We start from the raw sequence: 144,179 nt of genomic DNA, 5'->3' as shown, positions 1-144,179 counted from the left end.
CGCTATATTGTTCTCAATTGTTGACTAAGTAGTGGCTAATTATTGAAGCATACCTTATGGGTAGGTTGTCTTGATAAAGTTATAAAGGAACAAATAGCTAGCAAACTATTTGTGACCCTTTCATATGCTTGTTGCCACACTATCACATTAAATTAACTATTCTATTCAGAACCAAAAGCCAATAGCTACAACAAAAAAAAAAAAAACTGATCATCAGAGAAATTGTATATCCATTAGACCAAAAACTCTGTCAGCTACCTTGTAGTAGATTGTCTTAAGAAAGCATGACCAACAAGACACCAATTGCATGAAAGATGTACCCTAACATGCTCTGTCTACAGAAATCCACGTTGACATCGACCGATGACCCAACGTCCAGTGGCCCATCGATCGATGGGGGGGGAATGTAGTGGATTAACCAGAGGATTTCTTCATTGCTTACACACAGACACACACACTACCCCCACTTTACGGCCTATAAGGAAACTTCGAACCCAGAACACTCTAAAAAAAACCTTGGAGTAATCTTTTTTTCAAACAACCTTAAATTTCAAAATGACATTTACTGACTATTTCTTCACTCAGCCTCGCCCGAGAGCCCTAAATGCGAGTTTAGGGTAAAATTCTGTTTACATTCCTCCAAGTCATAAACCTCGGAGTTAATGTAAACATTTGGAACATTTGCAACACATTTGCAACATTTGCATCACTAGGACGGGACTGCGGACTTAAGAGAGTGTCAAAACTTAATTAATGCCTTGGAAATTGTTAATTCACCAAATGTTGTACCAATTTAGGGGTTTGTGCCTAGTTATTTCTGCAATCACTTAGAAATAAGATTAATGAAATTAAGAGAAATGTTCTAAGCTTGGGATTCCATTTTCAACATTGCAGGCTCAAATTCTGTGGGGTGCAGGAAGAGCTCCTTCCCCCACCGTCGTAAATTCCGATGCCAGCCGCTTATCTAAGCATTCAGCAAAGGGAGAGGAATTTCTCACTGAGAAGATTTTGCTTAAAATACATATATATTGACTATATAAAAAAGGTGTTTTATAGAATGTTTACTAGATAATGGTATATGTGTCTGGTATATGGTATATGTGTTTGGATGTGTCCTGATTAAATTCTCCTACACATTCAAGTCTGAATCAACAAGGTTTAACTAGCATTTGATAATTTAGCTTTATTTGGTTATCAGTGGTTTAACCATGTATTATCTTTTAAGTGATTTAATTGGGTTTAAATAATAACATGACTCTTGATCTCTTTCTGACAGAGTACCATCCATCATTGTATTTCTAAGATTATCTTGAGTATTACAAAACTGTTTGTGGGCAATATATATATATTACATTTATTGTGATTCAATTGTAAGATTGTGTTTCCTGAATTTATCATCACAAACTGATATGCTGAAAAATGTATTTTGATCCACTGTTTAATTGAGTTTTCTTTTGGTTTGATCTATTAGAAAAATTCTGAAGCATGCTGACCATGTGAGCAAGGGGGGGTTTTATGGCCCTTTGTGAATCCCCACCAAAGTTTGAAATTGCTCCTAGACCAATCAAAACACAGACACTTGGGCCACAGGGCCAATCATAGCTCGAAGGCCAAACAGGCCACAGAGTCTAATAGTAAACTGGGCAGACACAGTTTTAGAGTTTCCAGTTGAGTTTTGGGAGTTCAGGTCAGAGCAGTTAGAGAAGGAGTTGGAGAAGATGAGTTGAGGAAAACAGTTAGAGGAGAGAGGTTAGGGAGCCCAGAGATGGATAAAGGATAGACTGTTAGTTTAGTCATCTTAAGTTAGTTTTCTTAGACTAGTGCATTTAATCTTCAAGTATATTAATATTAGCTATCCTAGTTAAAATATCTAAGGTTATTTTACAATCTACGAAGCCAAGCATTATTCCATCTAAGTTTAGCTAAAGTACAGCTGAAAAGGAGATCCGCCAGATCCAACCCAGAAACCTGCGGTCCGGAGGCCACCAGCAAGCCACCTAAGAGCGAAGGGATTTACCCTGTGGGTTCTCATGGGGCTCCGTGCTGACACAGGAAGTCAAGCCACCCTGCAGACCGGCTCACGTGATCCTTTTTCGGGGTGAAGCATCAGACGACCAACCCAGGCGGACTCACCAAGGCCCACTTCAACAACTCAGAGTAAGGCAGAGCTGGGTTTAATCTTTCGGCAGATGGTGTTCTGTTGGTCATGGTTTGGTCGGGTCTTTAATAGAGCGTCTTTAGTATAGATGACTCATTTTGAGTGGCTTGGTTGGAAATAAGAATTGGTTTCGTAGACTTAAAATGCCTTAGACCCTTATTTAGAAATACTCACTTAATAGTTATATTAATCTTTATTCCTTTCATATCAGCATTATAACGTGTTTGTCTTTTATTTCTCATTTATCATTCTACACTATGATTTGATAGCTAATGGCTACATTTATGACTTTTTAATGAATTATTTACTCATATCTGTGTGATTTAATAAATACTTTTATTTTACAAAACCTGTCATTTCAGTGTGTTTTTCTGGATAACTTGGTTATGAAAATTTCTGTCACCTGTAGAAACCACACCCTGAGATGTCTTGTGTTATTAATTAATTTGATTAATTAATTAATTAATTAATCTAATTAAATTAATTTAATAACTGGCGCCCAACTAAAAAATATTTCAACATCTCAATTAGCACCAGGTATTAAACCACTGAGCCGCTACAACACACAGTTACTCACTTTATTCATGTTTCCCATCGTAACCGTATTCAGTGGAGAGGCGGAGCCTAAAGAACAGAAAATTTCAGAAAGATAAAAAAAAAATAATTAATTATAAACATCTCTTAAAGATAACTTTTAAAGATAAAAGTGCTAAAAAGCTTTTCTTAAAAAAAAACAGTACCTTCAGTTTTGGAACATCTCAGTTTGTAGAAGATCAGTTTTAATCCTCCAATCAGCAGCAGAACCACACAGATACTCACAGAGATGATGATGATGCTAAAAGAAGAACCTGGAGCTAAGAGACAAGAAGCAAGATGACTTTGAGAGGATGGTTAGAACCAGCTGTTAAGCATGGTGGTGGAAGCATCAGAGTACTATACAAAATCATGACATTCATTATATATGTATGCCCAGTACTTATGTTACAAGGTGTGTTTTTTTGACTGTCGTTTGTCAAGTAATACAAATTTTGTCCGTTACTTTTTTTTTTTAAATATAGAAAATCAGCCTGTTCTCTCCAAACAATGACTACTGTATTTTTTCCACAATTTAAATCCTTTAATTTTCCCAAAAATTGTCAGTGCACCTTGTGTATAAATTCTACCAGTCAGGTATTAAGGAGCAGCAAAGCCACTCCACTAAAGTACAGAGTTATACAGGAGTTTCAGTTTAGTTTTCCAGCTCACTGTGCTAAGCGCTAGCTCTTTCACCGTTCAGCAGTAAGTATATCGAACTATAGCCTGCTGCTAACCTTGGCTAGCACTGCTGGAGCTGAGCTAAGCTCAAACTATTTCGCCATTCAGAAGTATTATCTGCCTGTTTATCGGACCGTAACCTGCTGTTAACCCCGGCTAGCACTGCTGGAGCATCATTATTATTGCCATTCAAACATGAGTATATCAGACTCTAGCCTGCTGCTTCCCCTGGCTAGCACTGCTGGAGAAGCATCAGCATTAGCTGCTAACCGTGCTAAGCACTAGCTTTTTCACCATTCAGAGGTGAGGATATCAAACTGTAGCATACTGAAAAGAAGTGTTACATTTTTACAGAATTACAGTTTTGTTTACTTAACTTAGCTTAGATTTACAGGTCTCGCCACTGCGTGATGTCCTGTTCTATGTCTCTCCTGTCTGTCTCTATGTTTTTCTTGCCCTCCTGTTAGTTTATGTACTATTCCTAAGCACAGGCCCTCCCTGTGTTCTTCTCACACCCATGACGTCACCCATGACTTCAGTGCTCCCCCTGTGTTAATTTGTAACTCCGTCCCATCATTACCTGTTCCCGGGTGTTTCCTGTTTCTCGTTCCCTCCATGTTTATTTAAGCCCCTGTGTTTTCAGTGTTAGTTTGTTGGTTCTTGTACGTTTTCACGTCAGTTAGGTTGCTGTTCCTTGTCTCAGGTTACTTCTCGTTTTTTTGTTAGTTAGTCCTATTTGTTTATTCATCAAGTTTTTGTGTTTATTTCTTTTATATATTCTTGTTTCATTAAATTTATATATATATATATATAACAGGTGAATTTAGAAGGACACCCCTGTTCCTTACTAGTGTCGCATAATGTGCCTAATATTGCAAAAAAATATGATACCAAAAATATCTCACCTTTAATCTGTAGCTGAATCTTTTTGAAGAATGCAGTGTAACTCACTGAATCTCCTCCTCCTTTCGGTGTTCCACAGTAATAAACTCCACCATCATCTTCTCTCACATCACTAATTTTCACACTGAAATCTCTAGATCTTCTGTTATCAGAGATGGAGAATCTTCCTTTCTGAGAATCTTTGATACTGATCACTGGAGTAAAAGTTGGACCGCTCTGTTTGTAGAAGATCTTGTTGTTTGTCTGAAACTCCTCTGGATAGGGACAGCTGATGATGACTGTCTCTCCCAGATAACCAATCACAGTCTTTGGACTCGTACCACTTGAATCTGGCAATCATATACAATAAATACTTTGCAAAATGTCTAGTAAATCATGAAAGTATGTGAACTTATGGAAAATGTATTAAAATGTGTAATATTTAGAATTTAGTGTTTCTGACCTGTTATTACTTTCAGGTTCACACTGTGGCTCCACACTCCAGTCTCTCCACACTGATATAATCCAGCATCTTCTACACTCAGATTTCTGTAGATCACTGAAAGAACTTCAGAAGAACCAACTAGAGAAACTCTGTCTTTATAAACCCACAAGTTTTGTTTTTGTTCATAGATACAATCCTTAGGTTCATCTCTACAAAAATATTTTTGGGACTGTCCGTACTGCTGGTCTGTACAGTAGATCAGAAGGCTGCCTCCTGGAGAGCCAATCACATCAAAGCCACCCACTGGACCTGCAAATTAAATACAAAATACCCTCAAAAGGTTAGGTTTATTTAACATTACGCCCAAAATTAACCAAACCCATGTTTAATTAAGGGAATTACTTATTTGTGTACAAGGTGCACTTTTCCTGTCGTTACGATAGCGAAGACACACTGACACGCCCTAAATCAACCAGGCTGCGCATTGCAACATTGATAGCTCGCCTACAGATGACTAAAATAAGTACTGTAGATACTGTAGATCTTTACTGTAGAGTTTAGAACAATCTAAACTTACCTGAGATCAGGTAAAAGGTGAGGAAGAGGAGGATCTTCATTCTGAACTGATGAAGCTTGTTGATGAAGCTGTTTCTCGTCTGAGAGTGTTTTATCTCTCTCTGTTTAAGAGTCTCTGTCGTCTCTTATATTTCTGGTTCGTTTGGTTCCTCTTTCCTCGAAAGAGTCTGAGTTGCGCAACATCACAGCTCGTCCAATCAGAATCACTTACCTCATGCGTTGGCGAGACTGATGGTCAGTTTATTGTGTCATTTTCTAAGAATGTGCATGAAGACCAACACAGACAACATAATCCACAATTTCACAAATAATTTCTGTAAATTAACTGCTATAATAAACATTAAGATAAGGGTTTGTTACTTTTTTAAAACAGGTGTGAATGTAAAATTCACAATGTACTATGTTTATTTATTTAAAAAAAAAGAAAAACAATAACATAAAATAAACATCCTTCTTAATTATTTACTTAAAAATATTTTAATCTGATGAGTCTATTAAGATTAGCTTGATTTCTGTTTTCAGTGCAAGTTAATGAGAATGTGCAAATAATCAACACAAATTCTTTGAGTTTAAAGACTACATTTTTTATTCTTTGAGCATGTATTTAAATATTTCAACATAAAAAATAATGAGTTTGGGAAATGTTACATTAGCATAAGTATGTAACAACAATGTAACAACAATGTAACACAATGTAACAAAAATGTAACATTAATGTAACAATGTAGCAACAATGTAACAACAACATAACAACAAGGTAACAACAATGTTACATAATGTAAGAACAATGTAACAATAAGTTAACAAAAATGTAACAAAAATGTAACATTAATGTAACAATGTTACAACAATGTAACAAAAAGGTAACTTCAATGTAACATAACGTAACAACAATGTAACAACAATGTAATAGCACTTAGTAACATTCAGAAATGTACATTCTAATACACAGTAATCACTAGAAATATCTGTAATTTTCTGATGTCCAACCTCCAGTTTCCATTTAAAATAATTATAATGACTCACATAGAACGCAGTTACAAGTGTGAATGATGTAAGAAAAAGTCCCTTTTAAAAAAAAAATACTCTTTAAATATACTTTATTTTTTTATTTACAGCTCAAAAAGTTCAGTGCCAACTATTTATATCCAACTTAATCACGGTAATCTATGTTTGTGCATTTAAACTGTAGTTTAAGTGGATGAGACTGTGTGGTCACATACTGAAAAAAAATGACGAGTTAAATTTACTGTAAAAAAGTTTCGCAACTTTCTGCATTTGCTTTTTTAAAGTAAATTTAATTTCAGATAAATTTAAGTAACTTCAGCTAAAATGTTACATACAGTAAATAAGTGAACTCAATATTAAGTGTACTAAAAACGTGTTACATTTTTAACTAAAAATATTTACATTTACACCCACCTGGACAACAAAGACTGCTATGTTTGAACGCTGTTCATCGACTTCAGTTCAGCATTCAACACCATCATCCCTCAGCATCTGATCGGAAAACTGAGCATGCTGGGCCTGAACTCCTCCCTCTGTAACTGGGTTTTAGACTTCCTGACTGAGAGACCACAATCAGTCAGGATTGGAAACAACACCTCCAGCACCACCATACTGAGCACCGGCGCCCCCCAGGGCTGTGTGCTCAGCCCACTGCTGTTCACTCTGCTGACTCATGACTGTACTGCAAAGTACAGCTCAAACCACATCATCAAGTTCGCTGATGACACAACTGTAGTTGGCCTCATCAGCAAGAACGACGAGTCAGCATACAGAGAGGAGGTGCAGTGGCTGACGGACTGGTGCAGAACCAACAACCTATCTCTTAAGGTGGATAAAACCAAGGAGATGGTTGTTGACTTCAGGAGAGCTCCAGGTGTCCACCACCCGCTGAACATCAACGGCTCTGCTGTGGAAATTGTGGATAACACCAAGTTCCTCGGTGTTCACATTGCAGAGAACCTCACCTGGTCCCTCAACACCAGCTCCATAACCAAGAAAGCCCAGCAGCGCCTCTACTTCCCACCTCCCATCCTCACCATGTTCTACAGAGGCACTGTAGAAAGCATCCTGAGCACCTGCATTACCGTCTGGTTTGGGAACTGCAACACCTCTGACCGCAAGACACATCAGACTTCAAATACCACTCGGAGTCATGCCACATGCAGAAGTTCTCTGACGACACTGCAATTGTGGGGTGTGTGCGTAATGATGATGAGAGGGAGTACAGAAGCCTGGTTGAGGAATTTGTGATGTGGTGCAAGATGAACCATCTGCAGCTGAACATCTCCAAAACAAAGGAGATGTGCATAGACTTCAGGAGGTCCAGGCCCTCTGCTCAGCGGCCAATCTCCATCGAGGGGGTCGACGTGGAAGTGGTCAAATCCTACAGATACCTTGGTGTGCACCTGGACGACAGGCTGGACTGGTCAGTGAACACTGACTCCCTCTACAGGAAGGCTCAGAGCAGACTGTACTTCCTCAGAAGGCTCAGGGCTTTCAACATCTGCCAGAAACTCCTCCTGATGTTCTACCAGTCTGTGGTAGCCAGCGTCCTCTTTTACACTGTTGAGTGTTGGGGAGGCAGCATCAGCAAGAGGGATGCTGGACGACTGGACAGGCTGGTGAGGAAAGCTGGTTCTGTGCTGGGATTAGAGCTGGAGTCCTTAACACCACTGGCAGAGAGGAGAGCCCTCAGTAAGCTGCTGAACATCATGGACAATGTTCACCACCCTCTGCACAGCACCATCACCAGGCAGAGGAGCTCATTCAGCGGCAGACTGCTGTCCCAGTCCTGCTCCACAGACAGACTCCGAAAGTCTTTTGTTCCTCAGGCCATAAGACTGTTCAACTCCTCTCAGCACAGCAAACTAAAGACTCTGTGAAACTTTTTCATTCCGGCCACTCTGGCCACACCATGGACACACCCCCAGCTATGGACACACTCTCAGACTTGCTGATGCCTAGAACACTTTTTATAGTTCTACCATATTTTGCACTAGTAGTTCATTCACTAGTTAATTCATCTACTGTTTACGTATCTTTTGCACTGTTTACGTATCTTTTGCACTGCTTAATTTAATTTAAATTATTATATAACTGTGTATTTGCACTTTCTGTTTGGCTGACATCAGTTATCCTCACATTATGCACATCAACTGGTGTTCACTGTCTATTGTGTTCAACTGCACTACCTCCATTCTCCATCTCCATTACACACACACACACACGAAGACTGTACATTTACACTGTATATTCTATTTCTTATTTGATTGTATTTATATGTATCTTTATATTTTATATTTTATCTTTTTTAACTTTGTGTATTGTGTAACCTGCTGCTGGATGCCAAGAATTTCCCCCCGGGGATCAATAAAGTATCTATCTATCTATCTATCTATCTATCTATCTATCTATCTATCTATCTAGACCCTACAGCGGATAGTGCGGACAGCTGAGAAAATCATCGGAGTCTCTCTTCCCTCCATCACTGAGATCTACACCACACGCTGCATCCGCAAAGCCACCAGCATTGTGGACGACCCCACCCATCCCTCACACGGACTCTTCGCTCTGATGCCGTCCGGCAGAAGATACAGGAGCATCCGAGCCTCCACTACTAGACTCTGCAACAGCTTCATCCACCAGGCAGTCAGACTTCTCAACGCACAGAGACAGAACTGAACCCCCACCCCACCCACCACTCACCCAACACACTCACACAAAACTAAACTGTACACCCCCCCCCCCCTTTACACAAAACTAAACTGTACACCCGCCCCCCCCTTTACACTCACAAAGAACTGAACTTCACCCACACACACACCCAGTCAGCACACAGAGGCTGACATGACTTTATTTGCTGAACTCTTAAAAACTATAAACTCTTATCCTCACTATACACTTTATTATACCGTATCGGTACTGCACTGTCCTGTCTTTAAATTGTCTCCTCCTTTGTATTTATTGTATTTATTGTATTTATTGTTATAATTTTATAATTTTATGTTGCACTGTCGTCACTCCTGCACTTTATGTTGTCTATTGCTTGTTGTTCTATGTTGCACCATGGTTCTGGAGGAACGTAATTTCATCACACTGTGTACCTGTACTCAGATGTAATGACAATAAAAGCCTCTTGACTCTTGACTTGACTTGATTTCAGGAATTATAATATATTGTGTATCAAATTATTTGAGTAATATTGTCTGAATTAAGTAATTGTAATTAGGTAATATTGTATGCAGAAATGAAGTAAAGTAAAAGAAAGGATTGACTGAAGTTCTGTTCACTCATTTACTCTATGTAACAAGTCTTGAAATCGAGTTAAAGTTACTAAAATCTATCTGAAATTAAATCTACTTAAAAAAAGCAAATGCAGAAATTTGCTAAACTTTTTAAAAGTAAATTTTACTCATCTTTTTTTTAGTGCATGTCCTAGCATGTGCATGTTTTACCACAAGACATGCTAAACCAAACAATTAGCAAATAATTCAATATAGCTTCTGCTTTAGGATTAAAAAACTGATAATGAAGAATTAAGAGTTTCAGTAAATAACAAAAGATCTATATTAAAGAGAATATAAATGTCACAGATATCACAGAAAGCCAGAGCAAGTGACCAGTCATGTTACTAATTAAAGGCAAAATGATATCATTCAAACAATGCAAAGATAAATATAGTACTATCAAAATTAGCACATTAATATTTACATTATACACTGACATGCAAAAAGTCATGGAATAACAATATTTAAAATATTTCAGACATCTTTCTACTGACAACTTAATATAGAGCTAGAAAGTGACCTTTATCTAACGGAGTTCTTGGTTTATGATACAAAAGGACTTAGTTTCAATCTGACTGTTTGATATTAAGTGTATTAGACTGAATCTGATTAGTTTCTGCTGGGTTTTAGACTTTCACAGACTGAATCTGATTGGTTGGTATTGGGTTTAGTCTCTCACAGAATGAATCTGATTGGTTGGTACTGAGGTTTAGGATCTGAAAGATTAAATCTGATTAGTTGGTACTGAGGTTTAGGCTCTAACAGACTAAATCTGATTGGTTAGTGTTGAGGTTTAGTTTCTAACAGACTGAATCTGATTGGTTGGTATTGTGGTTTAGGATGTCAGACTGAATTTGATTGGTTGCTTTTGGGGTTTAGGTCCTCAGACTGAATTTGATTGGTTACTTTTGGGGTTTAGGTCCTCAGACTGAATTTGATTGGTTACTTTTGGGGTTTAGGTCCTCAGACTGAATTTGATTGGTTACTTTTGGGGTTTAGGTCCTCAGACTGAATTTGATTGTTTGGTATTAAGGTTTAGGCCCTCACAGACTGAATCTGATTGGTGATGGGATGTATAGTGTGAAAAACTGAATTTGAATCTCTGCTTCTGGGATCCAGGCCCTGAAAGAATGAATCTGATTGTTTTTTTTGAGTATAGTCTCTCAAAGACTGAATCTGATTGTTATGGAGTGAATTTTGTGCCAAAAGTTTTACGTAAAAAAATAAAATCCACAATCAAAATTTTAAGAATCAAAAGTAAAACATGTATGTTGCAAATTCAAAAGAGAAAAAATATATATCAAATATATATATTTAAATATACTTGGTTATTTTATTATTCTTTGCACTTATTTGAAAATTATTTTAGTTTGGATTTTGCCAGTCTTTGCTTTCATTTTTGGATTTTTTTGGATTTTCTGTGGATTTTTGTGGATTTTGCTGCTAAAGACTTTTGCTTCTGGAATCTCTCCTTTGCTTCTGCTTCATTTTTTTGGTTCTGATTTTTGGCACACTTTTCACGGGTGGGCGGGGCTTAGAAGAAGGCGTTCCCCTTTAATCTCTATTGGTCACCTACCCTGAACCCTCGTCTGAGACAGACCACGCCCACCCCGCCAGCTTCAAGCGCTCTTCCAAACATGGCGGAGCGAACGGGGTTCAGCTCACAGCAGCACCAGCAGGTACTTTTCCAATTAAATTTCATACAGACGTTATGTTTAATGTTATATTTCTTTTTTAAGTAAGTGTTTAACTCTATTAAGATGCTCATGTTAGCGGGGTGTGCTAAATATCCATGCTTAAATTATACTAGTTAGTTAGTGAACCATAACCTACCTAGTCAGTGAGTTAGCTAGTTTACCTAGGTCATCTGGTCAGTGAGTTAGTGGGTTAGCTAAGCTAGTTAGGTTACCTAGTCAGTGAGTTAGCTAGTTAACCTTAACCAGCACTTACTTGGCTTTACCCTGGGGCATAATAACTAGCTTAGCTAACCCACTAGCTCACTGACTAGGTAACCTAACTAGCTTAGCTAACCCACTAACTCACTGACCAGATGACCTAGGTTAAGTAGCTAACTCACTGACTAGTTAACCTAACTAGCTTAGCTAACCCACTAGCTCACTGACCAGATGACCTAGGTTAACTAGCTAACTCACTGACTAGGTAGGTTAGTGTTCACTAACTAACTAGTATAATTTAAGCATGGATATTTAGCACACCCCGCTAACATGAGCATCTTAATAGAGTTAAACACTTACTTAAAAAAGAAATATAACATTAAACATAACGTCTGTATGAAATTTAATTGGAAAAGTACCTGCTGGTGCTGCTGTGGGCTGAACCCCGTTCGCTCCGCCATGTTTGGAAGAGCGCTTGAAGCTGGCGGGGTGGGCGTGGTCTGTCTCAGACGAGGGTTCAGGGTAGGTGACCAATAGAGATTAAAGGGGAACGCCTTCTTCTAAGCCCCGCCCACCCGTGAAAAGTGTGCCAAAAATCAGAACCAAAAAAATGAAGCAGAAGCAAAGGAGAGATTCCAGAAGCAAAAGTCTTTAGCAGCAAAATCCACAAAAATCCACAGAAAATCCAAAAAAATCCAAAAATGAAAGCAAAGACTGGCAAAATCCAAACTAAAATAATTTTCAAATAAGTGCAAAGAATAATAAAATAACCAAGTATATTTAAATATATATATTTGATATATATTTTTTCTCTTTTGAATTTGCAACATACATGTTTTACTTTTGATTCTTAAGATTTTGATTGTGGATTTTATTTTTTTACGTAAAACTTTTGGCACAAAATTCACTCCATAGATTGGTTGCTGTTGAGGTTTAGTCTCTCACAGACTGAATCTGATTGGTTGGTATTGGGGTTTAGTCTCTCACAGACTGAATCTGATTGGTTGGTATTGAGGTTTAGTCTCTCAGACTGAATCTGATTGGTTGGTGTTGAGTTTTATTCTCTAACAGACTGAATCTGATTGGCTTTTGGATTTAGAGTGTGATAGACCGAATTCAGATCCCTGCTTCTGGGATCCAGGCTCTGATAGACTGAATCTGATTGGTTAGAAATGTGTTCTATGTTCTGGTAGACTGGACCCATCCTGATGTTGCTCTGGTTTCCTGTTAGATCATTTTCATAAACCTGAAATTAGAGAATTACACCAAATAATAATAAATTAGACAGACAGACAGATAGAATCACATCCATTTCATGATCTACAAATATGATCTACAATATAAAGTTAGACCCCAGAAGCCCTGCTAATCTTACTTTTTACACTTACTATATCATTTGTTCCTGATCGTCTACTGCTGATGGGTAAGTCTGCAAAAATAATGCAACTCTTAGTTAAAGAATGGTTCTTGTAACAATTCAAAAGTTGGAGGCAGGCTGAGGAAACAAGGAACACCTGGGGAAGATAACGAGGAGGCGCAGTAACAAACCAAACACAGGTGTGAACACTATAGACAGGGCGGGGCTATGGGTGGAGACAAGATAACTACAAAATGCAAGAAAACAAGACAGTTCTGTTTATTTACTCTCCACAAGAGGGATTCGGGGCATCATCCAGCTGTGAGGAAACATTACAGACCTTTTTCTATCTAGAGCTCAATCAAATTTCAGTATAAACTTGAAAAATGTCCAAAAATATACATGTACAATGTAATGATTTAGTAAATTATCCAGGTTAAATTACTGTAACAACAGTACCTTTAGTCCTGGAGCATCTCAGCTTGTAGAAGATCAGTTTTAATCCTCCAATCAGCAGCAGAACCACACAGATACTCACAGAGATGATGAGGATGCTAAAAGAAGAACCTGGAGCTAAGAGACAAGAAGCAAGATGACTTTGAGAGGATGGTTAGAACCAGCTGTTAAGCATGGTGGTGGAAGCATCAGAGTACTATACAAAATCTTGACATTCATTATATATGTATGCCCAGTACTTATGTTACAAGGTGTGTTTTTTTGACTGTCGTTTGTCAAGTAATACAAATTTTGTCCGTTACTTTTTTTTTTAAATATAGAAAATCAGCCTGTTCTCTCCAAACAATGACTACTGTATTTTTTGCACAATTTAAATCCTTTAATTTTCCCAAAAAATGTCAGTGCACCTTGTGTATAAATTCTACCAGTCAGGTATTAAGGAGCAGCAAAGCCACTCCACTAAAGTACAGAGTTATACAGGAGTTTCAGTTTAGTTCTCCAGCTTACTGTGCTAAGCGCTAGCTCTTTCACCGTTCAGCAGTAAGTATATCGAACTATAGCCTGCTGCTAACCTTGGCTAGCACTGCTGGAGCTGAGCTAAACTCAAGCTATTTCGCCATTCAGAAGTATTATCTGCCTGTTTATCGGACCGTAACCTGCTGTTAACCCCGGCTAGCACTGCTGGAGCATCATTATTATTGCCATTCAAACATGAGTATATCAGACTCTAGCCTGCTGCTTCCCCTGGCTAGCACTGCTGGAGAAGCATCAGCATTAGCTGCTAACCATGCTAATCACTAGCTTTTTCACCATTCAGAGGTGAGGATATCAAACTGTAGCCTACTGAAAAGAAGTGTTAAGAATTACAGTTTTGTTTACTTAACTTAGCTTAGATTTACAGGTCTCGCCACTGCGTGATGTCCTGTTCTATGTCTCTCCTGTCTGTCTCTATGTTTTTCTTGCCCTCCTGTCGGTTAGGTTGCTGTTCCTTGTCTCAGGTTACTTCTCGTTTTTTAGTTAGTTAGTCCTATTTGTTTATTCATCAAATTTTTGTGTTTATTTCTTTTATATATTCTTGTTTCATTAAATTTATATATATATATATAACAGGTGAATTTAGAAGGACACCCCTGTTCCTTACTAGTGTCGCATAATGTACCTAATATTGCAAAAAAATATGATACCAAAAATATCTCACCTTTAATCTGTAGCTGAATCTTTTTGAAGAATGCAGTGTAACTCACTGAATCTCCTCCTCCTTTCGGTGTTCCACAGTAATAAACTCCACCATCATCTTCTCTCACATCACTAATTTTCACACTGAAATCTCTAGATCTTCTGTTATCAGAGGTGGAGAATCTTCCTTTCTGAGAATCTTTGATACTGATCACTGGAGTAAAAGTTGAACCGGTCTGTTTGTAGAAGATCTTGTTGTTTGTCTGAAACTCTTCTGGATAGGGACAGCTGATGATGACTGTCTCTCCCAGATAACCAATCACAGTCTTTGGACTCGTACCACTTGAATCTGGCAATCATATACAATAAACACTTTGCAAAATGTCTAGTAAATAATGAAAGTATGTGAACTTATGGAAAATGTATTAAACTGTGTAATATTTAGAATTTAGTGTTTCTGACCTGTTATTACTTTAAGGTTCACAGTGTGGCTCCACACTCCAGTCTCTCCACACTGATATAATCCAGCATCTTCTAAACTCAGATCTCTGTAGAAAACTGAAAGAACTTCAGAAGAATCAACTAAAGAAACTCTGTCTTTATAAACCCATGAGTTTTGTTTTTGTTCATAGATACAATCCTTAGGTTCATCTCTACAAAAGTATTTTTGGGACTGTCCGTACTGCTGGTGTGTACAGTAGATCAGAAGGCTGCCTCCTGCAGAGCCAATCACATCAAAGCCACCGACTGGACCTGCCAATTAGATACAAAATACCCTCAAAAGGTTAGGTTTATTTAACATTACGCCCAAAATTAACCAAACCCATGTTTAATTAAGGGAATTACTTATTTGTGTACAAGGTGTACTTTTCCCGTCGTTACGATAGCGAAGACACACTGACACGCCCTAAATCAACCAGGCTGCGCATTGCAACATTGACAGCTCACCTACAGATGACTAAAATAAGTACTGTAGATACTGTAGATCTTTACTGTAGAGTTTAGAACAATCTAAACTTACCTGAGATCAGGTAAAAGGTGAGGAAGAGGAGGATCTTCATTCTGAACTGATGAAGCTTGTTGATGAAGCTGTTTCTCGTCTGAGAGCGTTTTATCTCTCTCTGTTTAAGAGTCTCTGTCGTCTCTTATATTTCTGGTTTATTTGGTTCCTCTTTCTTTGAAAGAGTTGGAGTTGCGCAACATCACAGCTCGTCCAATCAGAATCACTTACCTCATGTGTTGGCGAGACTGATGGTCAGTTTATTGTGTCATTTTCTAAGAATGTGCATGCAGACAAACACAGACATGATTTCTCAACATAATCCACAATTTCACAAATAATTTCTGTAAACTAACTGCTATAATAAAAAGTAAGGAGTGTGTGAATGTAAAATTCACAATGTAAAATGTTTATTTATTGGAAAAAAAAATACAAAACATATAACAAACATCCTTTTTAACAATTTCCTTGAAAATATTTTAATCTGATGGCTCTATTTAGGTTTGATTGCAAAGTAGTAAGATTGTGCAAAGAATCAACACAGATGCAACACAACCCACATTTTGGCTTAAAAGACTAAATTTTAATTTTTCTTAGCTTTAAGAGGTTTTTAATTCTTTAAGCATGTATTTTAATATTTCAACATAAAATAGTTTGGGAAATATTACATGACCTTAAGTATGTAACAACAATGTGACAACAATGTAACAATAAGTAACAACCAGGTAACATAATGTAACAAAAATGTAACATATTGTAATAACAACTAAGAATAATTTAGCATATTGCAACAATTTAACAACACTGTAACATAATGTAACAACAATGTAACAACAATGCAACAACAACGTAACAACAATCTAACATAATGTAACAACAAAGTAACAATTTAACAATGTACACTGCGATAACAATGTAGCAACAAAGTAACAGCAATGTAACATAATGTAACAACAAGGTAACAACAAAGTAATAACAAGGTAACAACAATGCAACATAATGTAACAACGATGTATCAACAAAGTATCAACAATGTAACAGGATGTAACAGTAATGTAACAAAATGTAACAACAATGTGACAAAAATGTAATAGCACATGGTAACATTTGAACATGCAGACATAAAAAAGAATCTGATGACTCAAATTGAATGCTAATAGAAGTGTAAAGTGGATACAGAATGTGTGGTCATATGTCCTAGTGTGTACATAGAAGTAAATAACAGTTAATAATGCTAATTTTACATATTACATGTAATAACATTAGTTTTATAGGTCCTAAAATAGAGCCAGGTGGGACTCCACAAGATATTCTAAACCAATCAATTACCAAATAATTCAATATAGCTTCTATTTTGGAAATAAAAAAAAAACAGATAATGAAGAATCAAGAGTTGTTATAAATGAAAAGAGATCTATACTAAAGAGATTGACAATAAAATACACCAAAGATAAGTTAAAGTTACAACAGAAAGCAAAAGTGAATGATCAATCATATTACTAATTTAAGACAATATAATGTAATTCAAATAATTCAAAGATAAATATGGTATTATCTAAACCAGCACATTAATATTTACAATGATCACTCAGTGTTAATAGTAAAATATTGCAGATGCATTTCTACTGGCAAATGAAAATAAAACTAGCAAGCGATCATAATCTAAATAAAAGCAGTTTATAAGCTTCATAACATAAAATGAATGTCATTCTTGACTTATACTACAAAATTACTTAGTTTAAATCTGATTGGTTGATATTTAGACTCTTACAGACTGAATCTGATTGGTTGGTGTTGAGGTTAAGTATCTCACAGACTGAAGCTGATTGGTTGCTATTGGGATTTAGTCTCTCACAGACTGAATCTGATTGGTTGCTATTGGAGTTTAGTCTCTCACAGACTGAATCTGATTGGTTGCTTTTGGAGTTTAGTCTCTCACAGACTGAATCTGATTGGTTGCTTTTGGAGTTTAGTCTCTCACAGACTGAATCTGATTGGTTGCTTTTGGAGTTTAGTCTCTCACAGACTGAATCTGATTGGTTGCTTTTGGAGTTTAGTCTCTCACAGACTGAATCTGATTGGTTGGTTTTGAGGTTTAGGCTCTCACAGACTGAATCTGATTGGTTGGTATTGGAGTTTAGTCTCTCACAGACTGAATCTGATTGGTTTCTTTTGGAGTTTTGTCTCTCAAAAAGATTGAATCTGATTGGTTGGTTTTGAAGTTAAGGCTCTCACAGACTGAATCTGATTGGTTGGTTTTGAGGTTTAGGCTCTCTAAGACTGAATCTGATTGGACGGTGTTGAGGTTTAGTCTCTCACATACTGAATCTGATTGGTGTTGGGATTTATAGTGTGATAGACTGAATTTGAATCTCTGCTTCTGGGATCCAGGACCTGATAGACTGAGTCTGATTGGTTAGAATTGCGTTCAATGTTCTGGTAGATTGGATCCATCCTGATTCTGTTCTGGTTTCCAGGTAGATCATTTTCATTAACCTGAAATTAGAAATAGTCAACATGATCTACAAATGTTAGAACCACTTCCAACAAACACTTAGATCATAAACATATTCTGTGCTGGAACCAGAGAGCTCTGCCAATCATGATCTTTACACTTACGTTTTCATTTGTTCCTGATCGTCTACTGGTCATTGCTGAATCTGCAAAAAAGACAAACTATGAGTTTTAGAAATATTCTGTTTATTTACTCTCCACTAGAGGGAGTTCGGGGCATCATCCAGCTGTGAGGAACCATTATAGACTGTCTTCTATCTAGAGCTCTATCAAATTTCAGTAAAAACATGAAAATGGTGCAAAAATTTACATGTAAAAATGCAAGTTAGCAAATTATCCAGGTTAAATTAATGTAATAACAGTACCTTCAGTCTTGGAGCATCTCAGCTTGTAGAAGATCAATGTTAATCCTCCAATCAGCAGCAGAACCACACAGATACTCACAGAGATGATGATGATGACAGAAGGTGAACCTGGAGCTGGGAAGAGAAATAACAGATCATTATCATCTCCATATCTGTTCCAGTTCCTGCTTTAAAGCCTAAAGCTCTTAAACTCTGCTTGAAAAGTTCTTACTGGAAGGTTCTTTATCAGTATCGGTCACTGTTGGTGCTACTGATGTTCTCCTGTAGGACTCTAAAAAAAACAATGTGGATTAAGTTTTGACAAAATAATATTGCAGCATTACTGGGAAACATTAATCAAGCTTGTCCTGTCACTTACTCCAAAGTTCCAAACAATCACCCTCAGCTGAGAGAAACTTAGTTTTTAGATAATCAGGAGAAACACAAGAACCACCATATAAAACTCAAGCTGCAAAAACACAAGTGTCAATGTCTAAAGTCAACTGAGTTCACATCTCCATACAGTCGACCAAGAAGCTTTCAGTCCCTGCTCCAAAGTAAAATCCTCAAGATTTATTAAAATTTACTGCTTAACCACGCATAGATAAAAAATAAACGTTTAGAGGATGCTTGATGGCTAGAACCAGCTGTTAAGCATGGTGGTGGAAGCATCAGAATAGTTCAAAGAAATCAGTGAAATCCATTAGTGCCCTTCATTATTTATGTCTAGTCTGCTTATGTTACAATGTGTGGATTTTTCATTGTGTTTGGTAAGTAATACAAATGTTGTCCATTACTTTTTCTTTAAATCAACATAAAACCAATCATAAATCTGCCTGTTCTCTCCAAACAACGACTACCTATCTTTAAGAAGAGTTGATGTTTCTCACCTTTAATCTGTAGCTGAATCTTTTTGAAGAGTGTAGAGTAACTCACTGAATCTCCTCCTTTAGCCACTCCACAGTAATAAACTCCTCCATCATCGTCTCTCACATCTCTGATTCTCACACTGACAACTCTAGACCTTCTGTTATCAGAGATGGAGAATCTGTTTATCCGATAATCTGATGTACTGATTACTGCAGTAAAAGATTGATTTCTCTGTTTGTAGATGGTCTTGGTGTTTGTCTGAAACTCCTCTGGATAGGAACAGTTGATTGAGGTGGTCTCTCCCAGATAACCAATCACAGTCTTTGGTCCCAAACAACACCGATCTGTCAATTATACAAAATAAGTACTTCACAATATTTCTAGTAAATCATGAAAGTATGTGATATTTTGAAAGCTGTAGTAAAATGTGTTATATAAAGAATTTAGTGTTTCTGACCTGTTTTTACTCTCAGGTTTACAGTGTGATTCCACACTTCAGTCTCTCCACACTGATATAATCCAGCATCTTCTACACTTAGATTTCTGTAGATCACTTGAAGAACTTTAAAAGAACCATCTAGAGAAACTCTGTCTTTATAAACCCATATGTTTTGTTTTTGTTCATAGATACAATCCTTAGGTTTCTCTCTACAAAAGTATTTTTGGGACTGTCCGTACTGCTGGTCTGTACAGTAGATCACAAGGCTGCCTCCTGGAAAGCCAATCACATCAAAGTCCCCGACTGAACCTGCCAATAAAATACAAAATACCCTCACAAAGAAGATCCTCCAGCATTGATAGATGTTAAGACATGTGTTTCCTATCTTACACTCTATTTTCACTCCTTCCTCCTGTCTGGTTTAAACAGCAGCAGATCTTCTGAATATATCTACACTGGTGGGCGTGGTGTTCTGGAAATGAGGTGTGTTCAGGTACATTTCTGGAGTTTTATCTTGTTTATCTTGGTAACAGAAAACACAGGAGCTCCACTGACCTAATACAACCTAGACAGACGCCGAGTGTTGTGGGTGAACGAGTTCAAAGGAACGCGTTCATTAAACACGCTCATTTTTTTGTGAAAGTTGAACTGAACGCAACACATTTTTTAATAAAGAACTTGAACGTGAATTAGTTCACAGTGTGTGTCATGAACGGCAGACATCACTGTAAATGAACGTTGGCTAGTTAATAGCATACTGGCAACGACGCGGAGAGCGCGCAAGAGAGAGAGAGAGAGAGCGAGGGTGAGAGAGAGAGAGAGAGCGCGGAGCACGAGAGAGAGAGAGCGGAGCGCGAGGGAGCGAGAGAGAGAGAGAGCGCGGAGCGCGAGGGCGAGAGCGCAAAAGAGAGAGAGCGCGAGGGCGAGAGAGATTGAGCTCGGAGGGCGAGAGACAGCGCGGAGTGCGAGGGCGAGAGAGAGAGAGAGAGAGAGCGCGGAGCACGAGAGAGAGAGAGCGGAGCGCGAGGGCACGAGAGAGAGCGCGGAGCGCGAGGGCGAGAGCACAAAAGAGAGAGAGCGCGAGAGAGACAGAGCGAGAGAGACTGAGCTCAGAGGGCGAGAGAGAGAGAGAGAGCATGGAGCACAAGGGAGCGAGAGAGAGAGAGAGCGCGGAGGGCGAGAGCGCAAAAGAGAGAGAGCGCGAGGGCGAGAGAGATTGAGCTCGGAGGGCGAGAGACAGCGCGGAGTGCGAGGGCGAGAGAGAGAGAGAGAGCGCGGAGCACGAGAGAGAGAGAGCGGAGCGCGAGGGCACGAGAGAGAGCGCGGAGCGCGAGGGCGAGAGCACAAAAGAGAGAGAGCGCGAGAGAGACAGAGCGAGAGAGACTGAGCTCAGAGGGCGAGAGAGAGAGAGAGAGCATGGAGCACGAGAGAGAGAGCACGGTGCGTGAGGGCGCGAGAGAGAGAGAGAGCGCGGAGCGTGAGGGCGAGAGAGAGAGCGCGAAAGAGAGAGAGAGAGAGAGAGAGATATTTATCACCTGGTGAGAAACCCACAATTACAGTGTCATGAGTAAATGTCTACAGTCAGCAGTTTAAAGAACGTACAGTGATTTCTAGCTTGTAGTGTGAAAAAAAGTATTTATTTGAATATCTCACGAAAAAAGTAAAATGAACTGAACTTGAACTAGTTCAGAAAAGCACAACACTGCAGACGCCAACAGTCAGACGTTAATCGCTATCTTGACAACCCAGACACGTCTCCATGCTTCCGAGCTGTTCAGATGCTTCTCAGTGGGCTTATCCTTAATAAATCCTCAAGATTTATTAAAATTTACTGATTAACCACGCATAGATAAAAAATAAACATTTAGTGGATGCTTGATGGCTAGAACCAGCTGTTAAACATGGTGGTGGAAGCATCAGAACAGTTCAAAGAAATCAGTGAAATCCATTAGTGCCCTTACATGTTACAATGTGTGGATTTTGATTGTTGTTTGTCAAGTAATACAAATGTTGTCCATTACTTTTTCTTTAAATCAACATAAAACCAATCATAAATCTGCCTGTTCTCTCCAAACAACGACTACCTAATCTTTAAGAAGAGTTGATGTTTCTCACCTTTAATCTGTAGCTGAATCTTTTTGAAGAGTGTAGAGTAACTCACTGAATCTCCTCCTTTCGCCACTCCACAGTAATAAACTCCTCCATCATCGTCTCTCACATCTCTGATTCTCACACTGACAACTCTAGAGCTTCTGTTATCAGAGATGGAGAATCTGTTTATCTGAGAATCTGAGGTTTCGATCACTGCAGTAAAAGATTGATTTTTCTGTTTGTAGATGGTCTTGGTGTTTGTCTGAAACTCCTCTGGGTAGGAACAGTTGATGATGACATTCTCTCCAAGATAACCAATCACAGTCTTTGGTCCCAAACAACACGGATCTGTCAATCAAACAAAATAAGTACTTCACAATATTTCTAGTAAATCATGAAAGTATGTGATATTTTGAAAACTGTAGTAAAATTTAGTGTTTCTGACCTGTTTTTACTCTCAGGTTTACAGTGTGATTCCACACTCCAGTCTCTCCACACTGATATAATCCAGCATCTTCTACACTTAGATTTCTGTAGATCACTTTAAGAACTTTAAAAGAACCATCTAGAGAAACTCTATCTTTATAAACCCATATGTTTTGTTTTTGTTTGTAGACACAATCCTTAGGTTTCTCTCTACAAAAGTATTTTTGGGACTGTCCGTACTGCTGGTCTGTACAGTAGATCAAAAGGCTGCCTCCTGGAGAGCCAATCACATCAAAGGCCCCGACTGAACCTGCCAATAAAATACAAAATACCCTCACAAAAAAGTCAGTTTCCTTTGCTGAAAAGCATTGAACACGTCCAGGTAGCTGCACCGTTAAGTCAGAGCTCACCTGACTCTTAAAGGGAATGATGAGCAAGAGACACTCTGATTGGTTTAATTCCTGTTACACCCAAAATTAACCACACCCATGATTAATTAAGAGAATTAGTACATGACTTTTGCATTTCGATCAGCACAAGGTGTACTTTTCCCGCCGTTACGAAAGCAAAGATACACTAACACGCCCTAAATCAAGCTGCACATTGCAACATTGAGAGCTCCCCTACAGATGACTAAAATTACTGTAGATCTTTACTGTAGAGTTAAGAACAATCTAAACTTACCTGAGTTCAGGTAAAAGGTGAGGAAGAGGAGGATCTTCATTCTGAACTGATGAAGCTTGTTGATGAAGCTGTTTCTCGTCTGAGAGTGTTTTATCTCTCTCTGTTTAAGAGTCTCTGTCGTCTCCTATATTTCTGGTTTATTTGGTTCCTTTTTCTTCAAAAGAGTCAGAGTTGCGCAACATCACAGCTTGTCCAATCAGAATCACTTACCGCATGCGTTGGCGAGACTGTTGGTCAGTTTATTGTGTCATTTTCTAAGAATGTGCATGCAGACAAGCACAGACATGATTTCTCAACATAATCCACAATTTCACAAATAATTATAATAAAAAAAAATAAGAAGTGTAAAATGTTAATTTATTTGAAAAAAAAAAAAACATAAAACAAACATCCTTTTTAATTATTTCCATGAAAAGATTTTAATCTGATGGCTCTATTTAGGTTTGATTTCAAAGTAGTAAGAATGTGCAAAGAATCAACACAGATGCAACACAACCCACATCCTGGCTTAAAAGACTATATTTAAATTTTTCTTAGGTTTAAAGGTTTTTATTATTTGAGCATGCATTTGATTATTACAATATAACATATCATGAGTTTGGGAAAGGTTACATGAGCATAAGTACATAACAACAGTGTAACAACAATGTAACAATAAGGTAACAACAATGTAACATGATGTAACAATGTAATATGATGTAACAAGGTAACATAGTGTAACAACAGCGTGGCAATGTAACATGATGTAACAAAATGTAACATAAATGTAACATAATATAATGTAACAAAGGTAACAGCAATGTAACATTATGTAACAACAATGTAACAACAAAGTAATAGCAATGTAACAATGTTACAATAATGTTACACTAACAACAATGTAACAAGAAAGTAACAGCAATGTAACAACAATAATATAACATAATGTAACAACAATGTAACAACAATCTAACATAATGTAACAACAAATTAAAAACAATATAACAATGCGCACTGCAACAAAGTAACAGCAATGTAACATAATGTAACAACAAGGTAAGAACAATGTAACAACAATGTAACAACAATGTAGCAATGCAACAATAAGGTAACAACAATGTAACAAAAAGGTAACATCAATGTAACAATGTAACACAACGTAACAACAACGTATCATAATGTTACAACAATGTATCATAACATACCAACAATGTAATAGCACATGGTAACATTTGAACATTCAGAAATTTAACTATAATATCTGATGACTCACATTGAATGCTAATAGAAATGTGAATGATGTAATTTTAACATATGTTAGAAAAAGTGTCCTAAATGATCCAGTAAATTTAAATCCACTTTATTTATGATTGTGTACTCTTCTATGTAGTCATATGTCCTAGTGTGTACATACAAGTAAATAATGTTTAAAATGCTAAATTTATATATAACATGTGATAACATCAATTTTATAGATCCTAAAACAGAGCAAGCTGGGACTCTACAAGATATGTGAAACCAAACAATTACCAAATAATTCAATATACCTCCTGCTTTAGCATAAAAAAAAAAATAATAATGATTAAGAATCGAGAGTTTCAGAAGATAAAAAAAAAGATCTATATTAAAGATTAGGACAATAATATATGTCAAAGATACAAAATAAAACCAGACCAAATGATAAATCATATTAGTAATTTAAAACAATGTAATATATATTCAAACAATTCAAAGATAAATATGGTATTATCTAAACAGGCACATTAATATTAACATTATTCACTGATTCAATGCCAATAGTAAAATGTGGCAGATGCAATTCTACTGGCAACTTAAAATAAATCTAGCAAACGATCATAAAGTAAATAAAAGCAGTTTATAAGCTACATGTGTATATTTAGGTATAACAGTGTCATGAAAGACCCAGCAGACCAGGTTTATAGGATCCAAGTGCAGGTTTAATATAGCACACAGCAAAAGTACAAAAGAGGGTAATCCAAAGGCAAAAATCCAAAACACAGTCCAAAAGTTCAGAAACACGAGAGATCAGATAAATATAAACAAAATCCAGGCTCAGACTTGCAGCAAACATTAACAGAGATACATACAAGACCTTGCAAAGAATCACACACAAGCTTGCCCTTATAAAGGCTCAAGGACAAAGACAAAATGGCCGCCTAATGCAGAACCACATTAGTATTCTGGTGAGAGTGACCTCTGGTGGTTGGGAGGAGAATCCCCAGGCCTATATGTGACAGAACCCCCCCCCCTGACGGGCGGCTCCCGACGCCAAAACACCCCGGCGCCGGGGTCGACCTCTGGGCCTGGGAGCAGGACGACCTGGGTTTGCCAAGTGGTAATCCGTGATCAAAGACGGATCCAAGATGTCGTCAGCGGAAACCCAAGAGCGCTCCTCAGGACCGTACCCCTCCCAGTCCACCAGATAGAACATCCGCCGCCCACGGCGCCTGGAATCCAAGAGCGCCCTAACACTGTAAGCAGGAGAGCCCTCCACATCAAGAGGGGGAGGAGGCTCCGACACATGCCCGGGGACCTGGGAGGTAGAGGAAACAGGTTTTAACAGAGAGACATGGAATGTAGGCGAAATGCGATATGTAGCTGGCAAGTCTAGACGATAAGATACAGGGCATATTTGCCTTAACACCTTAAATGGACCTATAAAACGAGGACTTAACTTCTTGGATGGAAGCTTGAGCCTGAGGTCCCGGGTGGAAAGCCACACCATCTGGCCTGGAGACAAGGTGGGAGCTGTCCTTCTGCGTTTGTCAGCGTGAAACTTCTGGCGGCGCACCGCCCTCTGTAGGCGGACATGGGCCTCCTCCCAGGTTTGTGCACTTCTCCGCATCCAGTCATTAACTGCCGGCACATTGCTTGGTTCCCCAGATCGGTCATACGTTGAATGCCGGGGTGTCCAGAGCTCGGGGTGGTGTGGATCCAGTGTAAAAGATGATTGCGCACACTGGAAGGGACGTACGTCTTTTCAGCTGGACAGGTGCTTGGACTGGGGTCGGTTTGCTGTGCCTGTAGAACTTCATCCATAATATCCCACTGTATAGGAGCTATGACAATGGAGGAGGGAAGAATGTTCTCATTTTTCTGGACGGGTTCAGGTCCATGGATTCGAGAGAGAGCATCGGCTTTGGTATTCTTAGAGCCTGGCCTGTATGTCACTGTGAAATCAAAGCGAGTGAAAAATAAAGCCCACCTGGCCTGCCGTGAATTTAGTCGTTTGGCTGTCTTCAGGTATTCCAAATTACGGTGATCCGTCAACACCAGGAATGGATGTTGAGCACCCTCCAACCAGTGCCGCCATTCCTCAAATGCTGCCTTCATGGATAACAGTTCTCTGTTGCCTACATCATAGTTTCTTTCTGCCTGGGTTAGTTTCCGAGAAAAAAAGGCACATGGATGTAATTTGGGTGGCATACCTGAGTGTTGAGATAACACCGCTCCCACTCCGGTTTCAGAAGCATCCACTTCAACCACGAATGGGAGAGATGGATCTGGGTGCCGAAGAACTGGTGCAGAGACAAAATGTTTCTTCAGAGCTGTGAAGGCAGCAGAGGCTTCCTCAGTCCACTTCAGAGTTTTCTGTTGTCCTCTCAGCAAAGACGTCAGGGGGGCTGCAACAGAACTGAAACCACGAATAAATCTTCGATAAAAATTTGAAAACCCCAAAAAACGCTGCAATTCCTTGACATTTTTAGGTTGTGGCCAGTCGATTACTGCACTGACCTTCGTTTGATCCATGCTTACACCATTGGCATCAATGTTATATCCAAGGAAAGAAATCTGGTCCTTGTGAAATTCACATTTTTCTGCCTTGACAAACAAGCTATGGTGCAGGAGCCTTTGCAGAACTTGCTTGACGTGATTGATGTGTTCAGACAAGGTAGCGGAGTAGATTAAGATGTCATCGATATATATAATGACCCATCGATCAATCATGTCCCTCAAAACCTCATTAACAAAAGCCTGAAAAACTGAGGGGGCGCCCGAGAGACCATATGGCATAACTAGATACTCATAATGACCTCTTGTGGTGATAAAAGCTGTCTTCCATTCGTCCCCCTTGCGTATACGTATTAAATTGTAGGCGCTGCGCAAATCTAACTTGGTGAAAATTTTGGCATGACGTAACTGCTCAAGGGCTGCTGGCACCAAAGGGAGAGGATAACGGTACTTAACTGTTACAGCATTTAGGCCTCTATAGTCAATGCAAGGCCTTAATCCACCATCTTTCTTTTCTACAAAGAAAAAACCTGCAGCTGCAGGAGAAGTGGATGGCCTGATATAGCCCAACTTAAGAGCTTCGTCAATGTAACTTTCTAGAGCTATCGTCTCTGGCTGAGAGAGGGGATATATCCTGCTTTTTGGTGGGCAGGTGTCTGGCAGAAGCTCTATAGCACAGTCCCATGGTCTATGTGGGGGTAATTGAGAGGCCTTACTCTTACTAAATACCTCTGCTAGATCAAGATACTCAGGGGGAATGGAGTCTGTGGTGTCAACATGAGGGCTTTCAATTTTTGTGGAAAAACAAGGTAGAGATAAACAATTAGCTAAACAAAAGTCGCTCCATTTTACAATGTCACAGTTTCTCCAGGAGATTGAGGGGTCATGTTTGGAAAGCCAGGGGAAGCCTAGTATGATGGGATGGTCAGGAGAGTCTATGGCAAAAAAGGTTAGAGTTTCCTCATGGAACAGACCTACTTTGAGTTTCAGGTTTGTTGTAGTTTTGGTGACTGAGCCATCACCCAGTGGACGTCCATCCAGGGCCTTGATGCTCAGAGGAGTGTGACAGGTGTTGAGTGGAATCTGAAGTTTTCGAGCCAGTCCAATGTCCATGAAATTACCAGCTGCTCCAGAATCGACTAGCGCTGAAAGAGAAAAAGATTCTGAACACCACCAAACACTGACACGTAATAGCATTTGTTTGTTTTCAAATAGGCAAGAAACTTTTTCACTCACCTCTGACGTCCCAGCAGAGCTGGGACGTACAGGGCAGGAAGAACGCATATGGCCTGCTTGGCCACAGTACAAACAAAGCCGGTCTCGCAGTCTCCGCTGCCGTTCCTCTAAGGACAAGTGAGCCCTTCCAATTTGCATGGGCTCAGGCTCTGAACTAGAGGGTACAGGAAATGGGTATACCATTTGAGTATTTCGGAGTCTTCTTCTTTCACACAGAAGACTGTCCAGGGCAATAGACGTCTGGATAAACTGGTCCAATGACATGGCGTCTCCCCGACACACCAACTCGGCCTGAAGATCTCGGCGCAATCCTCTGCGGTACATGGTCAGCAAGGCTGGCTCACTCCATCCACTACCAGCAGCTAAAGTTCTGAATTCGAGAGCGTATTCTGCAGCAGACTTAGACCCCTGCTTTAAATCGCAAAGAAGTGATCCAACATCACGTCCAGCAGCAGGATGATCAAAAACTGATTTAAAAAGAGCATAAAAACGACTTTCTGAATGCAACACATCACTATTGTTAGTCCATAGAGCAGTGGCCCACTCCTTAGCTCTTCCAGTTAGTAGAGAAAGCACAAAATGTATCTTGTCAACCTCAGACTGGAACTGGGCTGGATGGTGGTTTATATAAAGAGTGCACTGCATTAGAAAGCCTTTGCAATGGTCAGGAGAGCCATCATACCTTTCAGGAACCGCAATAAAAACAGTAGAGGATCCAGGATCAGCAATAGGGGGGTTAGAGGTAGATGAAAGTTGGCTTGGATCATTGCTGGCTGTAGAGTCCAGTTGTTCAGTAGGTTGAGATGGTCGTAGAGCAGCTTGAACTAGCTGAACCAGTTCATCAAGTCTTTGTTCCTGGCGGGCTAGTCGCTCTTCTAAACCTGCTGGATCCATGAGTGGCAAGGTCTTCTGTCATGAAAGACCCAGCAGACCAGGTTTATAGGATCCAAGTGCAGGTTTAATATAGCACACAGCAAAAGTACAAAAGAGGGTAATCCAAAGGCAAAAATCCAAAACACAGTCCAAAAGTTCAGAAACACGAGAGATCAGATAAATATAAACAAAATCCAGGCTCAGACTTGCAGCAAACATTAACAGAGATACATACAAGACCTTGCAAAGAATCACACACAAGCTTGCCCTTATAAAGGCTCAAGGACAAAGACAAAATGGCCGCCTAATGCAGAACCACATTAGTATTCTGGTGAGAGTGACCTCTGGTGGTTGGGAGGAGAATCCCCAGGCCTATATGTGACAAACAGACTGAATCTGATTGGTCGCTGATGAGGTTTAAACTCTCACAGACTGAATTTGATTGGTTGGTATTGGGTTTTAGTCTCTTTCAGACTGCATCTGATTGGTTGGTGTTGGAGTTTAGTCTCTCACAGATTGAATCTGATTGGCTTTTGGATTTAGAGTGTGGTAGACTGAATTTGGGTCTCTGCTTCTGCGATCCAGCCTCTGATAGCCTAAATCTGATTGGTTGGAGTTGTTTTTTTCAGGTTCTGGTAGTCTGGAATCAATCTGAGGTTGTTCTGGTTGACTGGTAGATCATTTTCATAAATCTGAAATAGAAATAGTCAAAATAAAATAGTATAAAACATCAAATGGTTTTCAACACTTCCATTAAACAGTCAGAATTACTTTAGACTTAGACTTACTGTATCAGTTGTTCCTAATTGTCTACTGGTGATGGGAACATCTGCAAAAATAGAGATAAACCATCAGAAATAGGAAAGTTCTGTTTATTTATTTTCCACTAGAGAACCATAGAGCTTGGTCCAATTTCAGTAAAACCTTGAAAATGGTCCAAAAATTTAGGTTTACATATTAAATCATCCATTTCAAATTACAGTAACAATGGTACCTTGAGTTTTGGAGCATCTCAGTTTGTAGAAGATCAGTGTTAATCCTCCAATCAGCAGCAGAACCACACAGATACTCACAGTGGTGATGATAATGAAGGTAAAGAAACCTGGATTTCACAGAAAGAAAATAAGAAAGAACAGATCATGACCAGTTTAACCAGTTACCCTCAAACTCCACATCTTTTCCAGTTCCTCTTGTGGAGCCTAGAGTTCTGAAGTTCTAGCTGAACACATTTAACATGAATATAGAAAGAGGGAATTCTGGGTAATGACTGAATTCTTACTGGAAGGTTTTTCAACAGAGATGATCACTGTTGGTGCTGTTGGTGTTGCTGGTGTTCTCCTGTAGGTCACTGATGTTGGTTGGATTGTTGTACTTGGTTTTGCTGGTGTATTTTCTTTTGTTCAATTAAAATAAAACAAAGGAAATACAAAAAGCACAAACTAACATAAATAAAAAAATAAAATCAGTATCAATTTAAAATCAGAAGATGAGTTTTTACCTGGTGATTCTTCATCATAATCAATCACTTTTGGCGATGCTGGTGTTCTACTGTTGGTCACCAATTGCTGGGTGGATAGATGTTCTTGGTTTTGGAGGAAAAAGTAAAAATTTTCTCTCTAATTAAGATTAAAATAAAGTAAAATATAAAAATTATTCTTATATATTTTTATTCTCCATCACTTTACTCACCACTCTACTCAATCTCCCTGACTATTTCCATAATCAGAGGTAAAAGAGTGTTCAATTACTACTCAAACAAACATAGAAACACATACAATACAAGTGGTAACGGAAAGTTCGATAATGAACTCTAAGTTGGCTTGGAAAAGCTCGCTAATAACATTGAAAAAAGTTTATATAAAAGCTAGAAACCTGTAAAAGTAAAAAAAAAAAAGAGCATCATAAATCCAGTGCTATCGCAATTTTACCATTATGTTAAATTCGTAAATAGTCATAGTTCTTAAATTTAGAACTTAGAAATAGTGATTAAAGTGGTGTAGAGTCCAAAAACATTGCTCTAATTGATGGAATGCAAATCAATTTGGATTAAAGAGTGATGTCCAAAAAAAAGAGTGAGAAAAATATTCAGAACATTAGACTTAATCATTTCTATGGGAATAACTTTTACCAAAAATTTACGAAAATGCAAATCAGTTCAGTTCACACAGTATATTGTTTAAAACATTGAAAAAACATTGACACTTTTTATTTGATTCCTATAGGAAAAATCTGAACCAAAAAACATTTGCTGTTTGAAAACTGTACGAAGTATTGCTCCAAAAAGTAGATGAGTATAGGTTCCATGATCCTGCAAAATTGCGCCAAATATGTCAAAAGCTACAGGAAATTTCGCAAAAAGATAATACAAATAAGAAAGAACACGAAAAACGGTACGTTGGCTTTGACCTTTTAAAAACTTGTAAAGTTGACATGTCTCACCTTTAACCATAAGTTGAATTCTTGTGTAACGAGTGTAATAAGTAATTGATTCTCCTACAACTTCAACTGCACAGGAGTAAAGACCTCCATCATCCTCTCTTACATCCCTAATTCTCATTCTGTCCACATTAGATCTTCTGTCATCAAAGGTGGAGAACCGGTCCTTCTGGGATTGATTGGTACTAATCACTGGAGAAAAGTTCTGACCATCCCACTTGTAGAAGGCCTTGTAGTTCGTCTGAAACTCCTCTGGATAGGAGCATCTGATGTCGGCGGTCTCTCCCCGATAACCAATCATAGTCTTTGATCTCAAACAACATGAATCTGTCAATCATACATAAATAAGTATATCAAGAAGTTCACAGAACATCACATCTTCAACATGTCCTTTTGAGAGCCATTGACATTAAGTACAATAGACTCTATCCCCTCCCTGCTCCTCTGTCTCCACCCCCGCCATGCTCCTCTGTCTCCACCCCCGCCATGCTCCTCTGTCTCCACCCCTCCATGCTCCTCTGTCTCCACCCCCGCCATGCTCCTCTGTCTCCACCCCGCCATGCTCCTCTGTCTCCACCCCGCCATGCTCCTCTTTCTCCACCCCCGCCATGCTCCTCTGTCTCCACCCCCGCCATGCTCCTCTGTCTCCACCCCCGCCATGCTCCTCTGTCTCCACCGCGCCATGCTCCTCTGTCTCCACCCCGCCATGCTCCTCTGTCTCCACCCCCACCATGCTCCTCTGTCTCCACCCCGTCATGCTCCTCTGTCTCCACCCCGCCATGCTCCTCTGTCTCCACCCCCACCATGCTCCTCTGTCTTCACCCCACCATGCTCCTCTGTCTCCACCCCGCCATGCTTCTCTGTCTCCACCCCCGCCATGCTCCTCTGTCTCCACCCCCGCCATGCTCCTCTGTCTCCACCCCGCCATGCTCCTCTGTCTCCACCCTGCCATGCTCCTCTGTCTCCACCCCGCCATGCTCCTCTGTCTGCACCCCACCATGCTCCTCTGTCTCCACCCCGCCATGCTCCTCTGTCTCCACCCCGCCATGCTCCTCTGTCTCCACCCCCACCATGCTCCTCTGTCTCCACCCGGCCATGCTCCTCTGTCTCCACCCCGCCATGCTCCTCTGTCTCCACCCCCGCCATGCTCCTCTGTCTCCACCCCGCCATGCTCCTCTGTCTCCACCCCCGCCATGCTCCTCTGTCTCCACCCCGCCATGCTCCTCTGTCTCCACCCCCGCCATGCTCCTCTGTCTCCACCCCGCCATGCTCCTCTGTCTCCACCCCCGCCATGCTCCTCTGTCTCCACCCCCGCCATGCTCCTCGGTTAAAAACTCTTTAATTTAAGTTTGCTAATTCTCTGTTAAGAAAATAAAAAGTGTGAGTTAATCCAGCTGTCTCTGGCTGGTTCTGGTGACAAAACTTTGAGGAACATGAGGGAACGCTGTGGTCGGCTGTGCCCAGCACGAAAAAGCGCCGCGGTCAGCTGTGCCCGGTGCGAGGAAGCGCCGCGGTCGGCGTGAGGGAACCTCGTGGTCGGCTGTGCCCGATGCGAGGAAGCACCGCGGTCGGCAGGAGGAAGCGTAGCAGTCGGCTGTGCCTGGCGCGTGGAAGTGCCGCGGCCGGCGTGAGGGAACGCCGCGGCACAACTACAACTGCACAGGAGTAAAGACCTCCATCATCCTCTCTTACATCCCTAATTCTCATTCTGGCCACATTAGATCTTCTGTCATCAAAGGTGGAGAACCGGTCCTTCTGGGATTGATTGGTACTAATCACTGGAGAAAAGTTCTGACCATCCCACTTGTAGAAGGTCTTGTAGTTTATCTGAAACTCCTCTGGATAGGAGCATCTGATGTCGGCGGTCTCTCCACGATAACTAATCACAGTCTTTGATCCCAAACAACATGAATCTGTCAATCGTACATAAATAAGTATATCAAGAAGTTCACAGAACATCACATCTTCAACATGTCCTTTTGAGAGCCATTGAAATTAAGTACAATAGACTCTACTCCCTCCCTGCTCCTCTGTCTCCACCCCCGCCATGCTCCTCTGTCTCTCGGTTAAAAACTCTTTAATTTAAGTTTGCTAATTCTCTGTTAAGAAAATAAAAAGTGTGAGTTAATCCAGCTGTCTCTGGCTGGTTCTGGTGACAAAACTTTGAGGAACATTAGGGAATGCCGTGGTCGGCTGTGCCCAGCACGAAAAAGCGCCGCGGTCGGCTGTGCCCGGTGCGAGGAAGCGCCGCGGTCGGCGTGAGGGAACCTTGTGGTCGGCTGTGCCCGATGCGAGGAAGCACCGCAGTCGGCAGGAGGAAGCGTAGTGGTCGGCTGTGCCTGGCACGAGGAAGCACCGCGGTCGGCAGGAGGAAGCGTAGCGGTCGGCTGTGCCTGGCGCGTGGAAGTGCCGCGGCCGGCGTGAGGGAACGCCACGGTCGGCTGTGCCCTGCACGAGGAAGCGCTGCTGTCGGCTTGAGGGAATGTTGCGGTCGGCTGTGCCCGGCACGAGGAAGCACCGCGGTCGGCAGGAGGAAGCGTAGCAGTCGGCTGTGCCCTGCACAAGGAAGCGCCGCAGTCGGTGTGAGGGAACGCCGCGGTCAACTGTGCCCGGCACGAGGAAGCGCCGCGGTCGGTGTGAGGGAACGCCGCGGTCGGCTGTGCCCGGCACGAGGAAGCGCCGCGGTCGGTGTGAGGGAACGCCACGGTCGACTGTGCCCGGCACGAGGAAGTGCTCTGCAAGTGTGAGTAGGAGCACCTTGTTGATTTGAAATAGAAAGGGATAAAAACGTGCTGCATGTTGGAGCTAAATAATATTAATATATATCGAAACCGAACCGATACCGTGGCCCAAGAACCGCGATATGAACCGAACCGGCTGGCTTTGATTTAAATATCTTCTCATGTCTAAAATTTTGTGCTCTCAAACATAATTCAAAATAATTTAAAAAATGTTTTATTAAAATTTACTGTTTCTTACCTGTTTTCACTCTCAGGTTCACAGCATGGCTCCACCTTCCAGTCTCTCCACACCGATATAATCCAGCATCTTCTAATCTCAGATCTCTGAACAACACTGTAAGAACTTTAAGAGAGTCGTATAGAGAAAATCTCTCTTTATGAATCCAGGTGTTCTCGGTTCGTACAGGGGTACACTGCCTCTTCATCATCTGACAAAAATATTTACTACCCCATCCATACTGTCGGTCTTTACAGAAGATAAAAACACCACCTCCTGGAAAGCCAATCACATCAAAGCAGTCCACTGGACCTGCCAATCAGAAGTGAAGATTCTCACTAATCTCTCTTTAAAAATTCCTAAAGATTCTTTCACTTCTAAATATAATTAAACTAGAATTGAATTAAATTTCACTTGTTTCTACCTGAGATCAGGTTGGGGATGTAGATGAGGAGGATGAGGAGGATCTTCATCTTGAGATAATCTTCAGCTTCTGCTTGGGATGTGTCTTCTTCTCTGTGTCTTCGTCTCTGGTTTGGTTGGTTCCTGTTTTTGCTGGTAAGATTTGGAGTTGCTCATCATCCCCAGCTCCTCCCATCAGCATCACCGACCTCAAACCATTATTAGAAACTTTTGACATCATTTCTTACAGTTTAGGAGTGTTGAGCAATTTTCCACTAGCCAGAGATAACCACATAAACTATATATGGAGGAAAAATACCCTTTGGTTGTGCAACATTGTGTAAATGTAAAAAATAAAGGGTCCTAAACAGTTTTCAATTATAAGAACATCAAATACTAAAAAGAGTAAAGGAGCCCAAATGGATTCTGTGGATTAATAGAGCCCAACCGATTAAAACCTGCTATTACACAGCTATATCTTGAGGATTTGTCTTTAAGAATTACATATAAAGATGTTATCTTAACTGTAATTCTAAAAGAAAATATTTTAAAAAATATTGACGTAAATCTGCAACTGTCAAAATATAATAAATAAAAATCATAAAATTGGTGCTTTCCTGAACTTTTTACTTTTTAAAATCAATACTTCCCTAAACACGAATCATTTCATGTCCTCCAAACTTTTAATTTTGTTACGATTGTCTAGTTTTTGTGTCTATTTTTAATCATGAAGAATTTGGGGTTGATTCCTCTTAAAACTAATCTAAAATTATTAAGAGATTAATATACAGAATAAACACTCAGTGTCTCCAACTGTTCTGTAGGAGAATTTCTCCAAAGCTCTAAAACTTTCAGAATATAAATAACTTTTTTCACTGCAAAGATAAAGGGATTTGTTTCACCTACACCTGTAGCCCATTTATAGAACAAGGTCTTCTCAAAAAGAATAGATATTTAGAAAAAAAAGTGAAAATATTGGATTTTATCAAATATAAGATTTCGATAGTGTGGACACATAAAGAAATCTATTTTAAATATTGTTAAAATATACTTGCAAATGCAATTTTCTTATGGATAAATAGTTAAAACATGTCTTCATCTTTAAACATGTTCTGCAAAGTTTCAGGTTGCCTCTGTGTCTATGCGCCGTTAAAATAGCAATCTGCCAAAGTCCAAGCTCACCTGGCTCTTAAAGGGAATGGCAAGTGGTTTATTTATACACCCAAAACACGCCCATAATTAATTAAGAGAATTCGTACATGCCTTTTGTGCTTTCCCAGTTGTGAAAAAGTGTACTTTTCCTGCTGTTACGATAGCAAAGGCACACTGAGACACCCTAAATAAAAATGCACAGTGCAAAGTTGACGGCTCACCCTTAGATCAATAAAATACTCTTTACTCTTAATAATTTTAAATCAGAAATCAACCCTATTCTGCAGGATTGAAAATAGATATAAAAACTAGACATTTGTGCCAATAGTTTTTACTGAACCTAATTGCAGAACAGTTGATCTCAACCCAAGAAGAAAGGAAAAATAAATAAATAAACAGACCGCTCCTCATGCGGGATCGAACCCGTGTTGTCAGAGTCGTGTTCCAATACACTACCGCTGCCCTGGCTAGTTAATTGGGATACAGCTGGAAAAAAAACGCCCTAATAAGGAGATAAGGAGCCCAAGAACGGGCGGAAAAACGAGAACAGAAACCACAGTCATGCCGAGTGTGAAAGAGAGACAGGAGAGGAATGTAAACAGGAGCTCACCAGAAAAGCATTTCAGAAGGAACAATTGTTATCGAAAGTATTTTAAAACACTACGAAAAATTCAAATGAATACCCAGACACCTTAGTTTGCTTTGATTAATACTTCCATTTATTTACAGCTTCGAGCTCAGTATGTAGCACAACCAGGGCTCATTTATTTTAGCTGTTAAATTTAATGAATGGAAATTATTTAGTTATATGTGTTGCTGTGGCTGTATATATTGGCATTGGTAAATAAGTAAATGCTCTATAATTTTAACAGAAGAATGAGGAAAATTGTTTATATTTGAAAATAATGACACTAAAACAAGGATTCAAATTAACAAATACAAGACAAAAGCAAAAAGTATTAATAAATATAAAGATTTGCAAAGAAAAAATATGTCACAATTCCCATTATGCAGTGACATGCCAAATATCACAGTGTTGCAGTATGAAAAATATTGCAGGGTATGGCTTAAGAATGCCCAAACCTGTGTATTTCGTGAGGTGTTATCTTGTGAATGAGGTTGAACACTAGTCAGTGTGCTCATAGTAAGGCCAGGTGACTATTCCCATGTTCTTTGATATTTCGCATGTCAGAGAATTGCAAGTTTCAATATCACAGCTGCCTTTACATTTCTCACAAATTCTCTACTGCAGGGTAAAATAATTCAAGCTATCAAGCAATCGGAGTATAAAACCAGAAAAATAATGTTCTTCATTGTAAGCAGAATCAGATATAATTTACTTAATTTCTTTGAAGTTTTTAAGGTTTTAGGTTTTCTATATTGGTTTTGATTTGTTATTTCAGATGCTTAGATTCTAATAGTGGTTGGTCTTGGGATTTAGGCTCTCACAGACTGAAACTGATTGGTTGGTATTGGGGTTTAGGCTCTCACAGACTGAAACTGATTGGTTGGTATTGAGATTTAGGCTCTCACCGACTGAATCTGATTGGTTGGTATTGGGATTTAGGCTCTCACAGACTGTATCTGTTTGATTGGTATTGGGATTTAGGCTCTCACACACTGAATCTGATTGGTTGGTATTGGGGTTTAGGCTCTCACAGACTGAATCTGATTGGTTGGTATTGAGATTTAAGATCTTGTAGACTAAATCTGATTGGTTGGTATTGGGCTTCACGCCCTCACAAACTGAATCTGATTGGTTGGTATTGGGATTTAGGCTCTCACACACTGAATCTGATTGGTTGGTATTGAGATTTAAGATCTTGTAGACTAAATCTGATTGGTTGGTATTGGGCTTCACGCCCTCACAAACTGAATCTGATTGGTTGGTATTGAGATTTAGACTCTCACAGACTGATTCTGATTGGTTGGTATTTAGATTTAGGCTCTCACCAACTGAATCTGATTGGTTGGTATTGGGATTTAGGCTCTCACCGAGTGAATCTGATGGGTGTTGAGATTTAGAGAATGGTAGTCTGAATGTGGAACTGTGTTTCTCAAATCCAGGCTCTGATAGACTGAATCAGATTGGTTGGTGTTGGGTACCCGGTTCTGGTAGTTTGGAATCATCCTGATGTTCGGGTGTCCTGGTAAATTGTTTTCATAAACCTGAAGAAGAAATAACTAGTAAAATAAACCATTTTATGATCAACAAATAGTATGATTAGATCAAAACATATTGTGGGTCGGGACCAAGAACCCTTAAGAACTCATAATTTTTACACTTACAATTACGTTTCTTCCTGATCGTCTACTGGGGATTGGAGAATCTGCTAAAAGACAGAAACCATCAACCGTCTGTGGTATGATAGAACTGTAAGAAACCATTACAGAGCTTCTTTTATCTAGAAAAAGCAGGAGTTTCAAATATACTTGTGGTCTTTATTAGCATGACAGGTCCAGACTCAAAGTTGTAAATTAGAATCCATTCATTCAATTCAAGGTTGTAATATTTTACATTCTTGCTGCTCATTTAAAGTAGGGTTAAATTATCTATTAAGTCTTTGGAAATTTGAGCTGAATATACATTTTTCTATTTTATTATCTGCATATTTTTAGGAACAATAGGAACTGCTGCATTATCGTGATTACCAGTAATAAATTGTACACTGAAATTACTTTGTGTATTTTAGAAACAACTACCTTAATCAGCATCTAGAATCTAGAATTTTTACCTCATTTAAAGTGATTTGAACTCAAAATAAGCATTTCAAGTCACCAATCAAGGTGTTTTTTATTATCTGATACCTTATTTCTAATCCACAAATTTGGTGTTACTTGTTTAATAACTGGTCTGAAAAAATCAATCTCGAACATTTGAGATTCCACCTTAAGCTAAAAGCTTTAACTCTTTATGTTAAAACATTTCAGACCCTTTTCTAAAGATATATTAATGATTAATGAATCAGTGTAAAGTTACAAAAGTACCTTCATTTCTGGAGCATCTCCGTTTGTAGAAGATCAGTGTTAGTCCTCCAATCAGCAGCAGAACCAGACAGATACTGACAGAGATGATGATGGTAGAGGAACCTCGAGCTGAGAGACAGAAAGAACAGATCATGACCAGTCAGTTACCCTCCAGCTTCCCATCTGTTCCAGTTCCTGGCAAACACACTATATGCATGCAAAATGGCAGAGTGCAGGATGAAACGTTCAGGTGGAAGTGATGGTGCAAAAAGAAGACCATTGGGCTTGGGCTTGGTAGAGCTCACCTGACTTTTTAAGGGAATGATGAGTAAGAGAAACTCTGATTGTTTTATTTCACTTAACGCCCAAAATTAACCACACCCATGATTGATAAGGGAATTAGTACATGCCTTTAGCACATTTTGAGTCGTACAAAGTGTACTTTTCCCTTCATTACGATAGCAAAGATACACTGACATGCCCTAAATCAAGCTGTACAGAGCAGGATTGATGGCTTGACTATAGGAAACTTCTTTTAGGGTATCAAGAAACTTTCTTTAATATAATAGTATCATAATACTTTGAGGTATCTTACCAGAAACCTGTAGATGAATCACTGGAAAGTAGAAGTTGTAACTCACTGACTCTTGTCCAGTCAAAACAGCACAGGAATATACTGCCCCATCATCTTCTCTCACGTCTCTGATTCTCACACTGAAAACTCTAGATTTTCTGTCATCAGAGATGGAGAATCTGCCTTTATGAAACTCAGAGGTTTGAATCACTTCATTTATTGACTTATTCTCCAGTTTGTTGAAGGTCTTGGTGTTTCTCTTGAATTCCTCTGGATAGGAACAGTTGATGGTGACGGTCTCTCCCAGGTAACCAATCACAGTCTTTCGTCCCAGGCAGCATGGGTCTGTCAATCAAACACAATGATTTATCATTTCCATATAAGACAAAGGACAAGGTATCCACTGAATATGTGATATATATGTAATTTATTAAAAACATAATTCAAGAAATGTAATGGTATTCACCTGTTTTTACTCTCAGGTTTACAAAGTGACTCCACCTTCCAGTCTCTCCACACTGATATAATCCAGCATCTTCTAAACTCAGATCTCTGTAGAACACTTGAAGAACTCCAGGATAGTCATGTAAAGAAATTCTGTCTTTATGAATCCATGAGTTCTGAATTCGTACATTGAGACAATGATTTGTTCTCTGTTTGCAAAAATATTTTTCCGATATTCCATACTTTTGGTCTTCACAGAAAATGGAGACACTGCCTCCGGGGTAGCCAATAACATCAATGCAGCCCACAGGACCTGCCAATCAGAGTGAAGATTTTCACTAATCTCTAATTTACTGTAATTTACACAGAAATAAAGTCTCCAAACTGAAGTAGAGGAACTGACCTGAGATCAGGTAGAGGGTGAAGACGAGGAGGATCTTCATCCTGAATTAAACTGAGAGTCCACTCCACTATCTTATCTTTCAGAGTTCAGTCAGATCTTCCTGAAGTGTGTATAAGTGTGTGTTTCTCTGTATTCTCTGGCTGGTTTGGTTGGTTTGTTTGCTGGTTTCTCAGGAAGAGTCTAGAGTGTCTAAACTCGGCTCCTCCCTCCAGCATCACTAACCACAAACCAGATTAAACTCAGAATATTGTGTAACGGTTTCTGTGAAATCAGTGTTTACTGTATTTTTACACATGTTGAAAATCCCCAACTGTTTAAATTAAGACTCAGACACTTTTTATCTAGGTTATCTCAGCTGCACTGACTTACACTGAAGCAGGTTAATCTACTAACTATTGTCTACTGTTGTAGGAAGTACTACTGAGTTATGGGTATACTGCCCCTTTAAATGAGTGCTGGAGATACTGTTTTTTATAATAAAACTAATTTTGCTCCAGTGTTTTTTTCTCAGAACAACTTCACTGATTAAATATATAATTTAATTGCTAGAAATAAAGATTTCATCCACAGAAGTTTGTGATACAACTGTAAAAAGTTTATTAAAGAAGCTCAGCGTTTAAAATTATATACATACTTTAAAGATAAACCTGCAGCCATCAAACGAAATTGCTCGAAACATTTCAAACAATGCAATAAAAAGATATACATACACTTTTTTGACTAAACTGCCAAAAATATTCACTCTGCAGTCACTACATCACTTAACACCTCCAAACGTCATGTAGCTTCAGATTAGATCAAGAACATTAGAGTGTAAAGAGACTCATGGAATGAAGAGAGTTTACATGACCGAGCAGCTCAAATCCATCCAAACCTCACATCACCAAACACAGCAATACAGACAATACAGTGAATTAATAAAGAAAAAATAAAAGTTATTATAACATTTACAGAGCAATGACTGAATATTTTGCCATTTTTAAAGCATTTGTAAATAGAGTAAGACTCTTTTTATAAATTATTTATAAATTATTATCTTATTTATAAATTATAAAACAATATAATCAGCACAAGAAGAATTTGAGCACAAAAACTGCTAATGCTGATGATTACTTACAACGTAATTACAGTGTTGCTAACAAAACAGGAGGCTATTCTTTAAAAAAAGGAGACAAAACAACAATTTTTATGTTGAATAAAACAACGCCATCTTGAATTTACAACTAGTTCAGCTGGTTAGCAGGTTACACATCAGCTGTAACCTGGACTGTTAAGATCAACAGGGATTGTGGGTAATTGGGCAAGGGTGTAAACAGTGTTTGGAGGATCATAGGAGGTTCTTGGTAATGGAACAATAGAGTACTCAGTGTTTGGAGGATCAGATGAGGTTCTTGGTAATGGAACAATAGAGTACTCAGTGTTCGGAGGATCAGAGGAGGTTCTTGGTAATGGAACAAAAGATAACTCAGTGCTTGGAGGATCAGAAGTGGTGGGTAGTTGGGCCAGAGCGTAGACGGTGTGGATGGGGGTTTGCTGTACAGTATAGTAAAGTGGAGTAGCTTCAGATTGTGGAGATGTTCCGGTGTATCTTATCTCCTCATAGTCAGATGCAGAGTGAGAAATCTGAGGACAGAGTTAAAAATCAGGAAGATCTACACAACAAGAGAACATAGAAGCACTTGTACATTCATCCTCACACAGGTACTCACTTCATTGGTGTTCCCCATCATCATTGGCTGGTTTGCTGAAGAGAAGGAGCCTGTGGATCACAAAATTTTACATAAACTCAAACATCATCAACAACATCATGTAGATTGAAAAATCAATGAATATTAAAGAAACATCTCATACAAGAAGGTTCTGTATCTACACATAGAAATGAGAATTTGGATCAAGATTTTTTGTAGGGCTCTCAAATAACGTCAAACATTATTCAAAGAAACATAATTACACAAACAAAATAACTGAACCTGAAGCGGCAACATAGTACAAAAAAAGATGATGGCATTGAACTCTAAGAAGTGTAGGAAGTGAGGAACTGGCTGTTGGTACATGAAATTATTGAAATGAAAGATGGGGTATAGTAGCTCTACCTGCCCACTATCTATGTTTTGGAAGATCTAAGCCCTTGAATTTCTTGACAGATTGTGAAATTTGATTAGATCCAGATTTCTCTTTTGTCGTAGGCAGAAAGCTCCCACCTAAAGGAAATGGTATGATTTATTAACAATAAAACTATGATCAAAGAAAAGGATGAACAGTGTGGTAAATTGTGGTAAATAACACAAAACTGAAATATTTGATTGTCTTACTTTATTCATTTAGTATATTTCAGGAATATTTGAATTTTATGTTTTTTTGGAAGTGGAAGGGACTGTCAATAAATGTTTCGTTCGGGTTTAATGTGAGTTAGTCATTCATTGATCTTCTGCTCTTAAATATACATGCATTCCATTTAGATCAATTTAGATTATTTAAATCACAAAGCATGCAATATATTAGATTTTTCATTTATCGCTTGACAGCACTACTTTTTACGCAACATCGTCATCAAAAACCTGGTGATCTACCCAATGATCATAAGAGACAGAGAGATTACAGTACCTCGAGTCTTGGAGTATCTCCGCTTGTAGAAGATCAGTATTAATCCTCCAATCAGCAGCAGAACCACACAGATACTCACAGGGATGATGATGATGGTGGGGAAACCTGGATCAGAGGAACCTGGAGCTGAGAGACAGAAAGAACAGATCATGACCAGTTTAACCAGTAACCTTCTAGATCCACATCTCTTCCACTTCCTCTTACTGGAAGGTTCTTCAGCAGAGATGGTCACTGTTGGTGCTGCTGAGGCTCTTCTGTAGGTCACTGGTGTTGGTTGGATAGTTGTTCTTGGTCTGAGAGTTTCTTTGGAGTCTTTGAATCAAGAAAAATAAAATTTTACAACCTAAAATGTGCTAAATCGGTGCATGTTAGTCTCGCCTTGTGAAAACTTAGCCCCTCCCAATGAGACAAGGCAATGTCTGCCCACACAACACTGAGCATCTGAGATAGCAGAGTGCAGATCTCACAAGATAACAGCTGTGATCTGATTAGGTATTGCAGCCAGTCTCTGTAGGATAAAGCTGATGTAGTCCTGATGCTAACAGCCAATCGCAGCAGAATTAGAGCATCAATGCTAACAGAGACTGCAGCCAGGTTTATCTGTGATGCTAATGATTTACCTCAACAGTTTCAGAGCCAAAATGCAGAAACTAAGCACAGAACTCCTTTAAGACATGAAGTGTGACTACTGACTTTACTGTTAAATCTAAACAGACTTAATGACAGAGTTGACCAAAAGCAGATACAAAATGAACATCAAGTCTTTCAACAATTCATCAGCACTAACACTTTAAAATATCTTACCAGAAACCTGTAGATGAATCTTTGAGAAGTGAGAGATGTAACTCACTAAATTTCCTCCAGTCCCCACTCCATTGTAATAAACTCCTTCATCATCTTCTCTCACATCACTGATTCTCACACTGATAACTCTAGATCTTCTGTTATCAGAAATGGAGAATCTTCCTTTCTGAGAGTCTGGGGTCTTGATCAATTCATGTAAATACTTATCATCCAGTTTATCAAAAGACTTGTAGTCAGTCTGAAACTCCTCGGGATAGGAACAGTTGATGGTGACGGTCTCTCCCAGATGACCAATCACAGTCTTTGGTCCCAAACGACACGGATCTGTCAATCAAACACAATAATTTATCTTATCCACACTTTAGAAATGAAAAGATAGCTCCAGGATATTTCTTTTAAAACATAATTCCAGATATTTAATGTTCTTTACCTGTTTTTACTCTCAGGTTCATAAAGTGACTCCACCTTCCAATCTCTCCACACTCATATAATCCAGAATCTTCTAAACTCAGATCTCTGTAGAAAACTGTCAGAACTCCAGAAGACTCATGAAGAGAAACTCTGTCTTTATGAATCGATGGGTTCTGTGTATTTACTCGGATACACTGCTCTGCTTTTTTATTACAAAAATATTTATCAGACATTCCATACTGTTGGTTTTTACATAAGATTGTGACCATGCCTCCTGCGTAGCCAATCACATCAAAGCAGCCCACTGGACCTGCCAATCAGAGTGAAGATTCTCACTAATCTCTCATTAAAGAATATACCATCAGTAATTTACACAGAAATAAAGTCTCCAAACTGAAGAAGAGGAACTGACCTGAGATCAGGTAGAGGGTGAAGACGAGGAGGATCTTCATCCTGAATTAAACTGAGAGTCCACTCCACTATCTTATCTATCAGAGTTCAGTCAGATCTTCCTAAAGTGTGTATAAGTGTGTGTCTCCGTCGTCTCTTCTGTCTGGTTTGGTTGGTTTATTTGCTGGTTTCTCAGGAAGAGTCTAAAGTGTCTAAACTCGGCTCCTCCCTCCAGCACCACTGACCACAAACCAGATTAAACTCAGGATATTGTGTAATATTTTCTGTGAGGTCATTGTTGACTATATTTTTCCACATGTTGAAAGACTGTTTAAATTAAGACTCAGACACTTTTTAGATTGGTTATCTTGCTGCACTGAGTAAACTAAAGCAGGTTGAACTACTAACTACAGTTGCAAGAAAAAGTATGTGAACCTTTCATGTCCTTGCTCCCAGCTCTTGCTGTCCCAGCTGTTCCCATCCAGTTTCCGCTCCTGCTCCAGTGATGGCGGCTCCTGTTTCCGCTCCTGCCCCAGTGATGGCGGTTCCTGTTTTCGCTCCTGCTCCAGTGATGGTGGTTCCTGTGTCTGCTCCTGCCCCAGTGATGGCGGTTCCTGTTTTCGCTCCTGCCCCAGTGATGGCGGTTCCTGTTTTCGCTCCTGCCCCATTGACGCCGGCTCCTGTTTCCGCTCCTGCCCCAGTGATGGCGGTTCCTGTTTTCGCTCCTGCCCCAGTGACGCCGGCTCCTGTTTCCGCTCCTGCCCCAGTGATGGCGGTTCCTGTTTTTGCTCCTGCCCCAGTGACGCCGGCTCCTTTTTCCGCTCCTGCCCCAGTGACGCCGGCTCCTGTTTCTGCTCCTTCTCCAGTGATGGCGGTTCCTGTTTCCGCTCCTGCCCCAGTGATGGCGGATCTTGTTTCCCCACCGCTCCTGCTCCAGTGACGCCGGCTCCTGTTTCCGCTCCTGCCCAAGTGATGGTGGTCCCTGTTTCCGCTCCTGCTTCAGTGAGAACAAGTCCTGTTTCCACTCTTGCCCCAGTGATGGCGGCTCCTGTTTCTACTCCTGCCCAAGTGATGGCGGTTCCTGTTTCCGCTCCTGCCCTAGTAATAGCGGTACCCAGTGCTCCTGTCCCAGTGACAGCGTTACCTGCCGCTCCTGCTCCAGTGATGGCGGCTCCTGTTTCTACTCCTGCCCAAGTGATGGCGGTTCCTGTTTCCCCACCGCTCCTGCTCCAGTGATGGTGGCTCCTGTTTCCGCTCCTACTCCAGTGATGGAGACTCCTGTTTCCGCTCCTGCCCAAGTGATGGTGGTCTCTGTTTCCGCTCCTGCTTCAGTGAGAACAAGTCCTGTTTCCACTCTTGCCCCAGTGATGGCGGCTCCTGTTTCTACTCCTGCCCAAGTGATGGCGGTTCCTGTTTCCGCTCCTGCCCTAGTAATAGCGGTACCCAGTGCTCCTGTCCCAGTGACAGCATTACCTGCCGCTCCTGCTCCAGTGATGGCGGTTCCTGTTTTCGCTCCTGCCCCAGTGACGCCGGCTCCTGTTTCCGCTCCTTCTCCAGTGATGGCGGTTCCTGTTTCCGCTCCTGCCCCAGTGATGGCGGATCCTGTTTCCCCACCGCTCCTGCTCCAGTGATGGTGGCTCCTGTTTCCGCTCCTACTCCAGTGATGGAGACTCCTGTTTCCGCTCCTGCCCAAGTGATGGTGGTCTCTGTTTCCGCTCCTGCTTCAGTGAGAACAAGTCCTGTTTCCACTCTTGCCCCAGTGATGGCGGCTCCTGTTTCTACTCCTGCCCAAGTGATGGCGGTTCCTGTTTGCACTCCTGTCCTGGTCATAGCGGTACCCACTGTCCCTGTCCCAGTGACAGCGGTACCTGCCACTCCTGCTCCAGTGATTGCGGCTCCTGTTTCACCACCTGCTCCAGTGATGGCGGCTCCTGTTTCCACTCATGCTCCAGTGAAAGCGGCTCCTGTTTCTGCTGCTGCCCCAGTGATGTCTGCTCCTGTTTCCGCTCCTTCTCCAGTGATGGAGACTCCTGTTTCCGCTCCTGCCTCAGTGATGAGGCTCCTGTTTCACCACCTGCTCCAGTGATGGCGGCTCCTGTTTCCGCTCCTACTCCAGTGATGGCGGCTCCTGTTTCCGCTCCTGCTCCAGTGATGGTGGCTCCTGTTTCCGCTGCTGCCCCAGTGATGGTGGCTCCTGTTTTTGCTCTGCCCCAGTGATGGCGGCTCCTGTTTCCGCTCCAGTTCCAGTGATGGTGGCTCCTGTTTCCGCTCCTGCTCCAGTGATGGCGGCACCTTTTCCCGCTCCTGCCCCAGGGATAGTGGCTCCTGTTTCCACTCCTGCTCCAGTGATGGTGGTACTTGCCACTCCTGCTCCAGTGATGGCAGTAACTGCCGCTTCTGCTCCAGTGATGGCAGTATCCAACGCTCCGGCTCCAGTGATGGTGGTACCTGCCGCTCCTGCTCCAGTAATGGCAGTACCTGCTGCTTCTGCTCCAGTGATGGCGGTATCCAACGCTCCAGCTCCAGTGATGGGGGTACCTTCCGCTCCTGCACCAGTGATAGCGGTAACTGACTGTTACGTGCATATGCACGTAGAAAGTGTTTTTCTCTCTTTCTCCCCGTTTCTCTCTCTCTGTCTGTCTCTCGCTCTTTCCCTGTCTCTGATTGGCTGATTAGGTCTGGTGGGAGGACCCAGTAGGAGGAGCGTCGTCTGGCCGCCCAATAGATCTTCCCCCGCTGGATCTTCACCCGCCAATGACCTGCATGTTCTGACCGGATGGGGCGGGCCTTTTCAAATATAACGCAGCTCAGTCGCGTCAGTCGGGAGATGAGAGCTGAGAGGAAAGACCTGTGTTTGCGAGAGCTGTGATTATTTAAGCTGTTTCTGTCTGTTTCTGTGTTTCCTGTGAATAGTTGTGAGTAGTGAATGTTTGGCTGAAAGTGGAGTAGGTAGTTTGTTTCTGTGAGAGTGAGGTGTTTGTCTGAGTGTTCTCCCTCCCTCACCCTCCACTCTGTTGCACTTTGGTGGACAGATAAGTTGGGCCCTTCACATTATTCATCACGTAGGTAACACAATGTCTAGACACACCAGGTAAGGGGCCGGTGCCACTATTGTATTTTTGGTTTAGTTTAGTTTTGGGTTAGGTAGTTTAGCACTTGTATTATTTTCTTTCCTTTGGCACTGTCCACAGTCCACCTTAGGCATTTTGGTTTGAAGAAACGGCTTATTGATTATTATTATTATTATTATTATTATTAATAATATTTTTTTGTTATACGCTTGTTTTTTTTTATCTTTCATTTGCTATTTGTTTAATTGTACCCTTTTGTAATTGTGTAAAACATCCAGTAAAATCCCTGGTTTTCTCTTTTCTACTAAATCTCTGCTTCCAGTCCCTTTATTCAATCAATTTTTATTTTTGTTTACTTCCTGATTCACCCTAGACCACAACACTTTTAATTGGGAACGTAACAATTGGGGGCTCGTCCGGGATAAATTAATTGATTGGCTATTAATTAATTAATTCTTAATTGATTCATTAATATTGATTTTTTTTTCTTTTTACATATTTCATCTCTTGTATTGAATACTGTATTAAATGTGGCTGGAAGTAGGGTGATTTTGTGTAAGAGGTAGTTTTTTTTTTGGACATTTGTTGATTTTTGGTACTTTTTTTTTTTTTTTGTAAGATGGGTTCCTTTGATGTGCAGGCTTTCCTTGAGTCCCCTAGTTTAGTTGTTTTAGAATCTTGCAAAAAGGATGAGTTGCTTCAAATAGCTGGCCACTTTAAACTTACTGTTACCAGAGCAATGTTTAAGAAAGACATTCGGAATTTAGTGACACAATATTTAATTGATGTGGGTTTGGTTTCTGTACAGCCCGTGGCAGACACTACTGGTGAGGCGTCCTCTTCTGTGGAGGTTAGCGCAGTGGTTGACGAGGGCCTCCCGCACTTGGGAGGTCTGGACAGCTCGGACGGGCCAGATGAACCGGTAACTCCATCAGCGGCGGCAGAAAGTGAGGTAAGGGCTGTTCTTCCTCCCTATGACCCTGAATCCCCGCCCTCCGAGGCGGAGGGTCCTTTTGACTTTCGCCTAGCTCGTCTCCAGTTGGAGGTGAAGGAGAGAACTGAGGCGCGTCAGCTTGACCACGAGTTTCGGTTGGCCGTTCGTAAGTTGGAGTTGGAGAATGAGCGTGAGATACGGCTCCGCGAACTGGATTTGAAGACGAGGGAACTCGCCTCAGTCCAGCTCAGTCAGCCACTCGCGCTCGCTCAAGCAAGCGCTGCGAGCGTTGCTGCCCCGTCTAACCCAGTCCCGTCCACCGTAGGCTCCACCCCCACTGTGCAGTCTAGCTTAAGCTCCACCCCCACTGTGTCATCTTCTCCGTTGTTTGATATCAGTAAATATGTGGCCCTGGTTCCTCCTTTCAGAGAATCAGAAGTAGACACCTATTTTGGCGTTTTTGAGAGGCTCGCTGTTATGTTGGGATGGCCAAAAGGGGTTTGGACTCTCTTACTCCAGTGTAAGTTAGTTGGGAAGGCTCAGGAGGTTTGTTCAGCTCTTTCTCTTGAAGATAGTCTTCAATATGATGTAGTTAAGGCTGCTATTATGCGTGCTTATGAATTAGTCCCCGAGGCTTATAGACAGCACTTTAGGAGCCTCCGTAAACAAGCATCTCAAACGCACGTAGAGTTTATCAGAGAAAAGTCGGTCCTTTTTGATAAGTGGTGCAGCGCTTGTAAGGTTGACAGTTTTAATTCTCTGCGTGAGTTAATCCTCCTAGAGGAGTTTAAAAATTGTCTACCAGAACGAGTAGTAGTGTACTTAAATGAACGTACGGTGCCAACTGTATCTCAGGCTGCCGTTTTTGCAGATGAGTTTGTTCTGACCCATAAGCAGACTTTTAAACCTGTCGCTCCGCAGGCTGTAAACGTTTCTGGTGGGGGAGCTAAAGTTGTTCGCGGTGCTGGTTCTCCGCCTCGCTCTCATGTCGACAGAGAATGTTATTATTGCCACAAAATAGGTCACATAGCTGGTAACTGCCTTGCCCTTAAGAAAAAGATGGGGAGTAAGCGTGTTGATGGACCAGCTAAGCCTGTAGCGCTTGTGGATCGTAGCTCTGTACTGGTGAGTGAGTATGTTAACTCTTTACCGGACTCGTGTTATAGCCCATTCATTTCACGTGGTGAAGTTAGCTTAAAGGCAGGTGAACCTGCGGTCCCGGTTAACATCTTGAGAGATACTGGTGCTGCGCAGTCCCTTATTTTAGCAAAAACTTTGCTGTTTGGAATGGATTCTTTTTGTGGATCATATGCTGTCTGTAAAGGCTTGGGCAATGAGTATGTGAAACTGCCGTTGCACACTGTGTGTCTGTCTTCTGATCTGCTTTCTGGACTGTTCAGGTTTGCTGTATGTGATGCGTTACCTGTGGATGGCATTACCGTAATTCTGGGCAATGATCTCGCTGGTGGGAAAGTGTTCCCAATTTTAGAGATTTTAGATTCGCCCGTTTTATGTAGTTCTGATGTGTGCGAGAGAGAAGAACCTAATGTTTTCCCTGCTTGTGTGGTTACTCGCGCCCAGGCGCGCAAGTTTGGAGATGTTGAGCTGGCTGATACCTTTTTAGCTCGTGATGTAACGGATGAGGTCGCTGATGCACTCTTAGCTGAGGGTTTCCCTGCGAAACAGAAAGTTGAGCTAAGTGAGTTACTGGATTGTGGTCTTAGTCGGGAGTCACTTATGAAGGCTCAGAAAGACGATCCGTCTTTAAGAAAATATTTTGAGAAGGCTGTTGAGGATAATAGTGATTCAGACAGGACTGTGTGTTATCTTGACAACGGACTTTTGATGCGTAAATGGAGCGCGCACAAAAACCCCGAGCTCCACACATACTACCAGGTTATCGTCCCCCTTGCTTATAGAAGACACATATTAAGCATAGCTCATGATGCGCCGTGGTCGGGACACTTAGGGATAACCAAGACGTACAACCGTGTTCTGAAATATTTTTTTTGGCCATCACTTAAGCAAGATGTTGTGGAGTATTGCCGTACTTGTCATGTGTGTCAGTGCACCGGGAAGCCTAATCAGGTGGTTCCCCCAGCTCCTCTTTGTCCAATTCCCGTTATGACAGAACCTTTTGAGAGGGTGCTGGTAGACTGTGTTGGTCCGTTGCCAAAGTCTAAAATGGGTAATGAGTTTCTTTTGACAATTATGTGCACAGCTACGTGCTTTCCTGAGGCGATTCCCCTCAGAAAAATTACAGCGCCAGTGATTATTCGTGCTCTGATCAAGTTTTTCTCTACCTTTGGGCTGCCGAAAATTATCCAAACAGATCAAGGGACAAATTTCATGTCGAAAGTTTTTAGTCAGGTCATGAAAACTCTAAACGTGCAGCACGTTGTTTCCTCTCCCTATCGTCCTGAGTCGCAAGGGGCTCTCGAGCACTTTCACCAGTCACTCAAAGCAGCTTTGAGAAAATTTTGTTTTGAAACGGGTAAACAGTGGGACGAGGGTGTTCCAATGATGTTGTTCGCTTTGCGGGAAGCTGTACAAGAATCTTTAATGTTTAGCCCTGCAGAGCTGGTGTTTGCTCACACGTTGCGTGGTCCCTTGAAAGTAATGCAGGAATCACTTATGGAGATCAGCAATGCTGGTCAGCCCAAATCAGTTTTAGAGTATGTGAGTTCGTTCCGTGAGAGGTTGCACAAGGCTTGGGAAATAGCAAGGGAGACTTTACAGTCGTCCCAGGAGCAAATGAAAAAAGTCCATGACAAACGTGCTGTATCACGCAGTTTTAATCCAGGGGATCAGGTGCTCGCTCTCCTGCCTGTTCCTGGCTCCTCTCTTTCTGCTCACTTCTCAGGTCCTTATTCTGTAAAAAAAAAGTTAAGTGACACAAATTATCTCATTAATACGCCTGATAGAAGGAAAAGTTCTCGTGTTTGCCATGTTAACATGCTGAAGCTGTATCTCACCAGGGAAAGTACAGCTGATGCCACGAAGCCGGTTTTGGTTGCTGCTACAGAAGACGTGTCAGACGACGATGACTCGTCGCAGTTGCGTTCCTCCAGCATTGTTACTGCTCGCGTCCCTAACTCTCAAGCAGTAAGTGAGCTACCTACGAGTTTAAGCCACCTAACTCAAAGTCAAAGAGAAGACATTCTCTCTTTAGTTGAGGAGTTCCCTGAGCTGTTTAATGATGTCCCTTCACAAACATCTGTGTTATGTCACGACATAAAGGTGACCTTTGAACGCCCGATTAAGCAGCACCCATATCATGCTAATGCAAAAAAGAGAGAACTGATGAAAACTGAGGTAGAGTATTTGTTGGAACATGGCTTCGCAAAACCTAGTGTGAGTCCTTGGAGCTCGCCATGTTTAATTATCCCTAAACCTGATGGTACCTTTAGGTTCTGTACCGACTACAGAAAGGTTAATGCTGTTACAGTCCCAGATTCCTATCCATTGCCACGAATGGATGACTGTATAGATAACATTGGTTCTGCTAAATTTGTGACAAAGCTTGACTTACTGAAAGGATATTGGCAGGTTCCTTTGTCCCCAGAAGCGTCGGAGATATCAGCATTCGTTACACCTGATAATTTCCTACAGTACACTGTAATGGCGTTCGGTTTTAAAAACGCTCCGGCTACGTTTCAGTGGCTAATTAACACTGTTTTAGGTGATGTTCCACACTGCTCCGCTTATTTAGACGATGCTGTACTTTACAATCATGATTGGCCCTCTCATGTCTCCACCTTGCGAGAGGTTTTTAACCGATTGAAGTATGCTTCTCTGACACTGAACTTAGCTAAATGTGTGTTTGCCCAGGTTACTGTTTCATACCTTGGTATGGAGGTTGGGAAGGGTCAAGTGCGCCCTCTGGCGGCAAAAGTTGCTGCAATTCATGTGTTCCCAGCACCAAAGACTAGGCGTAGTTTGTGTCGGTTTCTTGGCATGGCAGGCTACTACAGACGTTTTTGTAGAAACTTCTCAGATGTGGTAGAACCTCTCACTAAGCTCCTGAGTCCTAAAGTGGATTTTGTTTGGTCTCCTGCTTGTGAACACGCTTTCACTAGTGTGAAGGTTTTGTTAACCGAAGCCCCTATACTTTTGGCTCCTGATTTTAGTAAGCCATTTTTGCTGGAGGTAGATGCTAGTGATGTTGGCGCTGGGGCAGTTCTTCTTCAAGAAGATCCAGATGGCATCCTTCATCCCACTTGTTATTATTCCCACAAATTTAACAAGCACCAACGAAATTGTTTTTTTTAACACTCTCTTGGTGTTGTTGTTTAAAGGAAGTACTGACGAAAAACATTTTTTTTTTTTTATGTAACTGATCGCAAACTGTGTTGCTCTTTTTAGGGGGGGCGTGTTACGTGCATATGCACGTAGAAAGTGTTTTTCTCTCTTTCTCCCCGTTTCTCTCTCTCTGTCTGTCTCTCGCTCTTTCCCTGTCTCTGATTGGCTGATTAGCTCTGGTGGGAGGACCCAGTAGGAGGAGCGTCGTCTGGCCGCCCAATAGATCTTCCCCCGCTGGATCTTCACCCGCCAATGACCTGCATGTTCTGACCGGATGGGGCGGGCCTTTTCAAATATAACGCAGCTCAGTCGCGTCAGTCGGGAGATGAGAGCTGAGAGGAAAGACCTGTGTTTGCGAGAGCTGTGATTATTTAAGCTGTTTCTGTCTGTTTCTGTGTTCCCTGTGAATAGTTGTGAGTAGTGAATGTTTGGCTGAAAGTGGAGTAGGTAGTTTGTTTCTGTGAGAGTGAGGTGTTTGTCTGAGTGTTCTCCCTCCCTCACCCTCCACTCTGTTGCACTTTGGTGGACAGATAAGTTGGGCCCTTCACATTATTCATCACGTAGGTAACACAATGTAACCAGGTAAGGGGCGGGTGCCACTATTGTATTTTTGGTTTAGTTTAGTTTTGGGTTAGGTAGTTTAGCACTTGTATTATTTTCTTTCCTTTGGCACCGTCCACAGTCCACCTTAGGCATTTTGGTTTGAAGAAACGGCTTATTGATTATTATTATTATTATTATTATTATTATTATTGTTATTAATATTTTTTTGTTATACGCTTGTTTTTTTTATCTTTCATTTGCTATTTGTTTAATTGTACCCTTTTGTAATTGTGTAAAACATCCAGTAAAATCCCTGGTTTTCTCTTTTCTACTAAATCTCTGCTTCCAGTCCCTTTATTCAATCAATTTTTATTTTTGTTTACTTCCTGATTCACCCTAGACCACAACACTTTTAATTGGGAAAGTAACACTGACGCTTCTGCTCCAGTGATGGCGGTATCCAACGCTCCAGCTCCAGTGATGGTGGTACCTACCGCTCCTGCCCCAGTGATAGCGGTAACTGACACTTCTGCTCCAGTGATGGCGGTATCCAACGCTCCAGCTCCAGTGATGGTGGTACCTTCCGCTCCTACCCCAGTGATAGCGGTAACTGACGCTTCTGCTCCAGTGATGGCGGTATCCAACGCTCCAGCTCCAGTGATGGTGGTACCTGCCACTCCTGCTCCAGTGATGGCAGTAACTGCCGCTTCTGCTCCAGTGATGGCAGTATCCAACGCTCCGGCTCCAGTGATGGTGGTACCTGCCGCTCCTGCTCCAGTAATGGCAGTACCTGCTGCTTCTGCTCCAGTGATGGCGGTATCCAACGCTCCGGCTGCAGTGATGCTGGCCCCTGTTTCCTTTCCAGTGCTCAAGGGCTCCTTTTTTATGTGCCTCAGGAGTTGTGCATTTGGGGGAGCTACTCTCATGTCCTTGCCCTGTCCCTCATCAGCCTCCATGTTTTTCCCTTCCTTTGTTTCTAACATGGCTCTCCCCTTATCTCCTCCCAAGTCTTTAATGTTCCCACCTTTTTCTATTTGTACCTCAGCCCCCTCTTCAGTGACCCCAGGTATTTTCCATCTCCCTTGTATGTATTTCAGCCCCTGTGTTTGAGCATGTGGTTGTCTGATCTTGTGCATGTTCCACGTGGGTCAGGTTGTTGTTTCTTTGTTATTTTTCTTTTGTTGGTTTATTCTATGTGAATTCCAGTAGTCCTGACTCTTAATGCATCGTAATTTTTTTATTTTATTTCAATTTTGTTTGTTTTAAAACTTGTAAATAAATATTATCTGCATTTACATCTGCCTCACATCCTCCCTACTGCTGCTAACCTGACAGAACCCTTTGGGATTATACTTGGATTTCTGCATAAATTGGTCATTAAATGTGTTCTGATCTTCAACAAGTCACAACAATAGACAAACACAGTCTGCTTAAACTAAAACCACAAATACAATTACATGTTAGCATGATTTTATTGAACACAACATATTTACAGTGAGGGGGAAAAAGTATGTGAACCTTTGGATTTAATAACTGGTTGATCCTTTTTTGGCAGCAAAACCTCAATCAAACATTTCCTGTAGTTACAGATCAGACCTGCAGAACGGTCAGGAGGAATTCTGGATCATTCCTCTTCACTAAACTGTTTCATGTCAGCTATAATATTATGGGATATCTGGTGTGAATCTCTCTCTTGAGATCATGATGCCACATCATCTCAACTGGGTTCAGGAGCTCAGGACTCTGCAAAAGGGTTATTTCCTTCTGTTGAATCTGTTTGGTTGTTGATATACTTCTAGTACATGCCTCCTCTTTTACAAGTGAAGTCAGACTGCCTTAGTCTGCTGGCCCACTTGGAGCCCATCATACATCATTTTTTAATTACGTTAGATATATATAGAATTATTACATTGATTGCAATAGATTATACATCACTTTGTGACAGAATATCTTAAAGAAGCTTAACAATTTAAAGAATTAGCATTTTAAAGAAAAAACAAAACTGCAACAATGATGTAAGATTACACATAAAATGGAAAAAAAAACTAAACCTCTCAAAACTGTTCAAAGATTTATTAAAGATCTGAAGATCAAACATATCAAATACTACATCAGAAAAACACAAAACTTCAACATTTATGTAAAATTATAAAATGAGAAAACTATAATATTTTAAAACAAATCAGTAAATAAAACAGGTCATTATTTAAATCAGCACATTAACATTTTCATTACAATATTACAACTACATATTATTTTAGATTTAATTGAATATAGATGATTTAACATAAAACTAGCAATTCGTCCTAATCTAAACGCAATCAGTTTATAAACTTCATCACAATTCAGAGTTCTCTAGTTGAAATTAAATTGTTGAGATAGTCATTGATGTTAAGGATTAGGCTGAATCTGACTCTGGTAGACTTAATCTGATTGGTTGATGTTGGAGTCCAGAGTCTCTTAGGATCAATCAGATTGTTTGCTGTTGGGCTTTAGACTTTGGTAGACTGAATCTGATTGGTTGGTGTTGGGTTTAGGCTCTGGTAGACTTAATCTGATTGGTTGGTTTTGGGGTTTAGGCTCTGGTAGACTTAGTCTGATTGGTTGGTTTTGGGGTTTAGGCTCTGGTAGACTGAATCTGATTGGTTGGTGTTGGGGTTTAGGCTCTGGTAGACTGAATCTGATTGGTTGGTTTTGGGGTTTAGACTCTGGTAAACTGTATCTGGTTCTCGGGTTCTGGGATCCAGACTCTGGTAGACAGAATCAGAGTTGGTGGTGTTGGGTTGCATATTCTGGTAGTTTGGATCCATTCTTATGATGTTAAGATTTCCAGGTGGATCATTTTCATAATCACACTAAAATTAGATTCAAACACATACAAAATAACAGATAATTTCAATAATGTACTTTACTGCCTGTAAAAATGAGCTAAAAACTAAATTAATTGAAATTAAATTTCAACCATGTTTAGGTTGCACTGTAAGTCAAGGTAACCACAAAATTTTAATACATATTATGTGTTATTATGTGTTTGTAAATCTGTTCTAGAGCACACAGAGTATAATTTTATTTAATAAAAACAATTCCATTCACTTACTTGTTCATCGGTTCCTAAGGGTTGACCGATGAAGGCAGAGTCTGTATAAAGAGATCATCAGAAAACATCAGTTCAAATCTCCAGTAGAAATACAACAGATTGTTACTGTAACTCCAGTAGAAATATAGAGCACTGTTACTGTAACTCCAGTAGTAATATAGATCTGTTACTGTAACTCCAGTAGTAATATAGAGCACTGTTACTGTAACTCCAGTAGTAATATAGAGCACTGTTACTGTAACTCCAGTAGAAATATAGAGCTCTTTTACTGTAACTCCAGTAGAAATATAGAGCACTGTTACTGTAACTCCAGTAGAAATATAGAGCACTGTTACTGTAACTCCAGTAGAAATATAGAGCTCTTTTACTGTAACTCCAGTAGAAATATAGCACAATTTTACTGTAACTCCAGTAGAAATATAGCACAATTTTACTGTAACTCCAGTAGAAATATAGCACAATTTTACTGTAACTCCAGTAGAAGTAAAGAGCAGTTTTACTGTAACTCCAGTAGAAATATAGAGCACTGTTACTGTAACTCCAGTAGAAATATAGAGCACTGTTACTGTAACTCCAGTAGAAATATAGAGCTCTTTTACTGTAACTCCAGTAGAAATATAGCACAATTTTACTGTAACTCCAGTAGAAATATAGCACAATTTTACTGTAACTCCAGTAGAAGTAAAGAGCAGTTTTACTGTAACTCCAGTAGAAATATAGAGCACTGTTACTGTAACTCCAGTAGAAATATAGAGCACTGTTACTGTAACTCCAGTAGAAATATAGAGCACTGTTACTGTAACTCCAGTAGAAATATAGAGCACTGTTACTGTATCTCCAGTAGAAATATAGAGCACTGTTACTGTAACTCCAGTAGAAATATAGAGCACTGTTACTGTACATCCACCATAGAGCAGTTACTGTAATTCCATTAGAGATTCCATTAGTGACACTTTATCGCTGTTATAAATATGGAGCAATATTAAATATTATAAATATAGTGCTCTAAACCTGGAGGAGAATCTGTTGAAGGGCCTGCCTAGAAATAGCAGCCCCTGACTTATTACAGCATTTCTCAGTTGTTCGGCATCTAACTGTAACATGGCAACTCAAATGGAGGTGGATTCAAACCGACAACCTTGGGTTGGAGAGTCAGTGTAAACTGAGTGAGTTGTAATGATAGGGACCCAAATGTAGAATGGATATACGACCAGTGAAAACGTATATAATGTCATTCTGCTCGACTGAGCAAACCAGCAGTTAGTGTTTAGTAAACGTCCAAATCCAAATACTCTGCTTTCAGTCAGGAACAGGAAGTGGGTAATTTGTCATTAAATGGTAATTAAAAGTACTTTTTTATTCATTAACATTAACATTAATTATGTTTTAATGATGCTATGCGATGATGAAATTGAACCATATGAACATTCTCAAAGAATTCAACAGTACCTTGAGTCTTGGAGCATCTCAGTTTGTAGATCAGTGTTAATCCTCCAATCAGCAGCAGAACCACACAGATACTCACAGAGATGATGATGATGGTAGAGGAACCTGGATCAGAGGAAGCTGGAGCTGAGAGACAGAAAAGCAGATCATGACCAGTTTAACCAGTTACCCTCAAACTCTACATCTGTTCCAGTTCCTGGTGTAAAGCCTAAAGCTTTACATTTTTTCCAGAACACATTTAACATGAATATAGAATATAGAAAGAGGGAATTCTGGGTAGTGACTGAATTCTGACTGGAAGGTTCTTCAGCATAGATGGTCACTGATGCTGCTGCTGGTGTTGCTGATGTTCTCCTGTAGGTCACTGGTGTTGGTTAGATAGTTGTTCTTGGTCTGAGTGTTTCTTTGGAGTCTTTAAATAAAAAAAGTAAAATTTAACAACCTAAGATGTGCTACATCTTTGCGTATGAGTCTTGCCTTGTGGAAACTTAGCCCCTCCCAATGAGACAAGACAATGTCCATCCACACAACACTGTGCACATGAGATAGCAGAGTGCAGGACGAAATGTTCCTCCACCTCACAGGATTAGAGCTGTTAACTTATTAGGCATTGCAGCCAGTCTCGGTAGGATAAAGCTGATTTAGTCTTGATGCTAACAGCCAATCACAGCAGGGTTAGAGCCGCAATGCTAACAGAGACTGCAGCTTGGCTTAGCTGAGATTATAACGATTTACTTCAACAGTTTCAAAGCCAAAATGCAGAAACTAAGCATTGAACTCCTTTAAGAGATGAAGTGTGACCTCACTGACTTTTCCAGTAAATTTACCTGTTTAATCTGAACAGAATTAATGAATAGATTCGACCAAAAACAGAGAAACAAACTGAACATCAAGTCTTTCAACAAATAATCAACACTAACACTTTAAAGTATCTTACCAGAAACCTGTAGATGAATCTTTGAGAAGTGAGAGATGTAACTCACTGATTCTCCTCCCTCCCCCACTCCACAGTAATAAACTCCTCCATCATCTTCTCTCACATCACTGATTCTCACACTGACAACTCTAGATCTTCTGTTATCAGAGATGGAGAATCTTCCTTTCTGAGAGTATGGGGTCTTGATAAATTCATGTAAATACTTATCATCCAGTTTATTGAAGGACTTTAAGTCAGCCTGAAACTCCTCTGGATAGGAACAGCTGATGGTGACGGTCTCTCCCAGGTAACCAATCACAGACTTTGGTCCCAAACAACACGGATCTGTCAATCAAACACAATCATTTATCTTATCCACACGTTAGAAATGAAAAGATAGCTCCAGGATATTTCTTTTAAAACATAATTCCAGATATTTAATGTTCTTCACCTGTTTTTACTCTCAGGTTCATAAAGTGATTCCACCTTCCAGCCTCTCCACACTCATATAATCCAGAATCTTCTAAACTCAGATCTCTGTAGAAAATTGTAAGAACTCCTGATGAGTCACGTAGAGAAACTCTGTCTTTATGAACCCATGACTCCTGTGTTTGTGTATTGAGACAATGTTTTGTTTTCTCTTTGCAAAAATATTTATCAGACATTCCATACTGTTGGTTTTCACATAAGATTGTGACACTGCCTCCTGGGTAGCCAATCACATCAAAGCAGCCCACTGGACCTGCCAATCAGAGGGAAGATTCTCACTAATCTCTCATTAAAGAATAAACAATCAGTAATTTACACAGAAATAAAGTCTCCAAACTGAAGAAGAGGAACTGACCTGAGATCAGGTAGAGGGTGAAGACGAGGAGGATCTTCATCCTGAATTAAACTGAGAGTCCACTCCACTATCTTATCTATCAGAGTTCAGTCAGATCTTCCTAAAGTGTGTATAAGTGTGTGTCTCCGTCGTCTCTTCTGTCTGGTTTGGTCGGTTTGTTTGCTGGTTTCTCAGGAAGAGTCTAGAGTGTCTAAACTCGGCTCCTCCCTCCAGCATCACTGACCACATACCAGATTAAACTCAGAATATTGTGTAACAGTTTCTGTGAGGTCATTGTTGACTATATTTTTACACATGTAGAAAGTCCCCTTCTGTTTAAATTAAGACTCTGACACTTTTTAGCTCGGTTATCTCAGCTGCACTGAAGCAGATTAAAATACTAACTACACTTGCAAGAAAAAGTATGTGAACCCTTTTGGGATTACTTTGATTTCTGCATAAATGTATTATGCATTAATTGCATTAAAATGTTGATTCAGTCAGGCTCCGACCGATTGCTCCAGCAGTCTAAAGCGCTGCAACTATGATCGGGAGTTTGCTGGTTTAAATCCCAGTCATGCAGCTTGTCATCAGCTGCCGGAGCCCTGAGAGAGCACAATTCGCCTTGCTTTCTCTGGGTGGGTACAGTACAGTAGATTGCGATGTTTCCCCTCATCACTCCTAGGGTGATGTGGATCAGCACAAGACTGCATCTGTGAACTTATGTATCAGAACCGATTCGCTGTGCTTTCTTCCGAGTTTAGCACTGTGATGCTACTCAGCTAAAGAGGTTCAAAAAGAGGCGGAGTCTGACTTCACAAGTATCGGAGGAGGCGTGTGTTAGTCTTCACTCTCCTGGTGTTGGAGCATCACTAGTGATAGGATATATATATATATATATATATATATATATATATATATTGTCACATTTTGACTTCATGGAATCATGCTTTCCATGTTTAATACAGTCAATTGGGATGGACCAAATACATTGGCCTGGGATTAAAGTGATTAGCATATCATGCTCTGTCTTCTTCTAGTGGACAAATCATGTACTACAAGCTTCCTACTGATCTGACCACCGGTGAAAACTCAGACAGAGATCAATCCATTAATCCAGATGGACTGAACTCAAACCCAGTACAGAGGAGTGGATGATGGAATGGGAATTTGAATTTCTTTAATATCAGGTATCATAATTTTATCAATATTACTGTTAAAAGTGTCTTTTTTTACTTTTTTATCTAAATTTTCCTCTATCACTAGTGATGCCCTCAACACTAGGATGGTGAAGACTAGTACACGCCTCCTCTTTTGCATGTGAAGTCAGACTCCGCCTCTTTTTGAACTGCTGCTGATGCAGCAAACCAGATCTGATATATCAGCTAACAGAAGCCTGTGCAGACCAACATCACTTTAAGAGTGATGTGGAGAAATAGCACCACCTACTGTACCCACCCAGACAGCTCTCTCTCTCTCTCGGACTCCGGCTGCTGATGACAAACAGCATGACCTGTGATTCGAACGAGTGATCTCCTGATCATAGTGGCACTGCCTTAGTCTGCTGGACCACCTGAAGCCCATTATACGTGATTTTTAAATTACATTAGATAAGTGTATATACAGATATATTTTATTGATTACAGGAGATAATACAATAGTTTGTGATAGAATATCTTAAAGAAGCTTAACATTTTAAAGCATTAGCATTTTAAAGGAAAACAAAACTGCAACAATGATGTAAGATTACACATAAAATGAAAAGAAAATGAAAAAAATAAAAAAAAATTCAAAACTGTTCAAAAATAATTTGATATCCAAATATAAAACATTTCAAATACTATACAAAAAAACACAAAACATCAACATTTTTGTAAAATGATAAAAAAGGAAAAAATAAAAATATAAGAACAATTTTTTAACAAATCAATAAAAGGAAATTAGGATTATTATTTAAATCAGCACATTTTCATTAGAACATTACAACCGCATCTTATTTAAGATTTAATTGAATATAGATGATTTAACATGAAACTAGCAATTAATCCTAATCTAAACCCAAGCAGTTTATAAACTTCATCACATTCCAGAGTTTTCTAGTTTAAATTAAATTTTTGTAATAGTCATTGATGTTAAGGATTAGGCAGAGTTTGAATCTCGTAGACTGAACCTGATTGGTTGATGCTGGAGTTCAGAGTCTCTTAGACTCAATCTGATTGGTTGGTGTTGGGGTTTAGGCTCAGGTAGACTGAATCTGATTGGTTGGTGTTGGGGTTTAGGCTCTGGTAGACTGAATCTGATTGGTTGGTGTTGGGTTTATGCTCTGGTAGACTGAATCTGATTGGTTGGTGTTGGGGTTTAGACTCTGGTAAACTGAATCTGGTTCTCGGGTTCTGGGATCCAGACTCTGATAGACGGAATCAGAGTTGTTGGTGTTGGGTTGCATATTCTGGTAGTTTGGATCCATTCTGATGATGTTCAGGTTTCCAGGTGGATCATTTTCATAATCACTCTAAAATTAGATTCAAACACACGTACAAAATAACTAATAATTAGCATATTTAAATAATGTACTTTACTGCCTGTAAGAATGAGCTAAAAATAATAATTTTGATTGAGATTTAACCGTGTTTAGGTTGCACTGCAAGTTAAATGAACCAGATAACCATTAACTTACTTGTTCATTGGTTCCTGAGGGTTGACTGATGAAGGCAGAGTCTGTATAAAAAGATTAGCAGAAAACATCAGTTAGACAAATATTCCAGTAAAAATCTCAGAAGACAGGCCAGCTCAAAAATCACATAGCCACGAGAAAACTGAGACAGGATAGAGCTTAATAAAACAGAGGAAAAAGTGGAAAAGGAAAAAAGGGGCATACAAACTTTAAAACGTAAAGTTTTCAATAGCTTCTTTGCTTTATCTGTTTGTTGAAATCTTCCTTTGGATTTCTTGGTCAGGTTGGTTAGTAGAGCGACCATTGTGTTAAAATTCTGTTAGCTAAGGCCAATCTGTGACAGACTTTGACATGGCTTGATCCGTGTTTAGCTGACCCTTTAATACCACAAAAACAAAGCAAGGAGACCAACTGAGCATGGACGTTTTTCTCCAGATTTACATAGAAATGGTTCTCTAAAAGTAGCTGGAGAACCTGGCATACATAAATTACATGCTCTTCCACGGTAAGACTATAAATAAGAATGTCATCCAGATAGACAAAAGCATAGTGGTTTAGCGACCTTATTAAGGTAACACTGGAAGACGGCTGAAAAATTAATTAATCCATAAGGCATCCCAGGATACTCATAGTGGCCGAATGGAATCATGAAATCACCTTCTCCAACTCGAATAAGGTTGAAGGTGCTGCACTGGCCTTAAAATGCCAAGGTCAGGGGATACTTGCCTTTCAATATGATTTTGTTTCGACCTCAGTAGTCAATGCAAGTGCATAAACCCCCATCCTTCTTCCCTACAAAAAGAACCAGGCTCCTGCTGGGGAGGTTGAAGGCTGGATGAAGCCCAGATCATCTTGTATGTAGTCCTTCATTGCTTTCTTCTCATGTCTCAAAAGGGAAAACTGTCTACCCTGAGGAACAGTCATGCCCGGGAAAAGGTTAATTGCACAATTATAAGAGCATTCTGGGACTTATGTTTGCTGAATGATTCCCTTAGATTAGAATACTCAAAAGTGACTCGAGATAAATCAGGGATATCTAAGAGTGACAAGGTAGTCCTAGGTCCAATGGAGTATCCATTGCTGTGGAGTATATTACTGAGTGTGTTTCCCAGTCAATACAAGGGTCATGACTCTGCAACCAGGGGAACCCTAGAATCAGTTGAATCTGAGGAGCACTGATCAGAAACAGGGTGATCTGTTCAGTGTGTTGGTCAACTTTTCTGTTGTGATACTTCTACATGCTTAAGAGACTGCCCATCGATAGCTGATAATGGCAGAGGGTGTTCTCGGGATACAAGAGTTATCCCAAAGTTCTAGCAAGTGTGGAGTCAATGAAATTGCCAGCAATACTTTAATCCCCAGAAAATAGCAGCATTAAGAAACACCCTAGAGGTCTGAGGAGAGGGCCTGGGGTCCATCACTGGTCTCTGACCCTGTGGCAGACTTTGGCTTTCCCTGACAAATCTGGACAGTTTGGACGCAGATGTCCAGAAGGGCCACAGTACAGACATCTGCCCTCCCACATGGGGGATTGCCAATCCCAACTACATCAGCTGTTCACCATCATCTTGTCTTTCTGCCTTGTCTTTTTGGGGATGACAGCAATGTAGGGCGTACACGGAGGCAAGCTTGAAGCCATTGTGGAGGAAACCCAGTATGATGGACTCTGTGGCCTTCCTGTTTGATTAAATCTTCAAGAAAAAAATTATTTCCAGACTGGAGTAACCCAAGCAAGGGCTCAACCAGTAAGCAAAGAGATGATGTAAACCACTTTGGCTCTCTCTCAATAGAGGACTATTGCTAAAAGTCCAAAGAACACTGAAGTACTCAACTACTGGAATGGGTTTAGGGAGTGGTGTAGGGATTGCCATAGGGACCCTGTAACTGTGACAGAATCTGTTTGAGGACCTGCTCATGTCTACCAATAGCAGCCCCCTGACTTATTGCAACATTTCTCAGTGGTTCGTCATCTGGTAATTCTGGTGGCTTAGTCTCACTGTAACATGGCAACTCAACTGGAGGTGTATTCGAACCACCAACCTCTGGGTTGGAGAGCTAGTGTAAACTCAGTGAGCTTATGACTAAGTTGTAATGATAGGGACCCAAACGTAAAATGGATATAAGACCAGTGAAAACGTATCTAACGTCACTGTGCTCAACTAAGCAAGCCAGCAGTTAGACTTTAATAAAAGTCCAAATAAAAGTACTCTGCTTTCAGTCTGGAACAGGAAGTGGGTAGTTTGTCATTAATGGGTAATTATACATATTTTTTATTATTTAACATTAATTATGTTCTAATGATGGTAAATGAAATAAAACCATTTTAACTTTTCCAAATAATTCAACGGTACCTTGAGGCTTGTAGTAGATCAATATTAATCCTCCAATCAGCAGCAGAACCACACAGATACTCACAGAGGTAATGTTGGTGATGATCGAGGAGCCTGGAGCTGAGATACAGAAAGAACAGACCAGTTTCAGGTGTGGAGCCTAAAGCTCTGAAGTTCTGCCTGAACACATTTAACATGAATATAGAATATAGAAAGAGGAATTCTGGGTAATGAGTTCTTACTGGAAGGTTCTTAAGTAGAGATGGTCACTGTTGGTTCTGTTGGTGTTGATGTTCTTCTGTAGGTCACTGATGTTGATTGGATAGTTGCTCTTGGTCTGAGTGTTTCTTTAGAGTCTTTTAATCAACAATAAAAAACAAAAAAAAAAGTAAAAATCAACAACCTTAAGCCCCTCCCAATGAGACAAACAATGTCCGCCCACACAACACTGAGCATCTGAGATAGCAGAGTGCAGGACAAAATGTTCCTACACTTCACAAGATTACAGCTGTGATCTTTTTAGGCATTGCAGGTAGGATAAAGCTGATGTAGTCTTGATGTTAACAGCCAATTACAGCAGAATTAGAGGCTTAATGCTAACAGAGACAACAGCCAGGCTAATTCTCAAACAGCCGAATGAGTAAATTTGCTATATTTAGCAGATATAGTCTGTGTATTGAACATAAATATAAATCCTTATAAATATAACTAATAATAGTAAACTAGTATTATGGTGTGCAGTGCGCAAATTGATTGGTGATCCAGATATGATTGGGCAGCTTACTGTTGACTGTTGTCCTGTTTTTAATCGGTCAGTGGTGCACCTGCGTTTACCGCCACCAAGATAAAAACATGCCAGAAATTTACCTGAACACACCTCACTTCCAGACCACCACATCCATGTGCGTTAGTATATTTCTAAACTACGACGCTGTTTTAACAACGTGTGCAAGGTGTGAAAATAGACTGTTGATGGTGTTAAAGACAGCAATGAGCATTACGACTCGCCTTTCGCAGGGTGTACGATAAGGCCTGAAATGTGACCTCACTGACTTTACCAGTAAATATACCTGTTAAATCTGAACACACTCAATAGTGTCGACCAAAAGCAAAGAGACAAACTGAACATCAATTCGGTCTTTTTTAATCTCTTTCCCGTTATTTTAAATCATATCAATTTTAAACATTTCCTCTGCTATCAGGAAATATTCTGTAGTAAATAAACCAAGAAGCATCATGAACAATGTAAAGTATCTTACCAGAAACCTGTAGATGAATCTCTGTGATAGTGTAGAGTAACTCACGGACTCTCCTCCCTTCGCCGATCCAAAGAAATAAACTTCTCCATCATCTTTTCTCACATCTCTGATTCTCAAACTGTAGAGCTCAAACTCTAGAGCTTCTGTCATCAGAGATGGAGAATCTGTCTATCTGAGAGTCTGAGGTTCTGATCACTTCATGTAAATGATTATCCTTCCGTTTGAATAAGTACTTGCTGTAACACTGAAACTCCTCTGGATAGGAACAGTTGATAGTGACGGTCTCTCCAAGGTAACCAATCACAGACTTTGGTCCCAAACAACATGGATCTGTCAATTAAACACAAACATTTATCTTATTCACACATTATTAACAACAGCATATCACCAAAATAATTATTTTAAAACATAATTTCAGGTATTTAATTGTCAGGAGTGCATAGCAAGGAGAACCAGGGGGCGGACGTAAATGCAGGTAATGCGGATTTATTGCAAAAAATAAATACATAAATAAAAAAAACCCAAAAGAAACACACAACCTAACAGACGTGTAGCACGCACAAGAACTCACACCATACTGAAGACAAAGGGGCTATAAATACACTCACACACAATGGGAAACACCTGTTGTCACTGAAGAGGGGGAGGAGCTACAAATGGATACAGGTGGGAGCACTAAAGACAGGAACGGAGACAAGGGGAGAGAGCCATGTGCTCTGAACAATGAAAAACAAAGGAAGGGAAAAAAACATGACGGCTGATGAGGGACAGGGCAAAAACGTGACAGTAGGCCCTCCCAAATGCGCAACTCCTGGGGCGCATAAAAAAAAAACAAACAAACAAAAAAAAAAAACCCAGGCGCCGGTAAGGAGAGAGACAGGAAAACCCGAAAAAGTGAAAAACAGGACAAGAGAGGGGAACAGAGACCAAACATAAGACTAAACACGAGAAATACCAGAAATAAAGTCACTGAAGCCTCAAAGCCACGGGCACGGAGGCTAAGAGAGGGCGCTGCTGCGGTCTCCATAGCAAAGGTGGCTATAGAGCCACGGACACGAAGGCTAGGAGAGGGCGCTGCTGCCATCTTAACAGGGATTTAGCAGGGGTGGCGGAAGCCACAGAGCTACAGAGTTCATGGAGACCGGCGCTGCTGCCGCTGTCGTCGGTGCGACGGGGGTCGCGGACACGGGGACCGGCGCTGCTGCCGCTGTCGTCGGTGCGACGGGGGTCGCGGACACGGGGACCGGCGCTGCTGCCACTGTCGTCGGTGCGACGGGGGTCGCGGGCACGAGGACCGGCGCTGCTGCCGCTGTCGTCGGTGCGACGGGGGTCGCGGACACGGGGACCGGCGCTGCTGCCGCTGTCGGCGGTGCGACGGGGGTCGCGGACACGGGGACCGGCGCTGCTGCCACTGTCTTCGGTGCGACGGGGGTCACGGGCACGAGGACCGGCGCTGCTGCCACTGTCTTCGGTGCGACGGGGGTCGCGGGCACGAGGACCGGCGCTGCTGCCGCTGTCTTCGGTGCGACGGGGGTCGCGGGCACGAGGACCGGCGCTGCTGCCGCTGTCTTCGGTGCGACGGGGGTCGCGGGCACGGAGCTTACCCGCTACGTCCAGGGTTAGGTGAGTTCTTCTGTCAGGAGTGCATAGCAAGGAGAACCAGGGGGCGGACGTAAATGCAGGTAATGCGGATTTATTGCAAAAAATAAATACATAAATAAAAAAAAACCCAAAAGAAACACACAACCTAACAGACGTGTAGCACGCACAAGAACTCACACCATACTGAAGACAAAGGGGCTATAAATACACTCACACACAATGGGAAACACCTGTTGTCACTGAAGAGGGGGAGGAGCTACAAATGGATACAGGTGGGAGCACTAAAGACAGGAACGGAGACAAGGGGAGAGAGCCATGTGCTCTGAACAATGAAAAACAAAGGAAGGGAAAAAAACATGACGGCTGATGAGGGACAGGGCAAAAACGTGACAGTAGGCCCTCCCAAATGCGCAACTCCTGGGGCGCATAAAAAAAAAACAAACAAACAAAAAAAAAAAACCCAGGCGCCGGTAAGGAGAGAGACAGGAAAACCCGAAAAAGTGAAAAACAGGACAAGAGAGGGGAACAGAGACCAAACATAAGACTAAACACGAGAAATACCAGAAATAAAGTCACTGAAGCCTCAAAGCCACGGGCACGGAGGCTAAGAGAGGGCGCTGCTGCGGTCTCCATAGCAAAGGTGGCTATAGAGCCACGGACACGAAGGCTAGGAGAGGGCGCTGCTGCCATCTTAACAGGGATTTAGCAGGGGTGGCGGAAGCCACAGAGCTACAGAGTTCATGGAGACCGGCGCTGCTGCCGCTGTCGTCGGTGCGACGGGGGTCGCGGACACGGGGACCGGCGCTGCTGCCGCTGTCGTCGGTGCGACGGGGGTCGCGGACACGGGGACCGGCGCTGCTGCCACTGTCGTCGGTGCGACGGGGGTCGCGGGCACGAGGACCGGCGCTGCTGCCGCTGTCGTCGGTGCGACGGGGGTCGCGGACACGGGGACCGGCGCTGCTGCCGCTGTCGGCGGTGCGACGGGGGTCGCGGACACGGGGACCGGCGCTGCTGCCACTGTCTTCGGTGCGACGGGGGTCACGGGCACGAGGACCGGCGCTGCTGCCACTGTCTTCGGTGCGACGGGGGTCGCGGGCACGAGGACCGGCGCTGCTGCCGCTGTCTTCGGTGCGACGGGGGTCGCGGGCACGAGGACCGGCGCTGCTGCCGCTGTCTTCGGTGCGACGGGGGTCGCGGGCACGGAGCTTACCCGCTACGTCCAGGGTTAGGTGAGTTCTTCTGTCAGGGGTGCATAGCAAGGAGAACCAGGGGGCGGACGTAAATGCAGGTAATGCGGATTTATTGCAAAAAATAAATACATAAATAAAAAAAACCCAAAAGAAACACACAACCTAACAGACGTGTAGCACGCACAAGAACTCACACCATACTGAAGACAAAGGGGCTATAAATACACTCACACACAATGGGAAACACCTGTTGTCACTGAAGAGGGGGAGGAGCTACAAATGGATACAGGTGGGAGCACTAAAGACAGGAACGGAGACAAGGGGAGAGAGCCATGTGCTCTGAACAATGAAAAACAAAGGAAGGGAAAAAAACATGACGGCTGATGAGGGACAGGGCAAAAACGTGACATTAATGTTCTTCACCTGTTTTTACTCTCAGGTTTACAGTGTGATTCCACGCTCCAGTCTCTCCACACTGATATAATCCAGCATCTTCTAAACTCAGATCCCTATAGATCACTTGAAGAACTTTAGAAAAGGCATATAGAGAAAATCTGTCTTTATTAGCCGATGGGTTCTTTGTTGTTACATAAATACACTGCTCTGTTTTCTCTTTACAAAAATATATTTCAGATCCTTTGTACTGGTATTTACAATCGATTAAAACCATGCCTCCTGCGTAGCCAGTCACATCAAAGCAGCCCACTGGACCTGCCAATCAGAGTGAAGATTCTCAATAATCTCATGTTAAAGAATAAACAATCAGTAATTTACACAGAAATAAAATCTCCAAACTGAAGAAGAGGAACTGACCTGAGATCAGGTAGAGGGTGAAGACGAGGAGGATCTTCTTCCTGAATTAAACTGAGTCCACTCCACTATCTTATCTATCAGAGTTCAGTCAGATCTTCCTAAAGTGTGTATAAGTGTGTGTGTCTCCGTCGTCTCTTCTGTCTGGTTTGGTTAGTGTCTAAAGTGTCTAAACTCGGCTCCTCCCTCCAGCATCACTGACCACAAACCAAATTAAACTCAGGATATTGTGTAACAGTTTCTGTGAAATCAGTGTTTACTATATTTTTACACATGTTGAAAATCTGCAAAGGATTAAATTAAGATTCTGACAATTTTTTTATCTAGGTTATCTCAGAGTTACACTGAAGCAGGTTTAACTACTATCTCCTACTGTTGTAGGACATACTACTGATACTACATACTACTATGAGCTATTCACATTAGATATGCAGTTTAAAGTTAAGAGTGTACCGCCCCTTTAAATGAGTGCTGGAGAGAATGGTTTTGTAATAAAATTAATTTTGCTCCAGTGTTTTTTTTTTCAGAACAACTTCACTGATTAAATATATAATTTAATTGCTAGAAATAAAGATTTCATTCACTGAAGTTTGTGATACAACTGTAAAAAGTTTATTAAAGAAGCTCAGCATTTAAAAAAATATATACTCATGGAATGAAGAGAGTTTACATGACCAATCCATCCAAACCTCACATCACCAAACACAGCAATACAGGTGATATAGTGAATAAATTATGATAAAATAAATGTTATTATAGAATTTGCAGAGCGATGACAAACTATTTTGCCGTTTCTAAAGCATTTGTAAAAAGAGGAAGAATCTTTTTCTAAATGCTCCCATAAAACAATATAATCAGCACAAGAAGAATTTGAGCACAAAAACTGCTAATGCTGATGATTACTTACAATGTAATTACAGGGTTGCTAACAAAAAAGGAGGCTATTCTTAAAAAAAGAAGACAAAACAACAATTATTATGTTGAATAAAACAACGCCATCTTGAATTTACAGCTAGTTCAGCTAGTTAGCAGGCTTAGTGCTTAATTAGCATTCCATATGTCCTGACTTGAGTTTAATAAACTAGCTGGTCTACAGGCAGGAACAACTTGACCAAACTATAGTCAACCAAGATGAGCCAGTTGACCAGAATGACACTGTCCAAATGTCCAAAACTGAACCAAACCCGCAATAAAATTAATACAATATTATTAAGTCACACATTTTCAGAACGTTCCTGAAACATTATTTATTTTACGTTACAGGCTTACCTTCTAGAAAACGCTTTACAATATTGCTAAACGCTAAAAGTTGCTAAAAGTAAGCTCTTGATCAGCACTGATATGTTTTTATATGATTCTGAAGGACAAGCTGGTCAATCAACACAGTGCTGGTCAGGAGATAACCCAGCTAAATCAGAATGTTACAAGGATGTTTAACAGAGATTTGGGAAGGTTCCAGGTCTATATAACATGACAGAAATAATGTCTCAGAAACATTCAGAAAAATATATATTCTCTCCCATAAAGTTCCCAGCCAGACATTTGGAAAATGTTAAAGGTAACATTCCCAAAACTAAAAATTAACACATTTTTAAACCATCTAGAAACTTGACAGAAAACTTTTTACTGACCACCAATTTTTTTTGAGAAACTGTTCGACCAGTAAAACAAGTTGAACTGATTTTTCAGGTTCTTGGTAATGGAACAATGGAGTACTCAGTGTTTGGAGGATCAGAGGGGGTTCTTGGTAATGGAACAATAGAGTACTCAGTGTCTGGAGGATCAGAGGAGTTTTTTTGGTAATGGAATAATAGAGTACTCAGTGTTTGGAGGATCAGATGAGGTTCTTGGTAATGGAACAATAGAGTACTCAGTGTTCGGAGGATCAGAGGAGGTTCTTGGTAATGGAACAAAAGATAACTCAGTGCTTGGAGGATCAGAAGTGGTGGGTAGTTGGGCCAGAGCGTAGACGGTGTGGATGGGGGTTCGCTGTACTGTATAGTAAAGTGGAGTAGCTTCAGATTGTGGAGATGTTCTGGTGTATCTTATCTCCTCATAGTCAGATGCAGAGTGAGAAATCTGAGGACAGAGTTAAAAATCAGGAAGATCTACACAACAAGAGAACATAGAAGCACTTGTACATTCATCCTCACACAGGTACTCACTTCATTGGTGTTCCCCATCATCATTGGCTGGTTTGCTGAAGAGGAGGAGCCTGTGGATCACAAAAATGTACATAAACTCAAACATCATCATATGGATAGAAATTTGTAGGGTTCTCAAATAACGTCATACATCATTCACAGACACATAATTACACATAAAATAACCTGATGATTAAGATCAAGATACACAAAACTGTGTATCTGTGCAGGAAGCTACTATTGAGACAATGGAACTCATCTTAAGCTCCCTCTTTAAGTAAATGGTATGAGTAAATGATCGTAAGTAATGAAGAACAGTGTGGACAATTGTGGTAAATACAAAACTGGAACTGTTGATTTTCTGACTTAATTATTACATTTCAGGAATACTTGACTGTTAATAAATTGTTTAATTATGGTTTCATGTCAGTTATTAATTCATTGATTTTCTGCTCTTCATTATACATGCATTTAATTTAGATAAAATTTAGATTATTTAAATCACAAAGCATGCAATTTATAAGATTTTCATTTATCGCTTGACTGCACTACTTTTTACACAACACTGTAATCAATAACCGGGAGATCTACCCAATGATCATAGGAGACATGGAGATTACAGTACCTCGAGTTCTGGAGCTTCTCAGCTTGTAGAAGATCTGTATTAATCCTCCAATCAGCAGCAGAACCACACAGATACTCACAGAGATGATGATGGTAGGAGAACCTGGATCTGGAAGACAGAAAGAACAGATCATGACCAGTCCAACCCATTACCCTTAAACTCTACATATGTTCAGGTCCTGCTGTGGAGCCTAAAGCTCTGGAGTTCAGTCTGAACACATTTAGCATGAATAGAATTTAGAAAAAGATGATTGAGATCTTACTGGAAGGTTCTTTTGCAGAGATGGTCAGTGGTGTTGGTTGGATGGTTGCTTTTGATCTAATTGTTTCTTTGGAGTCAACAGTAAAAAAAGAAGAAAAGTAAGATAACAACTTGAAAACAAGTTCGTCTCGCCTTAGCCCCTCCTCATGAGACAAGACTATGTCCACCCACACAACACTGAACATCCGAGATACAGTGTGTACGGGAAGTGTCGACCCCTTTAAATTTTTCACTCTTTGTATCATTGTTGCCATTTGCTAAAATCAATAAAGCTCATTTTAGTTTTCATTAATGTACACTCAGCAACCCATCTTGACAGGAAAAAAAACAGAAATGTAGAATTTTTTGCAAATGTATTAAAGAAGAAAAACTGAAATATCACATGGTCGTAAGTATTTAGAAGGTTTTTACACCTGGATTTGGGGATCTTCTACCATTTTTCCCTGCAGATCCTCTCCAGTTCCTTCAGGTTGGATGGTGAATGTTGGTGGAAAGCCATTTTCAGGTCTCTCAAAAGATGGACAGTTGGGTTTAGAATGGTCCAGAATGGTCACAAAGTTTTTCTGAAGCCACTCCTCAGGGTCATTGTCTTGTTGGAAGGTGAACCTTCAGCCCAGTCGGAGGTCCAGAGCACTTTGGAAGTGGTTTTCTCTTATAGAATATCTCTGTACCCGGCCGCATTCACCTTTTCTTTAAATTGCAACCAGTTGTCCTGTCCCTGCAGCTAAAAAAAACTCACCCCCATTGCACCCCCAATGCTGCCACCACCATGTTTCACTTTTGGGATTGTATTGGGCAGGTGATAAGCTGTGCCTGGCTTTCTCCACCACACATACTGCTTAGAATTAACGCCAAAAAGTTCAATCTTCATCTCGTCAGACCAGAGAATATTATTTCTCATAGTCTGGAATTCCTTTGTGTCTTTTTTTTTCATCTCCCTCCTGCATCTCTGGAGCTCAGCAATCACAGTGACCTTCGGGTTCCTCTTTATCTCTCTCACCAAGGCTCTTCTCCCACGATTGCTCAGTTTGGCTGAACGGCAGGTCTGTGAAGAGTTCTGGACATCCCGAACTTCTTCCATTTAAGTATTATGGAGGCCACTGTGCTCTTAGGATTCTCAAGTGCTGCAGAAATTCTTCTGGAACCATGGCCAGATCTGTTCCTCACCACAGTTCTCCTCGTCTCTGAGCTCCTTGGGCAGTTCTTGCCACCTCATGATTCTGATTGGCTCTGAGCTCCACTGTGAGCTTGGAGCTCTTATATAGACAGGTGTGCTCCTGAACTAATCAAGTCTGGATACTTATGATCGTGTGATATTTTAGTTTTTCTTTTAGAATAAACTGACAAAAAAATTCTGTCAAGATCAGGTGCTGAGTTGATTTTAACAAATGGCTGCAATGAAACAAAGTGTGAAAAATGTAAAGGGGTCTGAATACTTTCCATACTCTCTGTAGCAGAGTGCAGGATGAAATGTTCCTCCACTTCACAAAATTACAGCTGTGACCTTATTTGGCATTGCAGCCAGTCTCATTAGGGTTAGAGCCTTGATGGTAACAGAGACAGCAGCCAGGCTTAACAAGAGTAGCATCGATTAGCCGTGACGCTAACGATTGACCTCAACAGTTTCAGAGCCACAATGCAGAAACTAAGCATAGAACTCCTTTAAGAGATGAAGTGTGACTTTACTGACATTACCAGTAGATATATACCTGTTACATCTAAACAGAATGAATTAATAGTGTCAACCAAAAGCAGAGAGACAAACTGAACATCAACTCTTTCAACAATTCATCAGCACTGTAAAGTATCTTACCAGAAACCTGTAGATGGATCTTTGAGAAGTGAGAGATGGAACTCACTGATTCTCCTCCCTCCCTCACTCCACAGTAATAAATTCCTCCATCATCTTCTCCCACATCTCTGATTCTCACACTGAAAACTCCAGATCTTCTGTAATCAGAGATGGAGAATCTTCCTCTCAGAGACTCTGGGGTTTGGATCACCTCAATTAAAAACTGATTCTCCAGTTTATCGAAGAACTTGGTGTTTGTCTGAAACTTCTCTGGATAGGAACAGTTGATGGTCACAGTCTCTCCCAGATGACCAATCACAGTCTTTGGTCCCAAACAACATGAATCTGTCAATAAAATACAATAATTTATCTTATCTTATCTTATCTTTATCTTATCCATATAATTCCAGGTATTTAATGTTCTTTACCTGTTTTCACTCTTAGATTTACAGTGTGATTCCACCTTCCAGTCTCTCCACACTGATATAATCCAGCATCTTCTAAACTCAGATCTCTGTAGAAAACTGTAAGAACTCCAGTAGAGTCATATAGAGAAACTCTTTCCTTATGACTCCATGTGTTCTGTGTTTTTACACGGATACACTGTTCTCTTGTGTCTTTACAAAAATATTTATCAGATCCTCCGTACTGGTATTTACAATAGATTGTGACCATGCCTCCTGGGTAGCCAATCACATCAAAGCAGCCCACTGGACCTGCCAATCAGAGAGAAGATTCTCACTAATCTCTCATTAAAGAATATACCATCAGTAATTTACACAGAAATAAAATCTCCAAACTGAAGAAGAGGAACTGACCTGAGATCAGGTAGAGGGTGAAGACGAGGAGGATCTTCATCCTGAATTAAACTGAGAGTCCACTCCACTATCTTATCTATCAGAGTTCAGTCAGATCTTCCTAAAGTGTGTATAAGTGTGTGTCTCCGTCGTCTCTTCTGTCTGGTTTGGTCGGTTTGTTTGCTGGTTTCTCAGGAAGAGCCTAAAGTGTCTAAACTCGGCTCCTCCCTCCAGCACCACTGACCACATACCAGATTAAACTCAGGATATGATGGACTAGTTTCGGTTCATTGTTGACTATATTTTTACACATGTTGAAAGTCCCCGACTGTTTAAATTAAGACACGACACTTTTTAGCTCGGTTGTCTTGCTGCACAGAAGCAGGTTAAAATACTAACTACAGTTGCTTGAAAAAATATGTGAACCCTTCGGGATTACTTTGATTTCTGCATAATAACTTTAGTTAACTTTAGTGTTGATAAAAAAAATGTATTTAGTCAGGCTCCAACCAAGTGCTCCTGTGGTCTTTAGCTCTGCCACTATGATCGGGAGCTGGTTTGAATCCCAGCCATGCAGGTTGCCATCAGCTGCCAGAGCCTCGAGAAAGCACATTTGGCCTTGTGGGTGGGTACAGTACAGTAGATGGCTCTCTTGCCCATGCGGCAATGCTGCATCAGCAGCAGTTCAAAAAGAGGCGGAGTCTGACTTAACATCAGTGATGGTATAGTTACTTTGAAAAAGTAATCCGATTACTGATTACTGATTACTCCTTTAAAAAGTAACTTAGTTACTTTATGGATTACTTGATTTTAAAAGTAACTAAGTTACTTTACAAGTTACTTTATTCGTTACTTTCAGCAGCTGCAGACACCACCTCCCGCCGCCTTAACATAAACATTATAACATTATAACAGTATTTTGCCAATACTCCCTTTATTGGAAAATGCATTTTTAACAGCAACAATTTATCTCCATTAAGTTGAACTATTCCTTTTTTATAAAAATAAAAAAATAACTTATCATAAATATATTTTTTATAAAAAATAAAATATGGTCTTTCTTGATTTTACTAAACATAAATACTTGTTTTTATAAAAATATATAAAATAAAGAAAGTCTTTCTTGACCTGAAATATTTAACACTGTAAAACTGAACATTGAACTTGTTGTTCTCTGCAGGGCAGCAAGGAGTGGTTTTATAAAACAGAACCGTGTATATGGTCTAGACCAGGGATCACATATTTGCAGACTGCGGTCCGGGTCCGGACCCAGACGTTGTCCAATACGGACCCATACCGGACCCAACTACTGAGAAAGATTTAATTCTGACAGTGTTCATTTAAAGCACCGGAACTTTTCTTGTCTTTACGGTGTGTGCGCTCTGCGCCACAGTGAACTTCCAATCACGTGTGGTGTAAAATCTTTAAATGCTCTCCTCTGCCAATCAAATTTGTGGCAGACCGCTGCCCTGGCTAGTGAATTGGGACGCGGCCGAAAACGGGCGGAAACTAAAGACACGCCGAGCGCGAGAGAGAGAGAGAGACAGACAGGGGAGAAAGCGAGACGCGTGTGATTGGGGGAGAGCGGAGGGGGAATGGGTAAGGGAGCGGTGTGTGTGTGTGTGTGTGTGTGTGTGTGTGTGAGGTGAAGAGAGAGAGAGAGAGAGAGAGAGTAACGCACAGTGACTTAAATAAGTAACTTTAATCTGATTACTGGATTGGAAATAGTAACACGTTAGATTACTCCTTACTGACATCACTGCTTAACATGTGTCGAAGGAGGCGTGTGCTGGTCTTCACCCTCTTGATGTTGGAGCATCACTAGTAATAGGGGATATATAGCTAAGTAGCAGATGAATGGGTGTGACATTGGTCTAGCTAAATTGTGAGAAAATGGACAAAAAAAAATTGACCACATAGAATTAGGGATGAGCCGATGACGTCAGCGCCGGACACAACTAAATGACTCACAGCAAGCGGGAGAGTGAGCCAAGTGAATGAAGTGAAAAAAAAAATAAACCAAGCAGAAATAATGATTTAAAAACGGTAAAAAAACAATAAGGGATAGAGAGAAAAAGTAAGCGAACTTAGAAGTGAAGGGGAATCCCCTCTGGTCGCTATAAGCGATAGAAAGTTATTTTTTTTTTTTTTTTTTTAACGAAAGTACAAAGAGAGAGAGAAGGGGAAAGACAGCCTCGTGGTGACACGACCAGCGAGGTAAAGGGATTAGAGCGACGCAGGTAGCTCTAGAAGAAATAAAGAGAACCTCTCTGAACTGAGCCCAGTATACACCGTTCTCATAGAGGTTAAAGATAGAGAGCCACTTGGCAACTCAGAAAAGATCGCTAGAAAACCCGGCGTGGTCTTGCTTTCTGAAGGGAATACTCAAGACTCTGCGCCGAGGAACCGGAAGGAAGCCCTTATAAGGTAGTGACACCAGCTGTTGTTAATCGCGCTGATTACCACCTGGCTTAGAGCGTGGCCTCCCTCTAGTGGTGGAAAGACCACGGCGTGGGCGGCCTCTTACAGTTACTGTATATTCTGAATCTCTGATTTGGAAATAAAGACAGAGATTAATCCATTAATCCAGATGGACTGAACTCAAACCCAGTACAGATGAGTGAATGGTGGAATGGCAATTTGAATTTCCTTAATATCAGGTATCATAATTTTATCAATATTACTGTTAAAAGTGTCTTTTTTTTACATTTTTATCTAAAATTTCCCCCTATCACTAGTTATGCCCTCAACACTAGGATGGTGAAGACTAGTACACGCCTCCTCATTTACATGTGAAGTGAGACTCCGCCTCTTTTTGAACTGCTGCTGATGTAGCATTAAATACACTCGGAGGAAAGCGCAGCAACTCAGGTTCAATACATCAGCTAACAGAAGCCTGTGCAGACCAACATCACTTTGAGAGTGATGTGGAGAAATAGCGCCACCTACTGTACCCACCCAGACAGCTCTCTCACTCTCGGACTCCGGCTACTGATGACAAACAGCATGACCTGTGATTCGAACGAGTGATCTCCCGATCATAGTGGCAGTGCCTAAGTCTGCTGGACCACTTGGAGCCCATTATACGTGATTTTTAAATGACATTAGATAAGTGTATATACAGATATATTTTATTGATTACAGGAGATAATACAATAGTTTATGATAGAATATCTTAAAGAAGCTTAACATTTTAAAGAATTAGCATTTTAAAGGAAAACAAAACTGCAACAATGATGTAAGATTACACATAAAATGAAAAGAAAATGACAAAAATTATTATTAATTATTATTATTAAAAAATATATTATAAAAAAAATCATAACTGTTCAAAAATAATTTGATATCTGAATATCAAACATTTCAAATACTAGACAAAAAAAAACACAAAACGTCAACATTTTTGTTAAATGACAAAAAAATGTAAAAATAAAAATATAAGAACAATTTTTTAACAAATCAATAAAAGGAAATACAGGTTATTATTTGAATCAGCACATTAACATTTTCATTAGAACATGACAACCGCATCTTATTTAAGATTTAATTGAATATAGATGATTTAACATACAACTAGCAATTAATCCTAATCTAAACACAAGCAGTTTATAAACTTCATCACATTCCAGAGTTTTCTAGTTTAAATTAAATTGTGGTGATAGTCATTGATGTTAAGGATTAGGCTAAATTTGACTCTCGTAGACTGAACCTGATTGGTTGATGCTGGAGTTCAGAGTCTCTTAGACTCAATCAGATTAGTTGGTGTTGGGTTTAGGCTCTGGTAGACTGAATCTGATTGGTTGGTGTTGAGGTTTAGGCTCTGGTAGACTGAATCTGATTGGTTGGTGTTGGGTTTAGGCTCTGGTACACTGAATCTGATTGGTTGGTGTTGGGGTTTAGACTCCGGTAAATTGAATCTGGTTCTCGGGTTCTGGGATCCAGACTCTGATAGACGGAATTGGTGGTGTTGGTGTTGGGTTGCATATTCTGGTAGTTTGGATCCATTCTGATGATGTTCAGGTTTCCAGGTGGATCATTTTCATAATCACTCTAAAATTAGATTCAAACACACATACAAAATAACTAATAATTAGCATATTTAAACAATGTACTTTACTGCCTGTAAAAATAAGCTAAAAATAATAATTGTGATTGAGATTTAACCGTATTTAGGTTGCACTGCAAGTTAAATGAACCAGATAACCATTAACTTACTTGTTCATTGGTTCCTGAGGGTTGACTGATGAAGGCAGAGTCTGTATAAAAAAGTTAGCATAAAACATCAGTTAGACAAATATTCCAGTAAAAATCTCAGAAGACAGGCCAGCTCAAAATCACATAGCCACGAGAAAACTGAGACAGGATAGAGCTTAATAAAACAGAGGAAAAAGTGGAAAAGGAAAAAAGGGGCATACAAACTTTAAAACTTAAAGTTTTCAATAGTTTCTTTGCTTCATCTGTTTGTTGAAATCTTCCTTTGGATTTCTTGGTCAGGTTGGTTAGTAGAGTGACCATGGTGTTAAAATTCTGTTAGCTAAGGCCAATCTGTGACAGACTTTGACTTGGCTTGATCCATGTTTAGCTGACCCTTTAATACCACAAAAACAAAGCAAGGAGACCAACTGAGCATGGAAGTTTTTCTCCAGATTTGCATAGAAATGGCTCTCTAAAAGTAGCTGGAGAAACTGCCATACATAAATTACCTGCTCTTCCATGTTAATACTATAAATAAGAATGTTGTTCAGATAGATAAAAGCATAGTGGTTTAGAGACCTTATTAACGTAACACTGGAAGACGGCTGGAGAATTCATTAATCCATAAGGCATCCCAGGATAGTGGCCGAATGAAATCATGAAATCACCTTCTCCTACTCGAATAAGGTTGAAAGTGCTGCACTGGCCTCAAATGCCAGGGTCAGGGGATACTTGCCTTTCAATATGATTTCGTTTAGACCTCAGTAGTCAATGCATGTGCATAAACCACCATCCTTCTTCCCTACAAAAAGAACCAGGCTTCTGGTGGGGAGGTTACAGGCTGGATGAACGTACATAGTCCTAGGCTCCAGGCTATTACTGAGTGTGTTATTCAGAAAATGCAGACCCCAGTACCAGCGGCAGCTGAGGAGCACTGATCAGAAACAGGGTGATCTGTTTAGCTTGTTGGCCAATTTGTAATTAAATGGTCAAGTCTGTTTGAAATAGCTCCTTGCTTAAGAGACTGCCCATCAGTTGCTGATAGTGGCAGATGGTGTTCTAGCCAGTGTGAAGTCAATGAAATTGCCAGCAGCACTTGAATCGCCAGGAAATATCAGCATTAAGAAACACCCTAGAGTTCTGAGGAGATGAACTGGGGTCCGTCACTGGTCTCTGGCCCTGTGGCAGACTTTGGCTGTCCCTAACAATTCTGAACAGTTTGGATGCAGATGTCCCCACATGGGGGATTGGCAGTCCCAACTGCATCAGCTGTTCACCATCATTTTGTCTTTCTGTCTTGTCTCTCTGTGGATGACAGCAATGTAGGGTGTACTGGGAGGCAAGCTTGAAGCCATTGTGGAGGAGGTATGACGGTCACCCTGGAAGACCCTTTAACCGTGACAGAATCTGTTGGAGGACCTGCTCATGTCTACCAATAGCAGCCCCCTGACTTACTACAGCATTTCTCAGTTGCATCTGTTAACTCTGCTGGGATCATGACTGGCTCATTCTTGCTATAATATGGCATCCCAACTGGAGGTGGATTTGAATGGCCAACCTCTGGGATGGAGAGCAAGTGTAAACTGAGTGATCTAAAGACTAAGTTTTAATGATAGGTACCCAAATGTAGAATGGAGCAGAGGAACCATTTGTTTAAGACAAGAAACTGAACTGAACATCTTGGTTATACGACGAGTGAAAACATATATAATGTCACTGTGCTCATCTAAGCAAACAAGTAGTTAGTGTTTAATAAAAGTCCAAGTCCAAATACTCTGCTTTCAGTCAGGAACAGGAAGTGGGTACTTTGTCATTAATTGGTAATTATAAGTACTTTTTTATTAACTAACATTAACATTAATTATGTTTTAATGATGCTATGCGATGATGAAATGGAACCATATGAACATTTACAAAGAAATCAACAGTACCTTGAGTCTTGGAGCATCTCAGTTTGTAGAAGATCAGTGTTAATCCTCCAATCAGCAGCAGAACCACACAGATACTCACAGAGATGATGATAATGGTAGAGGAACCTGGAGCTGAGAAACAGAAAGAACAGATCATGACCAGTTTAACCAGTTACCCTCAAAATCTACATCTGTTCCAGTTCCTGCTGTGGAGCCTCAAGCTCTAAAGTTCTGCCTGAGCACAATTAACATGAATACAGAATATAGAAAGAGGGAATTCTGGGTAATTTGGGTAAATTCCAGTTCTTACTGGAAGGTTCTTCAGCAGGGATGGCCACTGTTGGAGCTGTTGGTGCTGCTGATGTTCTTCTGTAGGTCACTGATGTTGATTGGATAGTTGCTCTTGGTCTCAGTGATTCCTTGGAGTCTTTAAATCAAAAGTGAGATGAGAAGTAAAACACAACACCATTAAATATAACATTTCTAAATGAACAGACAGGAAAGTAAATTCTATGTAAAGATGTGGTGGAGTGAAGGAATCCTGAGCATAGAGTGATGCCACGCCCCCCTGTGTGTTCATAGTCTGTCATCTTAGCCTTACTGGAAGTTTCTTCAGTAGAGATGGTCACTGCTGGTGATGTTGGTGCTGCTGATGTTCTTCTGTAGGTCACTGATGTTGTTTGGATAGTTGCTCTTGGTCCGAGTGTTTCTTTAGAGTCTTTTAATCAACAATAAAAAACACAGAAGAAAAGTAAAATTTAACAAGCTTAAGCCCCTCTAGGGATGCAACAGTACAGTGTTGCCACGGTTCGGTTCATATCAGTGTTCTTGGGTCACGGTATCGGTTTTGATATATCAATATTAAAGCTTAGATTCTCTGCCTGAACCTGAAAAATAGTCTGTGGCATAGGCATCTGTTTTTTAATGCTATTTTTATTTTATGTAAAGCTCTGGTGTGGTAATCACAATATAGCCAAATAACCAAGTATTATGATTAACAAAAACAAACAAAATAATGAAAACTGAAAGTAAAAAAAAAACATTTTCGTTAACTGAAACTAATAAAAACGGTATTTGAAATAAAAAAGGTAACTAACTGGAACTGTATTGAGAGTTTATAAAACTAACTAAAATGAACTGAAATTACTGATAGAATACAATTCGTTTTTGTGTTTGTTCATTTATTTATAAGCGCTGTTTCCAGCGTTTTTTTGGCTCACAAAGCGGAGCCGAATTCTGCGGGGAGTCGTATTCGGCACAACAGCGGCAGCGTGGTGGCACCTCATGGTCCGTGGCGTTAGTTCTTGTTTATAACGCTCGAGCTAGCCGCAAAATTATGACAGAAAACCCTGAGGAAGCTGCAGAATGGGATTAGAATATTAGAGAATAAATCTCTCTCTCTTGCGCTCACTCATAGTTGATAATGTTGGTGAAAATTAGTGAAACCTGTAGAGTTTATTGAGTTTTTGACTTTGTTTATGTGTTTCTCAGATTAATCTGATATGATGTGTAAAAACTAATCAACACAAAATAAAATTAAACTATAATGAAACTTTAAAAGCTATTATAACCTTAAGTTATAAGTTAACATATCAAACTGTTTAAAAAAATTCACCAGTTAGAATGTTATAATCACACAGCTCTGGGTGCACGTGAGATTGTCTGTGCTGGACTTTATTAAATAATATTTCTGCGCACCTTCAGTACTGCAGTGTTAATTAATATCATTCTAAACAGATTTCACTAATCGGCCCAAAATATCGAATGATTTGATATAATACCAAGAACCGTTACATGCCTAAGCCCCTCCCAATGAGACAAGACAATGTCCGCACACACAACACTGAGCATCTGAGATAGCAGAATACAGGATGAAATGTTCCTCCACCTCACAAAATTAGAGTTGTGATCTTATTAGGCATTGCAGCCAGTCTCAGTAGGATGAATCTGATTTAGTCTTTAAGCTAACAGCCAATCACAGCAGAATTAGAGGATTCAGCGTGATCAAGGGCCCAATTTTAATGATCTATAGCGCTCTGGTCATTTGCGACTTGGTTTTAGGGGTGTGTCCTGTGTCTACGGTTTCATTAATATCGGATTTATATATTTGGATTCATATATTGTAATAAATGTGACTTGATGATAAGAAACGAACGCTATCATATAACTTTATAGATCTGTGTATTTCACATTTTTTTAAGTTTTGAATAACTGATGGACAGCATGAGGTGCGTGATGCAAGAACACAGTGGCAATGTGCTTTGATGTTTTCAAATGTAAAAAATATAAAAGTAAATTTCACTTAAATAATAGCGAAGTAAAATAAACTGCAGGATGTGAGGATGTGAGAGAAATAGTGAGAATGAGCATCTGTCAAATTCGCAAACAGCTGAATAAGTAAATCTTACCAGAAACCTGTAGATGAATCTTTGAGAAGTGAGAGATGTAACTCACTGATTCTCCTCCCTCCCCCACTCCACAGTAATAAACTCCTTCATCGTCTTCTCTCACATCACTGATTCTCACACTGACAACTCTAGACCTTTTGTTATCAGAGATGGAGCACCTTCCCTTCTGAGAATCGAAGGTATTGATCAATTCATGTAATTCTCCAGTTTTTAGAAGATCTTGTAGTTAATCTGAAACTTCTCTGGATAGGGACAGCTGATGGTGACGGTCTCTCCCAGGTAACCAATCACAGTCTTTGGTCCCGAACAACATGAATCTGTCAATCAAACACAATCACTTATCTTATCTTATCTTATCTTATCCATATAATTCCAGGTTTAATGTTCTTCACCTGTTTTCACTCTCAGATTCACAGTGTGGCTCCACCTTCCAGCCTCTCCACACTGATATAATCCAGCATCTTCTAAACTCAGATCTCTGTAGAACACTTCAAGACTTCCCGGATATTCCAGAAGAGAAAATCTGTCTTTATGAATTCATGAGTTCTGTGTTTTTACATAAATGCACTGCTCTGTTTTCTCTTTACAAAAATATGTTTTAGATCCTTTGTACTGTTTATGATGACAATAGATTGTAACCATGCCTCCTGCATAGCCAATCATATCAAAGCAGCCCACTGGACCTGCCAATCAGAGTGAAGATTCTCACTAATCTCTCATTAAAGAATAAACCATCAGTAATTTACACAGAAATAAAATCTCCAAACTGAAGTAGAGGAACTGACCTGAGATCAGGTAGAGGGTGAAGACGAGGAGGATCTTCATCCTGAATTAAACTGAGAGTCCACTCCACTATCTTATCTATCAGAGTTCAGTCAGATCTTCCTAAAGTGTGTATAAGTGTGTGTGTCTCCGTCGTCTCTTCTGTCTGGTTTGGTTGGTTTCTTTGCTGGTTTCTCTGGAAGAGTCTAAAGTGTCAAAACTTGGCTCCTCCCTCCAGCATCATTGATCAAAAATCAGATTAAACACACAATATTGTGTAATATTTTCTGTCAGGTCATTGCTGACTATATTTTTACACATGTTGAAAGTCCCTGACTGTTTAAATTAAGACGGACTTTTTTAACTCAGTTATCTTTCTGCACTGAGTTACACCGAAGCACGTTGAAATACTAACTACAGTTGCAAGAAAAAGTATGTGAAGCCTTTTGGAATTACTTTGATTTCTGCACAAATTAATCATTAAATATGTTTTGATCTTCATCTAGGTCACAACTATTGACAAACACAATCTGCTTAAAGTAATACCACACAAAAAATATATGTTTGCATGGTTTTATTGAAGACAACATATTAACATCCAGTGAGTGGATAAAAGTATGTGAACCTTTGGATGTATTAACTGGTTGATTCTCCTTTAGCAGCAAAAACCTCATACTTTTCCTGTAGCTGCAGATCAGACCTGCAGAACAGTCAGGAGGAATTTTGGACCATTCCTCTTCACTTAACTGTTTCAGTTCCTCAGAACACCTTAAGTGGTAACCCTTAAATCTCTTTAGATGTTTCTGAAGTATTTTAGCTTGGTATCCAATTTCAAAGTCCTTAAATTATGAGTTTTTGAAGTAAAAGTAAAAGTGGCCTAGTCCTTAGAACTTAAATATGCTGTGGCATGAACTAAAACACTGTATTTATGTTGGAAAACTCTAAAAGGAAATTCTAAATAAAAACAATTCTGCAAAAAAACTTTCAAAGGTCAAACCCTCATTCGGTATTTTTGTGATGTCAAGGTATCAGCCAAGCTTTCCGCTTATATCTACATGTGAGGAGTAATAATTATTCATATTAGAATCAAAATATTCAGTAATAATTAGTCTAATTACAGTCTGGAGTTTGCAGTTTTTGATCTCCAGATCTGACTGACTCTTACTGAAAGGAAGTCAGTATGGACGATGATGCTGAAGGTATTTTTAATCATGTTTGTGCTAAATTTCAGGCGTAACATGAAATAAATCAACGAGCATGTCAACTGCGCTCTGACTTTGATGGATTGCTATTTTAACGGCACAGCTACCTGGACGTGTCCAATGCTTCTCAGCAGAGGAAACTGAGCTGATTGTTCGGCAGCTTATTTACGGGAACTGGGCTTGAGTTTTGATCCGCGCAAGGTGTGCTTTTCCCGTTGTTATTATAGCAACAACAGTCAATGGAGCCTCTGTATTTTCTGTTAACAAGATAGCAATACTCCAGAAATTTACCTGACCACACCTCATTTTAATGGTGTTAATTAATGCAGAAATAAAAAAACAACAGAAGCTAGCAATCAACTCTAATCTAAAGACAAGCGCAATAACAACTCAGTTGGGGTTCTGGCTCTTGAAGACTGAATCTGATTGGATGGTGTTTGGGTTTAGGCTCTGGTAGACTGAATTTGATTGGATGGTGTTGGGGTTTAGGCTCTGGAAGACCGGATCTGATTGGGTGGTGTTGGGGTTTAGAGTCCAGTAGACTGAATCTGATTGGATGGTGTTGGGGTTTAGGCTCTGGTAGACTGAATTTGATTGGATGGTGTTGGGGTTTAGGCTCTGGAAGACTGAATCTGATTGGGTGGTGTTGGGGTTTAGACTCTGGTAGACTGAATTTGATTGGATGGTGTTGGGGTTTAGGCTCTGGTAGACTGAATTCGATTGGATGGTGTTGGGGTTTAGGCTCTGGTAGACTGAATTTGATTGGATGGTGTTGGGGTTTAGGCTCTGGAAGACTGAATCTGATTGGTTGGTGTTGGGGTTTAGAGTCCAGTAGACTGAATCTGATTGAATGGTGTTGGGGTTTAGACTCTGGTAGACTGAATCTGTTTGGGTGGTGTTGGGGTTTAGGCTCTGGTAGACTGAATCTGATTGGTTGGTGTTGGGATTTAGACTCTGATAAATGGAATCTGCCTGTTTGGAGTTGGTTCCAATGTTCTGGTAGTCTTGACCCATCCTGATGTTCTGATATTCTGCTGGATCATTTTCATGAATCTGTTTGCATTAAAAATTATAAATTTAAATTAAAAAAAATAGTTGATGCATAAGATTTGAAGATCTCCAATTGATAGCGTTCTTTTTACTTACTATATCATTTTTTCGTGATCGTCTATTGGTGATGGGTGAATCTGCAAAAAGAGAGAAACATCACCACTAGAGGGAGACTGTGGCATCATATTTTTTTGAGGAACTGTTGCAGAGCTTATCTTATTTATAACAGAGCAGGAGTCACAAGAGGGCATATTCCGAAATGTTCTTAAAGATTTAGTTTTATATATATATATATATATATATATATATATATATATATATATATATATATATATATATATATATATATATATATATATATATATATTTTTTTTTTTTTTTTTAAATAACCACAGTACCTTGAGTCTTGGAGCATCTCAGTTTGTAGAAGATCAGTGTTAATCCTCCAGTCAGCAGCAGAACCACACAGATACTCACAGTGATGATGATAATGATGGTGATGATAGCGAAACCTGGAGCTAGAAAAAGCAGAGCATGATGAATTTGAACCAGTAACCAGGTATGGAGTTTAAAGCTCTGAAGTTCTGCCTGTACACATATAACATAAATATAAAATATAGAAAGAGGAGGTTTTGGGTAATAACTTAATGGAGTCCTTAATGGACGGTTCTTCTTCAGAGATGGTCACTGTTAGTACAGTTGGTGTTTGGAAAGCTGTAATCGGTCCTGCTAGTGGAGTTCCTGATGTTTCTTTTAACCCTTTAAAATATATATAGTTAAAAAAAATCTCTACAAAAGAAAGAAAAATCAACATCATCACTAACAAGCCTGATTATGAGTTCTTACCTGAATGTTCTTCATCAGAGGTGGACGTTATTGGTGCAGTTGATGTTCTTTTATAGGTCACTTTTCTTGGCTGGAGAGTTGTGTGTAATCTTGATTCTGTTTTTTCAGAGTAAAAACATTTAAACAGTAAAACATGACAAAATACATATATATACTCATTGACAACAAAATAACATCCCAAGAAAGAGTTGTCTGAAGAGCAGAGGCTTATTGGGGTAAATTTAGCTATAATTGAAAAGAGGTTCTAGTTTAGACCCTGCAGGTTCCTCTATCCTGGATATGAGATCAGATTAAGAGAGTTGGGTATGGAGGTTCTACAGGTTACATATGGATCCTGCAGCACATTTACCCACAGATGTTGCTACAGCTGGGTCTGTAGATCCTGCTGCACACTCATAGGTTGAGTCCCAGCTGCTCCATAAATGCTGGATTGGTGATAAATCAGGAAACCCTTGCTGTGTGTGGGTGAGCATTATTCTGATGAAAAATGCTATCAGCTGGAAGTTGATAGCATGAGAGGCAGCAACACGTGTCTGCAGGATGTTCTGCACACATCACTGAGCTGTAAATGTTCCTCATATCTCTACTAGGGGTGACCGACTGTCGTATGAGATGCTCCACAGATCATCGATCACACCAGCAGTTTACAGTGTGAACTCTTCAGTCCACACCAGCAGTTTACAGTGTGAACTCTTCAGTCCACACCAGCAGTTTACAGTGTGAACTCTTCAGTCCATGTGAAAGGCAGGACTGAATCTCTCACCATAAGGCTCAATACATAAACCTGGCCAGGTGACTGTGGCCGGCTGAATGATGGTCTAGATGGTGGACAATTTATTGAAATGACCATCCCTATACTCTCAGTCATCCCAAATTTCAAAGTCTGTTAACTGGAAAAATGTCTGAGTGTGTTGTAGAGGCAAGTCTATATCTTAATTTCCTTTTTGTTTAACAGTGGGGAAAGCAGTTTACAGCACTTCTCCCTTGTCTTACACTTCGCCAACAGCCTATTTTCACGACTTCCACCTTCATAATTTAAATAGCAGCAGTGCTTCAGAATAAATGTATGTCTATGGGCATAGTGGAAATCATCTGGGAATTAGGTGTGTTTAGGTATATTAGGCATATTTTGGCATACTTCTATCTTAGTAATGGAAAACCAGGTGCTCCACTGACTGAATGCAACCTAGACAAGCATCAGCAATCAGAAGTTTATTGCTATGTTGGCAACAAAGGCACGTCTCGAGTGCACAAACCCAACGTTAACATCAACATAAACAGAATACAAAATGAAATAAAATTGCTATTCCCGTAAAGGAACTCAGTTTCCTCTGCTGAGAAGCGTTGGTCATGTCCAGGTAGCTGCACCATTAAAATAGCAATCTACCAAAGTCAGAGCTCACCTGGCTCTGAATGGAAAATGGCACACTGATGTTTTTTTACGCTGTGCCCAAAAATAAACACATCCATGATTAATTAAGAGAATTAGTACCGTAGTAGTTCTGTGAACTTTTCCCATCATTACGACAGCAAAGACACACTGACATGCCCTAAATCATCTCCTTGGAAAATCTTACTGTATCTTACCAGTAATAAGATGATTTTTGGTGAAGAGGGTGTAATAGCTGAATGACCGCTCTCGAATCCCAGCTCCACAGTAATAAACTCCTACATCATCTTCTCTCACATCACTGATTCTCACACTGAAAACTCTAGATCTTCTGTACTCAGAGATGGAGAATCTGTCTCTCTCAGTCTGAAAGGTGCTGATCATGACAGGAAAATGTTGACCGATCTGCTTGTAGAAGTACTTGATATCTCCCTCAAACTCCTCTGGATAGGAACAGTCGATGGTGATTGTCTCTCCTAGACGACCAGTAATGGTCTTCGACCTCAAACAACATGGATCTGTCAATCATGCACAATGAAGAATGTCAAGAACTTTATAGAAACGCAATTGGTTTTACAATTTATGTTATTTAATTTTCTTCACCTGTTTCCACTCTCAGTTTCACAGTGTTGTTCCACACTCCAGTCTCTCCACACCGATATATTCCAGCATCTCCTACACTCAGATCTCTGTAGATCACTGTGAGATGTCCAGAGTCATATAAAGAGAATCGGCCTTCATGAACCCATGTGTTCTGTGTTTGTACATTGATACACTTGTTTGGCATCACCTTGCAAAAGTATTTATCAGACAGTCCATACTGTTTGTCTTCACAGTACATCAGTACACTGCCTCCTGGATAGCCAGTCACATCAAAGCAGCCCACTGGACCTGCCAATTGTAAAGCAACAGACATGATTCAGACACTTGAAGTAAAATCTGATTGTACAACAAGCGTGAGTCAAAACCAGAACAGTGACGATGAGCCTAATGATTAGAGCCAAAATTGTAAACCAGAAGAGCAGCTTCAACAAACAGTAAAATCATGCATACAAACAAAGCAGAAGGGAAAGGCAAAAAACATATTCAAAGAGACCAAAATGGGTCATACACAGAAAATACAAAGGCATGGAAAGCATGGAAAATATTTTGCAAAAAATGTAACCTTCCAGATGATGTTCAGGATGATTTGGGTGGGATTGGATTTATATTACTACAGATTAATAGATATCATTAGTAACTGTAGTTAAATGTGCTATGTCGGTCATTTTTGCTAGACTGTCTGTTATTGAGTAAGTAAAGATTTGGGATCTTTACAAATTGCAATTTTATTATTATCATTTATAACCATAATCAAAAGATTTTACTTGTCTTCATCACTTTTAGATTCTCCTTTGTATAATTTATCATATTGTGTTTGTTTAAAGATGTTTTGTGATATGCAGTAAAGGCAAATTTATATTTTTGTGTTGAACCTATGTGCATCCTGTGACAATGCGCTATGCAGCAGAGCACGTTTATACTTCTGTGTGCGCTTATCAGTGGTTTATATGTGGGCAGGAACACAAGGCCCAGTGGACCAATCACAGCTGCGGCCTTTCACGCAAAATATAGTTACATATCCAGGGAGTTGCCTGTCGAGCTCTGGCGTAGGGTACACGGCGACACATAGGCTATGGTGTAGGTTTGACAAAAGTATAGAAAAATTGGCCTTTAGTGTGATATATAAATTTTATTTCATTTGATTCAATAGGAAATTGAACACTGGTAACACTTTAAAATAAGGGTACATTAATAAATAGTACTTCCGAAAGAATGTCTCGACTTATACTGTAATTAACTGACACGAGTTAAGACATTATCATTAATCATTACAACTTTTTATTGAATGTATCAATTCATTAATAATTAGAAGATTATATAGGATTAAAACAGTAGTAATGTTCAATAATGTCTTAAATAGTAATAAATTAAAACATTAATTAAACATTTATCAATGTTTCTTGCTGTTGTAAGTTCTGTTATTTGTGAGCCTTATCAAACAGAAGTAAAGGAACTGACCTGAGATCAGGTAAAGGGTGAAGATGAGGAGGATCTTCATCCTTTAGTGATGTCCAAACCTTCTTCAAAGTTCAATAATTTGTTCAGTATATAAAATATGCATATGAAAGTATAGATATATAAGTGTGTATCACGCTGTCGTGTATCTTCTGTCGGGTTTGGTCGTTTCCTGTTATTCAGGAAGAGGCAGCAAGCTCAGCTCAACCCACCAGTATGACCGACCACAAAGCAAAATGCACACAGAGGTCAATATGAAGTCATTTAATGATGCAACATTTAAAGACTTGATCTCATCTGCAGAATAGATGCTATGATCACTGTACGATTAAGCGAAATCATGCATAATGTGTTTTAAAATATTCAGAAATCTGGAGTTTGTAGTTTTTTTAATCTTCATCCTCCAGTTTTAGTTGTTGTCTTCAGCTGGACCTACTATAAATATGTCTGATGACTCAGACTGAACGGAAGTCAATGTTGACAAAGGAGTATGTGATACGGTAGGTTACCATAAGGTCCTTAACCTTAACCTATTACCAGCCTTCTAAAGACACTTTGCAAACTCAAAGACATTTTTAACCTAAAAGGCTAGAAGGATTCTGACTTCTTGATACTTGTACAGGTTCCAACATATTCTGTGAAGGCCTCAGTAGTTTGTTAGTGAACACTAGTGAATAAACAGCATCATGAACACCAAGAAACTCAACAGACAGATCAGAGATAAAGTTGTGGAGAAGAAGTTTAAAGCAGGGTTAGGTTTTAAAAACAAATCCCGAGCTTGGGACATCGCAAGCAGCATTGTTCCTCAATCCATCATCCAATAATGCACAAAAAAGTATTGTACAACTGTTTCTATAAACCTACCAAGACATGAACCAACCATCCACCCAAACTGACAGATCCAGCAAGTTGAGCCAAGAGGCCCATGGTCACTCTGGAGGAGCTGCAGAGATCCACAGCTCAGGTGAATCAGGAGAAACTGTAAGTCATGCAGTCGACAAATCCGGCCTTTATGGAAGAGTGGAAGAAGACAACCAGTGTTGAAAGAAAGACAGAAGTTTCGCTTGCCGTTTGTAGCTACAAGTCATGTAGGAACACAGCAAACATAATAATCCTAAATACCTAAATCTCATTGATCTTCTGTGGAGAGACATGAAAACTGCTGTTCACAGACCAACGCTCTCCATCCAACCTGACTGATCTTCAGCTGATTTATAAAGAAGAATGGAGGAAATAATCTCAGTGTATCAAAGCTTTAAAAGGTGTCTCTACTAAGTATTGATATAGGGGGGACTTTTGCAAGTCACACCTTTTTTATTTTACATATGTTTATTGGATAAAATTTGGAAAACCAAATTATTTTATTTTATTTTTTTCATTCTACTTCACAACTTCAACATCTTTTCCAGGAACATAGATATTTTTTAAATAAGAGAGAGGTATTTTGAAACCAAAGCAGATTATTTTTAATTCATAGATAATCATTAATACAGGTGAAGTTTACAGAACAGTGAGATGCCCTCAAACAATAGGATCTAAAACATTGGCCTGCAAACATTTGGCCTGTTGGAATTTGAACTATTAGATATAATTAAGATAGGATTAGAAATATAAGACAAGATAAGATTAGATAAAACATGAAAGGATATACAACAACAATTATGAACACAGTCGATTACATTGGTTAATTACATATAAAAATCAATAAAAATGTAAAAAGTACATGCAGGCTCATCGATGACATCATGGGCTGAATCTGATTGGTTGATATAAGACAATCGACTCTGGCACATATAATCTGATTGATAGGTTTCAGGGTTTAATATCTGGTAGACTGGATCTGATTAGTAGGTGTTATAAATAGACGAGGATATAATGAATCTAAAGGATTAGTATTGGAATTTAATCAGTGGTAATCTTAATCTAATCAATTTTGAGATCCGTTTGGGCTCTGGAGGATTGAATACGATTGATTGGTGGTGTGGGTTAGAATAAAAAAACTGACGTTTAGACAGGAAAATTGTATTTAGTCTAACATTCTGCTAGACTTAATCTGACTGGTTGACATTGGTGTTTAGAGTATATTCTGACTCAATACTGAATCTGAATTTGGGTTGAACTGGAATTTAGACTCTAGTAGCCTTAATCTGATCTGTTTTTGGGGTTTAGACTTTAATAGACTGAATGTGATTTGGTTGGGATTTGAATTTAGACTCTAGTAGACTTAATCTGACCTATAATTAAGGTTTAGACCTTAATAGACTAAATCTGATTTGATTATTATTGGAATTAAGACTCTAGTACCCTTAATCAGATCTGTTGGGAGGTTTAGGCTCTGGTAGATTAAGTCTGGTTGGAGTTTAGATTGTGGTAAAATGAATCTGATTCTCATGTTCTGGGGTCTAGACTCAGATACTCGGGGGTGTTAGGTTCCATGTTCTGGTAGTCTGGTGTCCTCCTGGTCTTGTATTGGACTCCAGGTGGATCATTTTCATAATCAACATCAGCCTGAAATCAGAGTGGAGTGAAATTAAGTTAACAGTCTCGGTTTTCTGTTCTAGAGTTTTTGATGGTCTTTGCAGTGACTTTCAGACTTTTAAAAGTTCTTCTTTTAGGGTTGACTGACCTTCATTTAGTTGAGTAGTCGTTGCTTCTCATAATCTGAATTAGAATATTACTCAAATATTCACTATTCACTGTATACCTGTAACTCTACCTCTTCACTACTTTACTTTAACTGATGCTCTCAAACTTAAACATTAAGAGACAAGAAATTCAAGTAATTAACTCTTGATGAGTTCAGCACAGCTGTTAACTGAAAGCCTGAATTCCAGGAGACTCTACCTCATAAAACTGACTGAGAAAACACTTTTTATTTACTAAAAACTGAACTTCTAAATGGAAATGTAGATTCTGTCTTCCATTTACTCACTGGAGCATTCGTTCTTGATCTCTTGCTGGCATCTGCAGATCCTGTGAAAAAAAGAGAGAAACCTGTCTTACAAATGTTCTGTTCAGTTTTTGTCCACTAGAGGACATCAGTCGCTTTAAAATCCAGTAGCGTGAGAAGCTCAAGGCTCTGATTTCAGCCTCATTTAAAGGATTTTAAGGATTCAAAGAGACATTATTAACATTCACATCACATGTGGAACAAATTGTATTTTCACAGTCCAGTTACACCCAAAAGAGCAATTATTTAAATAAGATAAACATAAAGATAAGATAAGATAAAATAAAATGAATAAAATTACCAAAAAAATTTAAGAATATATAATATTATATTAACTGACGTTTGAAACTTCCTGTGTGTCTCCAGTGTTTTGTGTTGAAGTTATTATTATAATTATTGGGTTTATTGAGACGGCTGAAGTGTTAAGTCATTTAAGGATTAAATGACTAAATTGGTATTCTATAGTATTTGTCTTCACATTTTCAGCATAAGTGCTGGCATCGTCTTCATTAATTACTCATATAACAGTTATTAATGATTATACTTGTTAGTAATGATTTATAAAGCATTTATATGACCATATTATTTATGTTAATAAACTCTTTTATATACCATTTATAACCATTTATTTTAACGTGTTGCCAAAACATTGATCTTGTAATTTCTTAGTTATTAAGTTAGTAAGAATATGTCTAAATTATTAAGAACAGCAGAAGCCAGTTGAGGATAGTGGAGACAACTACAAGAATGATTTAAAAGAAATAACAACAACAACAACAAAAACAGCAAAAATAACAACAATAACAACAACAATAATAGCAATAACAACAACATCAGCAGCAACAACAGCAACAATATAAAAAAAAAACAGTAATAACAACAATAACATCAACAACAAACATAACAACTACAACAAAAAGAACAATGATAACAACCATAAACACAACAATAATAATAATAACAACAATAACATCAACATTAATACCCACCCATTATACCGGTAATACACCCATTACAACAGCTATAACAGCAATCACATGACAAAGAACAGAGCCTAGTGAAGCATTAGTAATTTTATTTAATAATATAAACACTATAATTCTATTCGCAATAAATTTGAATGGTACCTTGAGTCCTGGAATATCTCAGTTTGTAGAAGATCAGTGTTAATCCTCCAATCAGCAGCAGAACCACACAGATACTCACAGAGATGATGATGGTAGAAGAATCTCGAGCTGAGAAACAGAAAGAACAGATCATGACCAGTTTAACCAGTTACCCTCAAACTCTACATCTGTTCCAGTTCCTGCTGTGGAGCCTAAAGCTCTGAACACATTTAGTATGAATATAGAATATAGAAAGAGGGAATTCTGGGTAATGACTGAAATCTTACTGGAGATGTTACTGGAATGTTCTGAGCTCTCTGGTGGTTCTGGTGTCTTGAATTCTGGAAAAAAATATTCACCAGATGTTCACTAAAATCTTAATCTTAGTCTCAATTTTAACAGCCTTTAAAAAACGTCCATATAACACTTTTAGGTGCCTATTTTAGTCTTTGCTATTGTAACGACAGGAAAAATACACCTTGTGCGTCTCAAAACGTTGTGCAAAAGGCATGTACCAATTATCTTAATTAATCATGGTTTTGGTTAATTTTGGGTGTAACGTGACATTATAAACCAATCAGAGTGTCTCTTGCTCATCATTCTCTTTAAGAGTAGAGTCAGGTGAGCTCTGACTGCTATTTGAATTGCTATTGTAACGGTGCAGCTACCTGGACGTGTTCAACAAACTCTTCTCAGCAGAGGAAACTGAGCTGCTGGTTGACGCTGTGAAGGAGCTCCAGCAGCTCATTTACGGGAACAGCAATGTTATTTTATTTACTATTCTGTTTATTGTTGATGTTAAAGTTGAGTTTGTGCACTGCTGCATTGCCAAGTTAGCGATGAACGCCTGACTGTTGGCGTTTGTCTAGGTTGTATTCAGTCAGTGGAGCTCCTGTGTTTTCTGTTACCAAGATAAACAAGCAAAACTCCAGAAATGTACTTGAACACACCTCATTTCCAGAACACCACGCCCATCAGTGTACACTCTAAAAAACAGAGGTACGACATGAGTACTTTTTTGTACTCGAAGGTACACTCTTCATAATTGTACCCTCAAAGGTACAATACTGGTCTTTACAGGGTCAGATTTGTTCCCTCTGAAGTACAAAGTCATTTCTAACAGCAATAAGTACAAATTTGTACCATTTAACCTGCAGCCAAAGGGTACATTCAGTATTCTGCATCACTGTACTAATGAACAATATATATTTAAATTGCACATTTTTTTATTTGAAAGCCAGACAATTTTGTATCATCAAGTTTTTGAGCCATATTTAGTTGATGATAATGTTTATAATCTTTATGATCTTTACTGCCACAAAAACCATGGGTACAAAAAAGGACTTTCACTGAAAGGTACTTTTTTGTGCCTCAATATAAGGTACAGCCCCAGCGACAAGCTTTGTACTCTTTTAAGTACAAATCTGTACTTATATTTCTTAGAGTGTAGATATATTCAGAAGCTCTGCTGCTGTTTAAACCAGACAGGTGGAAGGCATAGAAATAGACTGTTGGTGGGGTGTAAAATAGCAATGAACATTGCGTTACTAAATTCTATGCATATATTATAATGATGTAAATCACGGCATTAAGCTACATTATGTCTGTAGAAGGTCTTCAGACCACAGTTAAAGGAACTGAGAGTTGAGGGGGAAGTGTGTGCCACCACTGAGGGGGTGAGACTAAACAGAAGTGAGAACTAGTCTTGTGGTTTGTGTTTTATATTTAAGGGAAGGATCTAAAAAGTGCTGAAATAAGCTTCTGCTATATATATATATATATACTCAGTACCAGTCATAGCTTTTTTTTTCATTATTATCAAAAGTCATCCAAACTAATAAGAAAAACATTTAAAAATGATTTACTTAACACAAAAGTGTTAAACAAACCAGAATATGTTTTATATTTTATATTTTCACAGTCAGATTTATGAGGTAGAGTCACCTGGAATTCAGGCTTTCAGTTAACAGCTGTGCTGAACTCATCAAGAGTTAATTACTTGAATTTCTTGTCTCTTAATAAAGTGTTTGAGAGCATCAGTTAAAGTAAAGTAGTGAAGAGGTAGAGTTACAGGTATACAGTGAATAGTGAATATTTGAGTAATGTTCTAATCCAGGTTATGAGAAGCAAGAAATTAAGGTCAGTTAATACGAAAAGAAGTATTTCAAGAACCTTGAAAGTATCTTCACGTAAATGTTTGAGTAAAATGAACATTGTTGTTTTATTCTATAAACTAGTTCATATTCATAAACTTTTAAGAGTTCAGAAATCAATATTTGGTGGAATAACCCTGGTTTTTAATCACAGTGTCAGGCATCTTGTCATCATGTTCTCCTCCACCAGTCTTACACACTGATTTTGGATACCTTTATGCTGCTTTACTCCTGGTGTAGAAATTCAAGCAGTTTAGAGGATTTTCAACTTGGTAAAATCTTATCGTTTTTAAATGTTCTCTTTATTTTTGTTTATTTTGTTAATGGAGCTGTAGAGGTTCCTAATGGTGTCCTGCAATAATCCATCCTTTCTTTTCTTCTGGGTGAAACTATTATTGTAGAAAATGTGATAAAGTCTGAATGTGTCTCACCTGTTACCTGTAGATGAACCTTCTGGAAGAGGGTATAATAACTGACATCGTTCACGCCGATCCACACAGCACAGGAATAAACCCCTACATCATCCTCTCTCACATCTCTGATCTTCACATTCACGACTCCAGAGCTTCTGTCCTCGAACATGGAGAATCTGTCCTTCTGAGCATCAGTGGTGCTCATCACTACAACCACCGACTCGCTGCTCAGTTTAAAGATGAACTTTAGGCTCGTCTGGAACTTCTCTGGATAGGAACAGCTGATGGTGACGGTCTCTCCCAGATAACCAATCACAGACTTTGGATACAAACAACATGGATCTGTCAATCATAGAGAATAAATGGAATTAATAAACTTCTGAATTTAGGCCACATTACACACTGCAAAAAATCCACTGGCAAAAACTGGACAAAATATATGCAAATTAAGCAAAAAAATCTGCCAATGGGGTAAGCTAAATTTTCTTAGTAAGATTTCTTACAAAAAACAATGGCAAAGTCTCAAAATGAGTGAAATCAAGCAAAAAAGTCACAGTTTTTGGACACAAGAATCGGAATAGCTTGACTGTGCTTATTTTGAGTTCAAATTACTTAAAATAAGGTACAAATTAGGGGTGTGACGAGACACTAATATCACGAGACGAGACGAGACACGATATTGGGTTCACGAGAACGAGACGAGACGAGATTTAAAAATACGATTTTTAAGAAAACGTCAAAAATGAAAAATGGCTTGAAAACTAGAGTTTTATTTGACAAAATCATGTAACCCAAACTCAACAGACTGGTTTCTCTCACACACTGATTCTAGAAGAAATAGAAATAAGAATAAAAAATTAAAAGTTTTCTAGGTCTTATATAGTGCAAACAATAAGTGCAAACCACAACCAGTCATATTAAGACTATGGTTTGTGTTTTTTTTCTCCTAAATCTCTTGTAATTTAACTCTGCAGAACCATAACCAGTCATATTAAGACTATGCTTGAAGTGAAACAGAGACAGAACATGTTTTAAATACAGTACAGAGCTAAGGGATTAGTACAGCTGTCTATGAAACAGTCACGTGTAGGATTTATTTACAGTATTTATATATGGTTTGTTTCTTGTTGGTCACTCTGTTACCGTTTATTGTTTCCACTGGAGCCAAAATGCAGCCAGACATACAACTTAAAAGTAGCAGAAGCATCTTCTATACAAATACCTGAATTTTCCTCTTCTGCTGAGAGCTGCTCTCACTGCTCAGACACCACACTCTATCGCAATCGCTACTGGGTTGCCAGATCCCTCTTAAAAAGTCCACACTAAACTGTTTTTTTTTTTTTGCAACGCGAGACGGGATTAAGCCTGACAAGAAATATCGTCTGTTTTAATCTAGCGAGATCTCGTCACACCCCTAGTACAAAAAGTCTTATCAGAGAAGAAAATAAGATTTATTGCCTTAAATTTTCAAAATTTCACTAAGACTTTTATTTTTTTGCAGTGCAATTATGCAGATAAAGCTTTTGTGTTGTATGCAGAAATGAAGTAAAGTTTACTAAAAGAAAGGATTGACTGAAGTTCAGTTCACTTATTTACTCTATGTAACATTTAAATCTTGAAACTGAGCTGAAGTTACTTAAATTTATTTGAAATTAAATTTACTTAAAAAAATAGCAAATGCAGAAAGATGCGTAACTTTTTTTAAAGAACATTTTACTCATCATTTTTTTCAGTGTACCACCACATGGTAAAAGTCCCAAAATGTGGGGCATAAAAAAGACATTTTTAATTGTGGAAGTAGAAAAAAATAGTAGATTGTAGGTTTCTCTCCAATCCCATAATCCTGTGTACCTACTCATAAGATTATACATAAATAAAGACTTGTTTCTCACCTGAGTTCACTTTCAGGTTCAGGTCACGGATCCACTCTCCATTCGCACCACACTGATACGATCCGTCATCCTGTAACCCCAGCTCTCTGAAGGTCACTATAAAAGATTCTCGATTAGAGTCGATTAGAGTAAATCTGTCTCTAATAACGTAACTGGATCCCTTCAGGAACACACACTCCTTCTTCTGAGGATCCGAAGCCTGGAGGTTCTTACAAAAATACAGATCACGCTTTCCGTACTCTTTCTGATTACAGTAGATAATCACGCTGCCTCCTGAGTATCCAATCACGTTCAAGCAGCACGCAGGACCTGCCAATCAAATGAAAGACTAAGATTTCATTCAATGTTTAAAGTCTCTGAAAAAATGGTTGACATTAGTTTTGCGATTCATATTTATTGTCGCTTCTTAATTTAATGAAGACAATGCATAAAAAATAGAACATTCCAAATGTTTCAATTTCATTGTCTGTTTTATTAAGGCTGTTTTATTGGCGTAAAACAAAGAAATATTTTAACACATTTTTGTTTGGTAATAATGTTGAGGTCAGTATGACTTTCAGCTTTATAATCTTTCTCTAACCGTTCCTTCGTTTTAGGCCCTGACTTAACAGCACAATACTTATAATATTTATATAATACCAATATAACGTTATAACAATGTCAGCACATAAAGTAACTGGCGAATAAACATTGCTAATAAGTTCATTTAAATGGAATAATAATAATTTTCTGGAGGTTTAAACTGCCGGGACCGTTTTGATCCAGAGAAAAAGGGATGTTACTAAATTTGAGCATAGTAGGAGGGTTCAGAAAAACCCAAAACTTGCTGCATAATCTAAAATAACTCATTTTAACCAGAGAAACCGACCTGAGATCAGGTAGAAGGTGAAGACGAGAAGGATCTTCATCCTGAACCGAACTTCTTCAGCTTCTCTGATGGTTTCTAAAGCTCCAATACGCTTTAAAATGAGGTTCTTCAAACTGATTAAAGCTGCTTTCGTTCTCAATGTCTCTCTCCGTCTGCACTTTGGTCTGGTCTGGTTTGGTTTGGTTCCTCTTTAAGAGAATCCGAATTGCTCAACATTTAAATGTCTTCCACCAAAGACAGTAAGATTGGAGACCTTATATACCGTATGAATAGCATTTTATAAACAGATAAAATGCATAAAATGCAAGATGGAGACCCTCATCCACCCTCCAACCCAACACCAAAAAGGTGAATAAAGCACCAACGCATTCCACATTTATTTATAGTGCTAAACTTCTTTGTCTAAATCTTTCCTTCTAGCTACTGATCTTTGTTTTTTTTCTCTCAGTCAGTTTATAAATTTACTTATTGAATGACCCTGTCACACCTTCCTGACAGGTGAGGGTAGCTGCGCCTCAAAAAGTAGCGGTTGTGGAAGAAATGATGGCAAACTGCAGTAGCACATCCAAAACAAAACAGTAACAAAAGCAACAAAACAACAAATCAAAAAGTAACAAGACAAAACAAACGTAACAAAACAAAAGTAACAAGACAAAAGTAACAAGACAAAAGTAACAAGACAAAAGTAACGTAACAAACCAAAAGTAACAAAACAAAACAAGACAAAACAAAACAAGACAAAACAAAAGGAATGTAACAAACCAAAAGTAACGTAACAAAACAAAAGTAAGAAGACAAACCAAAAGTAACAAAATAAAAGTAACAAGACAAAGCAAAAGTAACAAAACAAAAGTAACAAAATAGAGTAACAAGACAAAACAAAAGTAACAAGACAAAGCAAAAGTAGCGTAACAAACAAAAAGTAACAAAATAAAAGTAACAAGACAAAGCAAAAGTAACAAAACAAAAGTAACAAAATAAGAGTAACAAGACAAAGCAAAAGTAACAAGACAAAGCAAAAGTAACGTAACAAACAAAAAGTAACAATATAAAAGTAACAAGACAAAACAAAAGTAACAAAACAAAACAAAAGTTATTAATATTGGCTCATTGGTCAACCAACCACACCTGTAACAAACTTGAAAATGAAGCCTTAAATTGGCCAACACTGGTCTACCCAACCAACCCAGCTCTGCAGGAGAAAACACTGAGGAATGAAGACACAATAAATCAAATACACACAGAATGGAAACACAAAATATTCAAATAATAAAAAATTACTGCTGGGTGGGTACTCTACTGGTAAAGCCTGTAAAAAGGAGAAGAAGGTTAATTAATAAGCTAAAACTCATGGCCATGTACATGTATTTTAAAAACATTGTATATATAATTATTGGGTGTTGTTTTTTCAAGTGTAGTGAAGAAGGGAACCTCTGCTGTGTAAACCTCAATAATGGTATGGCCCATGTTAATTAGGGGAGGGGCCTGGGGTTTAAGAGGACTGTGTTAAGTGGTGAGGGGGTCTTTTCCTCCAGATTACTGTGGAAGGGGAGATTGCGTGAATTGGCTGTTTGGCTTTGCAGCCCATAGAATTAGGCTTCTTTTGAGACTTATATATTGGTGACTGCCAGAGGCTGTCTCAATTTCCAATTATTTAAATTTTTTTAATGTAATTTTTTTTTTTGCCGTTTTTGCACATTTTAAATAAAAGAATAACTCCATAACTCCATAACTGCTCAAGTCTACACTACCACTCTACAAGATCATTCCAGCCTTATGCAGATCTACGGTTTACCCCTGGTGTTCTGATGCAGATTGTTGTGTAATTTTATTTTTTGCAGTAAATTATTTTGTGCCTTTACGGTTTGGTTTCTGTATTTAAAAAAACAGAAGTGAGATCTTGGTTAGATCCTGTGGTCATGTGGTGGGATATGAGGTGAAGAATAGAGAAGTTTATGTAGAGTTTAAAACCACAGTGAGGAATTAGAAAATGACAAAACATCACATGGAGAACAGTCTGCGGTTGATTCACGTTTATACATGGCAAAAAAATAAATTTTGTGTGAATTGAAGTTCAATTATTTAATTTCAAGGCAATAAATTTTATTTTTTTGTGTTATTAAGCATTGTGTAAAATTATATTATTTAGCTTATTGTATGAATAATGATTATGATCTTAATCAGGCTAACTTATAATTCTCATCTTATTTTAAGTAATTTGACTCAAAATAAGCACAAAAAGTCACAATTTAAGCAATTTTTTTTATTCTAGCATCCAAATTTAAAGAAAAAGTTATTTCCCACATGTTTTCACTCTTTTTTTTAAACAATTGAGACTTTGCAATTGATTATTTTAAGAAATCTAAAAATAATCAATAATCAAATATGTGTTTTTGCTTAATATAAGCATGCACAATTTTCATATATGCTTATATTAAGCGAAAAACTCTGCCAGTGGGGGAATCTCATTTTTCTTGGTATGATTTCTTTAAAAAAGGAATCACAAAGTCTCAAAATAAGTAAAGTAAGACTTAAATCAAGCAAAAATCACAGATTAGAATAACTTAATTGATGACTTTTTGTGCCTATTTTTGAGTTAATCTTACGTACAATAAGATGACAATTCTAAGTTAAACGAAATAAGATCATTATTCCAAAAATAAGCGAAATAATCCAAAACGTACCATGCTTAGTGAGAAAAAAGTCCCATCAGAAAAGAAAATAAGATCTGTTGCTTTAAAAATCGAAAATTTCACTTGATAAGATTTATTTTTTTGCAGGGAACACACTAATAAATGGTTTAAAAAAATCATACATTGTGATTTGCAGATTTTTTTTAGATTATGGCTCTAGCAGTGGACATAAAAATGTCAGACCCCTCCATTATTTCTAAGTGTGAGAACTTAGAAAGGGTGTTTAAATACTTATTTATCTCGCTGTAAAGGTAGAAAGAGAGGGATGCACTGCGTCTGCTGGTGTCTATTCTTGGTTTGTTCTTGAATTCCTTCTAATTATCCCCCCAAAACTAAACCTGAGAACCGGCACGTACTCACCCCGCCCCCCCCCCACCACATCCCCCCGCCCCCACCTCCCCACTGCACACTGATCCAGTGTTTGCTGATGGTGAAAGTTTGTGTTTGTTTAAACATAAAATCAGATTAGACTGGAACTGCCGCCGGACGCTTCAGTGCAGATCACAGGACTGTCATCAGACTCTCATTAACACACACTAAACCACACACACATGCCAAACACACACACACCTCACACACACACACACACACACATATACCACACACTGTAATCAGTCCTGCAGGGCATATATACATATATATATGTTTCTTTTATTTTCCCAAATTAAAAACCTCTGGAATATAATCAAGAGGAAGATGGATGATCACAAACCATCAAACCACCAAACTGAACTGCTTGAATTTTTGCACCAGGAGTAAAGCAGCATAAAGTTATCCAAAAGCAGTGTGTAAGACTGGTGGAGGAGGAGAACATGATGCCAAGATGCATGAAATTAAAACTGTGATTAAAAACCAGGGTTATTCCACCAAATATTGATTATTTCTGAACTCTTAAAACTTTATGAATATGAACTTGTTTTCTTTGCATTATTTGAGGTCTGAAAGCTCTGCATCTTTTTTGTTATTTCAGTCATTTCTCATTTTCTGTAAATAAATGCTCTAAATGAGAATATTTTTATTTGGAATTTGGGAGAAATGTTGTCTGTAGTTTATAGAATAAAACAACAATGTTCATTTTACTCAAACATAAACCTATAAATAGCTAAATCAGAGAATCTGATTCCGAAACTGTGAATGTGGTCTCTTATTTTTTTACAGACTAAAGGTTGTAATAAAGGTCTTCGATGGATAATAAACAAAATCCACTCAATGTGTCTTTCCGAATGTATTACTTATGTTATTGTTAGAGTTATTTAATTGCATAGAGTACGAACCCAAGGTAGTATTTCATGTTTTATCTGCTCAATGTAATTTAATGTAATAAAATACATTCATTTCTGCATTTTCTGGCCTGCAACAGATTCCTATCTGAGTTGAAACAGAGCGATTTAGAGATAAACCAAAAACATTAAAGTGATTTAGCAGATTATGAAGGAACACATAAGGAATCATGTAGTAACTTAAAATTACTGTTAAACAAACCAAAATACTCTGTGAACTAATCCTTTTTTTTAGGGTGCTAGTTCTATCATTATAACATTTTTGATGATCTTTTTGGTGAGGATACTTTCAAAGTACTTAAAATTCTTATTTTAAAATTGACCGACCTTCATTTCTTCCTAAATTATTTTTTTTCTTTATTTAGTTGAGTAGTTGTTTCTTCTCATAACCTGGATTCGAACATTACTGAAATATTCACTATTCACTGTATACCTGTAACTCTACCTCTTCACTACTTTACTTTAACTGATGCTCTCAAACACTTTATTAAGAGACAAGAAATTCAAGTAATTAACTCTTGATGAGTTCAGCACAGCTGTTAACTGAAAGCCTGAATTCCAGGAGACTCTAACTCATAATGCATAGGTGCTAATCTAAAATATAATAATAATAAAATATGTTTTTACTTTTTTATTTAGTATAATTGCATATGTTTTTTTCCTAGTTTGGATGAGTTTAGTATTAATATACAATACAGAAGATTTGAAATATAATAAAACATTGAATATCTTGCGTTTATACTGTATAAAAAGTAAGTTTTTCACATACTGTGATCTATTGTGAACTTTTTGATTAAGGGTTGTACTTCAAAGTGGAGCTGGAGGGTGTGTGTGTGTGTGTGTGTGTGTGTGTGTGAATAGAGGGGGTGGGAGTGTGATGAAATGATGAAGGGAGGGGGGCGGAGGGTGAAAAGAGTGATACATTGACAGAAAGACAGAGAGTGAGAGAATCAGTCTTTCCATCATGGATTTCATCAGAGCTGCAGTGATTCTGTTCAGTCTTCTGCTCTCAGGTAAAATAAAGCTAAATTACTTTAAAACACACTTTTTCTGTTCTGAACATGATTATTTATTATTGCTCTAAATTCATTTTTTGGGATTAGATCAGTAGTGTTATCTTAGAGAGTGTTTTATTGCAAAATGTGAGTTTGTTTGCTTAGGAAGCAAGCAGAGGTCATATTATACAGTGAAATTAAAGTTAATTTTTGGTTAATTGTACAAAATAATTTACAGTTTAAAGGCAATTACTATTTTTAAAGATTAGTTTTTTTGTTTTTAAAAAGTTTAAAACATGCTAAAACATCTTTTTGTATTTTGACCACAAAAGAAAGTTAAAAAAAATAATTATATAAAAAAAGAAATTTTATATAGATCCATTTAAAGACTTTAAAGAATTTGTGAGAATAGAAAACAAGTGCAATTTTTTTAAACATAACATGCCTGTACCTTTTTCTGTTTTTATTTTCTAAATAAATTCTTTATTTAATAATAATTCACTTAATTTTATATGTTCTAGAAAGACAGATTGCACTGCTTTGATCTCCTCCATGGAAATGCCTCTTTTGTAGCTCTTTTAAAAAAAATGTGGGTGTTGGGTGTTGAGATAAAACAAACACATACATCACCTGGGAGGTCCTGAGCACTGATTGGACAAGAATTTAATAAAAAAAAAAACAAGAAAAAATTGCTTAATTAAGCAGAACATGTAAAACATTGTAAAATTACCAGTTTAATCCCTTATTTAAAATACAATAATAGTAATAATAATAAATTCCACATAATATTTGATAATAATGATAATCTTTTGCATAGAATGTTTTAGTATGAATGTTTTTTTAATGAACCAAAAATAAATAAAACAATGTGGACCATCTGGGAGGTTCTGGGTCCTGATTAGAGAACACTTAAAGAAAAAAATAAATAAATAAACAAACTAATAAATAAGAGCCAAATTTCTTACCCAAACTCTACATGTTGTGAGTTAAGCTGGAGCAAAATATGAGAATATTTTTTACAACGTGAACTTTAAAATAAACTAAAAATTAAAAACTAAACTTTTAATTACTATTTTTCAGAAGCTGACTGAACAAAATAAGATTGAGCAAATGTCTAACCAACACTATATTTAAGTGTTAAGTCTGCAGGAACTTAATTTGCAGCAAATTAATTTTTTGTTTGTTTGTTTTTTTGTTTAGAATTTTTTTATTTTATTTTATGTAATACTTGAGTGTAAAGAAACATAATACTAACAACTATTTAGAGAAAAATAACTTTTTTATTTATTTTTCTTCAAGTTTCCATGTGGCCTCTGACTGTCCATAACTCCATACTATCAAAAATGAAGCAAAAATTAAGACTATTTTTGACAACCTGCACTGTAAAAAAAAAAAATAAAATAAAAATAAACTTTGAATAACTATTTTTAGAAGCTCATCTCGCAAAAAGTATATACGTTTATGTTAAGTCTGTAATAAATTTGCTACCAATTCATTTTATTTTGTTAGTTTTTTTGGTTTGGGGCACTTTTGTTTGTTTTAAATGTTGTAATTTTTAAGTTAAACTCTAAACCCAGTGTTGAATCCAGGGAGAAAATATGTTTTTTCACTGTAACTCATGCCAACCTTGTTACTTTAGAAGTGTCACACAGCTGAAGACCATAATGTTCCTCAGAAACATTCAGAAAAGAATTGTATGTCTCTAATAAAAAAAATTACAGCTTGGAATGAAGTGGTTTGAATGTGAGCCGAGTCTATCATGGATCTCCTCCAGGTTCTGCTTGAGTTTCTGCATTGCTGCTTGATTCATCAGAACGTGAATAGAGCTGAATACGTTACTGTTTCCATGATCCAAAGCAAATCCAGACGTTCAGAATCAATAAATTTGTAAAATGTAAAATCCAGTTTGGTCAGCAGAAACAACAGAAAAGTTTAGGAGCACCGTTTAGCCCTAAAGGCATTGACCCCAGTTCAAAAACAGAATTAGGTCACCTGGTTTATCTAAATAGCCTCAAGTCACCTGGCCAATGGGTATTTTTTACTTCTCCAGGAGCTCCAGGACTGTCTGTCTATCAGGATATACTAAAAAAAAAAATTATGAGGCTTTTTGGCCCTTTAGACTATCAAAAAATGGATATGACAACAATATGATCAGATGTGATTTTTTGCCGTATGGACTATCAAACTTCAATCTGGATGTGGAAAAAAATCAGATTTCATGTGATTTTTTGCTGTCCGGACTATAAAACCACAATCTACACATGCAAAAAAATATGATTTAATGTGGTTTATTGCTCTCTGGACTATGAAACATATTTCTCTGGCTGGTCCAGGCTGTCAAAAATGAATCTATATATGCCAAAATTGGATTTCATAATATTTCTGGCTGTCCAGATCATCAAAAATCTGCTTTGGCCAAAAATTGGATTTCGTGTAGTTTTTTACTGTTCATGTTATACAAAAAAAAACACATCTGAATAAAACAGAAATCCATTAAAACTGGAATCAAGGTTATTTTATCATATATTATGTAGCTTCTAGCTGTCCAGACTATCAAAAATGTACCTGCATATACCAACAATTTGAATTCATGTGTTTTTGGCAGTCTGGACGATCAAACATCAATTTTGATGTTTTACAAATCAGATTACGTTGTTTTTGACTAACCAGACTAACAAAGTATTTTGGACTTGCCCGTGGGTTTTGGTTGGTCCCACTATCAAAAATTTACCTAGATATGCAAAAAATTGGATTGCATGGCATTTTCAGCTATCCCCAACTATCCACAATCCATAACTTTCAAAAATCAATCAAGATATTCTAAAACAGTAGTTTTTAGCTGTTCATAATATTAAAAAACAACCTGGATATGTCAGAAATCATGTATCGTAGCTTCTATCTGCATATGGCAGAAATTTTTGATTTCATGTAGTTTCTAACTGTTTAGACTATCAAAAATCTAGATTTCACAAGGTTATTGGATCTGTAATAATCTAATATTGTATTTTATTGCTATATAAAACTTATTTTAGTGTGTTTTTTATTGTAATCCGTAAAGTACTCTGATTTTAAGAAGTGTGAAGATAGAATAGAGTATGGGTAATGATGGTGGGAGGAGGTCTGCTGTAGTTTACGGTTAGGGATGATGATGATAAACAGGAGAATCTGTGAGCTCTACAGTGAGGAATGATCTAACCGTGGATCTTCTCTAATCATCTCAGTATGTCTCAGATCGTCTCCAGAGCGTTTAATCACGGCGGTGCTCTCTCTCCGACTCCAGTTTTAAATTAAAACCTGCCGAACGCTGCGGTAAACCAGCTGCGTCTGCAGGTATTTATAAGGACGTCTCCTCCGTAACGAGGAAGAGCGTAATGAGTGAAAGCTGGAGTTGTGGTGGGACAGTAAGGCCTCGGGCTCCTGGGTTCTCTCTGTGAAGTCAGTGGGGGATCTATGTCGTGTACCTTTCATCTGACACACCTGTTTCAGCTCTCCAAGACCCTCGTAATTAACCAAAGATTCAAGGTGGGAGTTTACAGGACACAGGAACTATAGAGTTGCAAGAAAAAGTATGTGAATCCTTTGGGATTATACATGGATTCCCCAAGGATTCCCCAAGGATCCGTACTTGGACCACTTTTATTTAATCTTAATATGAATGATTTGCCTTCTATCTGTCCAGAGGTAGAAATTCAATTATATGCTAATGATGCAGTAATTTATGTACTTTATGGTGGCACAAAACAACAAGCTGCTTCTAAGCTTAGTAGTGCAATGAACCATATTACAACATGGCTTGATCAATCATGTCTGAAGTTAAATAAGTAACAAAAACTGTTGGTATATTTTTTTCTAAACAATCATGCCCCACTCCAGAGACAGATATAGTTGTATCTGGACAGAAATTGCAGATTGTGACCGAATTTAAGTATTTGGGCCTCTGGATTGATTGTAATCTTTCTTTTTAGAACTCAGGTTAAAAAGATATGCCAACGAATTAAATTTAACTTAAGTAACTTTAGATTTATCAGAAAATCTATGTACTGTAAAACTGTGATGACCTTTGTGTAAATGCTATGATAATTCCACAACTTCACTTACTGTCTGACAAGTTGGGCACAGACAAGCAAATCTACAATGATCCTCTGTTGAGCTCCAGTTGGAGGACAGATCAGGTCTTAGGTTTTCCTGCAAAAAAATGTCTTAGAAAACTTTAGAATTCATTTTTCCGCTGATGATGGCAAAATTGGTCTAGACCCTGAGGCAGCAAAGCAAAGCAGCCCCAAACCATGATGCCCAGTTGGGATGAGGTTTCGATGATGGTGTGCTGTGCGTTGTGTGTTTTCCTTCCCAACAACTCATTTTTTTTTCGGTCCACAGTATATTTAGCCAGTAGTGCAGTAGTAAAACATCCAGGTGCTCTTTTTTTTGCAAACTTTAAACGTGCAGCTTTTTTTTGTGTTTTATTTGGACAGCAGTGGCTTCATCCGTGGTGTCCTCCCATGAACTCCATTCTTGTTTAATGTTTTCCTTATTGTATTTATTGATTTGTCAACAAAAAGGTGAGCATCTGCCAGAGATTTCTGTATTCAGTCTTCAGCTGACACTCTAGGATTCTTCCTCACCTCATTGATCATTCTGTGCTGTGCTCTTGCAGTCACCTTTACAGGACTTTACCACGCCTAGAGAGTAGCAACAGTGCTGAACTTTCTCCATTTGTAGAGCGTCTGTCTTACCGTGGACACATGAACATCAAGCCTTTTAGAGATACTTTTGTAACCCTTTCCAGCTTCATGCTTCAAGTCAACAATTCTTGAACGTAGATCTTCTTAGAGCTTGATCTTTTGTGTGAGGCATGATTCACATCAAGCAATGCTTCTTAAAAACAGCAAAGTCAAAACTGGTGTGTTGATGTTTTTTATAGGGCAGCTTTAACCTACACATCCAGTCACATCTCATCACATCCTGCCTCCAATTAGCTCTTAGAAAAGTCATTAGTCTAGGAGTTCACGTACTTTTGCCCTCACTGTAAATGTTAACATGTTGTTTTCAAGAAAATCATGCAAAACATATAGAATTGTTTGTGTGGTTTTAGTTTAAGCAGACTGTTTGTTTATTGTTGTGATGTAGATGAAGATTAGAACACATTTAATGACCGATTCATGCAGAAAAGGCTCTCCATGCATTAAAAGTTAGGCTGGAGCAAAAAAATGAGCCTTCTAGGTGGCCCTAGAGGAGAAGTTTCAAAACCACTAATTTAAAGAAGCGTTTTTGTAAACACAACATAAGCGGGTCAAGAACTTCTCAATGATTAAAGAACCTCTTCATTTAAAAGTTCAAATTAAAGACTTCCACTCAGGTTTGTTTGTCTAAACCAAGAACTGTTTAGAATAATGAAAAGAAAAAACATCTGTGGACCCAGACATGAACCCAAACAGTGAAAACTTGACTCAATTTGACAAAGTTAAGATCATTTATTATTAAAGACAGTAAAGTTATAGGTAACGCTTTATTTTACAGTACCCTAAGTTCTAGGTATTAACCAGGTAATAGTGAGGTACAAACTCGGAAGTACTAAGTAATTATTTTTGGTAACGAGATGGTAAGTACCAGGAAAGTCTTGCCTAATTACACTGAAATGTCTAGGTATTAACCAGGTAATAGTGAGGTACAAACTCGGAAGTACTAAGTAATTATTTTTGGTAACAAGATGGTAAGTACCAGAAAAGTCTTGCCTAATTACACTGAAATGTCTAGGTATTAACCAGGTAATAGTGAGGTACAAACTCGGAAGTACTAAGTAATTATTTTTGGTAACAAGATGGTAAGTACCAGAAAAGTCTTGCCTAATTACACTGAAATGGAACTAGGTAATAAACAGGTACATGGGTGGTACAAAGTCCAAAGTACTAGGTAATTATGTTGGTTAACAAGATGGTAAGAACAAGGACAGTTCAATTTAATTACACTGAAATATCTCACAGGTTCTAGGTAATAACCTGGTAAGTGTGAGGTACTAACCCCAGTAACATGATGATAAGTACCAATATAGTCTCCTTACCCTGATATACCTCACAGGTTCTAGCTAATAACCAGGTAAGTGTGAGGTACTAACCCCAGTAACATGATGATAAGTACCAATACTGTTCATTTTAATCAGTCTCTATTTATTTGACTGAGAAATCCCTAAAAATGAATTTAAGGTTTATAGAGTGGAATTCTTCACTAGGAAGACAGCACAGGAATGGAATACTTGGCCATATGTTTAAAGACATTAGAGCATGTTACAAGGTTTAAGGGTGAAAAAGTATACCATAAGAATAAAGGAATAAAGTGTTGAATATGTGTATTTACCCCCTTTTTAAACATAATTTGTAGAATAAGGTCTTACATGTTAAATATATATATATATATATATATATATATATATATATATATATATATATATATATATATATATATATATATATATAACTTATATATATAAATTAAAACTGCTTAAAAATCAGGGTTATTAAAACTACCAAATATTGATTTCTGAAATCTTAAAACATTATTATAGTTGTTTCTAAATTAATATTAACTGCTTTTGTTTGCATTATTTGAGATCTGAAAGCACTAAAGCATCTTTTTCATTATTTTGACCATTTCTCATTTTCTGCTCTAAATTACAATATTTTTATTTAGTATTTGGGAGAAATGTTGTCAGTAGTTTATAGAATAAAATAACAGTGTTCAGTGTTCAAACATATACCTATACATAGTAAGATCAGAGAAATAGAAAATTTGAAGTGGCTTGGAAGGGTCAAGGGGGCGAAGGCAAGCTCCTGCCCGCAAGCTGCTTACCCCAATAAAAGCTGTCCTCAGCTTTCATTGTATATATATATATAAGTTCAGTAATGCATGCTTGGTTGTGTCAAAAAAGAGATAAATAATAAACAGTAAACATTTCTGTTTTGTTTTGAAGTTGTATGTTGTTCTTTTTGAAGTGCTTATTTGTTGAACTACATGGTAAGAACTGAGTAAAACCAGAGAAATAAGCTCTGCTCTCTTCAGTCCTACAGTCCTTTTACTCCTTTATTAAGCAGAAAGTTCTGTTAGTTACACAGTGTTTTATATGGTACTTACAGAAAGTTGTGTCACATTTAAGTAGTTATTATATATATATATATATATATATATATATATATATATATATATATATATATATATATATATATATATATATATATATATAATAACTACTTAAATGTGACACAACTTTCTGTAAGTACCATGTAATATATATTCTTTTGGGTTTCTGAATGGGTTTTTGTATGTGAAACGTGAAACATCCAGTCCTGTAGGGGGAGCAGTGCCAGGGGGCGGGCGCTAGGCTGTGGCTTAGGTGAGCAACAGGAGATGGGTCTCAGATTCAGCTGAGAACTCACACTGGGAACACCGTGTCTTCTCTGTATCCAGGTGGGGAAATATGTGGAACTGTGCAAGTATAAATGTTTCCAAAGCACTATAAGAGGGATATTTGAGTGTATATGTTCGTTAAAAGGTTTTGCTGTGTAATATGAGCCGCTATGGTCTTGTGTGTTGGTGGACGCTCAGCATCGGGGAGCAATCACTCCCGCGGCCCGCTAGCCGCGCGCCTGGCCGGCGCTCTTGCCTCTGCCACTAGCATTAGCCACTGCCCCCGCTAACCACGCGCCTTACCGGCTCCCCGCTGTTATTCCTCTCGCTCTTTCGGTCGCTAACTTCGCTCTATAACCGTGTTTAAGCCTGTGATTATCTCTCGTGTGTTTGCGCTCTAGTTTTAGCTATTTTCGCTCGGTAATTGTGCCCGTGTGTCGCTGTTTCTCAAAGTAGCTCGGGCTAATTTCGCGCCGTCATTCCTATTGTTTCTCTATACATTTAGGCTAGCATTAGCAGTCGCTGTTAGTTAAATACATGTTTATTAAAAGTCAAGTCAATTTTATTCTCTTTTTAAGAGCCAGTTTGGCCTTGTTAAAGTAAATATAGAGCCTCTGCCAACCACAATAATTAGTTATTACAGCTAGATAAGCTACAGTTTAAGGTTTCTCTAAGTAATCATGTTTTTATACACTTTGTTCAAGTTTTATACTTTGGTCAATTCTATACACTCTATGCAGATACAAATATTAGCACTAAGATGTAGTTAGTGTGCTCAGTAAAAGTTAAAGGTGTTTTTGGTAATGTAGTGTGTTAATATGAAAGAAGTTTGAGTATTGGTATATGTATGCATATGTAAATGTATTAATATATAGTAGTATTTTTATATTCATATATATATATATATATATATATATATATATATATATATATATATATATGTTTTGTTTTGTTTTGTTTTTTTGTGTAGAAACAGTATTAAGAGGGTTTGCTGATTAAAAAGTAAAGGTAATGTGTACTGTGATATACAGAGTTTTGTTAACTGAAAAAAAGTAAAAAAAAAAAAAAAAGGATTCTCTGTGAATGTATGTAAAATGCAGATGAGATGCAATGTGTATGTGAAACTGCAAAAGAAAGAGAAAAGAGACCAAAGTAAAAGTGGTTTAGTTTGTGTATGTTGTTAAATAAAGAGATTAAGCTGAGAACTCACTGGAAACACTGTCTCACTGTGTCTTCTCTGTATCCTGTATTCAGCTGATCTAGGCCCTGCTCACCCGGGGTCGCAAACTGTTATAGCCTAACCCACGCCTGGGGAGTGTAACAGTTAGTGTTTTTACATGGTACTTACAGTAGGATGTTCTACAGAGGGTTATTTGTTGAACTACATGGTAAGAACTGAGTAAAACCAGAGAAATAAGCTCTGCTTTCTTTTACAGTCCTTTTACTCCTTTATTAAGCAGAAAGTTCTGTTAGTTACACAGTGTTTTACATGGTACTTACAGTAGGATGTTCTACAGAGGGTTATTTGTTGAACTACATGGTAAGAACTGAGTAAAACCAGAGAAATAAGCTCTGCTTTCTTTTACAGTCCTTTTACTCCTTTATTAAGCAGAAAGTTCTGTTAGTTACACAGTGTTTTACATGGTACTTACAGTAGGATGTTCTACAGAGGGTTATTTGTTGAACTACATGGTAAGAACTGAGTAAAACCAGAGAAATAAGCTCTGCTTTCTTTTACAGTCCTTTTACTCCTTTATTAAGCAGAAAGTTCTGTTAGTTACACAGTGTTTTACATGGTACTTACAGTAGGATGTTCTACAGAGGGTTATTTGTTGAACTACATGGTAAGAACTGAGTAAAACCAGAAAAATAAGCTCTGCTTTCTTTTACAGTCCATTTACTCCTTTATTAAGCAGAAAGTTCTGTTAGTTACACAGTGTTTTATATGGTACTTACAGAAGGATGTTCTACAGAGGGTTATTTGTTGAACTACATGGTAAGAACTGAGTAAAACCAGAAAAATAAGCTCTGCTTTCTTTTACAGTCCATTTACTCCTTTATTAAGCAGAAAGTTATGTTAGTTACACAGTGTTTTATATGGTACTTACAGAAGGATGTTCTACAGAGGGTTATTTGTTGAACTACATGGTAAGAACTGAGTAAAACCAGAAAAATAAGCTCTGCTTTCTTTTACAGTCCATTTACTCCTTTATTAAGCAGAAAGTTCTGTTAGTTACACTGTGTTTTATATGGTACTTACAGAAGGATGTTCTACAGAGGGTTATTTGTTGAACTAAATGGTAAGAACTCAGTAAAGAGAAATAAGCTATTTCTTCTCTGTTATCAGGTATTGACCTTTTATTTTTAAATCAAATAAATAGAGACTGATTAAAATGAACAGTATTGGTACTTATCATCATGTTACTGGGGTTAGTACCTCACACTTACCTGGTTATTACCTAGAACCTGTGAGACATTTCAGTGTAATTAAATTGAACTGTCCTTGTTCTTACCATCTTGTTAACCAACATAATTACCTAGTACTTTAGAGTTTGTACCACCCATGTACCTGTTTATTACCTAGTTCCATTTCAGTGTAATTAGGCAAGACTGTCCTGGTGCTTACCATCTTGTTACCCAAAATAATTACTTAGTACTTCCGAGTTTGTACCTCACTATTACCTGGTTAATACCTAGACATTTCAGTGTAATTAGGCAAGACTTTCCTGGTACTTACCATCTCGTTACCAAAAATAATTACTTAGTACTTCCGAGTTTGTACCTCACTATTACCTGGTTAATACCTAGACATTTCAGTGTAATTAGGCAAGACTTTCCTGGTACTTACCATCTCGTTACCAAAAATAATTACTTAGTACTTCTGAGTTTGTACCTCACTATTACCTGGTTAATACCTAGACATTTCAGTGTAATTAGGCAAGACTTTTCTGGTACTTACCATCTTGTTACCAAAAATAATTACTTAGTACTTCCGAGTTTGTACCTCACTATTACCTGGTTAATACCTAGAACTTAGGGTACTGTAAAAGAAAGCGTTACCAAGTTATACAGGAACACATGTGGAAAGTGTTAAATAATGCAAAATATGTTTTATACTTTGATTTTGTAACACTTTCTATGAATACTGAAAATGCATTTTATTGCATTAATAAAAAAAAAAAATTGTAAATACATATTTATAAAAATGTACAACACGTTATAGCAACAGCTCTGACTTTCTTTCATTTTAACAAATTAAAAAGCTCTGGAATATAATAAAGAGGAAGATGGATGATCACAAACCATCAAACCACCAAACTGAACTGCTTGAATTTTTACACCAGGAGAAAAGCAGCATAAAGTTATCCAAAAGCAGTGTGTAAGACTGGTGGAGGAGAACATGATGCCAAGATACATGAAAACTGTGATTAAAAACCAACCAGGATTATTCCACCAAATATTGATTATTTCTGAACTCTTAAAACTTTATGAATATGAACTTGTTTTCTTTGCATTATTTGAGGTCTGAAAGCTCTGCATCTTTTTTGTTATTTCAGTCATTTCTCAGTTTCTGCAAATAAATGCTCTAAATAACAATATTTGTGTTTGGAATTTGAGATGTACAATGTAGAAAATACATTAAATAAAGAAATAAAGAAAGTAAAACACTAAATGTGAAGGTGTTTCTGGACTCAATAAGGACGTATAAAGGATAAAGGGGGTCATACTTTTTTTTAATCTTCAGTTTTTTTATTGATTTTAGGTGATAAATCTTTTGTGTTTCAGTGTCGGCTCAGAAGCCGGTTCTGTCGATTGAGCCTCGCAGTGCTGTGGTTAATCAGGATGGGACGGTCAGTTTCCGATGCCGGGTGGTCAGCGGGTCCCAGCCCATCCAGCTGGAGTGGAAGAGGCTCAACAACCAGCCACTCGGAGGTGAGATTAAAAAATAATCACTACTACAGATTTCTTATCCTATTATGGTGCACCCAATCATTGCCATTAAGAAGTTGTGTGTTTGATTCCCAGTGATAAATTAACTGTGGTTAACAACATTCTTTGGAAAGCTTAGTTCAATTTAATTAGCCAGACCTGTAGAATCAAGAAATCACTTAAAGTAGAACTCCAGTGTAAAATGTACTTTTGTTGTAGTAAAACATGATAAAAAGTTCTGGTAACACTTTACTTGGATGGTCCATTTGATGGCCTCATTGACACTCAACTAACATTCAACTACATGTCAATTAAATGCAAATGAACTAAAAGGTGAAAGTAAATGATTCTCTATTGAATATAACCCTACATTCAACTCTAATCCAAACGCTTATCTTAATATTTTAGGATTGGGTTTAGGGTTAGATTTTAAGTTTAGGTTAAGGTTAGGGTTAGGTGTAGGGTTTGATTTTATGGTAGATTAAGGGTTAAGGTTAAGGTTAGGTGTAGGGTTAGATTTTAGGGTTGATTAAGGGTTAAGGTTAAGGTTAGGTGTAGGGTTAGATTTTAGGGTTGATTAAGGTTTAAGGTTAGGGTTAGGTGTAGGGTTTGATTTTATGGTTGATTAAGGGTTAAGGTTAGGGTTAGGTGTAGGGTTAGATTTTAGGGTTGATTAAGGGTTAAGGTTAGGGTTAAGTGTAGGGTTTGATTTTATGGTAGATTAAGGGTTAAGGTTAGGGTTAGGTGTAGGGTTTGATTTTATGGTTGATTAAGGGTTAAGGTTAGGGTTAGGTGTAGGGTTTGATTTTAGGGTTGATTAAGGGTTAAGGTTAGGGTTAGGTGTAGTGTTTGATTTTAGGGTTGATTAAGGGTTAAGGTTAGGGTTAGGTGTAGGGTTTGATTTTATGGTTGATTAAGGGTTAAGGTTAGGGTTAGGTTCTATTTTGAATCATTTACATTCAACATAGGGTTAAGTTCAATTTAATGGACATTCAATTCAGTGTTAGTTGAATGTCAGTTGAGCATCAACAAGGCCATAAAATGGACCATCCAAGTAAAGTGTTACCAAAGTTCTTATCTTTGACGAATAGCACACCTCCGCTCTCCCACAGCGTTCAGAGATCCACAAATTTTAACAGTTTGTCCAAACACCCTTCAGACTGGGAGATACGGGGCATAATTTACCCTGATAAATCACTTTTTACACCGTTATCCAGCTCAAAGTAGCTCTCCGGATTCTACCAAGGAGGCGTGGAGCTACTTTGAGCTGGATAACAAAGTAAAAAGTGATTTATCAGGGTAAATTATGGGGGTAAAAACATGGATCACTGGTGAACTTTCCCAGGAGTGACCAGCCGACCAAACAAAATTACTCCAAAAGGGCATGAAGAACTCATCCAGGAGATCCCAAAAGAACCCAGAACAACATTTAAAGAACTGCAGGATCTCACTCTCCTCAGTTAAGATCAGAGTTAATGATTCAATAATAATAATAAAGAGACTGAGGCAAAAGTAGTATCAATGAGAGAGTTCCAGGTTGAATAACTTTATTGAACTATGAATTCTGCTCTCTACCAAAAAATCCTGAAGTAGAATGAAGTCCAGCCATCCGTTTGTGACCTTAAGCTCAGGAGTACTTGGGTTCTGCAGCAGGACAATGACCCAAAGCACACAAACAACAAGTTAATCGCTGAATGGATTAAAAAATGACTAAATGAAGGTTTTGGAGTGGCCTGGTCACAGTGTATGTTCTTCAAAACCTTTTGTTTTTTTATAGTTGCCTAGATTTTATGTCTATTTTGCATATAAACAACTTATTTTACTGCATAGAAAATCAAAAAAGTATATCACCTACACCTGTAGCCCATTTTCAAACCAATACCTGTTAAGATGTTACTATTAACTTTGGAGTCCTTTGGACAATTCAACCTAAAACAAATATGTTCCAATTGTTATGCCCCAGGTTATTATTGCAGCATTGTTTCAGGTTAGCATTATACAGTATTTTTCACATAATAATAAACTGTATAATATTACTGCTTTTATTTGTAGTATCTATACATTTCTATTGTGTCTATTTTTATTTATCAATCAGACTGTAATATGGTTGTATCTTAAAAAGCAGTGGCTGATACAAGAAATCACTGAGAAACATTCTAAATCCTGCAGTCTTTGATTTTAAGTCCTTAATAAAAAAATTATAGAACTTCTGTGTTAGATTTTTATATATTTTTTTTTAATTCTAAATCTCATTATTTTACACCAATTGGAAGAAGTTGACATTTTTTTAATTATTTTTTTAAATAATGATGAATGCAGTTTTTTGTATGCATGATTTAACTTAAATTAAATTAAGTGTAATATTTTTGCTTTACGTTTGAATTTGTGTTCTTTTCTCTAGATAATGTGAAAGTCGGTCCGGATGGCTCGGTTCTGACGATTGCTTCAGCCCGACCCGGAAACCAGGGGCAGTACCGCTGCATCGCAACCAACGCACAGGGCAAAACTACCATTACTGGAGTTCTGACCGTCAAACGTGAGTCCAGAACGTGTTTCTATATGTGTGTATGTTCATTTTAGTTTAGTTTTTTGCACAAACATGCTATTTAAAATAATAAGAAAAACTATAATTATAATTGGGATGTGCAAAGGAGAGTCAAGGAAACTGTGAGGGCTAAAGAACCCCACTTATGAAAATGTAAATCAAAAACCTTGTGTGTGTGTTACAAAAAAAAAAAAAAAAAAAAAAAAAAAGAAAAAGAAACAATTGAATTAATAACAAAAATGTGTGGGAGAAAAAAAACAAAACAAATAAATAATTATGCAGTAAATTTGAAAAAATAAAAATAAACATATTCCTGAATGAATAATGTAAAAAAAAGAATATATATATATATATACAGAGAGTAAAACAATAAAACAAAAAACATAACTATAGATCACTAAAAATTAACATGACTTAACTGAAAAAAAATATATATTTTTTGTTTACAGTGTGTTTTCATTTGCATATTTCATTTGCATATTAATTTACTAACATTTTAAGAACACAAGAACACTCCAGGATTAAAGTACATTATAATGGCATTAAACAGGCAGTATTTGTCAATTATTTGCATGATTATTACTTAATTATTACTACATTTTTGATTGTCCAATTTTCTGAGCATTTGCCACATTGTCACTGTATATGATTTACCCAGAAACTCCTAATTAGACAGTCCTGACTAATATCAAATAAGGAAAAAGAGCAGGTCAAAAAAGGAAGCCTTGTTGCTTATTTTTTTTTTAATATTTGTATAAAATGTTTTTTTTTTAATGGCAACTTTAAAAGAGGATGAAAAAAATCATAATGTTTTATTTAGGCTTATTTGATTTATTTTAATTTCACTATTTTAATTTCATTTTTTACATTTTAGTGTAATTGTATAGGTTTATTTAATAATTTTATTTATATTCTATTTATTTTAATTATGTCTTATTCTAAATAATTTTAGAGCATTTCTATTGGACCAATTATCATAAAACTTTGACACAATTTACAGAATAACTTCCAAATTTATATTACAGAGAAAAATAAAAAAGAACCAAAAAAAAAAAAAAGAAAATAGACATACAAGGTTTATGCAGGAATGTGATTGTGTATGATGTGTATGTTTTTGTGTATTGTGTATTATTTATCAGAGGCTCCAAAAGTTCGGGTGACGCCCTCCGGACCGGTTACGGTGAGAGTCGGCCAATCACTGAGCCTGGAATGCCACGTCACCGGTAGGCCACGCCCCTCGATCACCTGGGTGAAGCAGGTAGGGGGACAGGAGACTGTGCTGGCATACACAACAACTGACGCCAAGGCAACGCTACAGGTAAACAGACCATAATTACATATAACATTTTAGGGAACTCTTGCTCTTCTTTTCCTGGGTGGTCCTGATGAGTGCCAGTTTCATCATGTTTTATCATAATATTTTTAATAGTCTTTGTGGTGACTGCACTTGCTATAATATAGATTAGATCATTAGAATATACCAACTCTGAATTATTATTATTATTATTATTATTATTATTAATATTACTTTCATCTTTTGTGCCGCTTGTCCTTGTAGGTGTCAGTCATGGCCGCTGAGGATTCTGGGACGTATTTGTGCCGAGCTCAGAGCAGGGAGGGGTCAGCTGAAGAGAAAGTGGAGCTCCGGATGGAGGGAGGAGCCTCGGTTGCCATGGAGCCCAAAGCAACCGTCTCTCAGACTGACCTACTAGCTGTAGAGGGTCAGAGCATCACCATGCACTGCCAAGCAACTGGTAACACAGACCACGCCCACTAAACACAAGCCACACCCACTAAACACACCCACTCACTTACCCCCAAACTTCTGTATTTTAAATGCTAAACATTCAGTATTCAGTACTGAGGTGTTCACATGTTTAGAACTCAGTGTTTATGTATTAAGTATTTACTATTCTGAAATGTAGTATTCAGGTAATCAGTAGTCAGGAATTCAGGTTTCTGTATACAGTATTTAATTTAATACTCAGGTATCTAGAACTCAGGTATTCAGTACTCAGATATTCTGGTATTAACTATTTAGTGTTCAGATTCTCAGTAATCAGGTATTTAGAATTCAGAATTCTGATAGTCAGTTCAGGTATTCATTGTTCAGGTATTTAGCAGTCAGGAATTCAGTACTCTGGTATTTAGAATATAGGTATTCAGTACTCAGGTATACTGTTATTCAGGTATTCAGTATTCATTATTTAGGTATTTAGTACTTAGGTATTCATTATTCATTGCTCATGTATTCAGTATTTATTACTCAGGTATTCAGTACTCAGGTAATTAGTACTTAGGTATTTAGTATTCAGGATTTCAGTACTCAGGTATTCAACATTCAGTACTCAGGTATTAAGGATTATGTAAGGTGGTTAGCAGGTTAATTTTTAAATTTTAATTCAGATTGTTTTACTATGTGTCTGTTCACACATAAAATGAGTTAAATCAGTTTAATTGATGATTATTGATCATTATAATAAGCTATTGATCTGCAGGTTCACTGTAAATCAGTTAAATCAGTTTAATTGATGATTATTGATCATTATAATAAGCTATTGATCTGCAGGTTCACTGTAAAACAGTTAAATCAGTTTCATTGATGATTATTGATCAGTATAATAGCGTAATGATCTGCAGCTTCACTGTAAATCAGTTAAATCAGTTTAATTGATGATTATTGATCAGTATAATAGCGTATTGATCTGCAGGTTCACTGTAAATCAGTTAAATCAGTTTAATTGATGATTATTGATCAGTATAATAGCGTATTGATCTGCAGGTTTACTGTAAAACAGTTAAATCAGTTTCATTGATGATTATTGATCAGTATAATAAGGTATTGATCTGCAGCTTCACTGTAAATCAGTTAAATCAGTTTAATTGATGATTATTGATCAGTATAATAGCGTATTGATCTGCAGGTTCTCCGGCTCCTGAGATCAGCTGGTCGAAGCTGAGAGCTCCGTTACCCTGGCAACACAAAACAGCAGGAGGAACCCTCACCCTCACCAACGTTGGCCGCCAGGACTCGGGTACGTGTGTGTTTTATGTGTTTGTGTATGAGTGTGTGTGTTAGTGTGTGTGTGTGTGTGTTTGTGTATGAGTGTGTGTGTTTGTGTATGAGTGTGTGAGTTAGTGTGTGTGTGTGTGTGTGTGTGTGTTTGTGTATGTGTGTGAGTGTGTGTGTGTGTTTTATTATAATTTTTATTCTAATAAAACTTTTATTTTGTTGCTCTCAGGTCAGTATATCTGCAACGCTACTAACGCTGTGGGCTACATGGAAGCTTACGTACAGCTGGAGGTGGACTGTAAGTGAACACACACACACACACACACAAACACACTCTCATACACACACACAAACACATACACACACTCATACACTCACACACAGACTAATCCGGGGGGTGGGCAAGTGCTCCAGCGGTCTAAAGCGCTACCATTACAATCAGGACATCGCTGGTTTGAATCCTGGTTATGCAGCTTGTCATCAGCTGCCGGAGCCCTGAGAGAGCACACACAGTTGTCCTTGCTTTCTCTCTGGGTGGGTACAGTACAGTAGATGGCGCTCTCTCTTTCCCCTCATCACTCCTAGGGTGATGTGGATCAGCACAAGGCTGCGTCTGTGAGCTGATGTATCAGAACCACCAGAGTCGCTGCGCTTTCCTTCGAGCGTTAGCGCTGTGATTCTACTCAGCAAAAGAGGTTCAAAAAGAGCCGGAGTCTGACTTCACATGTATCAGAGGAGGCGTGTGCTGGTCTTCTTAACCATACTGGTGTTGGTGCATATCATGGGTGGGATAATTGGTCACATAATTATAGGAGGAAATAGAAAATAGAAAAAAAAGGAAATAAAATAAATAAATAAATAAAATAGACTGATCCGAAATATAAGGACTTCTCTGAACTAGCATAAATGGTGTGAACTGAATTAAATAAACTAAAATTCATTAAATCAAATACATTAAATTACTCTGAATTAAGATAAATAAAAATATCAGTATATCAGTACATTTTTTATTTATCTAAATGTAGGTCATTTATTGTAATTCAGTCAAATTCAGGTTAATTTCTCCAAAAATCAGTTCAGACCTTTAATCCAGTTTAGTTCTGAACTGAATTATAGGGACTGAACTGAATGCGTTCACTGGTACAGAGCTCGGTCTGGGTTATCAGGTCCGCTGGGTTTATCTTAGTTCTGCTGGACTTTAGGTTTATTTACTGTTGAGGAATTATGGGTAAATATCTCAGTGTGAACTGTAAGAGAGTCCGGCTAAAGTGCAAAACCATGATATAAAACATGTCCACAGTATTTATACAATGTGAAATATAAACATTGGATTCTAGAGGACTGCAGAAGTAGATGATAAAAACACCAAAATTAATTCATCCCAAAGGCTAGCTTAATAAACTCTATAGTGGTAATATGGGAAATTTTAGATTTTGTTGCTAAAACACAAAAACCTTATGTTATAAAAGAATCTTTAGAATTAACATTTTAAGAACATTTAATCCGGCGACGTCTTATAATATCTTTTAAAACGTTCAGTCTTAAAGTTTTTATTTAACATTTTCTGAATGTTACAATAACCATTGTTAGAACATTCAATCAATCAGGTTTTTAGAACGTTTTTATTTAACGTTTTCTGAACTTTAGAATTAACATTCTTAGAACATTCAATCCACCCAGTCCTTAAAGTATTTTTACTTAATGTTTTCTAAACTTTAGAATTTTAAGAACATTTAATCCGGCAACATCTTTTAGAATATCTTTTAGAATGTTCAATCTCAGAACGTTTTTATTTAACATTGTCCGAACGTTACAATTACCATTGTTGGAACATTCAGTCCGTCAATTTTTTAGAGCTTCTTATTTAACGTTTTTCTGAAAGATACAAATAACATTTTGACAACATTTAATCCACCAAGTTCTTAGAGCTTTATATTTATTGTTTTCTGAATGTTAACATTTTTAGACCATTTCATCCTCAAGTTCTTTTTTATTTTACATTTTTGAACATTCTGGTAATGTTGCTGTAGCATCACTTGTGTCAGTGTTCTGGGAATGTTACTTTCAACATTTTTTTGTTAAGGTTATGTAAGAAACATTTTAATGATGTTGTGATGTAACAGTTATTTAGATTTGTATAATATTACAGGCTTAACTTCCTGAAACATTTTCAAATTGTTGCTAATTGTTCCTAACCACTGGCTGCCTCTTGATGCTGCCGTTGCATGTGATAGGTGGAGTCCTCGTGAGTGGGCGATCTAATTGGCTTAGCTAAATCAGAAAAACAAAGTGGGCGTGGCTTACATTCATCAAGCTAATTGATTACCTTCATCCTGTCCGGTTTCTTTAGCCCCACCCTACGCCACCTCGGTCCCTGACCAGGTCGTCGCCCGCCGGGGGGACACCCTGCGACTGCAGTGCATCGCCCACGGCTCTCATCCAATCAGCTTCCAGTGGTCCCGAGTGGGTGGAGCCTCCCTCTCCACAGGAGCGAGGAGCACCAAGGACGGCAGGCTGAGCATCACCCAGCTGAAAGTGTCCGACAGCGGGAACTACAAATGCGTCGCCACCAACCACGTGGGTACCAGTGAGACGGTTGCCACGGTTACCGTGAGAGGTGAGCTGAACACCAGTGCTGCATTAGTGCACGAGTTCGGAAACACTTTAATCGTATGTTCATCATCATAAAATAGTTTACTCTGCTTTTATTGGAGTAACTGTCTTTCTACTGTCCAGATATAACTTTCTACTAGATTTGGACTCCCATTGCTCTGAGGATTTGATTGAATTTAGCCTCTATAGACCACAACTTCACTACTACAGGGACTAGACAAGCTGTGTATGTGCATTTGCACATCAGGGTCAACAATGAATGCTTAAGGAAAACCTAAAAAAGCGACTGAATGCTTTTAATATTAATATTTCTGTATTTCATTATGTTTAATTAAATATTTGCGAACTAAAATCTAAAAAGTAAATGTTCCATTTTTATTTTTTATGTAATTTTTATTCATATCTATTCTAATCATCAATAATCATTTAATCAAAATAAAATAATTTTTAGTTTACATTTGATTAAAACCTTATCATTGATGTATTGCAGTCATCATAGAACATTATAGAAACTTAATAATCAATTTCTCTACCATATGTAGAGAAATTGATTAACACTGTACATGCATATATTAGTAATATGTACTATAATTTCATATTAATAACACTACAATTACAAATTAATTACAAATTATTAATTAATTACAAATTAATAACAATTATAACAAAGTCATATATATTTTTAAATGTTTATTTGGATTTTAATTTGTAGTAATGTTTACAGGACAGTAGAGGGCGGTGTTGAGCTTCTTGTACAGTAATAGGTCAGGTTGTACAGCATATACGAGGCATGCTAAAATGAATGCTTAGTAAATCCTAGTGTTTATCATGCTAATAATGGGAATAATGGTAATATTTTTAACAATGCAAAGGAATTTCAAGCTAAATCTTTGTTTATTTGTATGTTTTATTTATAGGTTATATATTATGGGGCAGTTTCTCATGCAGTGATTAAGCCTACCACAGAGTTCTGAATTTAGATCATTTAGATACAGTCTCTGTAGAAAGAGACGTATTGCCAATAGAATAGGACCTTCTGAAACATATATACATAAAGATGAAGCCTAAAGCATGAAAAATAAAAATAAAAATGTGGAACAAAAAGAGGGTGCAATATATATATATATATATATATATATATATATATATATATATATATATATATATATATATATATATTGCATATATTGCATGGATAGGATGAGTTGTGTAGTTGGGGTGAAAAAAGTAAAAAAAAAAAAAAAAAACGTATAAATCAATGTAAAAGTGTTTGGGTTGGAATCACATTATAATGTTTTTTATTATTATTATGATTTTTGTGATTATTGTGATTTTATTAGCATTTTATTGAATTTTGATTAAAAGTGTACAGCACATAATGAAATGGGATAAATGTTTAAGAAAAGTAAGACGTTGAATAAATGTTGTGATATTAACTTTTTAAAAAATCTTACTTTTACTGTATATAAGTATATAAGAGAGCACATCAGTTTTTATGCATCTTGGCATCATGTATTCCTCCACCACCAGTCTTACACACTGCTTTTGGATAACTTTATGCTGCTTTACTCCTGGTGCAAAAATTCAAGCAGTTCAGTTTGGTGGTTTGATGGTTTGTGATCATCCATCTTCCTCTTGATTATATTCCAGAGGTTTTCAATTTGGTAAAATCAAAGAAACTCATAATTTTTAAGTGATCTCATGGTTGTATGTTACAATGGCAGATTTTTGGGGCAGTTTAGTATGTGGTAGGCAATCAAATCCTCACAGCAAGGTGAGGATGGGTCCAAACTCTAGTAGAAGGTCTTCTCTGGACACTAGAGACAGTTTTTTTTAAACTACTTAAAAGCATATGTCTCAATACTTTTATCCAAATATTGAATGTACTGTAATTAAAAACCAATTGACCTATTTCTCTCTCTCTTTCTATCTCTCTCGCCCAAAGCATAATGACTCATCCTTAACTCATCCCTGATTCACCGACCTGAGGAGGACAACATGTAATGACCAGATGTTCTCCAGACCCGACCATACGCCGAAAACCCTGTGATGTAATCTCCTGATCTTATCTTCTGGAACAGCAGCATTTATATGGGTTAAACCAGCATAAACCAGGCCTCGTTTCTACATATTCAGATTAATCTAACTATTCCTCAGAGAAAGATCTGCTCTGATCGTCTGATCTCTTCACTCTGTCGGTTTCTGAGTTACTGATTAACTTTAGAAACAGAATCTTCCAGCACTTCCTTGTCTTACGCTCTACATTCAAGTTCAATAAACAGATAATAAATTTCTCTTACACCTACTCACCTCCAGCCTCCAGTGTTTATCCTTCAGCTCCTCTCTGTTCCTCAGGAAGAAACTTGGGTTTGTTGTCATTCTGAGTCTAGACCACTCGAGAGAACGAGTCGCTTCTTACTACAGGAGAAGAATGTAAACGGGAAATGTTAAGATCTCTGGCCCACACACAGCTCAGTAGAGTTCTTCAGAGGAATGATGTAGAAGATCCATTCTGGAGTTCTTTCTTAGACTACATTAACATTTCATGCCTCTTATTATTAATGCTTGACATTGCGGTAGAGCCACATTATCTTATTGTTCCAACTGGTAGAGGATGTACAGTTTGTTAAGCAAAAAATATGCTTAATGTGCCCAAAGTCATAGGTTAGGCCCCCAAAAACTTTCCTCCAGTTCCACCAATTTGTTGATAGGTCCTGATGAGTGCCAGTTTAATCATTGTAAAGTTTTTTGGTATTTTTTTGTGGTGAGTTCACTTGAGGATTCTTTTCAAAGTTTTGGATTAACTGATCTTCATTTCTTCCTAAAGTCATTTGTTTCTTTACTTACTTAAGAAGTTCAGTACAGAATGAGATTGATGGATGGATGGTTGGTTGGTGGTTGGATGGAGAGTTGGGTAGATGGTTGTTTGGATGTATGGATGGTTGGTTGGTTGGTTGGAAGGATGGGTGGCTGTTTGAAAGATTGGGAAGGTTTTACATAAGAACATATTCAAAAATGTACAGTACTGGATGGATGGTTGGGTGGTTGGTTTAATGAATGGTAGGTTGGTTGTATGGATGGATGGATGGTTGGTTGGATGGATGGTTGTTTGGAAGATAGGGCAGGTTTACATAAGAACAAATTTGAAAATGTTCAGTACTGAATGGATGGTTGGTTGGTTGTATGGATGGATGGTTGGTTGGATGGTTGGTTGGTTGGTTGGTTGATTGGACGCATGGATGGTTGGATGGATGGATGGTTGGAAGAAAGGGCAGGTTTACATAAGAAAAAAATAGAAAATGTTCAGTACTGGATGGTTGGTTGGATGGATGGATGGATGGATGGATGGATGGATGGATGGATAAATGATTGGATGGTTGGTTGGTTGGTTGGATGGTTGGTGGGTTGGAATATAGGGCAGGTTTATATAAGAACAAATTAAAAATGTGCAGTACTGGATGGATGGATGGATGGATGGATGGATGCATAGATAGACAGGTAGATACACAGACAGACAGACAGATAGATAGTTTAAACAACCTCCATGTGTCGTAAAGGTTCTACATAAATGCATGAAAGATTCAGAAACACAACACTGCAGGATTGATTATCTTCAGATCTGTCAGTGTTGGATGAAGCTGATGTCAGCGTTTGCTGAGTTGAGTAAATCAGACGTTCAGTAAATGTTTTGAATTATAGGGGCTGATTTACGAACGCTGTTACCAGATACCAGATGTTGGTGACGTGTTCTCTAAACTGCATCCAGAAAAAATCTCCCACGACTTCAGTCTGCAGTATTAGTTTAGTTTAAGTGGAGAGATTTTATCTTCACACTGCTAATAAAAATAGCTTCTGTCCAGAGTGATGTTTTACTGGGACTCATCTTCACCCTCGTAAACTCTTTATAAGCTCTGCAGTTTGGGTGAGGTTCAGATCTGGAGGTCTGGTTTCTGGATTCGATCTGTTCCAGTCGTGGTTTCAGAGATCCCTCACTGATCTGATTCTGCTGGAAACAAACAGCCTGAAAGCTCAGATACGAAGGATTTATCGATAAACTGCCAACAGAAATCTGACGCTCTGCAGAAGCTCTCCACAAAATACAAAATTCAATAATAATGCATTTTACCTCCATCCGAGAAGACATTTCTCAAAAGCTCTCAGAATGAGTCGAAACCTCAACAGCTCTCAACATCTAATGGCTGTTTAGACCACAGAAATTGACTTTTTATTCAGGGAAAAATATATAAAATAAGTTCAGTAAATCACAATGCGTTTATTGAACAAATAATTGTTTGTATGATGAATCTTTTCGTGTTTTAAATGTTTAAATGCCATGTAGATTATCATAGTTATGAAAAAAGGCCTTATCTTCACCTTTACTGCACAATTTAAATCTATCTACTGGAAGTTTTAACTTTGGTCTAATTCATATATATATATATATTTTTTTTTTGCAATTTTCACCACAAGTTCAAAACTCAAAGTTTTAATAAAAAAGTCATAAATTTTATTAAAATATAAACAAATTGCATGTATTACCCTCTACTTCTACATGTGTAACATTTTACCCATATCTATTTCTTTATATAATTTCTATGTATCTTTCTTCTGAATAGTATCATAATCCCACATTTGCTTATGGGTACTACTTTTTGATGAATAATGTATATACATACATTGTTAAATTAAGTCAAAACACAATAATTATGCACCATTCCAACTTTTCTTATTTTTTTTTTTTTGATGAGTTTTATTTATGAGTTTTATGAACCTAAAAGTTTTTTGTTTGTTTGTTTTTTTTTTTTTACCATACAAAAATACCAAAAAACTAATTTTAATAAGCTGAATTTAATTCAAATATTCAAATTGAGGTTTAATATTTATATCAGCTCTTTTAAGCTCCATCCATATTATCTCAGGACTTCAATAGGAACCACTTCAGTTTCTGAATCAGTTTCTCTGATTTTGCTATTTATAGGTTTATGTTTGAGTAAAATGAACATTGTTGTTTTATTCTATAAACTACAGACAACATTTCTCCCAAATTCCAAATAAAAATATTCTAATTTAGAGCATTTATTTGCATAAAATGAGAAAAAAGATGCAGAGCTTTCAGACCTCAAATAATGCAAAGAAAACAAGTTCATATTCATAAAGTTTTAAGAGTTCAGAAATAATCAATATTTGGTGGAATAATCCTGGTTAGTTTTTAATCACAGTTTTCATGCATCTTGGCATCATGTTCTCCTCCACCAGTCTTAAACACTGCTTTTGGATAACTTTATGCTGCTTTACTCCTGGTGCAAAAATTCAAGCAGTTCAGTTTGGTGGTTTGATGGTTTGTGATCATCCATCTTCCTGTCATGTCTGGTGCTGAAAGCACGGCTGTGTCTCCCACATCCAGCTCTATCTGCGATTCTCACAGTAACAACTACAATACCCAGAACGCAACACTCCATGACACAACACACACTCCCGATCACATGACACGTCACATGACGCCACCAGGAAGTCCCGAGTACTGATTACTCAGTGTATTTAAGGACCATGCTCACGCTCACACCTCGCCGAGTATCTGTTTGGTAAATCCTACAATACAAAGCGTTTCTCTTGCCCTTGCTATTTTCCGTGTATGATCTTGTTTTTGTTTTCTACCGACTTTGATTTTTGCCTGCTCCCTTGTGTTGGATTACCGTGTATGACCTGGACTGTTTATTGTACTCTGGATTTTTGCCTACCCTGTGATACTGCCTACCCGTGTATGAACTCTGGACTGTCCTCCGGTTATGGTATGGTTTCTCTACACTGTGCATTTTTGGTACTGACCCTGTTTCTGTTGACTACCCCTGTCTACTCTATAACTTTAATAAAAGTTATTTTATTGTATCTGCACCAGTCTCATTCCTGTCTGGCCCTGACAAGATACTCGGCCATAATGACAGAGACTGCGGATACAGAGTCTATTAAGTCTGGTTTGGCTAACCAGGGTCGGCTTTTAGGTCAGCACCAGCAAACGCTCGCTGGTGTGACCCAAGCTGTTGACGAGCTAGCACGCCACCAGGTTAACCAACAGCAGCAGCTAGCCGAGATTATGAGTCACCTCCGGGGTTTGTCCACCCAGAACCCTAGCCCAGTGGTTAGTCCTGTAGCCAGCCCTAACAAAACCACTACTCCCTTTTTCGCTGTGTGTAAACCCGAAGTCTATGACGGTAACACTGAGAATTGTAATGGGTTTCTGCTCCAGTGCTCCGTGTTTTTTAGCAACTCACCTCCTGCTTCTGATAAAGCTAAAATCGGGTTTATAATTTCTCGACTGTCTGGCAAGGCTTTGGACTGGGCTACAGCTATTTGGGAGAACATTTCTGAATCCAGCTACGACACTTTTTTGTCTATTTTTCGCAGCGTTTTTGATCATACACGCTATGGGCAATCTAGTGGAGAGCTTCTGATTACCTTGAAGCAAGGTAAACTATCTGTGGCAGCCTTTGCTCTGGAGTTCCGTACGTTAGCTGCTAGCAGCGGTTGGAACGACCCTGCTCTCATCTCCATGTTTCGACACGGACTTAACCCTGAGATTCAAAGAGAACTTGCATGCAAGGACGACTCACTCACCCTGGATCAGCTGATCGCTCTGTCTATCCGTCTGGATCAGCTCCTTTCCCGTAAGCCCAAAGCTGTTAGCCACACTCCTGCGGTTCGCCCTGCACTACTCCAGTCCGGGAATCCAGTTCCGGAATTTGCGCCTGCACCCATTTCTGAACCCATGGATATCACACGATCCAGACTACCCGTCGCTGAGAGGCAGCGTCGCATGCGCCTTCACCTGTGCCTCTATTGTGGTGGTTCAGGTCATCTGAGGGCTAACTGTGAACTCCGGCCCAATTCTGCTCAAGCGTCTGCTCTGGGACAGCGCGTGGAGAGTACTCCACGCGCTAACGTGGTATGTACCCCTGTTTCTGAACTTAAAGAAAAATGTTTCATGTTGCCTGTTATTATTACCACTCCAACGGATGTGTTTTGTGTCTCAGCGCTTGTAGATTCTGGGTCGGAGGGGAACTTTATCAGCCTGGACCTGGTGGAGGAGCACGCCATACCCACGAAAGTTCTCCCCAAGTCGATCTCCATCCATGCCATCGATGGAAAGACTGTATGCTCCAAACCTGTGACCCTGCAGACTCTTCCTCTCACCCTTCAAGCCAGCGCTCTACATGTGGAACAGCTCTCTCTCTATGTGCTCCCACGCACAGAACATCCCCTGGTTTTGGGAGCGCCATGGCTAAAGACACACGACCCCGTCATTTCATGGAGCCTGGGAGACATCACTGCCTGGTCTCCTTTCTGCCGTGAGAACTGTTTATCTTTAAATTCACTCTCTTTGCAATCTACCTCTGTTGAAAGCCCTAATTCTGTAGATACCCCTGCTATTCCCTCCGAGTACTATGACTTTTCTGATGTGTTTAGTAAAGCTAAAGCTACCGAGTTACCTCCGCATCGCCCCTATGATTGCTCTATTGATTTACTAGAGGGTTCTGTACTGCCCAAAGCTCGTGTGTACCCATTGTCTCGTGATGAGGAGAAGGCTATGGAAGAGTATGTTAGTGAAGCTCTTGCGCAGGGTTTCATTCGCCCATCCAAATCCCCTGTTGGTTCCGGTTTCTTCTTCGTGAAGAAGAAGGATGGGGGTTTGAGACCCTGCATAGATTACAGAGGCTTAAACGACATTACTAAAAAGTTCGCTTACCCGCTCCCGTTAATCCCAGCAGCTCTTGAACAGTTACGTAATGCCGTGTACTTCACCAAACTCGATCTCCGTAGCGCTTATAATCTCATTCGCATCAGGGAAGGTGACGAATGGAAAACGGCGTTTTCCACCACCAACGGCCACTATGAATACCTGGTCATGAGCTACGGTCTCGCTAACGCCCCAGCTATATTCCAGTCGTTTATGAATGACATATTTCGCGACCTCATTAATCATTCTGTTGTCCTTTTTATAGACGATATCCTTATCTATTCACCAGATCTCCCCACACACATTCAGCATGTCCGTCAAGTTCTCCAACGCCTGAGAGAACATAGCCTGTTTGCCAAAGCCGAGAAATGTGAGTTCCATACTCAAAGGGTCACATTTCTCGGCTACGTTATCAGTTCCTCCGGTGTCCTTATGGACGATGACAAAGTAACTGCCGTTACTAGTTGGCCTGTGCCCCAGACCATTAAAGAACTCCAGCGATTCCTTGGCTTCACTAATTTTTATAGGCGGTTCATCCGTAACTTTAGCTCCATTGCTGCGCCCCTTACTGCCCTCACTAAGGGGGCTGCTAAAATCCTGAAGTGGTCAACTGAAGCGGATCACGCTTTCTGTGAGCTGAAAGCTGCGTTCGTTTCAGCCCTTGTACTTAGGCACCCTAATCCCGAGTTTCCCTTCGTAGTGGAAGTGGACGCTTCCGAATCGGGTGTTGGCGCGGTTCTCTCTCAGCGTAGTGGGTCGCCACCCAAATTGTTTCCTGTAGCCTTCTTCTCACGCAAGCTTTCCCCTGCGGAGCGTAACTATGGGATAGGGGATAGGGAACTTCTTGCTGTGAAATTAGCTCTAGAAGAATGGCGTCACTGGCTGGAGGGGTCCGTTCATCCGTTTACTGTGTATACTGATCACAAGAATTTGGAATACCTCCGCACGGCTAAACGACTTAATCCGAGACAAGCACGTTGGTCTCTTTTTTTCTCTCGATTTAACTTCTCGATCTCGTTCCGTCCGGGAAACCGTAATACTAAAGCTGATGCGCTGTCCAGGGTTTACAGCACTGTGGACAGCGCATCCCAGCCCCAGGAGGCTGAACGCATTCTTCCTCCCTCTGTTCAGATCGCAGCCATTCAATGGGAGTTAGACGATCAGATTCGCCAAAGTAACGCTAATCAGCTCGATTCTGAGGACTGTCCTCAGGGTAAAACGTTCGTACCCGTCCAGTTTCGAGACAGGCTCATCACCTGGGCTCATTCCGCTTTAACCTCTGGTCATCCTGGTGTCACACGCACGTTACAATTACTCTCTGCCCGTTACTGGTGGAATTATATGCGTGCTGATGTTCACTCATTCGTTACCTCCTGCTCTGTCTGTGCGCAATGTAAAACGCCTAAAACCCTTCCAGCCGGTAAGCTACTACCTCTCCCTGTACCTGAGAGACCTTGGTCGCATATTGCTGTTGATTTTGTTACTGATCTGCCTGTATCTGAGGGTTATACTACAGTTCTCACTGTTGTTGATCGTTTCTCTAGAGGGGTTAAATTTATTCCATTCCCTGCTCTGCCTACTGCCTTCCAAACTGCTCAAGCTATTTATATGCATGTATTTAGACACTTTGGTATCCCCGAAGATATTTTGTCTGACCGTGGTCCTCAATTTACCTCTCGTGTGTGGAAGGCATTTTTTGAACATCTCGGTGTACATGTCAGTCTCACTTCTGGGTTCCACCCTACATGTAATGGTCAATGTGAGAGGGTTAATCAGGAACTCGGGAAATTCCTCCGCACCTACTGCTTCAAACATCCCACTGATTGGTCACAATACCTCGTTTGGGCTGAAATTGCACAAAACTCCCTAGTTAACACTACCTCTGGCCTCACCCCCTTTCAGTGTGTTCTGGGTTTTCAGCCTCCTCTAGCTCCCTGGACAGCGGTGTCCACTGATGTGCCGGCTGTGGATGAATGGATGAAGCGCAGTGAGCAGGTGTGGGAAGACACGCATCGTAAAGTCTCTGAGGTACTGCGCGTGTACAAGGAGCGTGCTGACAAGCACCCTGGTGACAGCCCAGACTACCAACCAGGAGATCGGGTGTGGCTTTCTACCCGGGACTTTAGGTTTGAGGGTAGTTGTAGAAAACTCCTGCCTAAGTTTATTGGTCCTCTTAAGATTTTGTCACGTATTAATGAAGTTACTTACAAGGTGGAGTTACCCCCTCAGTATCGTATTAATAATTCTTTTCATGTATCTCTCCTCAAGCCTATGGTCCCGGGTCCGCTCGCTGACGCTGCACCGGCTGATGTTCCACCCGCGGCTGTGGAGGGGGAGGGGTCGTCCACGTATGCTGTCCGGGAGGTGCTGGATTCACGCAGGCGTGGGGGTGTGCTCCAATACCTTATCGATTGGGAGGGGTATGGTCCGGAGGAGCGTTGTTGGGTGGCTGCCAAAGACGTGCTGGACCCTGCCTTGCTCGTGGAGTTTCATGCTCGTTTTCCTGGTAAGCCTGCTCCTAGGCCCCGTGGACGTCCCAAGCGTCCTCCGACCTCCTCTGCTCCAACTCGTCGGGTTTCTCGCTCTGGTGAGCCCCGTCTGTCTGGCACCTCCGCTCCGACACCTGCACCTCCCGCCGGTACTCCCTGTCCGCCGGGTGGTCGTCGCCGGGGTCGGCCCCGTTCTGCCTCCGCTCCGGTCCCTCAGGGGGAGGGTACTGTCATGTCTGGTGCTGAAAGCACGTCTGTGTCTCCCACATCCAGCTCTATCTGCGATTCTCACAGTAACAACTACAATACCCAGAACGCACCACTCCATGACACAACACACACTCCCGATCACATGACACGTCACATGACGCCACCAGGAAGTCCCGAGTACTGATTACTCAGTGTATTTAAGGACCATGCTCACGCTCACACCTCGCCGAGTATCTGTTTGGTAAATCCTACAATACAAAGCGTTTCTCTTGCCCTTGCTATTTTCCGTGTATGATCCTGTTTTTGTTTTCTACCGACTTTGATTTTTGCCTGCTCCCTTGTGTTGGATTACCGTGTATGACCTGGACTGTTTATTGTACTCTGGATTTTTGCCTACCCTGTGATACTGCCTACCCGTGTATGAACTCTGGACTGTCCTCCGGTTATGGTATGGTTTCTCTACACTGTGCATTTTTGGTACTGACCCTGTTTCTGTTGACTACCCCTGTCTACTCTATAACTTTAATAAAAGTTATTTTATTGTATCTGCACCAGTCTCATTCCTGTCTGGCCCTGACACTTCCTCTTGATTATATTTTCGAAAAGTTTCCTTTTGTATGTGTAGCTCAATAAATACTGTATTACACACTTACTTATAGTTGCAGTTTTTTGATGAAGAATGTAAATACATTGTTAAATTAAGTAAAAAAATGAGTGACTAAATAGGATTGTTTTTATTGTGCATAAAACTAATGCAGTAAGTTCTGGTCTAAGTTCTTTTTAAAGCTGGAGAGAAGTCCATTGTAAATGACTGTAAATCTCCATGTCTACCATAACCTTTATCCGGATGGAGGGATTGATAAGGGCTGAATTGGAGGAGGTTCTCCACCCGTTTATTGTTTGATAGGGATCCTCTGGTTCTACAGTAAAGCTGTATAATCCTCAGCAGTGATCTGGGATTGGCTCCAGTGGTTCCTGAAGATGAATGAATGGAGGTCAGGGGTCAGGGCTTGGGAACTTCCTCAAGAGTTCAGAGTCACGCACTGATTCTGGAGGACTCTGCTCTGACGGGCTTCCCTAAAGACCAACCATCACCATTCATCTCCATCCAGAACAGAACGGAGGTCCTTCAGTTCATATTCACTCAGATTCACTGACGTCTAGTGATGTTCCAGTTTTGGAATGTGAGCCTGAAAATCTGAAGTACCTATATTCTGATATTATACAAAAAATATCTACAAATGAGGTAAATCTTCTAAGATTTCTTCAATTGTGTTCTCAAAATCTAGAATTTTTGGATGTAAGACTTGAATCAAGTAGAAAAAAAACTATTTTTATATCCTATATTTGGACCCACAGATCAGAATAACTTCAGTTCACAGTTCAAATACTTAAAATTATATTAAATAAACTTACACTTACAATATTTAGTGATGTTCCAGTTTGGGAACGTGAGCTTAAATATCTAAAGAACTCCGGAGGTGTAGTACATTACAAAAAAGTCCACTGGCAAACACTAGACCAATATGTAGAAATATAGACTTGTATTCTGATATTAAGCAAAAACAAAACTGCCAATGAGGTGAATCCTAGTAAGATTTCTTCAATTTTGGTCATAAATTGTAAAAATCCTTGATTAAAGTAAAAATCCCAGATTTTATATCTTACATTTTGACCCAAAGATCAGAATACCTTGACTGAGGACTTTTTTGTGCTTATTTAAGTATTTAAATTCAAATACTTCAAAAATTAAAATAAAAAATTATATTAAATAACCTTACACTTCCTATATTAAGCGATGTTCCAGTTATGGAATGTGAGCCTGAAAAATCCATTAGCAAAAATAGACAAATAAAAATATATAAAAATTTAGACTTATATTCTGGTATTACGCAAAAACAAAACTGCCAATTAGGTAAATCTTAGTATGATTTCAGAATTGTATAAGAATATTTGACTTACGTAGTTTTTGGCATAGTTTAAATAAACCCAACATAATTTGTTATATATAGCAAAATTATAATTTAAGAATGAAATAAAAACACATTCTTGACATATTTAATATGGCCCTTTATGTGGTCCATTTATGAGTCCATTTCCAACCTGGTCAATTTTATAAACTGTTTATCAGATTTAGAAATCTAAAGTGTTAAAATCTGGGCGTCTGATCATATAATGAGGTCATAAACCTGATCATCAGCCGAGTCTGTCGCCATGGAAACGTAAACAAAGATATACGTTGGCGATTTCATCATCATCATCAGAACCTCTTCAGTTCACCATTATACACACTTATACACGTCTACTGCACTTTATACCCAGAGAGGAAACATCTGCATACATCCCTCACTTCACTCAGAGAGAGAGAAGGATAGATGGAGAGATACTAAGTATGTTTATATTGACCTCTGTAAGACTCCCACTTACTTGCTAAAAGTCTGCATTACAGCTTTCACAAATGCAAATATTTACCCACACCATCTGTTAAACCGGCCACTTTATCGGAAACGCCTACTTTATTTTGTTATTTGACCTACTGATCTGTTTCTTGCCTTGGGAGAAACCCTCCCCTAAAAAATTGCCATTTCTTGAATTCTAGTGTATTTTTTCAGGTTGTTGAACATTTAATTTGACCTAAACCCTTACCATTTAGGCTATTTTAATCAATTATCCTTCCAATTAATGTTTTTTTTAATGTGATTATTTAATTCTTGCTGGATTAATATGAATACCAGCAGGTGGTGCTCTGTTCACTATTATAGGCAAAGCTAATGCTAGTAGCCTTAAATGCCCTCAATTAGGCTATAGAAGTATTCTGGTCACTTAGTTCAATTTAAAATCACAACAGATAACCATTTAAAATGATCTGAGCGAACTTAGCCTGAAATATTGCAAATAATTGCAACTTAAGCTTACTCCTTATGTTTTGTTGTTTAGTTGAATATGAATTTTATGTGGCCTAGGGACCATTAATATAAAAAAAGATAAAGATAAGGTTTTAGATAAAGCTGGACATTGTGAGATAGTGACGGGGTTGACGTGACCTCCTCCAGTTTTCAACAGCCTTTATTCACATGCAGCAATCAGGAAAACCCGGAGTGGCCTTTCAGTGCTATGTGTATCATTCTATCCATCAAGTGGAATGAATTCTTTCATGAAAATAATAGACAATAAAAAATAGAGCTAGGTGATCTATTTTTATTTATATTTTATGATCAATGTGTGTTGGGGGTCCAAGCAAATAAACATAAATTATTAAGGGGAAACATCCAGTTTAAATGTAATGGCAGTGATGCAATGCAATGCCCAGTGCATGGAAGTATTAGTTTGGTGTTTCTGATAAAGTGGCCAATGTGTGGCAGTGTTAGGTAGGTGTTTCTGATAAAGTGGCCGAAAGTGAGTGCCTGCGGGTTAGAATAAATAAATGGACGGAACTTTTGGACACTTATTTCCAGTAAGCCATTTCCTGCAGGAAGTGACCAATGGACTGAATAGAACTGAAAGAGCTTCCTGGAGGAAGTGGGGGGCGGGGCTTATCGCCTTTGCTTCCACCTGCATAAACAGATAACCCCGGCGGCGGCGAGGTCAGAGAAACAAAGCTCAATAAGCGCCGGCTTTCCACTGAAACCACCCAGACCCTTCCCTACAGACCCTTAACATCCAGCCAACGATCCCACACTGTGTTCATAATAACAAATTATTCCTAAATATTACAGTTATTATATATATACTCTGCCTTTTGGCCCTTACAACTTATATAATAAAAATTTAATTGTTCATGATGACCTTGTTCTGTTCCAAAGATACATTTTAATTTTCTAAAATTATATAATTAGCATGATACTTTTCTGTGACAGGATAGTCCTGTGTCCGGAGTCCTATGGGTAGGTTCCTGTAGACAGTGTCCTGTAAAAAAAAAGTCTGTAAACAGTGTGGGAAGTGTTCTGTGGGCAGTGTCCTGTGGAACAGCATCCTATGGAACAGTGTCCTGTGAAACAGCATCCTGTGGAACAGCACACTGTGGAACAGCATCATGTGGACAGTGTCCTGTGTGAAGACACCCGAGTGCCTCTTCCTTTGGACAACATGCTGTAGACAGTGTACGGTGGCCGGAGTCCTGTGGACAGTGTCCCGTGGAACAGCATCCTGTGGAACAGCATCCTATGGAACAGCAAACTGTGGACAGTGTCCTGTGGAGAGCATCATCATGTGGAACAGCATCCTGTGGAGAGCATCTTGTGGGTGGTGTCCTGTGGGAAGACACCTGAGGGTATTTTCCTTTGAATAGCATCCTGTAGATAGTGTCCTGTGGAACAGTGTCCTGTGGAACAGCGTCCTGTGGAACAGCATCCTGTGGAACAGCGTCCTGTGGAATAGTGTCCTGTGGAACAGCGTCCTGTGGAAAAGCGTCCTGTGGAACAGTGTCCTGTGGAACAGTGTCCTGTGGAATAGTGTCTTGTGGAACAGCATCATGTGGACAGTGTCCTGTGGAACAGAGTCATGTAGAACGGCCTCCTGTGGAACAGCATCATGTGGACTGTTTCCTGTGGAACAGCATTCTATGTCCTATAAACAGGGTCCTGTGGGCAGCACCGTGTAGACAGTGTCCTGTAGATAGTGTCCTGTTAAACATCATCCTGTGGGCAGGGTCCTGAAAAACAGCATCCTGTGGAACTACGTCCAGTGGAACAGCCTCCTGTACAACTGGACGCTGTGGAACAGCATCAGGTGGACAGTGTCCTGTGGAACAACATCCTGTAGGCAGCGTCCTGTAGGCAGCGTCCTGTAGGCAGCGTCCTGTAGACAGTGACCTGTAGAACAACATCCTGTATACAGTGACCTGCAGGCAGCATCCTGTGGCTGGCGTCCTGTAGACGGTTTGCTCAGTGTATGTTATGATCAGAGCTGTAGGCTGTTATTATGAATGGCCTTGTGCTGCTACCAGTATGAACTGCTTCCTGTCATGGAGACAAAACACTCTGCAGGGTCTGGGACATTCTTTACACACACACACACACACACACACCACACACACACAAAAACAAAGATAGACATGCATGAGCTGCGTTAGTCTAAACATCGAGAATTCTTGTAAATCCGTGAAAATCAGCCTCAACATCTGAGAGGAAACCCAACATCTCAAAACCACACAAACCAAACCATACTCTGTGAAGTATTTAGATACTCTTATCTGGGGAGCTGTTTGTTTACTTGCACTTTCTAAGGCTGGTAACTCTGATTAACTTATCCTGTACAACAGAGAAAACTCTTGCTCTTCTGTCCTTTCCTGGGGTGGTCCTGATGAGTGCCAGTTCCATCATTATAACCTTTTTGATGGTCTTTGCAGTGACTGCATTTGAGGACACTTTCAAGCTATTCACTGTATACCTGTAACTCTACCTCTTCACTACTTTACTTTAACTGATGCTCTCAAACACTTTATTAAGAGACAAGAAATTCAAGTAATTAACTCTTGATGAGTTCAGCACAGCTGTTAACTGAAAGCCTGAATTCCAGGAGACTCTACCTCATAAAACTGACTGAGAAAATCCAGCAGAGATGTTCAAAACTGATCATCTAAACAAGAGGAGCTACTTTGATGTAAAATATAAAATATATTTTGATCTGTTCCTGTATAGCTTTAATATAGTTCTTTAATTCTTTGATTTTACCAAATTAAAAACAAACCTCTGGAATGTAATCAAGAGGAAGATGGATGATCACAAACCATCAAACTACCAAACTGAACTGCTTGAATCTTTACACCAGGAGTAAAGCAGCATAAAGTTACCCAAAAGCAGTGTGTAAGACTGGTGGAGGAGAACATGATGCCAAGATACATGAAAACTGTGATTAAAAAACAGAGTTATTCCACCAAATATTGATTATTTCTGAACTCTTAAAACTTTATGAATATAAACTTTTTTTTGTTTTCTTTGCATTATTTGAGGTCTGAAAGCTCTGCATCTTTTTTTGTTATTTCAGTCATTTCTCATTTTCTATAAATAAATGCTCTAAATGACAGTATTTGTATTTGTAATTTGGGAGAAATGTTGTCTGTAGTTTATAGAATAAAACAACAATGTTCATTTTACTCAAACATAAACCTATAAATAGCAAAATCAGAGAAACCGATTCAGAAACTGATTCTTCATTTTTTCCAGAGCTGCATAAACTGAAGCTTGCTTGGTTTTGCTGTTTTGGTTTTGTAAAATGTAACAAAGTTACGGGTAATTTACACACACACACACACACACACACACACACACACACACACACACACACACACACACACACATTCTGCAGTGGTCATGGGAAAGGTCAGAGGGTGTTGAGCGTTGAATGCTTTACTTCCAAACGTTTACTTCAAGACTCTCCAGTTGACAAGCATTTTAGATGCATTTGCGTCTGTGTGTGTATGAGTGTGTGAGAGTGTGTGTGTGTGTATGAGTGTCTGAGTGTTGTGTGTTTGTGTGTTCACTCCCACACACACACAGCAGCAGAAATGCTTGCGTAAGGAGAACGTCAGCCAGAATGCCACTGCTGAGCTCTTCTCTAAACACACACTGCCACATCTTCACTGCAGGCCTGCTGTGTGTGTGTGTGTATGTGTGTGTGTGTATGTGTGTGTGTGTGTGTGTGCAGATTGATCAGCAAGCTTCAAAGCACTCATCTCTATTAGTGTAAGACAATACCGATATATAAAAGTATCGCAAAATTTTGTTTTACGATACTTTTAAAATTGGTGTCAGAAGTGGTTCATTTACTGTGGTAAGTGGTTCATTTACCCCGCCCAAAACATTACAACATTACATTCCACTATTCTGATTGGATAAAAAGTTTACTTTTATTTTATTCAGATTCTATAAATATCATAGTCTGTGTTTTTTTATACTATACTATACTACATATTTCCTAACCTTTCATTTAAATCTTTACTGTTAGGTTAAGTAGTACTTCCAAAGATCCATTGGCAAAAACTAAACAGAATATATGTAAATTTAGACATATATATATATGCTTATAGTATATGAAAATAAATCTGCCAATGGGGTGAGCAAATATTTCTTAAAAGTAGGATTTGTTAAAAAAAAGCAATCACAGTCTTTAAATGAGTGAAGTAAGACTTAAATTTGTACACAAAAATCAGAATAACTTGGTGACTTTCTGTGCTTATTTTGAGTCAATTTACTAAAATAAGCAAGATAATGTAATGTTTACACAATGCTTAGTAAGAAAAAAATTCTGAGCAAAAAAAATAAGATGTATTGCCTTAAAATTAGAAAATTTCACTTGCTAAGGTTAAGTTTTTAGCAGTGTGATCAGCTTTTAAATAGAGTACAGCATCACAATTCTCACAATTTATGTAATTTACCATAGTTTCTTATTTACAGAAATATATAGAATTAGAAAAACAACCAGTAGTTTTAAGTTTTTAAGTTTTTAGAGAGAAGTGATGGAATTATTGAGAATGCGTAGAGTTAAAAATAAATTTTTTATATGTTTTCCCTAAAAACAAACAATAAATTTCCTTTTACTGAAGTTTAAATTTCGGTTTGAATAAATTCATCTTGCTTTAAGGTCATTTGTGAGTCAGTTTATCACCAAAAACCTTGTATTTACACTTTTACTAAACAATAAGTGATAAAAACTGTGTTTCAGCAAACCGCAAGGTCACTATTACCAAACCGACAGAAGCAAACAGTAACCCACAACCCAGTCAGCTGATCTTCTCTGGGGACGGACGCTCAGTGTGAGCTGTTGGCCTCCATAATCAAAACATCACGACCATCTCTGACCTCCTTCCCTCTGACTCAGACCATCATCAGACCATCAGACGTCCCCAGAGCTTCTCCAGAACTATCTGGGTTACAAGACTTCCTGTTAAAGCTAAAGACCACTAGCTTTCAGAAGGTTTTTAACTTAGATTTTTACTAAAAACTCATAAACTATCACATTTTATCCACATTATTGAAGACATTAAAGCCTAATCTGGTTTATCTAAAACCGTTAAAATAATAAAACACCCCTAAAGACCATCGCTATTCAATAAAAACCTTATATTTCCAAAGTGGTAGCTGATCTTAGAAGCTGGATGTTGGGTTATTTTGTCCATTTTGATCAAACCGGAACCTTGAGAGGAACCAAGACTTAATAGACTTCCTCTGCCGGGCTGCAGTGGAGACGGGAAAATATTATTACGGGAAAATAAAGCGTAGGATATCCGTCATCACAGCTACAATGACGACCAAATGCTAATGGGTTTTCCAGACCTCCTGCCATTTACAGCGGAATGATGGGAAATGTAGTTTATATCAATTTCTTAATAAAAAGAACAAGAGAGAATGATTATACAGCTTTGTAAAAAGTAAGCAAGCACTTCAGTTTCTGAATCAGTTTCTCTGATTTTATAGGTTTATATTTGAGTACAATGAACAGTTCTTCCAAATTCCGAATAAAAATATTGTCATTTAGAGCATTTTTTGCAGAAAATGAGAAATGCAGAGCTTTCAGTGCTCAAATAATCCAAAGAAAACAAGTTCATATTCATAAAGTTGCATCTTGGCATCATGTTCTCCTCCACCAGTCTTACACACTGCTTTTGGATAACTTTATGCTGCTTTACTCCTGGTGTAAAAATTCAAGCAGTTCAGTTTGGTGGTTTGATGGTTTGTGATCATCCATCTTCCTCTTGATTATATTCCAGAGGTTTTCAATTTGGTAAAATCAAAGAAACTCATCAATTTTGAGTGATCTCTTATTTTATTTCATGTTCATTAAAATAATCCTTCTATCTCATGAAAAGTTTAGTCAGACGGTTTTAGATGGTAGGGAATTCATCTCAGTGTGATGTAGAGGTTTATCTAGCAGTCACTGATCTCTCACGCTCAGGTACGCTATTCTAAAGTAGCTTCTAAAAGCAATTTTTTAAAAGCTATTTACAGATTTTTCTTAAACAGAAAATACAAATTTTGCCATAATCTGCAGTACGGTATCTTATTTTTATTAGTTATAATTATTATTATTTTAGTTTTATTAGTTTATATTAGAGCACTTTTACTTTATATTAAAGAAAAAAGAGATAATAAGCCACTAGAATTGTTTCTGCAGGATAGGGAAGAATAGTTTTACTCAGTTTGAAAGATTCATGATGTCATTTTGATGGATCTGACCTCTTTCCTGTGCTGTATTTAATCCCAGCAGCCAAACTAAAT

At 38.8% G+C, this 144,179-nt stretch overlaps 5 protein-coding genes across 6 annotated transcripts; 1 reads left to right on the top strand and 4 right to left on the bottom strand.

The window, feature by feature from the left end:
* Positions 1 to 41,196: 41,196 nt before the first annotated feature.
* On the bottom strand, positions 41,197 to 59,636 carry LOC103030703 (uncharacterized). Of its 2 annotated transcripts, none has more exons than XM_049469645.1 (6): positions 59,402 to 59,636; positions 43,878 to 44,168; positions 43,448 to 43,771; positions 42,644 to 42,769; positions 41,749 to 41,798; positions 41,197 to 41,662 (listed from the first exon to the last, which is right to left on the bottom strand). In XM_049469645.1, the coding sequence occupies exons 1-6, from the start codon at positions 59,439 to 59,441 to the stop codon at positions 41,291 to 41,293; spliced, it is 1,203 nt and encodes a 400-aa protein (XP_049325602.1). In that variant the 5' UTR covers positions 59,442 to 59,636; the 3' UTR covers positions 41,197 to 41,290. The 2 variants fall into 2 exon arrangements, with proteins under 2 accessions (XP_049325602.1, XP_049325601.1); XM_049469644.1 differs by lacking the exon at positions 59,402 to 59,636 and adding an exon at positions 44,271 to 44,470.
* A 1,832-nt stretch (positions 59,637 to 61,468) lies between these two features.
* LOC125785624 (polymeric immunoglobulin receptor-like) lies at positions 61,469 to 84,201 on the bottom strand. The gene is made up of 7 exons (XM_049469553.1): positions 84,162 to 84,201; positions 83,377 to 83,577; positions 81,570 to 81,686; positions 81,279 to 81,395; positions 80,990 to 81,100; positions 62,058 to 62,098; positions 61,469 to 61,892 (listed from the first exon to the last, which is right to left on the bottom strand). The coding sequence occupies exons 1-7, from the start codon at positions 84,199 to 84,201 to the stop codon at positions 61,656 to 61,658; spliced, it is 864 nt and encodes a 287-aa protein (XP_049325510.1). The 3' UTR covers positions 61,469 to 61,655.
* On the bottom strand, positions 83,775 to 91,691 carry LOC103025535 (uncharacterized). Its single transcript, XM_049469552.1, has 7 exons — positions 91,549 to 91,691; positions 89,230 to 89,517; positions 88,824 to 89,144; positions 86,789 to 87,073; positions 86,487 to 86,527; positions 84,162 to 86,393; positions 83,775 to 84,059 (listed from the first exon to the last, which is right to left on the bottom strand). Exons 1-6 carry the CDS (start codon positions 91,565 to 91,567, stop codon positions 85,731 to 85,733), a joined length of 1,617 nt encoding a protein of 538 aa, XP_049325509.1. The 5' UTR covers positions 91,568 to 91,691; the 3' UTR covers positions 83,775 to 84,059; positions 84,162 to 85,730.
* A 122-nt stretch (positions 91,692 to 91,813) lies between these two features.
* Positions 91,814 to 100,219, bottom strand: LOC125785666 (CMRF35-like molecule 8). The gene is made up of 5 exons (XM_049469654.1): positions 100,067 to 100,219; positions 99,199 to 99,507; positions 97,325 to 97,648; positions 93,617 to 93,657; positions 91,814 to 93,192 (listed from the first exon to the last, which is right to left on the bottom strand). The coding sequence occupies exons 1-5, from the start codon at positions 100,104 to 100,106 to the stop codon at positions 93,073 to 93,075; spliced, it is 834 nt and encodes a 277-aa protein (XP_049325611.1). The 5' UTR covers positions 100,107 to 100,219; the 3' UTR covers positions 91,814 to 93,072.
* Positions 100,220 to 104,954: 4,735 nt separating this feature from the next.
* LOC103030395 (basement membrane-specific heparan sulfate proteoglycan core protein-like) lies at positions 104,955 to 126,842 on the top strand. Its single transcript, XM_049469646.1, has 9 exons — positions 104,955 to 105,052; positions 116,219 to 116,365; positions 118,764 to 118,898; positions 120,047 to 120,225; positions 120,466 to 120,661; positions 121,832 to 121,942; positions 122,150 to 122,218; positions 124,271 to 124,537; positions 126,479 to 126,842. The coding sequence occupies exons 1-9, from the start codon at positions 105,004 to 105,006 to the stop codon at positions 126,481 to 126,483; spliced, it is 1,158 nt and encodes a 385-aa protein (XP_049325603.1). The 5' UTR covers positions 104,955 to 105,003; the 3' UTR covers positions 126,484 to 126,842.
* Positions 126,843 to 144,179: the final 17,337 nt, after the last annotated feature.

The sequence above is a fragment of the Astyanax mexicanus genome, chromosome 21 (assembly GCF_023375975.1).
Source record: "Astyanax mexicanus isolate ESR-SI-001 chromosome 21, AstMex3_surface, whole genome shotgun sequence".
NCBI classification, from domain to species: Eukaryota; Metazoa; Chordata; class Actinopteri; order Characiformes; family Acestrorhamphidae; genus Astyanax; species Astyanax mexicanus.
The sequence above is the reverse complement of the archived record's forward strand: the minus strand, read 5'-3'. Positions and strand labels throughout refer to the sequence as shown.

Bases quoted from the DNA above. Each gene is read 5' to 3' on its own strand.
- LOC103030703 (XM_049469645.1), bottom strand. From the start codon at position 59,441: ATGAAGATCCTCCTCGTCTTCACCCTCTACCTGATCTCAG. The intron at 42,770-43,447 runs GTAAGATATTTT...TCTGTCTCTCAG, and splicing joins GATTCATCTACAGGTTTCTG to CTCCAGGTTCCTCTGATCCA. The intron at 41,663-41,748 runs GTGAGTACCTGT...CTCTGTCCTCAG, and splicing joins TGATGGGGAACACCAATGAA to ATTTCTCACTCTGCATCTGA.
- LOC103030395 (XM_049469646.1), top strand. From the start codon at position 105,004: ATGGATTTCATCAGAGCTGCAGTGATTCTGTTCAGTCTTCTGCTCTCA. The intron at 118,899-120,046 runs GTGAGTCCAGAA...ATTATTTATCAG, and splicing joins TGGAGTTCTGACCGTCAAAC to AGGCTCCAAAAGTTCGGGTG. The intron at 120,662-121,831 runs GTAACACAGACC...ATTGATCTGCAG, and splicing joins CATGCACTGCCAAGCAACTG to GTTCTCCGGCTCCTGAGATC.
- LOC103025535 (XM_049469552.1), bottom strand. The intron at 87,074-88,823 runs GTAAGATACAGT...ACTAACAGTGAC, and splicing joins CAAAAATCATCTTATTACTG to CATCTCTGAAGAAGAACCGT. The intron at 86,528-86,788 runs GTACTGTGGTTA...CTCTTTTTGCAG, and splicing joins GAGATGCTCCAAGACTCAAG to ATTCACCCATCACCAATAGA.
- LOC125785666 (XM_049469654.1), bottom strand. From the start codon at position 100,106: ATGAAGATCCTTCTCGTCTTCACCTTCTACCTGATCTCAG. The intron at 93,658-97,324 runs GTGAGACACATT...TTTTTTTCACAG, and splicing joins GGTTCATCTACAGGTAACAG to GATCTGCAGATGCCAGCAAG. The intron at 93,193-93,616 runs GTGAGTAAATGG...CTCTGATTTCAG, and splicing joins GATCAAGAACGAATGCTCCA to GCTGATGTTGATTATGAAAA.
- LOC125785624 (XM_049469553.1), bottom strand. From the start codon at position 84,201: ATGAAGATCCTCCTCGTCTTCACCCTCTACCTGATCTCAG. The intron at 83,578-84,161 runs GTCAGTTCCTCT...TAAAAACTGGAG, and splicing joins CACCCTCTACCTGATCTCAG to AATTACATGAATTGATCAAT. The intron at 62,099-80,989 runs GTACTGTTGATT...CTTTTTATACAG, and splicing joins GAGATGCTCCAAGACTCAAG to ACTCTGCCTTCATCAGTCAA.